Source organism: Sorex araneus, chromosome 2, assembly GCF_027595985.1.
Source record: "Sorex araneus isolate mSorAra2 chromosome 2, mSorAra2.pri, whole genome shotgun sequence".
Classification (NCBI taxonomy): domain Eukaryota; kingdom Metazoa; phylum Chordata; class Mammalia; order Eulipotyphla; family Soricidae; genus Sorex; species Sorex araneus.
This window is the reverse complement of record NC_073303.1, coordinates 73,923,191-74,067,369: the sequence shown is the minus strand read 5'-3', so window position 1 is coordinate 74,067,369 and position 144,179 is coordinate 73,923,191. Positions and strand designations below refer to the sequence as shown.

The 144,179-nt window shown below is 43.6% G+C and overlaps 1 protein-coding gene across 6 annotated transcripts; it reads right to left on the bottom strand.

The window, feature by feature from the left end:
* Window positions 1–45,709: 45,709 nt before the first annotated feature.
* JPH1 (junctophilin 1) lies at window positions 45,710–134,639 on the bottom strand. 6 transcript variants are annotated; one of them, XM_004602384.2, is made up of 6 exons: window positions 134,081–134,636; window positions 127,866–128,625; window positions 66,172–66,290; window positions 55,468–56,102; window positions 48,164–48,259; window positions 45,710–47,985 (listed from the first exon to the last, which is right to left on the bottom strand). In XM_004602384.2, the coding sequence occupies exons 1-5, from the start codon at window positions 134,457–134,459 to the stop codon at window positions 48,179–48,181; spliced, it is 1,974 nt and encodes a 657-aa protein (XP_004602441.1). In that variant the 5' UTR covers window positions 134,460–134,636; the 3' UTR covers window positions 45,710–47,985; window positions 48,164–48,178. The 6 variants fall into 6 exon arrangements, with proteins under 6 accessions (XP_004602441.1, XP_054983709.1, XP_004602442.1 ...); XM_055127734.1 differs by having other exon boundaries at window positions 45,710–47,713; XM_004602385.2 differs by having other exon boundaries at window positions 45,710–47,710.
* Window positions 134,640–144,179: the final 9,540 nt, after the last annotated feature.

Here is a 144,179-nt window from a genome sequence, read left to right as displayed (position 1 = left end):
TGTGATCCAGAGAACAGAGCCAGGAATAAAGCCTGAAGGCAGCTGGGTGTGCCCTTTTCTCATCCCAAAGATATGTTTTATAATTTTCAACATAAAAATCCATATATTGGGGCCGGAATGATAGCACAGTGTGTAGGGCGTTTGCTTTGCCTGGGTTTGATTCCCAGCATCCCATATGGTTCCCTGAGCACTGCCAGGAGTAATTCCTGAGTGGAGAGCAAGGAGTAACCCCTGTGCATCGCCAGGTGTGACCCAAAAAGCAAAAAAAAAATCCATGTATTTTGTGGCATATATTTTTGTGGCTGGGCTGGTGCAATAGTACAGCGGGTAGGGTGTTTGCCTTGCATGCGGCCGACCTGGGTTCTATTTCTCCGTCCCTCACGGAGAGTTTGGCAAGCTACTGAGAGTATCTCGGAACCTGGCAAGCTTTAATATGCCAAAACAGTAACAAGAAGTATCACTTGGAGACGTTACTGGTGCTCACTCAAGCAAATTGATGACAGTGATACAGTGATACACTGATATTTTGTGGCAGTGCTCAGGGCTCCCAGAGCTATATCCAGTGGTGCTCCTGGGAAATATACAGCACCCGGAATATCAAACCTGGGACCTCAATCTTGCAAAGGCTACACTCACCCCCTGAGCCATCTGCACAGCCCATCTGATACTTTAAATATTCATATCTCATTATTGCCTTATTTTTTACTCCCCCACCCCACCATTTTTTAAAAAAAATTCAATCACTGAAAAACACAGATACAAAATTGTTCATGACTGGGTTTCAGGCATACAATGTTCCAACATGAGTCCCTTCACCAGAGAACAGTTCCCAGCATCAATGTCCTCAGTTTCCTTCGTGCCACATCCGCTGCCCCTGCCCTGCTCTAGTCTGCCTCTCTGGCAGGATTATTGCCTACTTAACTGCTTAGAGCCTCCAGTAGAACACTGAGTAGAAGAGTCAATATCTTTGCCCATTCCTCTATCTACTCAAGATTTTTAGTTGACTTGATGGATTGTTGATCCATTCTTTTGTGTTTTGTCATTTTGCTTTTGGGCTATACCTGGCAATCCCCAGGGCTCACTTCTGGAAGATTTGGGGGGCCCTATGGGGTGCTTTGGATCAATCCCAGGTCAGCCATGTGCAAGGCAGATGCCTCATCTATTGCACTTTTGCTCCAGCCCTTCTACTCAAGATTTTTTTTATCTCCCCATTCCCCCCCACCCTGCCCCTCAAGCCCCGCACCCCACACAGCCTACTCAAGATTTTTAAAGTAATCATTAAAAACATTTCGCTAGCACACACAATCCATGCTTTAATGGATTTACTGATGAAAATGACTTAATATTTAGGGAAGAAATCAAGCCAATTTTACACAAATTCTTAGTTATTCAATAGTAAGTACCGTGCTCTTTGTAGAAACCTGTTGTGGGAGACAGTTGTGTTAGAGAAGCTGCACTGTGTCTCTGTTGTCCATCTTTGTTATTGCCATTGGTACCCTCTGTAGTTTACACAAGGAAGCCTTACCCTGACTGAATGGTAGATTCTTACATCTACTGGGCATCTTCAAGTCATTTTTGTCTTGACCTTTCTGAAACAATGTATGGTATGAAAAGATTATAATTGACCCTGGAGTCAGATAGGTTTGGCTTTAACCCCATTTCATCACTTAGTAGCTATGAAATCCTGGGTAAGTGATTTCACTTCTCTGGGCCACAATTTCCATTTTTGGTTAAAGAAAGACATGCATAGTTGGCTCACAGGATTTTTCTAGCACCATTAAGTGAGAGAAGGTATGTAAAACTTCTGGCTCTGGGCTGGGTACAGAATCAAGCTCAGTCACTTTCAGGTTGCCTCTGTTTTTTTCTTCCCTTCCTTTGTAAATTCCTATGATGCCATTTTCTTTCTTATTTTACACCGTATTTCTTTTTTAAAAAAATTATTTATTAGTGAGTCACAGTGAGGGTACAGTTACAGATTTATACATTTTCGTGCTCATGTTTCCCTCATACAAAGTTCGAGAACCCATCCCTTCACCAGTGCCCATTCTCCACCACAAATAAACCCGGCATCCCTCCCACCCACCCAATCCCATCTCCTCCCACCCTCCCCTGTCACTGTGGCAGGGTATTCCCTTTTGTTCTCTCTCTCTAATTAGGTGTTGTGGTTTGCAATAAAGGTGTTGAGTGGCCATTCTGTTCAGTCTCTAGTCTACATTCAGCATGCTTCACCCTTCCCCCTCGTGGCCTCCAACCACATTTTGCTTGGTGTTCCCTTCTCTATCTGAGCTGCCTTTTTCCCAGAATGTGAGGCCAGCTTCCAAGCCATGGAGTCAACCTCCTGATACTTATTTCTACTATTCTTGGGTGTTAGTCTCCTACTCTGTTATTCTATATTCCACATATGAGTGCAATCTTTCTATGTCTGTCTCTCTTTTTCTGACTCATTTCACTTAGCATGATACTTTCCATGCTGATCCACTTATTACAAAATTCGTGACCTCTTTTTTTTCTAACAGCTGTAGAGTATTCCATTGTATAGATGTACCAAAGTTTCTTCAACTAGTCATCTGTTCTAGGGCACTCGGGTTTTTTCCAGATTCTGGCTATTGTAAACAGTGCTGCGATGAACATATACTTGCAGATGTCATTTTGACTATACTTTTTTGCTTCTCTGGGATATATTCCCAGCAGTGGTATTGCTGGATCAAATGTTTACCCCGTATTTCTAACCACTTCATTGTATCTCTTACACACATTTATTTCTTTCCCCTATTTCCAGAACTGTTGCTCCCCAAGGATGTTTATAGTTTTTGCTTTGTCTGTTATTGTGTTTCATTTGTTCCTACCAACCCACCCCTGCTACCAATTCTCTATTGATCATTCCAAAATCCACAGGCCCCCCCAGTCCTTCTACTTCTAAACTCCTATTTCCCTCAGTTCATGCCTCTCCACTCAGCTGTCCTGCTAGCATGGGCAACCCACACCAATCTCTCCTATGGCAACTTGGAGAATGGTATCTTCTTCCAAGTCGCTCTTTGGAAACTTACATACATTGCTTACACACATTACAAACCTACATACATTACTTACATACATAAACAATTTCAATTTTCTAAATTTCCTTTAAGTGCTTTTATCATACCTCTGTTCCTTGATTCAAACTTCAATTGTTTCTCACCTATGCTTTACCATAGCTATTGACTAGTTCCTTCATTTATTGTACTCTCTTTTCTAAATATTCCTCCAAAAGCAACTTTCAGAAATTAAAATATGATCACATTACAAAGTCACTGAATGTTTACCTCACCTTATGGCTCAAGTTCAAACTCACTAGCATACAAATAACTTTTCATATATTGGTCCTTTCTTGGCTAATTTTGCTCCTGTTTTCACATGCTATGCTATAAAGCCCCTTTGCCATTGCTTAACCCATTCCTTTTGTTGCAAATACTCACCCTCATATTCCTCTCATGTATTCAGCAAACTCTTCGTAACCTTGCTGTACTGAATTTAATATCACCTCTTTTGGACATTTTGTTGTTCTTTACTACCTGGGGAGAGTCACCTGCCTTTAGAGTTCCTTTCCCTACACATATCTGTATTCAGTAAGACATTCCCTACACCACTGGAACCGACTATTTTGGTCTATTGTGTAGTCCTATATACTGGAGTGACACTGGACATTAATTACTAATTCCCTAGTATTTAGTACAGATCTGGGCTTTTAATAAATTATTGTGGGCTGAATTATGGGTGGGTCAGTGCTGTTTTAGTGGAGCAAACTGGCAGTTCCCTTATTCATCTTTTATTTACTTTTGTGATGCTGGGAATTTAACCAAAGTTCTCATACTTGCAAGACATGTGCTTTACCCCTGAGCCATATTCAGTTTTGCCTGATTCTATCATTATTTCCATAATGAACAGGGCATGGGAATGGTTCTAGGCTTGCTTTAGTTTTTTTTCCTGTTTTAGAATGAGTTTGTGTTTCTCTTGAAATGAAAGGAGCACATTAGACTAGTTTATAAGTTCCTCTCAAACTCCGACATGCCACAGTTGCTTTTAGGGGACAGAAACTAGGAGCCTAAAGTCTTGCCCCAGTTACCTCACTAGGCAGTTTTCCCAGGTTCCCTGAACTTCAAGTTTCTCCTCTCTAAAATGGAAGCATGTTCTGACTGTGAGGATGAACTTATAGTACACGAAAGCACCAAAGTGCAAGACAAAACCTTTTGGGTGGAAATCTATGTACTTCTATAATATATATCACTCGGGATAAAGAGAGGGTACATGTTACATGGTTGCCCAGTAAGAAAAGTCATTAGGAAGTAATGCAGAGTCCTTAAATGACCCAGAGCACTCAGAATTTGCCAAAGGATTCTCTAAGAAAAATGACAGATGGATTTCTACTTTGAAACATGGACAAGTTGAAATGGAATTCTTCAGGCAGATGCTGTGGAGACAAGCTCAAACCGGGCCTGTCTGCGCTCTATGCGGCATGAGTTCAGGGTATTGTCCTGAAACATTCTGCTGATGTCCTTTTCTTGACTATTAACATATGATCGACCATGTATGAAGATATTGCTGCTGCAATTTACAGATTCAAAAAGTATGGAACCAAAGAAGATTCCAAATGTGGAGCTTCAAAAGTTGTTATAACAGTTACGTTGAGAGACAGAGCATGGACAGGCCTGTCTGTGGACAGACAGCAATATCGGGAAAGACTTAGAGAGCAACTAGTGTGTGTTAAATCCTGTCAAGTTCTGGAAACATAGAGATGACAAAGAAATTGTGTGTGTGTGTGTGTGTGTGTGTGTGTGTGTGTGTGTGTAGTGGAAGAGATAGAATAAAGTATTTGGTACGACCAAGGTCTGTAGGTATGTAGGTGTCCATTGCCTCACTACATGACTCTTTCCTCAATGACAAATACCATGGGACACTGCAGAGACGAGGAACAGAACTGTTCTCGTCTATTTGTCTTTGACATTTACAGTATCTCCAACAATCAGAATCTCCTCTCCATAGATTTTGCCTAAGGGAAACATTTACATATGTGTGTGATTATTTATTTGATTATTTATTTATTATTTGTTTGTTTTTCTCTTCCTGTGCAATTTATGCTTTGCAGGCAGGAACTGCATCTTAGTGTGCTCATGTGGTTTCCATGGGCCAAGCATATGGCTTGGAGATGGCTGGTATTCAGTAGCTACTAGTTGAGTGAATAATTGGATCAACAAATGAATGAATGAAGACTCTTTTTTAGAGAGCTTTCTCTTCCACATTTCTTTTTTTTCTTTAAATATTTTTTAATTAAAAAAATTTTATAAAGTAGTTCACAATATTCAGTTACATTTAATATTTAAATATCAATCCCACCACCATTACATTGTCCCACCACCATATTTCGGACGTTTCCATCCTGAACTTCAACCCCTGCTCCAAAGCAGAAACGAAATAATATATTTTGTGTTATCTGTTATGAAAAATGGCTGAAAATGCTATAAAAAAGTTTCCTTAGAGGAAGGAATTGTCGTATTTCACCCAGGGGCCATTAAGCCCTTCTATGAGATCACTAACATGTTAAAAGCCTTGTGTGCTTTTATACATATATATCTGTTAAAAAAATATTCCCCTCTAATATTGGTGTCCTCCTACTTTGAACCCCATCAAGTGTGGTGCGGTACTTTTGAAGGATGGGTGGTGTACGGTATGAAGTGTCGTGCAGTTGCAAATGCGGCTGTGCTCCAGGAATTGGTTCACTCGTGGGTGAGGCTCGGCTGAGGTTTTTTTATTTTTATTTTTACTTAATTCCAGACAGTGTTAATTCCCTTCTGTTTTGATTAGTCTTTTCTGACTTCCTTGGATCATATTACTTCTTGTCCATCCTGGTTTTGAATAAGTCAGAAAGTATAAAGACATTCCTTAAGTGCCAATTTAAAGAGTGGGGCTCAGCCTGACTTTATAATGTCTCAAAATGGCCAAGGGTCTCAAGGAAATAAAAATACATATTTTAGATAAACATCCTTTATGTTTTCTCAGTGTTCTTTTTTTCCATATCAAGGGAGATGATGACTCACCATTTTTGATATCCTTTTGGAAAATTTCACACCAAATTTCTTTTTTTAAATTTAATTAAAAAATGTTATCTTCAAATACGAATGGCCAAAAGGCACATGAAAAAGTGCTCTACATCACTAATCATCAGAGAGATGCAGATCAAAACAACCACAAGATACCACCTCACACCACAGAGACTAGCACACATCCAAAAGAACAAAAGCAACCGCTGTTGGAGAGGATGTGGGGAGAAAGGGACCCTTCTACACTGCTGGTGGGAATGCCGACTGGTTCAGCCCTTCTGGAAAACAATATGGACGATTCTCAAAAAACTAGAGGTTGAGCTCCCATTTGACCCAGCAATACCACTGCTGGGAATATATCCCAGAGAGGCAAAAAAGTATAATCGAAATGGCATCTGCACATGTATGTTCATTGCAGCACTGTTTACAATAGCCAGAATCTGGAAAAAACCCGAATGCCCTAGAACGGATGACTGGTTGAGGAAACTCTGGTACATCTATACAATGGAATACTATGCAGCTGTTAGAAAAAAGGAGGTCATGAATTTTGTATTCAAGTGGATCGGCATGAAAAGTTTCATGCTGAGTGAAATGAGTCAGAAAGAGAGAGACAGACATAGAAAGATTGCACTCATCTATGGCATATAGAATAACAGAGTGGGAGACTAACACCCAAGAATTGTAGAAATAAGTACCAGGAGGTTGACTCCATGGCTTGGAGACTGACCTCACATTCTGGGGAAAGGGCAACTCAGAGAAGGGATCACCAACTATAATGTAGTTGAAGGCCATGCGGGGGGAAGGGAGTTTCGAGCTGAATGAGGGCTAGAGACTGAGCACAGTGGCCACTCAACACCTTTATTGCAAACCTCAACAGCTAATTAGAGAGAGAGAACAGAAGGGAATGCCCTGCCACAGTGACAGGGTGGGGTGGGGGGAGATGGGATTGGGGAGGATGGGAGGGATGCTGGGTTTACTGGTGGTGGAGTATGGGCACTGGTGAAGGGATGGGTTCCTGAACTTTGTATGGGGGAAGCATAAGCACAGATGTGTATAAATCCGTAACTGTACCTCATGGTGATTCATTAATTAAAAATAAATAAATTTATTATTAAAAAAAACACCAGGGCAGTTGGGGAAGAGGGGAGGAGAGAGGGAAACTGGGACACTGGTTGTGGGAAATGTTCACTCACTAGTGAAGGGACAGGAGTTAGAACATTGTATGGAACTGGAACCCAATCATGAACAACTTTGTAACTCTATATCACACAGTGATTCAATTAAAAATATCCAATAAAATGAATAAAAGAAATGAAACAAAAAAATGTCAGATTCTAACATAAAAAAAATGTTATCTTCATAAAGTTGTTCACAATAATTGTTTACAGTCAACATTTCAACACCAATCCTACCCCCATTACACCTTCCCATCATCATTATTTCGAATTTTCCCACCACCACCCAAGCCTGCCCCGTATTTTGTATTGCTTGTTATGAACAGTATGAGATGTCATGTGGCTGTGAAAGCGGCCGCATGCTCCTGGAATTCTAAATAATATTTTTAATCAAATCACTCTGAAAATCACTCACCAAGTTTCATTTTAACCTTTTGCTGTATCTCACTAATTAGTTTATACTATTTAGATTGCTGATTAATTTCTGTCAATCTGTAAATTGGTTAATCTAAAGGTTAAATTCAGTTTCTATTTGTTGACACAGAGGTTGTTGAGAGAGATGTCAGGGCTCAGAAGGAATAGAATGAGAAGAGGGTGTGTTTTGATGGTAGAGAAGTTGTCAGGGAGGGCCCGAGTGACAGTCCAGTGGGGAGGTCATTTGCCTTGCACATGGCTGACCCGGTTCAACCTCATATGGACCCCTGAGCATGCCAGGAGTAATTCCTGAGCACAAAGCCAGGAGTACCCTCTGAGCACCGTTTGGTGTGGCCCCCAACCCCCCCCCACAACCCCCCTAAAAAAAAAGTGAAGTTGTCAGGAACTTGAAAGCTTTTAGGATATTGAAGGGTGGGATTAGATGCTGGGTAAAGGAATTTCTAGCAGCTAAGAGGTTCTGAGGCACAGCTAATCGGGTTTAAATTCTATAAATAATGCAATTCACTGCACTAGGCAATAGAATTCCAACCTAGGTCTGTCTTATAGAAAAGTGTGTGTGTGTGTGTGTGTGTGTGTGTGTGCTCATTTCAGTAATTCAGTAAATAAATTAACTGGGGGTGCAGTCCATTCTGGACTCAACCCATCCCCGTGTATGTGTGTGTACATCAAATAACTGAGGCTGATAAAGTGGTGGAGTAGGAAGGGGTGGGAGGGAATCTTGGGTCACTGGTGGAGGAATATTGATGACAGTGGTAGACTTGGTTGTGAAACAGTGAATGTCTAGAACTTTTACTAACAGCTTTGTAAGTCATGGTGACTAAAATAAATAAATAAAAAATATTGGCAGAAATCTACAATTTGCCTAATAATGTTCAAGGCACTGTGTATATAACAGTGAACAAGATGACAAAATCCTTGCCCTCCAGGATCACTGCACACACACACTACATGTGTATGTGCACCTGTGCACATAGCTGAGAGTCACAAGTCTGAAACACACTCATATGCACATATATCTGCATTTGTGCAGCCTTTCCTTTCTGCTTTCCCACATCAGAGCAACCTGTGAGGAGGTCCAGAGCACTTGACTGGGTGTGAAAAGAGCTGATATCCATCTGGACTCCATACTACCCAGTTGGCTTCACCTGGGATCTCTACGTCACCTCCCTTTTAGAGGCAACACATTGGAAGAGATGGCCTAATATAAAATTATAGCTATGTTTCCTGTGGATCTCACATATGCTAGGTGCAGTGTACTGTTTTAGTAGATACCATTTTCTTTCCTTTCCTTTTCTTTTCTCTCTCTCTCTCTTTTTTTTTTTTTTTTGCTTTTTGGGTCACACCCGGTGATGCACAGGGGTTACTCCTGGCTCATGCACTCAGGAATTACTCCCGGCAGTACTCGGGGAACCATATGGGATGCTGGGAATCGAACCCGGGTTGGCCGCGTGCAAGGCAAACACCCTACCCGCTGTGCTATCTCTCCAGCCCTTCTTTTCTTTTCTTTTCTTTTCTTTTCTTTTCTTTTCTTTTCTTTTCTTTTCTTTTCTTTTCTTTTCTTTTCTTTTCTTTTCTTTTCTTTTCTTTTCTTTTCTTTTCTTTTCTTCTCTTTTCTTTTTTTCTTTTCTTATCACTATGAGATACACAGTTACAAAGTTGTTCATGATTGGGTTTTAGTCACACAATGTTCCAGCTCTGGTCTTTTCACCAGTGCACATTTCCCACCACCAGTGTCCCCAGTTTCCCTCCTTCCACCCCCACCCCCAGTCTGCCTCTGCAGAAGGCACTTTTCTTCTCTTGCTATCTCTGTCTTTTTCCTATAGATACCATTTTCTTGTTTAATTCTAGGTGGACTTTGTTCACCCATGATTTATAAATAAGTAAATAGTCCAGAGTAGTTAAGATATTTGCTCAAAGTCTTTTAGCAACTAGTGTTAGAGGCAGATTGGACTTGCGGACATGACTTTAAGTCTGATGCTATTATTACAATTTTCTGGGGGAATGGGTGGCATCCTAAGTGATGCTCAGGGGACTTGGGGGGCCCTCCATGTGATTCTTGGTCAACTGGGCTAGTGAGGATGTGGTGATGTTTGGGTCTGTGGTGTCAGGGATCACCTGGACCAGTCTCACATACTTGGGGGCCTCCAAGGCTGCACCCAACTATGCGCAGGGTCTTTCTGGCATCGGGATTGACCACAGCTATCTTCATACAAGGCGTGCTCCTAACCTAACCACTGCACAATCTCTCCGCCCTCTAGCCTAGTGTTATTTAGAGTCCCCAGCTGACTGTAGAAACTGCCTCCAGCCCTTCTTCAGCCAGCCCCTCCTTTTACCTCTCTCCAGCTCACCAGCATCAGAATTGCAAGGAGGATTTGGTGGGAGAACTCAGAGAGAGTAATCCCACCTAGACTGGCTTTGCATCTGCTTCCAAATCTTTGTCTCTGTCCCTCACCTCACACGGGTGTCCAGGGGTGAGCAGCACTGAGGGGAAAGGAGAGCCCAGGTGAAACAGTTGAGCAGGCAGGAACAGCATTTAGATTTTAATAATCAAACTGAGCACGGTTAGTTTTAGAACAAAAGAAAACTTGACTACAGAGACAATTTTTACATCCAATGTTCTCCCCAAATTATTGGGGTCCTAGTTCTCTGATTTTTTTCATCTGTCCTCCCTTCCTTCCTCCCTTCCTTCCTTCCTTCCTTCCTTCCTTCCTTCCTTCCTTCCTTCCTTCCTTCCTTCCTTCCTTCCTTCCTTCCTTCCTTCCTTTCTTTCTTTCTTTCTTTCTTTCTTTCTTTCTTTCTTTCTTTCTTTCTTTCTTTCTTTCTCTTTCTCTTTCTCTATTTCTTTCCTTTTCTCTTTCTTTTTCTTTCTTATTAAATCATCACGAGATTTGGATGGTTATGATTGGGTATCAGTCATAAAATGTTTCAACACCAATCACTGCAGCAGTACACATTTCCCATCATCAATGTCACCAGTTTCCCTCCTGCCACCTCTCTCCCCAATTTCCTCCTCTTCCTCCTCTCATCCCCTCCTCCTCCTCCTCCTCCTCCTCCTCCTCCTCTTCCTCCTCCTCTTCCTCCTCCTCCTCCTTCTTCTTCTTCTTCTTCTTCTTCTTCTTCTTCTTCTTCTTCTTCTTCTTCTTCTTCTTCTTCTTCTTCTTCTTCTTCTTCTTCTTCTTCTTCTTCTTCTTCTTCTTCTTCTTCTTCTTCTTCTTCTTCTTCATCTCCTCCTCCTTCTTGTCCTCATCCTCGTCCTTGTCCTCGTCCTCGTCCTCCTCCTCTTCTTTTGGTCATTATGTTTTGCAATGCAGGTACTGAGAAGTCATCATGTTTGTTCCTTTACCTGAATTTAAGCACTTAGTTTATATCCAGAGTGATCATTCCCAACTATCATTGTAATAGTGGTCCTTTCTATGAAGTACCAATTGCCTTCTCCTACCACTTGGGACAAGCTTCTAACCGTGAACCCATATTGCTGGCCCTTGTTTCTACTGTCCTTGGATATAAGTCTCATACTATTATATATATATATATATATATATATATTTTGTATCTCACAAGTGAGTGCAATTGTTCTATGCCAGTCCTTATCCTTCTGACTCATTTCACTCAGCATAATAGTCTCCATGTTCATTAATGAAGTCATGAAATTTGCTTTAAAGTGGTTCTCTTAAGAAAGAGACAGACATAGAAAGATTGCACTCATATGTGGAATATAATGTAACTGAGAAGTACAAGTTGGCAACGATGCAACTTCTGGCAGATATCTCTCTGGACTTAGTTACTAAAATACTAAATTACAGAAACCCAAAACTGAGAGGCCGCTAAGTGTGGTCACTCGACCTCATACCTCTTCATCCTCAGCAATGGAAAACAAATTATCTAATGCTTCCTTTTCAGCAGGTCTGACTTTAGGGGAGAGACTCTCCAAACAATAATAGTGAGTTTTGTTGAAATATTGTATGCAATCAAAGTGAAAGTAAAGTGAAATTTATTAGTTACACAGGCGGGGGGGGGGCTTAGGGTGGGGGGGCTAGGGGCGTGGGGGGGTTTGGGGTGTGAGGGGGGCGGGGTGGAGCTATACTGGGATTCTTGGTGGTGGAATATGAGCACTGGTGAAGGGATGGGTATTTGAGCATTGTATAACTGAGATTTAAACCTGAAAACTTTGTAACTTTCCACATGGTGACTCAATAAAAAATTAAAAAAAAATAAATAAAATGTCCTATTCTGCATAAAAAAAAATAAAGTGGTTCTCTTACCTTTCTCGAGTGCATGCATGGGGCCAGCTTGAGGCTGATTCACTTCATTGAACTTCACTTTCCTAATCTATAATATGGGCATAATAGTGTTAATTGTTTCCAGGATTTGGGTGGAGCCTTCCATAGAGCACCCATAAAAGCACTGTGTAAATTGCTAAGTACCAAACATTAATCCTTGTTGTAGGCCTATGCTCTCGCAGTTGCTGGGAACATCGACATAAAGAGCTTAGCCATGCCTGCTAAAGTGCTGCCTTCTTGAAGCCCACTGGCCAGTCCACCTGTGGCTAGCTTTTTCTAGTTGCTGCAGGTTGTGTTGTTTCCTATTTCTCACACCTCCCATGGATAAGGTTACTCACAGAGCAGATTGAGTTGATTTAAGGGAATATCACCTTTCCTCCCATGCAAAGCTCTAATCTCCTAGTGTAGATTCTCCTATCAGATTGCTTTTGGCACGGCACCATTTGTTTGCCAGGGGACAAACCGGAGAGCAGGTAGGGCAGAGAAGCTCCCAGAATGGTGTTGACTCAGTGGCACTCAGGAGCCCGGGACCTTTACAGACTTCGTTCAAATGTTGGGGTGCTGGGAGCAGAGTCTGCATGTTGTCTTCCCTCATTACAGCCTCTCCGTCTACATTAGGCAGAAAGGGCCTGATATGAGGCCCTAGCTTGAGTTGGGCATGTGGTGGTCAGGTTCCACTAAACGTTGCTGTGGCTAAGATCCATGCTGTGAAAGGAAGTGCTGGGAGCAGCTCCAGCACTGCAGTGTGAAAGGGACGGGGTCTTGACTCAGTCTTCTCTCTGGTCTGTAGACTGCAATGCAATGGGAATGTGATGGCCAGAACTCTGTACTATTTTAGACACTGACCCCCCACCCCATAACCTCCCCCTGCCCCTTTCGCAACCATGGTAGTTGCATGCTGAGAATGGCAGAACGGGGTGAAAAGAGCCACAGATCCCAGTACCATAGGGTTACATTTATCAGCAATGAACTATTCCCACTGTGCGGGTTACATCAAGGAGAAAGACTTTTTGTTTAAGTCTGTGTTGCTTTGCATTTGTTATGGCAACTGTATCCTATCAAGTCTAGCGAGAAAGGGTATTTTATACCCTGGTAAGGATGGAGACCCCTATACATTGCAAAAGCCATTCACCAGAACAGTTGCAATTCAGTGGGATAAATTAAAACATCACTTTGCCATTACCGCTTAATCATTGAGGAACTGGTTACTAGTCTGAGTTCTAATATTCACATGTGAAAAATAATTAAAAAAAACACATAATGCTATCAATGTTGAACATTTGTTGAACACTTAACTTGGTTCAAATGCCATCCATTATTTAAAATATGTGACCCAAATGAATTAAAAATTAGAGTGGGTTTCTGGGGGTTCTTGAGAGTGTATCGGGCTGAAGCCCCTGAACATCGTTGGCTATGAAACCAAACGAAATTTTAATTTAGAAATTTTAATTTAATTTAATTTAAATTAAATAAATATAGTATATAGTATACAGGCTGTATACTATATATTAGCCTGTATATAGTTAAGGGGTTCATTTTTTTGTTTGCTTTTTGGACCACATCAGTAGTGCTCAGGGGGTCACCCCGATGGTGTTCAGAGGTCAAACGTGGTTCTCCTGCATGCAAAGCACATGCTCTAGTGGTTTGATTTTATACTTCTTCAAAGTACACAAGAGTTTCAAGTAAACATAATGCAATAGTAATTATTTCAAACTCTATTACAGTACTTGTGTATCATTAGCGAATTTTTCCCATACTGATTTCTTTTTGAAGGACCTCCCAGGGGACTTGCACTCATTTGTGGGATATAAAAAAACATTGTGTGAGATTAATTACCAAGGACAGTAGAAACATGGGCCAGGAGGAATGGTCTACAGTTGGAAGCTTGACTCCAGTTCTGGGGGAGAAGGAAATTGGGATAGAGAAGGAACCACAATAACAATGATCCTTGGAAATGATCACTCTGGATAAGAACTGCATCCTGAAAATAGGTAAAGAAACAAAATGATAACATCTCAGTATCTGTATTACAAAGGAGAGAGAGAGAGAGAGGGAGAGAGGGAGGGAGAGAGGGAGAGAGAGAGCTTACTATATTGCTATAGAGACAGGCTGGGGGGGTAGGTGATGGGTGGGAAACTAGGAATATTAGTGGTGGGAAATGAAGGGATGGGTGTTGGCACATTGTATGACTGAAACCTGATCATGATCAGCTTTATAAGTTTGTATCTCACAGTGATTTAAAAAAATTGTTCTATACCTATAAAATAAATTTTTACTATTTTTACTATATTATTTAACTATATTGAGTATACAATTCAGTGACATTAATTACATTTGTAATGTTGCCAACCATGATCACAATCTACAGACTTCTCCATCATCTTAGACAAAAATTTTATACTCATTAAACAACAACTAACTGTTGTATTATCTTCCAGAGAATTGCATTCTTCTTTAAAACTGAATAATGTTCTATGGTATGTATCTGTCACTTTTTTCCTGCTTTTTGGGTCACACCCGGTGATGCTCAGTGGTTACTCCTAGATAGGCACTCAGGAATTACTCCTGGTGATGCTCAGGGGACCATATGGGATGCTGGGAATCGAACCCGGGTCGGCTGCGTGCAAGGCAAATACCCTACTTGCTGTGCTATTGCTCCAGCCCCTGTCACTTTTTTTTTTTTTTTGCTTTTTGGGTCACACCCGGCGATGCACAAGGGGTCACTCCTGGCTCTGCACTCAGGAAAATTACCCCTGGCGGTGCTCAGGGGACCATATGGGATGCTGGGAATCGAACCCGGGTCGGCTGCGTGCAAGGCAAACGCCCTACCCGCTGTGTTATCACTCCAGCCCCGCCCCTGTCACATTTTGTGTAACCTCTCATACATGAATGGACACTTGACTTACCCCACCACGTGGCTGTGTAAATTAACCTGCTCGGAGCCCAAGTGTATAAATTCCTGATTTGTTATGAGAGCGGCCGTTCTTACTTCCACAATTAGACTGAGCACCTGTGTCTCTGCAGCGCGGGGACAGGCTCCGGTGTTTCGGTCAGTGGTTCTCTGATTGGTGCTGGGACGCAAGGAGTGTGACTGTTCACCTGCTGCCCTTTTCTCCTTTTGCAGGGAAGGACAAAGGGACTCCCAGAACACGGGAAGGATGCCATGTGTGTACAAAGGCCTAACATGTGTTTGAGTAACTGAATTTCTCCGTCCATTCCTGGATAGAACATGCCTACCCTGGTCTTAGGCAACCCGATGAGAGGCATCTTGTTCTGCTGCGGAGGCAGCGGTTGGCTTCTCGGGCACAAGGTGGGGCCTCTATCCCCAAGGGCTGGAGGGCCGTCTGTGTTCAGCGGGTGGTCTTTGGGCTTTTGGTGCTGGCTCCTCGTTGCAGCTGCAGAAGCTGGTGACTCTGAAGCCGGGTTGTGGCGGAAGAATGCCTGAGGAATGTGGCTGTTACTCCAAGTCCAGAGAAGTGCCGGCATGAGGATTCTCACTTAGGTCAGCTCGCTCCAGGGACACGACTCCCGAGGCCTGCAGCTCCCATACCGCTGCCAGTGAATTTCAGAATCCGTGTCAACAGAGAAACCGCTCCGTGGCCTTGGAGTCCACCGCGGGTCCTGGCCGTCTGTGTATCGGGTTCCAAAATGATGGGATTCTGACTGTCTCCAAGTTTCAAACAAAGTCAGATGAGGACAGAGCAGGCGGGCAGGTGTTCTCATGTGTCCTTGCTTTTGGAATCCATCTCTTTGGGTTTCAATCATTCAGCAAAAATCCAGATTCTCTCATGTATTGTGATTTTAAACTTTCTGTTTTTACTGCGCGCTAAAAGGACTCAGTAAGATACATTAAGAGAAAAAAAACCCAAAACAAAAAGGATGTTAGGCTATGTTTGAAAAAAAGGTGTGGGGGGGAGGAGAAAAAGAAAGGAGAGAAAGTACAAGAGTTAAGGGACTTGAGTTAAATGTGGCTGACCCGGGTTCAATCCTGGCACCTTATGTGCTCTGAGCACTGCCAGAGTGAGCCTTGAGCACAGAGCCAGGAATAAGCCCTGAGCACAACAAGGTATGGCCCAAAATTCAAAACAATTTTTGTTTTAAGAAAGAGATTTAGGGGCTGGAGCGATAGCACAGCGGGTAGGGCATTTGCCTTGCACGAGGCTGACCTGGGTTCGAATCCCAGCATCCCATATGGTCCCCTGAGCACCGCCAGGAGTAATTCCTGAGTGCAGAGCCAGGAGTAACCACTGTGCATCGCCAGGTGTGACCCAAAAAGCAAAAACAAACAAACAAACAAACAAAAAACAAAAACAAAAACAAAAAAAAAGATTTAATTTTTTGCTTTACTCAAGATATAAGTCTATGGAATGAATGGCTTCAAGCACACTGGTTGGGACTCAACATTCTCATTTATTTGGGTCTTTGGGTTTCTGAAAAATTAACTCGTTTTCCTTTATCTTCATTATTTTTTGTGGGGGACCTTCCAAGAGGTTCTTGGGTGCTTAGAGACCCTCCTAGGGATTCTTAGCCTATGGAACACCCCCCAGCACTGCTGAGGGGTACACTGGACAGTGAAACCAGTGATTGAACATGCATTACCTGCATTCAAGGTCTGTGCCTTAACACCTGGACTATCTGCCCCCTCCCTCCTCTTTTAATCAATAAAGAAATACATATGTATCACTTCATCTTAGAAAGAAAAGATGAAGAAAAGCTGAGAGAGAGAGAAAAAGAGAGCAGAGACAGAGAGAGAGACAGAGAGAGAGAGACAGAGAGAGGTGTGACAGGGAAGGATGGGAAGCCTGTGTGTTACTTCACGGAGAGAAAAAAGAGGCTCTTTCAAATGCTTTGCGCCATTATCTAAGCCCATTGGGTGACTCTGGACAAGCTGTGCTGAAATCCCGTTTGATGGATTGATCCCATTTGCTGAATGATGAAGAGCAAGACCTTAACTTGTTGGCTTTCTCCTATGTGACATTTTCCCCAAAGGTGAGGTTGATTTTTAGGGGTGTTTCCTTTTTTTGGGGGAAGCCACATCCAGTTACTCCCAGTTTGGTGCTCAGGAGACCAGGTGGTGACAAGAATCTAACCCAGGGCCTCACCTATATGAAGCGAATCCTTTATTTTTTCTATTTTCTTTTAATTTTTTTATTTTATAAAGTAGTTCACAATATTTGTTTATATTTAATATTCAAACACCAATCCCACCACCATTATACCTTCCCGCTACCATATTTCGGATGTTTCCATTCCGAACCCCAATTCCTGCCCTAAAGCACAACCGAAATAATATATTTTGTATTGTTTGTTATGAAAAACTGCTGAAAATGCTACCAAAAAGTATCCTTAGAGGAACAAGAGTCAAGATTGTTGTATTTCATCCAGGGGCCATTAAGCCCTTCTATAAGAGATCACTACCATGTTGTTAAGGGTTGAGCCTTGTGTGCTTTTATATAAATATCTGTTAAAAATATATTTTCCTCTGATATTGGTGTCCTACTACTTTGAACCCCATCAAATGTGGTGTGGTACTTTTGGAGTATGGGTAGGGTGTGTCCTAGGAATTGTTGTGTGGCTGCAAATGTGGCCACATGGTCCAGGAATAGATGAAGCAAATCCTTTACCCTGAACTACATCCTTGATTTTGTGTCTCTACTTCAGGTTTCCTATCGGATCCACTGGAGTTCTAGACAAGGCAGATCACCACGGTGCTTCATTCTGAGTGGCGAGGGAAGCCGGAGGCACTAACTGGTGGAACCAGAGTGGCACAGAACTAGAAGACGAGCTATAAGCAACAGACTTCAAAGAGACACTAGAGATTATGAGGTAGCCCCTAAAATTTATTGATGTAGACATGGCAAATATTGAAATACAGCACGATTTACAATATCCAGAATTTTAAAACTACCTAAAAGCCCCATAATAGGTGAATGAAGAAATGTGGTATACGCACACTGTATTACTATTCAGCTATGTTACCTTTTGTAACCATGCGGATATAATTTGGGGATGTCATGTCAAGTGGAATAAGCCAGAGGGAAGACAAAGGTAGGATGATCTTGCTCATATGTGGTATATAAAGACACAAATAAATGGAGTGAATAAAGGAAAGCGACTTTGGATTCTGATAACAAGAGTGAGGTTACCAGGTGGGCACACAGGCTGGGATGGTTTGAAGCAGACTAGAAGCAACATAAGGACAGTGACAGGAGGCCTGAGGATCTGGTGGTGATGACGGTGCAAGAACTTTGTACACCAAAAGTATAAAAACAACAGTCTTGTAACCCAGGTTACCTCAGCAATAATAAAATTTTAAGGATTAAGGAAATAAAAGAAAATATGGCACTAAAGAGCACCCCATAAATAAGTTACTTTTCATTGCTTTTAATTATTCATGACATTTCATGTAAAAGCAAATATTTTCCTATGTTTATAAGATTGTATCAGTTAGGCTAGGATATTGCTGCTTGTAGCAGAAACCCCAGTGATGTGACTTAAGCAAGATAGAGATTTAGTGCACTCTGCTGTGTGAAAGCAGATAAATGGAAAGTTTCTGGTCACCATTTTGCTTCATTTTATATATATATATATGTATATGTATATACATATATATATATTTTGCGTCTTTGGGGTCACACCCAGCGATGCTCAGGGGTTACTCCTGGCTTTGCACTCAGGAATCACTCCTGGCAGTGCTCAGGGGACCATATGGAATGCTGGGAATCGAACCCAGGTCAGCAGCATGCAAGGCAAACGCCCTACCTGCTGTGCTATTGCTCCAGCCCCTGTTTCATTATATTAAGCATGGCTTCTAGTCTTAAAGTTACTTGTAAGATACTAGACACCCTCAAACTGGGATTACAACCATCACAAACGGATTTTTAAGTATTGTCTTTAATGTATCTTGTATCCCACAACACTATGGAAGCTCACTTACTGTCTCCTGCTTTCTCTTTCTTCTTGGTTCAGTCTAGGAAGGCTGCAAATTTCTAAAAGTATTTCCATTTCCTTAGATTGTCTGACTTGTTTACCTACAAACGATCACACTAGTCTGTTGCGATCATGTGTATTTCTGCAGTATCAGTCTTCCTTCCGTGGTTTCCTTGATCTTTTGAGTTACTTTTTTCATTTCTATTTATTTTCACTATAATTTTTATATCCTTTTGCAGATTTTTGGCTCTGTTGGTTACTGCTTTTGTATTCTTTCAGGTATAAATTTAGATTATTTTTTTCTTACTTATTTAGGCTTATTATTATTATTATTTTATTTAGGAGAAAGTGAATGCAGTTCCTTGCCACCACACATTTTGCTGTCTGAATTTTCCACAATTAGGGAAATTGTAGGGTCAGTACATCTTATTGCAACGAGTGAGACTCTCTCTGAGAAAAACACCTTTGGAATCGTGGTACCTCTACTTCCAGGTAAGTTCATTTGAGATTTTTCTTATTTATTTATTGGGCCTATTTTATTGCGTCACTTATGGCACTGAGCGTGCCTGTTATTACTGCTTTTGCTGTCTCCGTATCTGATAGCTTATCTTTTTGTTTTAATAATTTTCCAGGTAAATTCTTATTTCTCTTTTGATTTCTTATGTTGACTCTAGAGTTCTTCAGAAACAAGTTTTTTTTTTTTAATTTTATTGAATCACCGTAAGATAGTTACAAGCTTTCATGTTTGGGTTACAATCTCACAATGATCAAACACCCATCCCTCCACCAGTGCACATTTCCCACCACCAATATCCCAGGTATACCCCCCACTTTCCCACCCTCCCCCTGCCTCTAAGGCAGACAATATTCCCCATACTCTCTCTCTACTTTGGGGCATTATAGCTTGCAACACAGACACTGAGAGGTCATCAAGAAACAAGTTTTTTTATGTCCACAATTTGGCTCTTCCCCCCTCTTTTTTGTTGCTGATTTCTAGTCTCATAACATTATAATTGGAGAAAGGAACTTGGTGTGATTTCAGTTCTCACTTATTGTTGTGACTTCTTTTGTATCCCAACATATGATCTATCTTGAGTCTATTTCAGGTGCCCTTGTGTGTGGATGAATGTGGATTTGTTTCTTTTGAGATATAAGTTCTAAGAATAATAGTTTAGTGGATCTTATTACTTCATTTAGCGCCCCTTCCCCCACCCCCTTGTTTCCTGTTCAAGATGATTTGTACGTGGAGATCCTTGTATTTTATCGATACATTCCTTGAGGACTGCTATTTTACATATCTAAGGGTGACCCTCAAGTTGGGTGTATTCCTGCTGAGGACCACTATACTTGCACGGCTGCTTGATAGACATATGGTGTCTGTCATCGTCTCATTGCTGTTTTTAGTTGGAAGTCTATTTTGTCAGATGCGAGAATGACAGTTCCTGCCCTCTTCTCTGCATCGTTGGATTGGAACACCTCACTACATCGTTTTACTCTGAGCCTTGTCATTGTGCTGGACACAGGACTCTTGCAGGGATAGTAGATATGAATCTTGAGTTTGCATCCATCTAGCCCCTCTGTGTCTTTGGGTTGGTGACTTCATTTATATTCACATTTAGGGTTTCTTAAGATATGAGGTTCACATTAGTAAGAAAGCATGGGGTTTCTGTCATTCTTTTATTTTCAGGATATTTTGTATTTTTGTTGTTTCCCCCCTATTTCTTTAGTGGATTAAAAATTTTCAAAAAAACATTTAAAAATAATAACTTTGTGGAGATATGATTCACTTACCTTGAATTTCACCTTTTGAAAGTGTTGTGGTATTCAGTATAGTCAGGGTTATGCAACCATCATTGTTTCGAAGGGCTGCAGTATTTCCGTTGTTCCCCAAAGGAACCCTGTGTCCTTATCACCGTTCTCTTTATTCCCTCCATCACCATCTTTGGCAGTCACCAATCTACTTTCTGTTTCTGAGGATATGCTTATTTGTCCGATCTGGGCATTTTATAAAATGAAGTGTTTATTCTTTTGTTTTGGGGCCACATTCAGCTGTGCTCAGGGCTTACTTCTGACACTGTAATTAGGGATCACTCCTGGTGGGGCTTGGAGTACCATGTGCAGTTCTGGGAATCTAATCTAGGTTGACCAAACACAAGGCAAGTGCCTTACCCACTGTAAGATCACTCCTCCCTAAAGAGGAACTTTCCTACACTATTGCTGGGTTATGCTCTTCTTCATTTCTCTTTGTCCCTGCCTTCTTCTTCCCTTTTCCAGATTCTTCTGCAAACTACAGACAGGGATAGAAAGAACCCAGGGCGTTCTTTGGTAATACTGCGCTCCCCTCCCCGCTCCTGCTGTGCTGTGCTTTCTCTCCACACTGGAGATCTCGGCACATCCCAGAGGCTACCAAGTAACTTGTGTGTTCTCTCGGAGAGAGCTCTGCATGAAACTAGCAGACGTCCCACATGTGTGATGAGCCACTGTTAGATTGGAAATGTGGCCCTTAAAAAAAATTTTTTTTTTGAGCCACCATAAGACATAGAAAAACAACGCTGTTCATGCTCTGGTTTCAGTCATACAATGTCCCAATACCCATTCCTCCACCAGTATACATTTCCCGCCACCAGCGACCCCGGTTTCCCACCCTCCCTCCCCGCCCCCGCCTGCCTCTATAGGAGGCACTTTTCTCCTCTCTCTCTCTCTCTCTCTCTCTCTCTCTCTTTTTCTCCATCAGGTTATCATGCTTGTTCCTTTACCTACTTCCAGCATGCTGTTTTTATCCAGAGTGATCATTTCCAGCTATCATTGAAATGTGGCCATTGGCCGCCTTCATTTCCAAGGGTCCAAGGGCGGGCCCCTCTGGCGCCCGGCATGGGGTCTGCTTTTTGGGATGAAACACATTCATCGGTGTCTGGATACTCTGTGCTGTAAAGAGAGTCCAGTGGCATCTTGCCCAAAGACAGCAGCTCACACGTGCTTCAGGCAGGGCTTGCTGCAGGTGCTCCAGGGCACGGTGCAAGGAGGCTTTTTGCTGCTGCTATTGCTTCTCCAAGTCCACGTGATAATGGGCCTGGGCACTTTGTCCTCAGACCCAGGAGACCTGGCATGGGAATGGACAGAAAGGCCGCTTGGCTGCTTCATTTGCTTTCTAGAAATGAAGATAGATAGCTTTTTAGATACAGCAGGGAGTTCGCCTTTTTTGTTTCCTAGGTGCAGGTGCTTCTAGAGAAAAGGGAATTTATGTCCAGTCTCGCCATAGACTTACTCTGAGGAGGCAGCGCTTGGCTATGTCCTTGGCTCTCTTTGCCCATGTCATGATTTGGTAAATTGTTGGGGCAGGGAGCAAGCTTTTAGGTCACTATTTCCCTGGGACTAGAGTAAGAGCGACCAGAATTTCGCCATGGTGCTTGGTGAAGGTTGAGGGTCCAGATGGTTGAAGAAGAGAGACTGTGTCTTTCCGGGCAGGGGTGGGGTGGGGGGGGTGGGGGAGGAAGGGGCTGTGCTGGGGGGCTGGAGAACTTGCCTCTGTAATCTTCTCCTGCCAATTCTGATCATCCCTGTGGCATCACCCCTCCCTCCTGGAGCTCCCTCTAAAGAGGGACGTGTCCTCTGGACTCTCATTCAGGGTCCACCCTTCACTGATCTGTCGGGGTGCTGGAGCCCCAACAGGTGGGCCTGGGTGAGGCTGGGAGACACACCATCTCGAATGGGCAAGGAAAGAATCACCAGATTCAAAAGCAAGAGAACCTGTGTCTCAGGGAAGCCCCGCCCCCCCGCCACCTCCCCCACAGCAAAGCTCCTTCCACCATTAAGGTAAGATAGACTTTTATTATATTTTTAATTAATTTATCTATTTTTGGATTTTTGAGTCACACCTGGAGATGCTCAGGGGTTACTCCTGACTCTGCACACAGAAATCACTCCTGGTGGTGCTCGGGGGACCATATGGGATGCCGGGGATTGAACACAGGTCAGCTGCATGCAAGGCAAATGCCTTACCTGACGTTACCTGTGGCCCCAAGAAAGAATTTTAATCCTTCTCCCAAGGATAAGGCATTATAAATTTTTCTTTATTTTATTTTGTTTTTTGGGTCACATCCAGCAGTGCTCAAGGCTTACTCCTGGTTTTGCACTCAGGGATCACTCCTGGTGGGGCTCGCAGGACCATATGGGGTGTTGGGGTTGGGAATTCATCTCCTTAACAAAAAATTCCCAAGGATGGAAGGGTTTTATTTGATAGGCAAGATAGTTTAGGTAATAGAGTGTAAAGAATAATGTATCAGGAAAGCATAGAACAACACATCTGCTGGCTGCAAAATTGTGCCAGGTATAGGATAAGACTAGGGTCTTTTAGATAAGGGGGCTCAGTTCCTTTGGTCTGTAAAATCTTAGCCTGGTTAGATTAGCATAGATAGGCAAGTGTATGTCAATGATTGCCTTTGTTCTTCTGATGTTTTGCTTAAGATAATAAACATGGAATATGATAGAGAATGATGCTCTCAGTCCAGGAGGCTGTAAGCTTTCTGACCCCATGGCTTTCTCTCTCTTTTTGTCTTGATCCTTGAGGTGCCCTGGCTTCAGGCCGTTTCACCCAGGGCTGATTCCTGGCAGCCTGGGATTGAACCCAGGAAGGCCATGTGCAAGGCAAATGCCCTATCTGCTCTATTATCGCTCCAGTCCCAGACATTAGAGATTTTTACAAAGCCTTCCGGGAGCTGAAAAACTGTGGTTTTCAATTCATCTTGAGCACTTATTACTTGTAAAATAAGAAACCCATTTTATGCAGAGTGCTATGAGGAGCACAATAGCTTAGATTGTCCCTTTGACCCAAGGATCTTCTGATCTACTCAAGCAAAGAGTCTTAAGTTGTTGGGGTCTAGATAGATAGATAGATAAAGAAAGGAGCCAGACAGGACGGGTAGTTTATGGGACCTTAAAACTCAGAATGCTAGCGCCCTGAGAAGGAATGTTGCCTCCATAACTCCCTCATTTCTGCTCCTCCCAGAAGAATCTCCCTTCGAGAAAACCCATTACAGAGATATTTGTCCTGATACACTGAGGTCCTCAGGTGTCTAGTCTGGATAAAGATAGTAAACATTTGAGCAAAAAATGTTGTTCTCCTTCCTTTGATTACTGGCCTAAGCAATAAATAAATATCAGTGGTTAATGGAGGCCAGTTGGGGCTCTTGTCTATGAGTCCGTCAGTCTCCTGACCCCAGGCTTTTTTCTCTTGTTTCTCTCTCCTTTCCAAATCTTTGCAGATTCCTTGCTTCAGACCTGTTCATCTGGAATGGCATTAAATAAATGACCAGACGTGGCCCAAAAAGGATGGTATAAGGGCTTGAAGTAGGAGTATCTGCACATAGAAGAATCCAATAATTCTAAACGCCGACGTGAGAAGCTTCACAGAGGGGGTGCTCTGTTCTTTTAGATGGGTTGGGGGAGAGGAGGGTATCTGCGGGGGTGAGGGGGAGGTGTCTGCTGAGGGTGAAGAGGAGGCGTCTGCTAGAGATATAGGGGAGATATCTGCTGGGAGGGGCAGGATAGTGAATGCTGAGCTTGGAAACAGGCCAGCGAGGCTAAACCAGAACATAAGGGATGGGATTGCAAAGTGGTGTGGAGTCAAATCATGAATGGTCTTGAACGCCATGTTAAAAAATCCAGGGTCTTTGGGCTGCAGGGAGTACAGAGGTAAAGCACTGGCTTTGCATGTTGGTGACTCAGTTCAATCTTTAGCACCACACATAGCCCCCCTGAGCACCGCTAGGGAACACGCCTGAGCAAAGAGGAAGGAATAGTACCTAAGCATTGCTGAACGCCATGCACCCTTTGATAGTGAATGAACAAAGCAAAATGTTGTCAATTTTAGTGGACACAAGGACGAGGAATATTGCCCCATAGTTGGAAGCATGTTTCATGAGCTGGGGGAGAAGGCAGCTGGAATAGAGAAGGGATCACTAAGTCAATGATGGTTGGAGGGATCGTTTGGGATGGGAGATGTGTGCTCAAAGTAGATAAAGGACCAAATGTGATAACTTCTCAGTATCTGTATTGCAAACCATAATGCCAAAAAGTAGAGAGAATACAGGGTAAATTGTCTGCCATGGAGGCAGGGGGAGGGCTGGAAAGGAGTATACTAGGGACGTTGGTGGAGAATGTGCACTGGTAGAGGTATGGATGCTTAATCATTGTATAACTGAAACTGAAACATGAAAGCTTTGTAACTATCTCATTGTGATTCAATAAAAAAAAAATGTTGTCCATTTCTGAGTGAGTTCCATGGTGTAGAGGCAGCACGGGAACTTGGCCTTGGTCTCAGGTATGCTTGGCCTTAAAGGGCTGTTGCAGCCCATGCAGTTGGGACCTTGGAGGTCTCAGTCCGCCTTTCCTTCCTGGCATTGCTAAAGTAAAAAGAACAAGGTAGTAAAGAGGAAGAATAATGTACCGAAAGGGTGTTGGGTATGTCATGGCCTCTTGGGGTAGGCCCGGTGCCTACAGACACCGTTCAGGGCCATGGTTACATACACTTGATTGTTGAGATATTTGAAACGATTTGCCTAAGCAAGTAAGAATTCCAGGTGGGATGCAGCCCCGAGGCCCAGTTCTCTGGACAAAGACAGAACACGTCACCGCATGGGAACAGAGAGCCCTGGGGGTCGGCCACGTGGACAGCATGTGTGGCTGCCTTTAAGAAGTGGACTATCTGTCCCACTTAACAGGAGACAATGAGCAGCGAAAACGACAGCTACCACGGAGCTGGTGCTGGAGGAGGAAGAGTGCCTGAGAGACGCTGCTGACAGAGAGGGTGTCCGAGAGGAAGCCCAAGTCTTTTGGAGTTTGCTGGAGTGAGACTCCTGCATGGTGCATGATGTGAGGTGCCCGGCACCTTTTGGGGAACGGGAGAATGGGAGGCTTCCTGCGCTGCAGGGTGATGGCCCTCAGCGGCCAGCCCTCTGGGGTTTGCTGCTCTCGCAAGGTGTCCCTTCTACCCTGGGGTCCACACCCAGCCAGGATTGTGCCTCCGCTCCCAGCCTAGTGCTCTTTCAAAGGTGTTTACCTGCAAACCTTCCACTCAGGTGGCTTCCTGAGGCACCTCACCTGAACCTCTAGATTCAGAAAACAGCCGAACGCTAGACTTGAGCTGAATCCCTGAATCACATCATTCCTGGGTGCCAGGAGGACAGACATCAACAGAAAGGTGGGTGAATGCTACCTCAGACACCCTCATCATTTCTCAAAGTGGATCTGCAGCTTGGCCCCGTTCCCACCTTGGACCTGTGTGGGAGGGACACACACTGTGCGGTGGGCTGATGTGAAGAGGTGTTTGCGTGGGGAAGGGGAAGGGGAAGGGGAAGGGGAGGAGGGTGGATTTGGGGCATCTGCTTTGGCAGCTCTCTGTTGGGCAGGGAGAGGAGCAGAGCCGCCAAAGAAGGTGGGAAGGAGTCGCCTGAGAATGAAGTGCAGCGCTCAGAGCGAAGGTTAGTGGGATCAGGGAAGGAAAGCTCAGTGGTTTCAATCTGCTGAGCCCCTTTTGTGTTCAGAAGGACCATTGAGGCGCAGAAAAGAAAGGACCGAGCGCCGGGGTTGAATGCTGACCTGCCAAGCATTGATAAATACTTAGATTTGAAAACTCTTCATCTGACCAGTTTATTATTTTATTTTTTATTAAACCACTGTGAGATGCATAGTTACAAAGTTGTTCATGATTGGGTTTTGGTCATACATGTTCCAACACCTGTCCCTTCAGCAGTGTGTACTTCCCAACACCAAAGTCCCCAAAGTCCCCAGTTTCACCACTTCCACCCCCCATTTCCTGTCTACCTCTATGGCAGGCACTGCTCTCTCTCTCTCTCTCTCTCTCTCTCTCTCTCTCTCTCTCTCTCTTTCCCCCCTTCCCTCTTTCCTTTTGGGCACTATGGTTTGCAATACAGGCATGACAGGTTACTATGTATATTCCTTTCCCTCCTTTCAGCACTCAGTTCTTGTCCAGAGTGATCATTCCCAACTGTTGCAGTCATAATGGCTCCTTCTCTGTCCTAACTGAATTTCTCCTCTACTTGTGACAAGCTTCCAACTGTGGGCCAGTCCTCCTGGCCCTCGTTCCTACTGTCCTTGGGTATTAGTCTCACACCACGTTTTTTTACATCCCACAGATGAGTGCAATCATTCTCTGTCTGCCCCTCTCCTTCTGGCTGCATTTCACTCAGCATGAGACTCTCCATGTCATCTGACCAGTTTAAACCAGGTAGAGCCAACCTGGTGGAGTGTGATGCCGGCTAAGTGCCCTGTTGCTTACTATCCCCCCCTGTGCATAACATCAGCACTGCGCTTCTGAGGGAGCACTCCGCTGTGGGAATCCACATGACAATCGAGGTGTTGCCATTAAGAACCTCAGGTGGTTGTGGGAGGAAGGTGTGGCTGTAGGGGCTTCTGGGAGCAAAGAGGGTAAGGACAGGATGTTGACTCTGATTCTGAGAAGACCCCCGAGTTCTAGCCTGAGTGCCGGGGTACCTGAGATTCTTCGCAGTTTGGGATCTATACAGAGAATATTCTCGATGTGGTGGAGTTGAATCCTTGGCTTGGCTATAGTGCTGGGGTATGGGTGTAGCTGCCAGGGCTTTCAGCAGGGTGAATATTCAGCCCATCCACCTCTCAAGGGTGCCCTAGAGTATACAGCTGAGGGGACTGGTGTTTCCATTAATTTTTAGCTGCCTGGTGTGCATCAAGTAGAATAGTAGAGTAAGTAGAGCAGAGCTGGTGGGTGAGTCAACATGGAGGTGACTGGGGAGTGAGGAACACATGGCTTCCAGGGCTTCCAGAGGTATGGGAGGGTCTTTTATATTTTTCATCCTTCTTTCTTTCTTCTTACTCATTGGCTACCATTCAAATAAATATATTATATGCTAAAAAAAAACACCTCAGGAAGGGGTGGAGCTTTCCAAGAACAGCACAACTCCAACCCTCCCCTTCGTTCTGCCCTTTCATTATGAAGAGGGTAAAAATCCCGAACCCGATGGTTTTCTCTGGGCCAGTCTGCTTCCTAGCTGCCTGCTCCCAGGGATCTGGAGTGTACTTTCAATTCTTTCCTCTAATAAACTTGCGAGGTGTCTGGAGACCTTTGATCAATCCGCGAATCCCCTCCTGTTCGCTATCAAGAACCTGCTGTACCCGCGGCTCGATGCTCTGTGCCAGGAGAACTGGGCGCCCAGCCTCTCCAGATGCCCGTCTGGAGAGTTCAGCGGGGACTGTTCGCCGGAAAGTCTGCCCTCATGGCTGCTGGACAGGTTACAGGCAATCAGGAGACAAGACGATGGGCTGAGAAAGAGTTTTATTAGCAACAAACCAGCATTTTGGAAGATGGAGGCCTGGCATCTGAGAGGACTTTCTTCCTTGCATAGTTACAAGAGACTGTTACAGAGGAAAAGAACAGGGAAGCCTATTTTTAGGAAGGGCAGGTTGCAGGCTGTTTGGCACCAGGGTGATTAAAAAATTCCCTTAGGATCTGGTCCTTTGAGACATACTACTCTGCATCTGCAAACCTAAGTCAAGATTTCTGGGGAAGAGTGGAAACCTGCACTCCGCGCTCACAATCACCTTAGTTCACATTGTCTACACTTGATTTTATCATTGTCCCATATTCCCTGTCTTCGGAAGGGTCCAAACAAGTACCAAGTATCCCAAGACTGAAAATGGAACACCATTTTTTAAAAAGCTTTTTTTTGGGGGGGGGTTTCTTTTTCGGTCACACATGGTGATGCTCAGGGGTTACTTTTGGCTCTGTACTCAGGAATCACTTCTGGCAGTGCTGGGGTGGGGGGGGGACCATATGGGATGCTAGGGATTGAACCCGGGTTGGCCATGTGCAAGGCAAACACCCTACCCATTTTACTATTTCTCTGGTCCACGCCATTGTTGAAATATAATTCTCCCCCACAGCAAATCATTTATGACTTCAGGTTAATTCTATCTTCGAGACCGCACTAATTTGTCCATTTCTCTTTCCCTCCAGAATTGCCACTCTAAGGTAAACAAGAAATCTGGTACTCTCATCATCTCCAAATGACCTCTTAATGACATGATCAACTGCCGCCCATTAATCCTAAATACCTGAAAAAAAAATTCAAGGTGGTAAGAATAATTTTAAAACTTTAAAAAATGCATTGGTAACATTTAGCATGAAATCCATCCTCCTAATTTCAAGTGTACTATATTGATATTACTAGTTTTCATGGCAGATGTCTAAGACTTATTCACCTTAATTATCACTTTATGCCTTTTGGTTAGAATTAAGCCAGTGATCTCCTGGTCTTTAAGGACAGCACCAGATTGCTAGGCAAACCTGTGTTACAAAAGTTCTTGGACATTTTTGCAGGGTGGAAATAATTATATCTGATGAACATTGCCACATATGCTTAAAACTTCTTGCAAAATCTTCAACATCGCCCTCCCATTTAACGTAGTAATATGTAATTTTAAAATATTTTTTTGGGACACATCCAGCAGTGCTCTGGGCTTACTCTTAGCTCTGTGCTCAGGAACCACTCCTGGAGGTGCTCGAGGGAGCAGATGGGATGCCAGGGATTGAACCCCATCTAGCTACATGCAAGGCAAAAGCCCTACCTGCTGTACGAGCGCTCTGGCCCTGGTACAGTAATATAATACCAGGAGATAGAAGAATTAGGATTGAAGTGGGGGTTGTGTCCTGAGGGCATGTAAGAACATGACTATCTCACACTAGTATGTGAGCTATCCAACGGCAAGGCTATTTCCGTTAATTCACTCACCCTTCTTATTGGCTGTGTGTATGTATCAGGCACTGTTGGGCTAGAGAGATGAGGCAAACTTCCTACTTGAAAGGAGTGCACAGCAGATGGTAGGAACAGATTGGAGGAACAGGAAGATGGCTCAAGGGCTGGAGCACATGCTTTGCGTACAGGAGCCTTAGGTTTAATACCTGAGAGAGCATGGTCCCCTGAGCATGACCAGGAATGACCCCAAACATAAAAAAAACTTGAGAAACAGATGGTTTATGCCATGAAGTACTGAGAAATCAAGAATCAAGAAATCACTGGTAGGTACAGTCTTTATAACCTGGAAAATAAGAGGTCTGGACCAGAAATCCGGAACAGACTCCAAATCAGACTCTTTTCCCATTTCAACCACAGATGTAATCAGTGTGGTAGGCTGGATGGAAACCAGTCTCGCTTCAATGTGCATTTTCTGGCTACCAGTCAGTTTGCACATCCTTCTCTCTTTCTATTTATCGATCAGGTCTTATTTGCTTTTCTGTGTATTGACTATTCTTGGTATTGTTGAGGTTTTGTTTTTCACATTTTCAATGTTGAAAGTAAACTCTCCAAGGCAGACAGGGAACCAGCCTGATAAGAAATGATTTCCTAAATGCACACATCTCATAACAAAAATAAGGATCAGGATGTTTTCCTAAAAAAAAAACACCAAAAAAAACCACCCCAAAAAACATTTTCCTGTCACTTACTGCTCTCTGATAAATAAGGTTCCTTTTCTAGCCTGGTGTTCACAGAGGAAGGTCAGAACACTCAAGAGAATCTGTATGTATAGGCAGTCTTTAGCTGTGTAGGATTTCCCTTTTTGTTTTCTGCTAAAACTAGGGGTGAAAGGCGACACAGACGGACAGGGGGAGTTCATTGTAGGCTTGCAAGGATGAACACAAAAACATTGAAGCATTTGAGCGTGAAAATATTAAGAAATAAGGCCCAATTTCATAACTGGCTTGAGAGAAACATCTGCAGATAAACAACTACACGGATTTGAGAATGACTCTCATTCATATTTTAGAAATATATTGCCTTCAACATTGGAAGTGTGGTTTCAACTAATCCCAAGGACTCACTCATCATTCCTGATGGCAATCAAGCATTGTACAACTGTTTCCATTTCTAGCCTCTCAGTGACCAGACAACGGTGTGAGAGCAGCTCGGATAGAGGAAAGAGCACCCAGCACTTGAAGACAGAGATATCTCGGTGGGAGTCTTAACGAATTCTGAGCTGCATCTTGCTTGATAATTCTCTCCATCCCTCAGAATATTGGTTTTCTGATATGAAAAATGGGGAAATACCCTAAAGTTCACTATTACTATTATGAGGATCAAATAATATAACTCTATAGTGATGTTATGTATGTAAGTGTATTTTTTCTCTTTCTTTCCTTTCTCACACATCCAAGCCAATGGACTTGAATGCAGTGGCTCTTACACAATGCTTCATTAAATAATGTGGTACTCAAGTACGGCTCCCCTGGCCAGCAACATCAGCGTCATCTGGTAATGTTAGAAATTAGTTAATTCTACTCATTAGAAATTAATGATAAAGCCCAGCAACTCTTTGCTTCCAGGTGATTTTAATGCTCGTTAAAGTCTGAGAGTCACTGAGTTTCCTTCCTGTTGTGGTCAATATACAATGGGATTTAGTAAAAGGGATAAAAGTATGTGCCTGTGTTTTATTGATATAACAGCTATTTAAAGTCCCATGAGGTGACTTTCATCTATTTTGGGGTTTTCCTTAAGATAGTGAATGAAATATGTTTCCAGCAAGGGAAGACTTTCTTGTTAACGATTCAAGAAAAACACCTGAATTTAATTTAATGAGAGACTGGAGATAAGTTCAAAGGATGTCTAGCCTGTACTGGAGCAATTAACTCCTTATCATTTATGTTCCTTGTCTAGAAATATTTATGACAGAACATATAAATTTAATAGGTACTAGGCTGCTCTGATCTAAAAGACACTCTGGATATTCTAGCATTTTCCCATGCTCTTATTTCTGATGACATGTATTTTAATTTTATTTAAATCCACAGAGCCATTTGCCTATGTTCACAACCACAGTGATTTAAGGTAATAGTAGGTCCATTAATATATTTCTACATACCAGTGAAAATCTTGATGTTCTACATGCAATAGAAAGTTCTTTGCTATAACCAATAATATAATCCATGTGACAAGACTTTGTCGGCCTCATTTTTCAAACACCTTAATTGTATTTTTATATCATACTATTTAGGGGAGTAGCAGACATTAATGAATAGTTGTACCTCATGTATATAATGAATGTTCTGTATTATTACCACTAAGCCTTTTATGAGAAATATATCAGTACTTGCTAGTGTGTCTTCTGCTTTCCACCAGCAGCTTTGCGTTTTAAATTGTCTTCTTGCATTTAAGATAGAATTCATTTAATTGTGGAAAGTACAACAGCTTCTATATACAGCATGTACTCCTTAGGGAAGGAGCTGGATGTTTAATGACCCCCAAATTCATTATCACTGAAGGAAACAATACTTAAGCAATGTTAGAAAATGATCAAGGTCTCCATCTCCATAGGTCCACATCAGACCAAAGACCCTCTGCAACACGGTAGTACAGTAGTAGAAGTAGTAGACTTTGATACTCCTATATAACTTCCAGATGGGACTGGAGTGATAGCACAGCAGGTAGGGTGTTTGCCTTGCATGCGGCTGACCCGGGTTCGATTCCTCCATCCCTCTCAGAGAGCCTGGCAAGCTACTGAGAGTATTCTACCTGCATGGCAGAGCCTGGCAAGCTACCCATGGCATATTCAATATGTCAAAAACAGTAGCAACAAGTCTCACAATAGAGACATTACTGGTGCCAGTTCAAGCAAATCCATGAACAAGCAGGAAGACAGTTTGCTACAGTGCATATAATTTCTGGATAGATTAAATAGCTCAAAAAATCAACAAAGAAACATTGAACTTGAAATGGAAGAGATGGACAAAGTAGACTTGTGGGGTCCCCAATCCCTCCTAAAAGTCAAGTGCTCATCTTTCTACAAGAGAAGATATCTTGGAACATCCTCCAAATGGATTATATGCTGAGTCACAAAACATATCTCTATAAAATCAAGGAGAGAAATTGTGTCAACTAACCTCTCAAAATACAGTACTTTGAAAATATTAATAAAAAATCTTAGAAGAGAGCAACAAGCTGCAGAGATGCCCCCAGTCTCATCTGGGGCAGCCTGGAGGCTGGGTAAGGACACCACCTGCCCAAAGAGAGCCCTTGCAGCTGAAAACCTCCATAACCCAATAGCCACCATGCTTATGGCCTATCTCCACTGGCTCAGGAAGCTTCATCCAAGAATGAATCTACTGAACAACTCAGCATGCGGGTTTTGTGACCAAAATCCCCAGGATATCACAGAGTCAGAATTGGGTGTCTTCCCCCCAACTCCCTGTTCCTCCAGGAACCTGGCAGTCATGTACACAAACTGCTTCTGGTGCCACAGAAGTTCATTAACGGCCATAATCTAGAGACTCACAAATACATCTCAGGAGAGAGCAACAAGGTGCAGAGATGCCTCTGGACTCCAAAGTCACCATCCAGTTAAAAATTTAACTCCAGCTGTATCACCCTATTAAAAATTTTAGAATTCCTGGAGCGACATCTCATACTCTACATCACTGATGTACCAGGAGTGGCACACCACATTGGATGGAGTATAAAGTAGACGGCAACCAATCTCGATAAAAAAAAAAAAACAGCACACAAGGCTCAACCTGTAACAACATGTTAGTAAATCTCTTATACAAGGGCTCAATGGCTCCAGTATGAAATATAACAATCTTCACACACTTTCCTGTAAGGAAATTTTGGGGAATAAATTTTAGTGGATTATTCATAACAAATAATACAAAATAACTTATTTAAGACCTGGTTTTGGGGCAGATTTGGGTGGTGGTGGTAAAATTCGAAATAATGGTGGTCGGAAGGTGTAATGGTGGTGGAAGTGGAGTTGGAATATTGAATGTAACACATTTTTGTGAACATTATAAAATAAAATTAAATTAAAAAGAAAATAGAAATTAATCATACACAGACAGGGTGGGGGGCTGGAGGGGTGGGGGGGAGGTATACTGTGGTTCTTGGTGGTGAAATATGTGCACTGGTGAAGGGATGGGTGTTCGAGCATTGTATAACTGAGACTTAATCCTGAAAGCTTTGTAACTTTCCACCTGGTGCTTCAATTAAAAAAATCCCACTGGCAGTAAGTATGATGCAGGCCCCCTTTTCTTTACATCCATGCCAATGCTATTTGTTTGTGATATGTTCTTTGTGATATGTGGGTGTCTCATCTTTGTAATGACATGAAATGATGCCTCATTGTTTTCATTTGAATTTCCTGGATGATCTGTGATGTAGAGCATTTTTCATTTTTTTTTGCCACCTGTATGTATTCTTTGAGGAACATTCTGTTCATATCTTCCACCCATAATTTTAAAGTTCTTTCCCACTCTGTGTGGTGTCATTTTCTGGTAAGAGTTTGTTGTGCAGAAGCTCCTTAGTTTGATGTAGTCCCATTTGTTTATTTTTGTTTCCATTTTCTTGGCCAGTAGCACTGAATCATTGAAGATACACCTAGATTCAATGTAATGAATGGTACTCTATGTTTTCTTCAGTATAATCTATGAATTCAGTTCCAATTTTGAGATCCTTCATCCATTTTGATTTGACTTTTGTGCATAGTGTTAGAAAGGGGCCTGGGTTTATTTATTATTCATTTACATATGACATCTCCTGGCCCTGTGCCAGGCTGTCTTCACTAGGGCCCCCTCAGAGGGGGTGGATTGAGTTTCCCTCCCTGCCCCAAGCAGAGCCCCGGCAGCTGAAAACCTCCAGAACCTAGCCACAGCCACACTCAAGGTCACTCTCCACATGGTTGGACGAGCCTCACCCATGAAGGAACTGACAGAGGGACCCAGGAATGTGGGATCTGTGGCTGAGATCTCCAAGCCTGCTCGGATTGGGACTGGGCCTCCTCCACCCAGATCCCCCGTTTTCCAGTAGCTTGGCAGTCATACCCACAAACTGCTCCTGGCACCATGTAATCTCATCAATGGTCAAGATCCAGAGACCATAAAACAAAGATCCTGGATGAGATGCAGATGCAGAATCTTGCACAGCAGAGACTGGCAAGCTACCCTTGGCATATTTGATATGCCAAAAGCAGTAACAATGATTGGCCTCATTCCCCTGAATGCAACAGGGATGAATGGAGATGTTACTGGTGCCTGCTTGAGCAAATCGTAAGCAACCGGATGACAGTGATACAGTAATACAGTGATACATATGACAGACTGTTTCCCAACTTTACTTGTTGAAGAGGTTTTCTTTGCTTCACTTCATATTTTTTCCTCCTTTACCAAAGATTGTCCATATACCCAAGAATCTGTCTCTGGACTTTCGACTACATTTCATTATTCTAAGTATGTCTTTATTCCAGTACCATATCATTTAGATTACTACAGCTTTCTAATATAGTTTGAAGCTGAGAAAGGAGGAGTCTCTGATTTTCTTTTTTTCCAAGGATTGCTTCAGCTATTCTGGAAGTTTCATTACTCCATATAAGTTCAACAACATTTGATCTATGTCTTTAAGAATTTTTTCATGGGTATTTTTATAGGGACAGCATTGAATATGTATAATGCTCTGGGTAAGACTGTCATTTGCACAGTATTTTAACTCTTCTAGTCCATGAACAGGGGATATGTTTACAGTAAGGAAATAAATTTAGATAGTATAAGCTTAGGGTTTTATGAACAGTCTCTTGGTGGAGAATTGCAAAATGGGGAAAAGACAGAAAACCTCTATAAGATAAAGAATAAGAAGAAAATAGGAAATATCTGTTGCACTGTGGCAACATTGTTAAACATGTTGGGGCAAAAAGATGCAAGGAAAGAACTATGAAGCTCAGAGTTAGTTTGGCCTGTGTCTGGCTGGAATACTATATTTCTGGTCAACTGTCATTTATGAAGATAACAATTATTCAAATTTTTGGAATGGTACCATCTTGGAATAATAAAGGCAATTTCAACAGTACACAATCCATGTTTAATGAAGAACTGAGTAAAAATTGTTAATGAAAGTGAGACTAGTAGGTGTAATGGTACCTTATAGTGAGTGCACTTCCCAGGTCTGGGAGTGGAACTGAAGTTACATGCTTTTATTCTGTATAAAAATACTTGAAGTGGGCCGGAGCGATAGCACAGTGGGTAGGACGTTTGCCTTGCACGCGGCCGACCTGGGTTCGATCCCCGGCATCCCATATGGTCCCCCAAGCACTGCCAGGAGTAATTCCTGAGTGCAAAACCAGGAGTAACCCATGAGCATTGCTGGGTGTGACCCAAAAAGCAAAAAAAAAAAAATACTTGAAGTTACATATTATTGTTTCCAATTCACATGCACTAAGCCATCCCGAGAGTACATAAAAAATGAATATACAATATTTGGTGCTGGCAAATCCAACATGGAGATGACAAAAAGATGTGGTTGGTCCATTAAAGTTGGGTTGGGAATAATAAGCTGAGAATTTATACCTTCTGTTTTTCTATTTGAATTATTGTCCCCAGTTGGTCTGATGTTTGTCAAACCGAATTGTTGTGTTTATCTCAGCATATTACTGTTCTAGGGAAATTCACAAGGAATTATCTATGGTTAGGGACAATGGAAAACTAAAACTTTTGCAGGGCACTATAGCATTAGCAATGTCCTGAAAACACAAGCGGTGTTAAAATTCCTTAAAGCATGGAGCAGTGTAGCTAATAGGTCTCAAGTACTTCCTTTATCATTTATTTAGGCAGTCTTTAGAATATCAACAAAAATACAAATAAAACTAATAGTCTGTTGAGTAAAACAGTACAAAACAAAAAATATTTTTTTAAAAAGTGGCTCTTGTATCAAAAAAGTAGACATGCTAATTAGAAAAAAAGAAAATTATTTCTATGCATAAACATTCTAAATTTTGACACTGAAAGCAGGAGACCCAAATTACAACAACCAAACTTACTAATGTGCTTGTCAGGGAGGCAGTCTGGGGTTAGGGGGAGGGGGAAGGCACCTGGGGACACTGGTGGAGGGAAGTTGATACTGGTGCTGGAACACAGAATGCCTAAAACTCAACTATGAATAACTTTGTATATCATGGTGTCCTAATGAAAAAAAATTCTAATGTTAGAAAACGGAATTATTAAGTAAGGAAACACTGGGAAATAAAAATGTGGGCATTGAGAAATTAAAAATAACTCAAAATTCCTCCTATTCCTTTTATTATGACACACAAATTGATTGTAGCTAACGTCAAACCTTATTTTGAGTACAGGCATTTTTCATTCTTGGCTATTTTTTATGTTGTGAGTACTTGCCCAATCTTTGCTTAGTTTCAGTGGAATGGTAAGTAAGGGCAGTGTAAGTGACAGGTGTGACCTTCTAAATACTGCATACTTGAATAGTTCTAATTTTTACCTTTTATCTGGTTCAATTATTTAGTGTAAAGCTACTTTCAAAATACCATCCAAACTATGAAGTTGACAGAATATACTGCCCGTTAGCTCTCTAATCCTATGGTGTTTGAACATTTACTTGGCCTTTACCAAGTCCTTTTATCTGCTTGCTCCACTGCCTGGAAGTTAATGTTAAAGCACCCCAGAACATGGTTTCTTATTGCCTTTGATTTTACGTTTACAGCACAGGACATATGTTAGTTTTCAAATTCTTTCCTCCCAATCCATTCCATCCATGGGAGGATGCAACACACAGTGTGGGAATCAAAGCCCCCAACTACATTTCATCAAGCAAGCGTCATCATGAATTATACTGAATGTTCAATACTGTTCTCAAAACTTTATGAATGATTTTTCTTAAGGAAGAATCGGGATAAGAAATTATTTGTAAATCAACATAATTTCATCAAACTGAAGCTCTCCTTCTACACTGTTCCTTCAAAATTTTTCCCAAAGATTGGTGTTGGTTTGGGGCTGGAGTGATAGCGCAGTGGGTAAGGCATTTGCCTTGCACATGGCCGACCCAGGTTCGATTCCCAGCATCCCATATGGTCCCCTGAGCACCGCCAGGAGTAGTGCAGAGCCAGGTGCAGAGCCAGGAGTGACCCCTGTGCATTGACGGGTGTGACCCAAAAAGCAAAAAAAATAAAAAAGATTGGTGTTGGCTTTAATCACAGTAAACGAACAACTTTACCACCACTAGGCTAAATAAATCTTTTTAAAAACATTTTATTGAATCACCATGAGATACTCATATTTGGGTTACAATCACACAATGATAAAACACCCATCCCTCCACCAGTGCACATTCCCCACCACCAATATCCCCGGTATACCCCCCTCCCATCCTCTCTCTGCCTCCATGACAGACAATATTCCCCATACTCTCTAATTTCTAAATAAATCTTAGGCTCTCCATTTGTATGTTAATTTTACAGTTTACCTAAATCATACTTAGAAGTCAAGAAAATACTGATGAAATTTTAAGGAACACTGATTCTGATTAAGTTAACAGTTTAAAAGGAATATCCCACAAATAGTTTATCTAAATCACACGTGGGACTCTAGAAAATGTCACGTGAACTTTAAAGAAACTGAGATAAAGTATCAAAGGAGCACCTCAATATTTGTTCAAAATTTTTAGGCCTTTTAGATATCTGCAAGTTCTGGGTAAATCCAGGAGAACAGTACAAACACAGACTCTCTATCATAGTGATAAGCTTTCTTTAAAATAATGAGACATAACTTAAGTGTTAAACTTTTATTGATGTTTAGTACTTACAGTGTTCAAAATACCATACATAAATACCTTACTGAAAATTATGAAAACAGTATGATTACATATATATTACTCAAAACAATTAAATCTGTATACAGACACAAAATGCCATTGAGGACAGGGGTTCATTCAGCCTTCAGTGTATATTAAATTTCACCATATTTCCCAATTTTTTATGGCTGATAATTATGAAGTATTGCTGCCTGCTCCTGCTGGGCCGAGTCACAGTGCCATCGGACATAGAGCCATGGCAGCAGTGCATGCAGTGGCTCATCCACTGTGGGGTGCTGTCAGCCAACCACCAGCTGACCTGGGACTCGGTGCAGGTGTTCAACCTGACACAGACCCTCCACAATAGGGTCCTGCTCTGCCAGCTGCTCAACAAGCTCCGGGCACACTCCATCAACCTCAAGGATATCAAGCTGAGGCCGCAGATGTCCCAGGTGCTGCCCAGAGACACAGACAGGTGTGTGTTTGTCAGTGTGCAGATTGTTACAACATGCCAGTCGACCAAAATCTTACATTTGGTAGACTGGGAACACCTCTAAAGGCAATTAGAGGCTGCCCCAAAAGCCACCATCCCTCTTGGAGAGCCCGCAAGCTACTGAAAATATTGCATCGGCACAGCAGAGCCTGGCAAGCTACCCATGGCATACTCGATATGCCAACAAGCAGTAACAACAATGGTTCTCATTCCCCTGATCCTGAAAAAGCCCCCAAAATGCCATCGGACTACACTAGCACATGACAGGGATGAATGGAGATACTGTTGGCACCTGCTTGAGCAAATTGATGAAGAACAGGATGACAGTGATACAGTGGTAATTATGAGAGTGTGGAACAGCACTAGTCAATGTAGGACATGATAAAGATTTACTTAGAGCCAGATATGGGAGAGATCTATGAACTTTTTGGCTACATGACACTGGACATGTCATGTGACATCAGGCAATATTTCTGGGCAATGTGCAAGAAGTCAAAGAGACAATATATTCTCATCCCGTGAGTCACATTTAGGGTAGAGAAACAGCTCTACATGTGGCCTATGGTCTTCACAGGAGAGAATCACCAAAGCTCATCATGCGACTCATGACACATACCTTTTATAAAGTGACCTTTAGTGGGGTGGGTCTTCCTATATTACTAATTTTGGGGGCCCTCCACGCAGTCCTCATCAGGCTCTGGGGAACCCTGGTGATTCTTGGCCAACTGGGCTGGTGGTTCAACACAAGGGTCCAAAGATGTGGTGTTGTCTGGGCCCTGGTGAGAATATCTCGGTAACCCCAGCAGTGCTGGGGTCCCCAAGGCTGTGCCCAGTAATACTTGGGATCATGTGGCGCCCAAACTTAAACCCTAGTCAGGGCAAAGAGATAGTACAGGTACAAGTATTCAATTTCCAGCACTGCATATGGTCTTCTAGCATGGTAGGAGTGATCCCTGGCACAGATACAGGAGTAATCCCTGAGCACTGTTGGTTGTGGCCCCCCAAATAAACCAGAAACAGACTCCAAAATCAAACCTTGGTCAAACACATGCTAGGCAGGTACCTTAACCACTCTACTATCCTCTAGACCCAACAGATCTTAAAATATGATTCAGACACAATTAGGAAAGATTTTTCCTTTAGCTCCTCCAATTAGTAAAGTTAAAATGTACAATTACTAAGTTACGGCACTGTATCCAGCATCTAACACAAATAAGCTCACCATCACTCGGTGAGGTTGGTGCTAGCTTATGCTCACTCTGTGAATGAGGGAAACAGGCACAGATCAGAGAAGGAACAGTCAGGATTTCATCCATATTCAACAGCACTTGTTTTCTCTGTAATTTTTCCCTACTCCTTTTAAGAAACTATTACAGAAGATCAAAGCTTTGTCCTCTGCCTACAGTAAGAAAATGTCAGATGTAGATAATTTTCAAACCTGGGATAATCAAGAAAAACCTGTTAAACTGTTGCTCTTTCTGGTCAGTGGGGCCCATGTCTATAGCTACTAAGTTGGGAAGATGAGGCCATATGGCTTTACGAAGGATGGGGGCTGGGATGCAGGTTGCATGTATACTTGGGGAGCTTGCTCCTGCCGATTTTTGAAACAGTTACTGCATTTAAAGGGGATGGAGAATATTTTCCAATTTCCACAACCACAGTCTTCACCCAGGCTTTGGCGTCAGTCATTAAAACATGGTTTGCTCCTTGTCACCCACTGATAGATCAACAAGATTAAAACTCAGCAAGGAAATACTGGCTCTGAAGGAAAGAACTGGAAGAGAGAGGGCTAGGAGGTATATACAGGGCTTTTCATCCCCTCTAAAGCAGAATACACATTCTTCTCCAATGTACATACAGCACTTTACACACAAAACATACTTCAATGAAATCAAGAAGATAGAAACTGTATCAACTATGTTTTCAGAACACTATGAGCTGAAAACAGAAGTTAACCACGCACAGAAATGGAGAATCAAATCAAACACTGGAAATGAAACAGGTCATTGCTGAACAGCCAGTGGGTGAGAGAGGAAATCAAGGAAGAAATCAAGAGATTCCTGGAAATAAAAGAGAATGAGGACACGAGCTGCCAGGATTTGTGGGACACAGCTAAAGCACTGTTAGAGGAAAGTTTATATCTCCGCAGATGTTCTTCAGGAAGGAAGGAAGGGCCCACATAAATAACTTGACTTCACAGCTTAATATCTTAGAAAATGACCAACAAAAGAAGCCCAAACCAGGCTGGAGGAAAGAAATGAAACTCAGAGCAGAAATCAATGAGCTGGAATCCCAAAAAACAGTCCAAAAGATCAATGAAACCAAGAGCTGTTTCTTTGAAAAAATAACAAGATCAATAAACCACTAGTAAGACTCACAAAGAAAGAGAGAGAACCCTAAAATACTGAATCAGAAGTGAAAAAGGGAGACATCACAACAGAAACCAAAGAAATTCAAGAGATCATCAGAGATTACTTTGAGAGTCTGTATGCCATGAAATAAGAGAACCAAGAAGAAACGGATAAATTCCTGAATTTCTATAACATCCAAGGCAGAATCAAGAAGACTTGGAATACCTGGATAGCTTGATTTCCATAGAAGAAATTGAAATGATAATCAAAAGTCTTCCCAAAACCGTTGGTGGGAATGCTGACTGGCCCAAAGGCTGACAGCCTTTTTGGAAAATTACATGGACATTCCTCAAAAAACCAGAAATTGAGCTCCCATATGACCCAGCAATACCACTTCTGGGAATATACCCTGAGGGTCCAAAAAGCAGAAACACCACCTGCACTCCTATGTTCACTGCAGCACTATTCCCAATAGCCAGAATCTAGAAACAATCTGAGTACCCAAGAACAGACAAATGGATAAAGAAATGATGGTATGTCTACACAATGAATACTATGCAGCTGGTAAGAAAAATGAAGTCATAAAATTTGCTTATAAATGGATGGACATGAGTATCATACTGAGTGAAATGAGTCAGATGGACACACAGACTGCATTCACTTGTGGTATATAAAAAATACGTACTAGAAGACTAATATCCAAGGCCAGGGAAAACAGGGGCTAGGAGGACTGGTCAATGGTTGGAATAAACCACAACTGTGTATGAGACAGAGGGTAAGTAAGACAGAGAAGGGACCAGTATGACAAAAATAGTTGAAAATGATAATGCTGGACAAGAACTGAATGTTAAAAGTAAGTAGAAGGATACACATGACAGTCTTCCAGTCTTCCAGTATCTGTATTGCAAACCAAGGGGGGGGGGAGGAAGAGGGAGGGGAAGAGAGAGAGAGAGAGAGAGAGAGAGAGAGAGAGAGAGAGAGAGAGAGAGAGAGAGAGAGAGAGAGAGAGAGAGAGAGAGAGAGAGAGAGAGGTGCCTACCATAGAGGCAGGCTGGGGCTGTTAGGTGAGGGGTGATGGGAAGGAAATGTAGGAAATGTACACTGTTGAGGGGATGGGCACTGAAACACTGTATGACTGAAACCTAATCATGAATAGTTTTGTAAAGGTCTATCTCACAGTGATCCAATTAAAAAAATCTTGGAAAAAATTAATGTTTTTGCACAAAAGCCAGATCAAAATGGATTAAAGACCTCAACATCAGACCACAGACCATAAAGTACATTGAAGACAAGGTCGGCAAAACTCTCCACGATATTGAAGATAAAAGGTATCTTCAAAGATGACACGGAACTAAGCAATCTAGTAAAAACAGAGATCAACAAATGGGACTACATTAAACTCAAAAGCTTCTGCACCGCAAAAGATACAGTGACCAGAATACAACGACTATCCACAGAATGGGAAAGGATATTTACACAATACCCATCAGATAAGGGGTTGATATCAATGGTATATAAAGCACTAGTTGAACTCTACAAGAAGAAAACATCCAACCCCATCAAAAAATGGGGCAAAGAAATGAACAGAAACTTTTCTAAGGAAGAGATACGAATGGCCAAAAGGCACATAAAAAAGTGCTCTACATCACTAATCATCAGAGAGATACAGATCAAAACAACCATGTAGATACCACTTCACACCACAGAGACTAGCACACATCCAAAAGAACAAAAGCAACCGCTGTTGGAGAGGATGTGGGGAGAAAGGGACCCTTCTACACTGCTGGTGGAAATGCCGACTAGTTCAGCCCTTTTGGAAAACAATATGGACAATTCTCAAAAAATTAGAGGTTGAGCTCCCATTTGACCCAGCAATACCACTGCTGGGAATATATCCCAGAGGAGCAAAAAAGTATAGTCGAAATGACATCTGCGCTTATATGTTCATCGCAGCACTGTTTACAATAGCCAGAATCTGGAAAAAACCCGAGTGCCCTAGAACAGATGACTGGTTGAGGAAACTTTGGTACATCTATACAATGGAATACTATGCAGCTGTTAGAAAAAATGAGGTCATGAAGTTTGCATATAAGTGGATCAGCCTGGAACATATCATGCTAAGTGAAATGAGTCAGAAAGAGAGAGACAGACATAAAAAAATTGCACTCATCTGTGGAATATAGAATAATAGACTAGGAGACTAACACCCAAGAATAGTATAAATATATACCAGGGGGTTGACTCTGTGGCTTGGAGGCTGATCTCTCATTATGGGCAACTCAGAGAAGGGAACACCAAGTAAAATGTGGTTGGAGCTCATGCGGGGGAAGGGTGATGTGTGCCCAATGTAGACTAGAGACTGAACGCAATGGCTGCGCGGCGCCTTTGTTGCAAACCACAACACCTAATCGGAGAGAGAGAACAGGGGTGAATGCCCTGCCATAGTGGCAGTGTGTGGGGTGGGGGGAGACGGGACTGGGGAGGGTGGGAGGGGTGGGAGGGATGCTGGGTTTGCTGGTGGTGGAGAGTGGGCACTGGTGAAGGGATGGGTTCTTGAACTTTGTATGGGGAAAACATGAGCACAAAAATGTATAAATCTGTAACTGTACCCTTAAAAAATAATTAAAAAAATTAAATTAATGTTTTCTATCTACATGCTTTATTTATGGGTTGGAGCAATAGCACAGCGGGTAGGGTGTTCGCCTTGCACTCAGCCGACCGAGGTTCGACTCCTCCACCCCTCTCGGGGAGCCCGGCAAGCTACCGAGAGTATCACGCACACAGGGCAGAGCTACCCGTGGAGTATTCAATATGCCAAAAACAGTAACAACAAGTCTTACAATGGAGACATTACTAGTGCCCGCTTGAGCAAATTGATGAGCAACGGGATGACAGTGACAGTGATAGTATTTACATACTTAAAGAATAAAGTTAGGGTAAATTTTTAAAAAAATGGTTCAGCCACGTTGGGATCGTTATCTATTCTGGAATCAGTCATCTCTCGAGCACCCTGTGCTTTCCCCGCCTGGTCGAAAATAGTCTGTTTGAGCTTAGATAGGGAACACCAAGTAAAGGGTGTTTGGAGGACCTGCTTGGGTTGGGAGATGCATGCCAAATATAGACTATAGATCGAACACAATGGCCACTCAATGCCTCTATTGCAAACCACAACACCCCAAAGGAGAGAGAGAACAAAAGGGAATGCCCTGCCACAGACGCGGGATGGGGTGGGGGTGGGAGGGATACTGGGATCATTGGTGGTGGAGAATGGGCACTGGTGGAGGATGGGCGCTCAATAACTGTATGACTGAAACACAAACACGAAAGTTTGTAAGCCTGTAACTGTACCTCATGGTGATTCGCTATTAAAAAAATAATAATAAAAGAAAATAGTCTGAGTTATTTTAGGAATTACTAGGAGGCTATTTATTTAGGTTGATAAGTCTTTAATACTTAGAGGTGATAACTGTGCATTAATTACTTCCATCGGGTCTCCAACACCTTAGCTCTCAACAGGAGTAGCTAGTTAGGGATTTAAGAGCTCTGGGTCGAGTCCACGAAGCTGTTTTGCAGGAGGCCCTGTGACCACACCGCAGAAGAAGCTGCTGCGTGTGGAGCCAGCCAAGGCCAGCGTGGAGAGGGCTTCAAAGGAGCCCAGTGGCTGGAAGGTCTCCAGGCAGTAATTTTACTCAGCTGCATCATGTGTCAAAACTCCCAGAAGTGCCTAAGCCGCAGGGGTCACGGCAACATATTAACTTATTTGGGGCTTTAATTAGTTGAAAAATACCCATGCAGGAGAGATATTTTCCCCAACTTTGGAGTTTTCTTTAAAATAAAATAGGACCTAATTATAAAACCTGGATAGGACAGCAGATAAGGCACTTGCCTTGCACAGGGCCGACCCAGTTTTGAATCCAGCACCCCACGTAGTCTTTCTGAGCGCTGCCAGGACTGATTTCTGAGTGCAGAAGCAGGAGTAACCCCTGAGCCTTGCTGGTATGGCCCCAAACTTTTCTCCATCCCCTTCCCCTACCAAAGCAAAAACAAAAACAAAACCAAAAACAAAACCCAAACCCAACAACAACAAAACACCTGGATAATGCACTAATCCAATTTTTAAAAAGGTACTAAGTAAATGTATCTTATTTTATAGAATCCTTTGAAAGACCCAGCATGTGAGAAATGTAAAAGGAAATAGTGGTGCTGAATAACTCTCTTCGCCCGGTGACTTCTCTGGCTATATCCTTACCCTCATCACTGCTATTGTTAATTTTCAACAGCAATTTCTTTCAGCGCCACTACCGGCAAAAGAGGCCACATTAGTCGAGACAGTAATTTACTCATAAAGGAAACACACCTGCAACTTTATTAATAACCAATTTTTTATTAGCGCAGATACAGTTGTGAAAACTGTACATTATACATTTTGGTTTCAAGGATTATAAATAAAAGGAACTCAGGTAGGGAGTTCTTTTTCACAGCAAGAAACTTTAAATAAACAAAGTCATGTTTTATTAAGTACATTGGCAGACTTCATGTGCTGTCCAAAATGTAGAGTACAGTATAACAACCCATTAGAAAGAGCCTTTCATGTAAAATACAGCTGTGCACATTTTAGAAAAATACCAACAATTTGAGCTTTGTTTTAAAAAAGCTTATAAATCATACATATATTTATAAATGGAACCAACATGCTCACTTTATAAACATAACCTTTATTATCTGTTACCCATTATTTCCAAAGCATTACATATTTTAAATAAACACTTAAGAAGATTAAATATTTTATTTAAAAAAAATCAGCTTTCCAGCATAAAGAGCTCTAGGGTTAGGAAGGGACTGTGACAGTGCTGAGAACTGACACAGGAACTTAAACATTTCTTGGGGCAAAATGTCCTTCCTAGATTTTCAAAGTCAAAGCAAAATGTAAAAAACAAATATACAAGTTGCAATTTTCATTTGCTCTCTTTCTGCTTTCTTCTTTATTCCATATTGGTCACACCCAGGATTCCCAACATATTGTACTTCTGCAAAAAACACCACTGGGTTATTACCCTCTAGGGGATCAGGCATTCAGTCTACACCCGTGCTAACATGTGAGCTGTCTCCTCTCCAGCGGAAAGTAGCAGATATGGCAAAGAGAATCTGATGAGACCACGCACACTGTGAACATACGCAGGTCCAGCTCCCTCTCTGCACAGCAAGATTTCAGAGAGATTTAACAGAAATCTTTCCTCCCCTGATTTCTTTTTAAATCATTTTTTTTTAAAGTAAAGACCATGTAGTTTCTCTAAGCATGCATCTGAGTAATAAAGGATACATTAGAAAATAGCAAAAAAAAAAATCAGATTATGTCAGAATAACAAAGGACTTCAGAAAACATTTAAATGAAAGTGTCTAAGCCTTTAAAATGTGAAATAAAATTACAAAAGGACTTTGAAAAACATGAAAGGCATAAAACCGAGAAGCAATGAATTAACAAAGCTTTATGCTCTACCTGAATGTATTCAATGAAAATTTGAGTTGGGGAAGGAAGAAAAAAAGATCAGTTATTAATAGTATCTTGCTTAACTTTCATGGGAATTAACATAGCCACTGACAAGATTTTATTTGGTTGTAAAGTACGTCAGCAATGAAACCGAATCCTTTAAATACCGATTACTGCAATCCATGCAACATTTTGGCTATACTTCTTAGAATTCTGTTGTCTTGCAGCTTTTTAAAATTTAGCACCTTCTAAGTGCCTTACACAATCTCAATCATGTTAAAATGTAAAAAAAAAAAAAAAAGATTCCTATCAAGGGTCATGTCTTCAAATTACTACATTTTAAGGATAAATTGCTTCTAACAAGTTTAGGAAGACAAAAACGACACGAAAAATGACAGGCGGCTATTGCAATCAACACATTTTCTCAGGAATTTTTGTTGTTTCTTTTCCTTGAGGTGCAACACGTGTGTTTCATCCGGCCAGGACGGCACGCTGTAGAGAACTATCCATCATATTTAGATAAACAGCAAAAAATGAACAAAGTCGTGCACAAGCCACCGAGACGTTCTCTCCCAGAACATTCCAGGAGATGTTAAAGCAGCAAGTCATGGCATGAAACTGGTGAGCGATGCTGCTACCTATTCTAATGAGATAGGAGTGAGTGTTGGAACTGTGGCCACAGCAACACAATCCTCCGCCCGCATTCCTCGGGCGGCCGTTTGTTTCCCCCGCTCCCTACTAAAAACGTCAGATGGTAAAACGGTAAGGCAGCTGTTGACTTCCATCAAAAGAAAACGCAGCTCCATACATTTCCAGTTTAGTCACACTCTGCTAGGACAGATGGAGTAGCCAAAGCCAAGAACTTCGCCGGATGGGGCTGCTTCAGCAGATTGTAAGAGAGAATGATTATTAAGCTTTGCTCTCCACCACGGCTGTGCGCTTCAGCCCTCTGCGGACCCCAAAGCCACAAAGCACTCCTGGGGGGGACCGAGCGGATCCTCAGGCTGAATTTTCCAAGTTTCATCTCTCCTGCGATCCCATCCTAATTCCAAGCCTCCTTCCCTCTGAGTCTGACTGGTGTGTGCCATTTAAAGGGCTCAGGACACCACTGCAGAGAGCTGTGGGCTAACACCACTAGTTGTCATGACTGCACTGAAGGGTCAAAACAGTTAGATCATTAAGTAACTATGTTGAATCACATTCAGGCACAGCCAAAATTAAAGTGAAGGACAATATGCAGTTTAAAAAAAAAAACACTCGTAAATCTGAATATGGGAAAAGGACATTAAAACACTGTGACTTTTTAGATAGCAATTTAGGCGATGCTTACCTTTCCCAATTCCACTCAAGTTAGAAAGTGAACAAAAAGAATGGCCAACCCAATATTCAACAGCATGACTAGGATGATCATGATAGAATTAGGGCCCTGGAAATGAAACACAACAAATGAAGCCTAACTTTTTCCATGTCAGTATCAATATAGGATTTAGCTTACAAAACCAATTACTCAAAACATAACACCGAGCACAGTGGCAGTAAGACATGCATAATAACAGCAGTTGCAAAAGGTATAAGCTCAAATAGTCAAGCTAAGATAGTCATGCAGTATGTAAATGGAGCCATGTCTGAACTTTCACTTAAAAAGAAATCTAACTCTCAATTAATTTTTAAGCCATCTTGTAGATTTAATCGGCTTCATTCACCTCCAAATATTGGATGTCTGTCTGGGTGAGAGATTATCAGTAAAGAGGAGGGGTTTAGCAGTAACAGAAATTGGATAAGCATTCGTCTGCACAGGCATACTATAGGTAAGGAAGAGTTATTTCCTCAGTGGGTGGCTAGGAGGTGACTTTCACAGTGAGATAGTTACAAGCTTTCATGTTTGGGTTACAATCTCACAATGATCAAACACCCATCCCTCCACCAGTGCACATTCCCCACCACCAATATCCTGGGTATATGCCCCCTTTCCCACTCTCCCCCTGCCTCCATGGCAAACAATATTCCCCATACTCTCTCTCTACTTTTGGGCATTATGGCTTGCAACACAGACACTGAGAGGTCATCATGTTTGGTCCATTATCAACTTTTGGCACACATCTCCCATCCCAACTGATTCCTCCAGCCATCATTTTCTTAGTGATCCCTTTTCTATTCCATCTGCCTTCTCCCCTCTGCTCATGAAGCAGTCTTCCAGCTATGGGGAAATCCCCCTGGCCCTTGTATCTACTGGTAGGACGTGACTTTGAAACTATAAAGGCTCTTAGGAAAAAAGTGGAAGAAACTCAAATGTGATTTTCTGATTTTGGATTTTCTGGGTCTGCTTTTTTGGGCACTACCTTCTCATAGTAAAAGCTAGGTGTGGGAAGTGGATTGTTTTCACAAACCACTGTATAGGTCTAATTCCAATGCCTCTGTCACCAAACACCACGTTTTAGAAGTCAGGTTATATTTAACAAGTCATGGAGTGCAAGTTGGATAAATGCTGCTATAATAGCTACCAATCAGTTCAGGTACTAAAACTTAAAAGTCATTTGTTAAAAAAAACAAAAAGCAAAAACAAAGTCCAACACCTAAAGACCAAAGTCCCAAACAAAACCTTATTTAGACATTGAAATACCTAATGAGAATGAGATTCAAACTGTGTTCACAGGGTCCTCAAATATTAGTGTGATTTGGGGTGGAGGGGCGTAGGTGAGGAAAGAACTGAAATGCTATTGGTCCAGTGCTCATCTCAAAAGGTCTGGGGGTGTAGGTCATACACCAACTCCAGAATACCATCAATTCAGTCACAGCTGTCTGGTAGGGGTCAGAGTGCCCAGCTCTGTGTCCATCCTGAAATGTCATTTGCCATTTCCTGATTGCCATCTTCTCTCTATACATTTATACACATATATTATATGTATAATATATAATATGTATGTATAAAATCTAACTTTTCTACTGAACACATATTTCCCCTACACATGTGTTCTAATATACATATATGTGTGTATATATGTATGTGTATATATATGTATAAGCATATACATATAATGTGTATACATATATGTGCATAGTGTATCTATTTATTTATATATGTATCTATTTATTTATATATGTATATATTTTGAAGTGTGTATATATTTATCCTCCCCACATAGCTCCACTTAGGAAGATACTTTGGTTAGATTCTTTTTTAATTATAATTTTTAATTTTGTTTTTGGGGCTATGTTCAATGGTACTCAGAGCTTACTCCTGACTCTGTGCTCTGGCAGTGCTTGGGAGATCATACGCAGTGCCAAGGATTGAGTCAGGGTCCGCCACATTCAAGGTAAGTATATTACCAGCTGTGTTCTCTCTCAGTCCCTAATTGCATTTTTTTTTATAGGGGGTCAGCCATGAAGTGTGTGGGGGAAGCTGGGGTCTCTCCTAGCAATACTCTGGCTGGTGTGGTGCTGCCAGCATGGATTAATGCTCAGCCCGGAACTGCAGGTGGGGAGTGGCCATGTGGTGCTGGGGATCAATCAGGCACTGCACCTGTTGGGCTTAGCTCTCCCAGCGGAGCCCTTTCCCTGGCCTGACAAGGCCAGTTTTAAAGCGGACTCAGTGAGAGCCAGGGGCTTGGGGCTCAGTGGCAGTGTACATGCCTTGCAGCCTCACAGGATGGGACCTGGCTTTGATCCCTGGCCCCACAAAACAAAAAGAACTCATCCTCTTCTGATGAAAAAATTGAGAGAGCTACTACCGAAGGTAGGGCACTTGTTTTGCACATGACCAACCGAAATTAGATCCCCGACACCACATTCAGTCCCCAAAGCTAGCCAGGAGTGATTCCTGAGCTAAGAGTGAGGGGTAAATCCGAAGCATCCTTGGCTGTGTGCCATCCCCCCTAATTCAATAACTAAATAAATAGATAAACAACAAGAGTGAAGAAGAGAGTAAGACAGCAACAAAAGGTTCAAACAGCAACTGGGCCCCTGAGTCCACAGGCTACCCAGCATACCTAGACTGGGTACAGGGTGGAAAACATTAGGTGAAGCCTCAAAAATAAGATAGTGGTAGCCAGTTGTAGCTAAAATTAGCACAACAAACAGACCAAAAAAATCAGTCTTGCTTTTTAAAACTGACCGGGGTATGTGTAATAAAAAACAAAAACCCTCTGTAGCAGGGCAAAGTACAATCAATTGGAAGAAACATCCATGAATTAGAAAATAAAATACATGAAGTCAAAATATACAATGTTCGAGTCTGTGAAGAATAAAACCTGTGGGATTTCGAGAGAGGTAGTTTTCTTATCTAAATCTAAATTCTCTAAACATGCAGTAAAGCTAAGTGTTAGTGACATGTATTTATTGCTTTTTGGTGTATGTGTGGTTCAGACACTATCAGACAGGGGTGCCTTAAATTTCACAATTCAACAGATTAGAGAAATCTCAAAATAAGCTTGGAAGTGGCTGAGAAAAAAATAACACCAAGTAGTTTTCAGGAGGAATAAAGATACTTTTACTGCCTCCAATTCAAGTCACCTTCTCCAAATTCTTATAAAATTCTGACATCACACAGATTGTACAGCTCTGCGACATTGTTCCACATGTATCTTCTGGGAGTGACAAGTTTCCTAAGAAAGATTACTTGGAAAACAATCTTTGACAGTATTTTAGTACTTTTGAAATTTTAAAATTCTTATTCTAGTGGTCAACATATGGCCTTTCTTAATGGATATTCCTGTGCACTTAAATTGGCATTCCACAGGTGTGATGTGGTCCTATAAAAGGTATTTTGACGTTTACTAGGTTTGCTCAGATTTCCTATATTCAGACTGATTTTTTTTTAACTACACCTCCATGACACATTGAGAAGGATGCATTAAAATTTCCAATTACGACTGTAGGTTTTTTCTCACTCAGTTTTATCACTTCCTGTGTTCTTATAGCCCTGAAATATTTGAGTGTATAGACAGAGTATTTGTGTTTGCTGTTTTTCTAATGTATGCAATCACCCTTTTGGAAATTACATTTTCCCTTTTTGTTTCTGAATAATCCTTTACTTCTACCTTATCTATATTAAACAGCAATGTCTAGCACTTACACGGTATTTCTTTTCCATTTTAGTTTAGCTTAAGTTTTATTTTTAAGTGTTTAGGGTTTATTGCTAGTAGATATATTGGTTTTTTTATAATAAACTTAAAATCTCTCTTTTAATTAAAATTTTAATAGTTACTTCTTGATATAGATTAAGTAGGTTATAATATTACTATCTTTCCCACTTACTATTTTGTTCTTGTATTCATCATTTTCTGCTTTAGTTATTATAAAATATTTATTATGCTGTAATTCCTACATTTGATTACCAATATCTATCAAGTTATTCCAAAATGAATAATTATAGCAACCATCCTTAACAGTAAGTATAGCTATATTATCTCACCTTAATTCCTTCAAATGAGTTCTATTTACTATACAGCTAACCCTTTAACTATAGTTGTCATATATTTTATAGGATACACATAACAAACCCCAGACTGTGTTACAGTATTTGAATTAAGGTCTACAGATATTTATTTATAAAAAGCTAATCTTTGCCATTTCATCCCTTCTCTTTCCTCTAATATGAAATTAATGTGTTCTGTGTTAGCTTGTATCCCAGAAGATTTTAAGTATTTCCTGGAGATCTGTATTCAGGGGGATCTTGAGAATGGGTCAAAATCCTCTGAAATTGAAACAAATTATAGCTGATACTTTTAGAAACATACTAGGTGCTAGGTATCGAACTACGGACTTCATATTCATGTGTCACTGAGGCCGTTACAGGCTGTATTTCACAAACTTAATGGCATAGCTCACAACATGCCAAGGTGGTAGAGCACAATCACGGAGTCCCTGCAGGGCACGCTGAGCGAAGTGCCATTATGAAGTACCTGCCTCTACGAACTCATGTAAATCTTTAAGACAATCCTCTGACATAGGTACCAATGAGGAGAAAGTCGAGGCACAGATCTGTGAGAAAGCTGTGTAACACTTCCTTGTTTCAAAATTCTTTCACTAACTACATTTATGGTGGTGCTGTCACTTCAGACCGAGCAGGAAAGGCACATTTCTGTTATTATTAGGAAGAGGAAATTAACTGCCGAGATCTTCATTTGAATATGTCAGGTCAATCTCGACTTCCAGTTCCCTCAACATCACCACGGAGGTCGGAGTTGTTTGGCACCCTGTCTTGTGGTACGAGGGAGCCCTAGAGGACTAAGCCTTGGTTAACTCCAAGAATCAGGCGATTCTGCACATACATGAACCTGACACTTCTAAATAAGGAGGCTGTGTGTTTACCAACCACATGGAAACACACCTAATTAGTACCCATAAGTCAAGATTATTATTAGTCCTTGTTATTACTCTTTTTTTCACTAGAAATATTTTTCCAGACAAGGATTAGAACTAATTTGCCAGGTCATTGTCTTCTTGGGGTGTTCTGGAAGTAAACCCTGTATGTGTCAGCTGTCACCTTGCTATGTTTAAATCTCCCCATTAAAATTAGGTAAACAATTACTAATATATATGTATATGTATATGTATCACTGTCACTGTATCACTGTCATCCTGTTGCTCATCAATTTGCTTGAGTGGGCACCAGTAATGTCTTCATTGTGAGACTTGTTGTTACTGTTTTTGGCCTACTGAATACTCCACGGGAAGCTTGCCAGGCTCTGCTGTGCAGGCGGGATACTCTCGGTAGACTGCTAGGCTCTCTGAGAGGGGTGGAGGAATCGAACCCAGTCGTCTGTGTGCAAGGCAAATGCCCTACCCGCCGTGCTATTGCTCCAGTCATATATATATATATATACATATATATGGCATTACTAGTGTTTGTACAAATTATAAAGGTCAAATGAAAAGTGAACTATACACTGAACCAATTTGATAGTGACATTACTTGTCAGAGTTACAAAATCAGAATGATGATTTATCAATGCTAATTTTTTTTCTTTAAAGAAAAGCTTTCTAAGTCATAAATTAGGATATTTTGAAAACCATTTGTCTCATGGAGGCAGACTCTCAAAATGTACTTTGGTTAATCTGATTAATTTATATTTAGATAGCTAAAAAGAGGAGGATTTGGAAAAAAAAAGAGAACCAGTGTTTGTATACTAGCAAAGTAAAGTCTAAGACATTTCCAATATAAGGTAAAGAGACAAATTTCAATTGTTTATGAGAAAATTTACTAGGCAAAAGTAAGAAACTTCTAATGGCTACATTACATTCCTACCGGTCAAGATATTAATTCACAAGTTTATGCAAATATATCTCTGAAAATTCCAGAAATACTGGGTAGGGCCTCTGGCTTCTTCCCTAAGCAACTTGCAGCATCTAATACCTCTATGCTAAAGGCATGTAACTAGGTAAATAGACCAAGTGGTCACTTTTTAAAAACTGATAATTATTTAACTTCAGATTTTAAAAATTCAACACTAAATCAACTCATTGGAAAAGGTTAATGGGTGTCATTCAATAGCTTTCATTCGAATAAGGATGTTGTCAATAGAGACAGAATAATGAAACTAATTTCTAACATAAGAAAATACAATTTTGGAAAAATAAATTAAAAAATAGAATAAAATGGAAATTTTACTAGCACTTAGAATCTGAGAAGGTAGTAGACTCAAATGCTCTTGCAAAATGCTCTCGTTGTAAAGCAAGGCCGAGCAAATGAAATCCAAACTAGTCAGGGGAGTAATTTATAGTAGCGAGAAGAGACATTCTTTTATCTAAAGGTGCTGATTGTTAAGAGGCTAGAAGGGGGCTAAGAATTTAGTCAAGTGCAGGGTCACCCTCCTCTGAGGGTCGTGATTTGGCAGGGGTCGTGATTCCCTTCCCGAGAGCTACTCTTAGGCATGTTTCTACCTTGCGCCTCCCAAATCCTAATCGTTCCCCTGGTTTTTGGAGTTTTGGGAGGTCCTAAGTTAGGTCTGGAGAGTGCTGTCTTCCTGACGGTACTGAAATTGGTCTTCCTCGTGGCAAGTGAGCCCAGGAGCTTGCTTCCAAGCTTGCTTTCAAGACAAGTGGCCTTGTCCACAAGCAGCAGGACTCCAGGTTTCGCTGGACTCTGGATTAGCCACACCTGGACCTGGGACCCTCTAGACTCTGGGACCGTGAGGAAGCCCTGGCGTTGGAACGCTGCACTCTAGGTCAGCGTTTCTTGACCCTGCCATCCTTGTTCCCTTCTTCTGCCTCCCCTTCCCCGCGAAGGGGGCCCTAGTCACCTTCCGTGGCCCCCTGGGACTATCCGGGGGCCCACCGAGGGCACTGTTTTTTAGGCTATTTTTATTAGTGGAACTGGGACCAGGGCAGACATCAGGAAGGGGATCTGGAGGGCAGGTACAGGCCGGCTGAAATGTGACGCCCTAGCAAGCTGGTCCCATCTCAACCCACTTGAACGTCTGAAGGATGAAGGAGGCGAAGTGAGCGGGGAGGAATCCCTGCCTGGCAACCCCAGGGTGCCACCGTGCCAGCTAACCTCTATTCTCAATTGTCATGGACGCCACTGGCCCTGGGCTAGCCTGGCCCCTGCCGGGGTGCTAGTCACCCCCCCTTCCCCGCTGCTCCCTGGGAAGAACCAACGAGAAGGAAGAGAAAATCCTTCGGGGACACACTTACAGAATTGGCTTCTTTTTCCAAAGGGCATGAATCACTGCTTGCTGGGTTCTTTGGTTTCGCGAGTTCAGACTTCTTGGCTTTTGGCTCAGCTTTGCTTTCTTTGGCAACTGATTTTGTCACAGATTGAGTGGAGCTCCACGTGCCGGGGGATGGCTTATGCACCAGTGCCGAGGAGGACTGGCTTGATCTGCTGTTCTCCTCCCCGTCCTCCGGAGGGTTCTGGGGGGCGTTCAGTTTCACGTAGTAGCCATGGTACTGAGAATGCAGCTCCCCGTTACTGGGGTTGGGGACGTGGTGGCGGCCAGAGTACTTGGAGGCACCCAACTCCTTGGAGGGCGCCTTTGTCATCAAGGGCTTATTGACAATGGCTGTCACCTGCTCATCAGCCACACTCCTTCGGTCTTGGCTGAGTCTGGCCCCGGAGCTGTGGTTCTGCTTCTTGGGGAACTGCGGGGGGGAGGGCGGGGGAGAGTGGCTCTGCTTGGGGCTCGCCTCGGGAGACCTTGGGGGTGTTGTGCCTTTGCGATAAAAATGAGGAGACTCCTTAGGCGTAGGCGGCTTTTCCGGGACCTTCTCTTCTGGGTTTTCTTTAGCATCTATCCCTTCCTGAAATCTCTGTTTGATGTAATCTGGGCCTGGAAGAAAATTGACAGTAGAAAGGAAGGTGAAAAAAATAACAAGGCAAAGAGTGTGTTCCTTGTGTTGAATTTCCTTTCTTTGCCCCCCCTTTTAGATAACATTTAAAAGGCTTTGTCTCAACATACCCTCACTTCATTCCTCAGGAGGGACAGTTTCCCAAAAAAGTGCTTTTGTTACTTTATATTTTATTTGGGGGCCCATCCCCAGTGGTGCTCAAGGGTATAGTACCTGCTGTACTACCTACCTCCCTGAGCCCCATAAAAGAGTGCATCTTTTATATATTATTTATACCACCTTCCAACCACAGATGTTCAAGAGTTCAGAATTCTCCAATAAGGGCATTGTTTGGTCTACTTTAAGAATACTGTGGTAGAAAATAATAGCACGGTAGCACTGTCATCCCGTTGTTCATCGATTTGCTTGAGCGGGTACCAGTAATGTCTCCTGTGGTAGAATTATTGATGGAGCACAGCTGGCAACATCATAATTAATCTATGCAGTCAAGTTATGTGGCATAACTAAAAATGTCAGGTCTACACTCAATAATGAAATGACTCTTGTATAGTTGATATTTAATTGAAATATTTAAATATGTAGCTATGTTAACACTACACTTAATAAAGTACTTGAACTATAGTAAGAAGAGATCCTTTGGTCCTGTCTACACTACAGGAAGAAGAGAAGCAGTGTGACAATTCCCAACAGAAGTGACAGCTGTCAGGAGAGCGGAAACTGGCAGAACACTAACAATGAATTCAAGAAGGGGAGAGTATGCCCAAATTTCTTTTTTTTTTGGGGGGGTGGGTCATGCATGGTGGTATTTGAGGGACCATATGGTGCCCACAGAGCAAATCCAGTCCCCCCATACACAGAGGTTTGCAAAGTATTTAGTTCACTGAATTTTCTCTCCAGTTCCTCAAATGGATATTTTACTGTCAATATTAAAATAATATTTCTTATATTATACTTGTGTTATCTGGGAGAACAAACAAAAATTTGTAATAATGTTGTGAAAAGCACATTTTCAAAAACCTTTTGTCAATAGTCAACAGAATTCTTCCTATATCTCAATTTATACTATTATTAATAGGTCATATTGAGAATGATTTGGTCAGTGAAGACATTTTTATTTATGAATTTATGAAGGTGTTAACTCTCAACTACCAGCCTAATCACTTCTATTGGCCCTCAGAAGACTTATGTATGGCTTCTACAGACACAATGTTTTTGTGTGAGAATATTCTTATGTGATTACTTCTGTCTCTCTCCTAAAATGTTTTTTGGGGTTATTCATTCAAATTAATCTATAGGATTTCTGATGATAGTAAGAATCTGTTGAGCTCAGAATTCACTCAGTGGTGTCAGTACATTTCCAGTGATGACTTTTAATTAAAAAAAATTCAAGGGGCTGGAGCGATAGCACAGCGGGTAGGGCGTTTGCCTTGCACGCAGCCTACCCGGGTTCGAATCCCAGCATCCCATATGGTCCCCTGAGCACCGCCAGTAGTAATTCCTGAGTGCAGAGCCAGGAGTAACCCCTGTGCATCGCCGGGTGTGACCCAAAAAGCAAAAAAAAAAAAATCAAGTTTTACAATTTATTAAAAAATTACTAAACCATGGCTAGTAAGAGAATACATGTGCTCCAAAGCAGTGGTTTTTATTTTTTGCTGCTCTTCAGAGGTATCCAGGCTGTGAGGCCCTGACACTATAATAGGAACCGAAGTCCTAAAGTTCTAATGCTTAGAAATTATCCCAACTTGGGCATGAGGGAGGAGGTTCCTGGGCTGACGGGCAGCAATGCAGGGGACAACTCCCTTTGAAAAAGGTCTGAGGGGATGAACAGCTCCTCCACATCGTGGGAAAAATGGGGCCACCCTGAAACAGGGGTCAGAGACTATCTTGGGGAAACCACCCTGATGCCGTAATGCACGATTAGGAGGAATCTCACACGAGTTTCTCCTGGCGGACTAGCGGGCAGCCACAGCAGCAGCCTCGGCTCTGGGGGCCTGAACTGCAGAAACACCTAGACAGTAGCTTGGAAAATCAAGACAGTTGCAACAGGCAGTCTCAGGAGGTGGTGAAGGGTGGAGAGTTCACTCACTCTTAAAGGACACATGCAGATTCATTCGCCTTTGGAACCAGAATGAAAAGACAGTTTTGTTTTGTTTGTTTGCTTTGGGCAGTGCTTAGGGAGCCTAAAGGCCACTTTGGGGGACACTTGGCCAACCAAGTTCAACGCTTGGGCATGGTTATGTGACGCTGCTTGGTCCACGCATTTCTTGAGGGCCTCCAGGGTTATGGCAGGTCAGTGTTTGTGGGGATGGTAGGGAGTATGTCATCTGAACTGGGTTGTAGACTGGTGTTATCCCCCCAGTTTCAGAAGCAGCAATTTGAAAAAGTATCTAAGTCATATGTAAAGGAGATTTATTAGCTGGTCTGTTCTTTTTTTAAATCTGTTTGTTTCTTTTTGGGTATACCCAACAATGCTCAGGGCTACTCTTGGCTCTGCACTCACCTGGTGAGCTCAGGTGACCATATGGCATGATGGGGAACCAAACCTGGGCTGGCTGTGTGCAAGGCAAATGCCCTACCCCTGTACTATATACTGCAGCATTATTTATAAATAAAATATCAATTTTATTATCATCCCTAATGGATGAATGAATAAGGAAGCTGTGGTGTGTGTGTGTGTGTGTGTGTGTGTGTGTGTGTGTGTGTGTGTATCCCCTAACTCATGATGAGATTATTTTCAGGTAAGTCCAACCTAACTTGAGAATATTCTATGACAAAGTACCTTTAATACCCCGGGCCTGCTAAACAACATAACTGCTTAGTCAAGAGCAGCTGATACTTACTCAGAATGCTTGCATTAGCTTATAGTTGGGAAAATCATCTAACATATAGTTGGAATATCTTATCCACATGGCAGAGCCTGGCAAGCTCCCAGTGCTATATTTGATATGCCAAAAACAGTAACAACAAGTCTCACAATGGAGACGTTACTGGTGCTCACTCCAGCAAATCGATGAACAATGGGGTGACAATTAAACATATGTTGAATATGGAAAAAGTATGTAAATTATTAGTTGCTTATAATCACTTGACTTTATAATCATAATAACTAACATTATGAAAGAATATTATACCAAGAAGAGATCAGATGCTAGAAAAAGAAAAAAATCAGTACTCAAAAATAAATATATGATTCCTACTGAATATTTATTTTATTTTATTTTTTGCTTTGTGGGTAACACCCGGCGATGCACAGAGGTTACTTCTGGCTTTGCACTCAGGAATTACTCCTGGCAGTGCTCAGGGGTACCATATGGGATGCTGGTAACTGAACCCAGGTTGGCTGTGTGTAAGGTAAACGCCCTACCCACTGTGCTATCACTGCAGCCCCCAGAATGTGTATTGCTTTTTGCATCATGTGATTCAAATACATCATTAGCTGGGGGGAAAATCTGTATTCCTGCATGGTGTTCAGCCATGAAAAAGAAAAAAAAAAGAAATCTGCTGTTAGTGGCAAGGATACCTGAGGGTATTGCGGTAAGACAGAAAAAGAGACAATACCACATTATTTCACTTAGACATGAACTCTATAGAAAAAAATTCCCCTAAATCATAGGAAACACGTAGTAACCAGGAGGGGTAGAGAGGGTAGAGAGAGGTTTGGAATTTGAAAAATGGGTGACATGGACGAAGAGGTATAAACTTCCAGTTACAAGATAAATAAGTAAAGGGATTGTACTGTATAGCAAGAGAACTCTAACCAGTATTACACATTGTAATTTTAAAACTGCCAAGAGAGCACTGTAAGGAGATTAGTACTATAAACATTTCACAATGTACATATAAGTGCTGAATCATTATGTTGTATACCTGAAGTGAAAATGTTTTAGTTATAAAAAAAGGGAATGCTTCACGGAATTCTAATGTACTCAGCTGTAGTTAGTTGAAAGCATGGAAAAATATTTTGCTGCATGTAGATGTGATACTTTTTCTGCCAAGGGAGGATAATTTTTCTTTTTTTTGCTTTTGGGTCACACCGGCAGTGCTCAGGGTAGCTCCTGGCTCTGCACTCAGGAATTACTCCTGGTGATGCTCGAGGTACCATATGGGATGCTGGGAATCGAGCCCGGGTTGGCCGTGTACAAGCCAAACGCGCTACCTGCTGTGCTATGACTTCAGCCCCAGGAGGATAATTTTTTTCTTCTTTCTGTTACTTATTTAATTTACTCTTACCTAAACCCTTATTAATAACAAATTGCTGAAAGCCCTCACGTTATTTATTTTCAGCTTTGGGGCCACACTCGGCTGTACTCAGGGCTTACTCTTGGCTCCATGCTCAGGATCACTCCTGGCGGTGCTCAGGGGACCAAGTGGGATGCCAGGGATTGATTTCAGGCCTGCTGCATGCAAGGCAAGCACTTTCTCCCTGATTTATCACATTGGCCCAGCTCTCATGTAATTTTCATGTCAATTACTGAACATTATACTGAAAGTCTGTAAGTGCCAGGGGGTGGAGTATGCAACACAACGAATCAAATTTAGGACCTTACATGTGCTCCATCTCTTGAGCTACCTCCAAATAATACCATTCTGAGAAGACTATATCCTGTTGGCAACGGCTCCAACATGGCGTCCCATGAGAACGGGCCAGCTCTGTGAGGATATATAGTGAGATTTTTCCAGAGCTTTAAAACCGAGACATTTAATACAATGTGCATGATTTTTCCCGGACTATTTTTCTGGAACATACACACATGTCTGCTCCCTGGTAAGCAGCAACGTGCCAGCACTGCAAACCAGCAGCAAAAGCTGACAGGAGGTAGCAGATCCATATAAAAAGTGGTCAGGGAGGAAAACGGTGACCAAGATTCAGACTCTCGGAAGTCAGCATTTGCAACTATTTCTTTAGTTAATACATACACATTGTGAGGAATTCACCCTGTTGGGGATTCATACTAGAGGGAAGCCCAAGCCAGACCATCACACAAAACAACAACAACAAAAAATCACTACATGGAGCACATACCAGCCACCAGCACCGAGACGCTCTTTCTCAGAGCTGGCATGGAGGCTCTAAAGAGAAAACGGTGACAGCAGGGCGCGCTCGGAAGTCAGCCTCAGTGGCTGGCTCTGGCGGAAGGAGAGCAACGGCTTCCCGAAGCAAACGCTTAGCAGGGCCGTGCTGATAGCCAATGCTTTCGAGCAGGGTGGAAGGCATTACACAAGAAATTAGATATTTTCTCTGGCGACTGCCCATCAGTCTGAAGGCAGGCTGAAGGATTCTAAAGAGATTCTACATCTGGTGGCAAGATCGCTTTTATATTCTCCATGGAAAGAATGCCACTGGCTTACAGCATGTGGCAGCTGCCTCTGGAACCATACTGCAACTTCTGTGGCTGCAGCCCTGGGGTTCTTGTCAGCAACCTGGGGGACCCCAGTGCCCTGCATGTGAGTTTGGAGTTGAATATCAGAGAGTAAATATGAAAGTAAGTGGCCAGGACTGGGGAGGGACCTTGGCAGGCTCAGACTTTGCACAGACTTTGCAAGTGGGAGGCCTGGGATCAATCCTGAGTCAGGAGCGACTCCTGAGCACAGAGCCCAGAGCAACCCCTGAGCACTGCAGGGGAGGGCCCCCAAACCACCAGCTAATCCAAGAATTATTCATTTCAGCTCCATCTGATTATGCTATTTCTCTCATTCCTATGGAAAATTCATCCAAAATTTGGGGGTCTGGAAACTGAGTGTAGAAGCCATCTCTTCCTGGATTCTTCTCCCTTTTCTGAACCCAAATATTACATTGTTAGGAAAGATGATTCTGTAATAAAAATGCATCTTGGTGAATAAAAATTTCTAGGTGCTACCAGAAATGTTGCTTAAACAACAGTCCATAATGCCAACATGAAAGATTTCACTGAGCACTTTAATCAGTGGGTAGTGTGTGTGGGAGTCCGTGGAGGACCCGGAATGGGATGCCTGAGTAACCCCCAGACTCACATGTATTTTGAGGTGGAGCTTTGGGGAGGTATGAAGGTTGTATTTAAGGATTCAAGGATACAAGAGGAAGAAACACCAGAATTCTCTGTCTCATGCACAGAAGTGACCATGGGAGGTCCAGGGAGAAAGATGGCTGTGCTCCCCAGACTCCGTGATGCTGGAGTGCCCATCTTAGAGGCCCAGGCTCCAGAGCTGGGAAACGCATTCCTGCTGCTCCAGCCACGCAGTCTGTGGCACTCCGTTACAGCAGCGATGTTGATTCTCACACATACTTTTAAACCAGGGAAGTCGAAACCTTTTAAGGCAGCTGCCTGAGGGATGCCGGCTAACTCTCAAGAGGGCTTAATACCTGGACCACACTCCAGGGCAGTGTTCCTCCTTCCTTTTTTTTTTTTTTTCTTTTCCCTCTTCCAGGCCATGTCTTGTCCTTTCCTTGATAACTATAACATTTGGACAACCTATTTCTTGTCAGTTGAAGGTAAAATTCATTGACTGGAAGGACACTGAAACAGTGGAATGAAGAGTCACATATCTTATTGCCAAATCAGCCTCCACATAAATCCTCCTCCCCCTCTTCCTTATGAGATCACCCTCGAAATTCCTATCTCGGCTTTCCAGGCTTAAAAGCCCATTTTAGCAGCACTTTGAAGAGCTGTCCCTCAGAGTAGAATCACATTATCAAAGTTCAGGAGCCTGAACTATAATACCAGAAGGTCAAATTCACTAGTTATAAGCAATGCAAAAACCACAGAGGCCAGCCAGGGAACCTGCACTGATACTCCCGGTGTATGCTCTGCCCCCAGGAGAAACCAAAATGAGACACCAAAATGGAATCAGGACAAAGAATATGAGATGAATCAAATATCCAATGCCATCAGGAAAACCTTTCAAGACAGCCATAGATCACTGACTACAGTTCCCTTCAACCTCCCTCCTGCCGGAAACTTCCTTATCAAGGCAACTGAAACCCGGAGCTTCTAGCTCTTCTCTCTCCTCTTAACAGTGTTTGGATGGGCACTGCCAACTTTCACTTCTGTCACTCCATTTTCCTTTCATATTTCTTTGGGTGAGCAATCTTTCTTTAGATGTATTAATATACCCAATCAGTTTACAAGGCAATACTCGTCCTTAAAGCATTTTTATATAATTCTATGCAGTACCCTGAGCTAATTTTAAGACCTTGGGGGATGATTCACCCTTTCATTCATACTCATGACAATGTAGGTTTCTGTAGGCAATGATCTATATACCCATCACACACACCATTTGTGTGCTTTTTGTTATGCGAACTTAATATTTAATGCTGAGTAACAGAGTTATCCCACACTGTTTTTTTTCCTTAGTTTTAACAAAACTATAGAATAATAGTTCTGAAAAGTGTAAGACTTAACTGGGATGGCAGATAGCTTGAGAAAGCTGCCAGTAGCTGGAAACAGGTAACGTATCCACGAGAGTGTTCAGAAAGTAAGCTCTGCCATGGGCCCTCTTTTCCCAGGGCTAACAATGCTAAGTATGACACATGTGTTCCAAACAATGGAAACATTTATATCAGAGATATGTAAATTAAATGAGCAGACTGAACCTAAAAAAAAGTGCTTGAAAGCCCTTTTAGAAAATGTCTATCTGATTTGATCATCCTGTAAATGCTGAATGGAAAGCATGAGTTATGCTCCCTTGAGAAAATCAATAATACTCAGCACAGAAAAGGCCTTCTATACAGTTGCTGATGGACATGTTGGCTGTGGGTCAAAGGGGATTGCAGCCTTCTCGCTTAGCTCCTGTCTCAAATAGGCCCGTTGTCATCTCTTGCTACTGGAATGTATTCATTACTACTGGACCACTTGCTTATATGAGGCCCTTTTAACTATACGCGGGTGGAATTACCTTTTTTTTTTTCACAATATTCCCTCTCCAACCCCCCTCAACTGCTTTTCAATCATAAAAGGCTTTTAAAACCATTTCGTCTGGGAAACTGAAATGAATTCCAGTATCACTTACTTCTAGGTACACACGGTAGAAATCTACAGGGGCCCTACTCTTCCAGAGAATTCACCACAGAACCAAGCCATGAGCGTTCACAGACAATAGGAAGGCTGTTTGCTTTCAAAGCAGCCCCAGTCCAGGGTGACTTCATGAGGCCCTGCGTCCTTCCCAAAGGCAGTGCTCCCTGTGGAGGCGGGCACAGGACTACCTCTCTGGGGACCAGAACCCTTATGGACTCGCTCAGACCCAGCCGCAGGTAGTTAGCCAATATTCTTAGGCACCAGGGAAGGGAGTTCATTTATTGTCGGTTAAAAAAAAAACAACAAGGGCACTGCCTTTTGCTCATTAAATGTGCATACGTGTGTTTATTCATGTTTGATCATGTAGTTCATATGCTTGATAAGTATTGCTAAATTGATGGATGAATAAATATGGATGGATTTATATTCAATCATGCATTACAGGATTTAAACCTCCTCTGAAGATTTAAGATCCACATGAAAGAAAACAGCCACGAGCACAGGCCGCCTTCTTGGGAGCTGAACTATTGCAGGAGTAACTCTGACAGGCAGCATCTCCTCTGGACCCCTCTGCAGCCTGTCACACCTGTGATGTCTTACCTGACTGCTACTCTTTGTTCTTTGGGAAAACCATCAACCCCTCCATACTCATCCTTCTCCTTCTCAACAAACACTTCCTTCTCGTCCCTTCATCCTTCCTTAGAGCCAGATTTCTAGCTTTTACCTGAATCTTGCTATTCTGTTTGCTTTGTTCATTCACCCACAGTCATGCTTCATGCGTTATATATAACATCTTCTGAAACCAACATGTACCGAGCTCACAGATGATGAAAGGTGCTAATGATTCAATTTTTTGAATCATTTTGCTAAATTTTAAAAAAAAACATGGAATAATATTTATCACGAAAATACAAATTCTGGTACTCACAATTTTAGAACCAATTTATTTGTGTCTCTTCACCAGAGCTCTAAGGCCCATCCAATTACTAGGAAGATGGGGTTTATCAAAGAGTAGAGACGTGTATAGGAAACGGTGGCCATAGCCACTTTATTAACACCATTATAGAAAAGCAGTGACTTATGGAAGTGAGTTAAATAATTAAGCTTCCTGCAATATTTTATTTTTGCTATTTCAGAGCAATTGAGAATTAGATAATCAGTATTTGTTCTCTCTAAATCAGGACATGCATTTTCCCCTTAATCCATGCAGATTAATCTGACTTTAAAATGATACTCTTCATTATCTTCTGACAAAGATAAGCCTTAGTTCAGTACATTAAAATCAAACAAACAAACAAACAAACAAAACCCCAGCACGTGGGACTGGAATGATAGTACAGCAGGTAGGGCGCTTGCCTTGAATGCAGCCAACCCAGGCTCAGGTTCTCTCCCCAGCTCCCCACATGGTCCCCTAAACCCCTTCCGGAGTGATTCCTGAAGGAAGAGCCAGGAATAAGCCCTGAGCACTGCTAGTTGTGACTTCAAAACAAAAACAAAAAAAACAGAAAAAGAAAAGAAAAGAAAAAACCCCACCCCCCAACTCTGCTCCCAAACACACAGCACAGTGCTTTTAGCTCTTTTCTCTCCGCTGATGTTGTCATTACCTACTGACTCAGAATTTAAGATATTTATTGTAACAGTGGTCACTAACACATCAACAGTTTTCCTTAAAACCAGTTTCTTTCCTTTATGGGATGGAGGTTCTGGGCCACATCTCAGGACACTCAGGGGCTATTCCTGGCTCTGTGTTCAAGAGTGACCCCTGGTCCTTTGGGAGACAGTGGGGTGTAAAATAAGCACCTTAGCCCCTAAACTGTGGCCCCCAAACCAGATACTTCATTGAGGTTCCCAACTCGCATACTGGCATCACCTCAAAACTTTTATTTTGGAGTCCAAAGGCAGGAAGGAAGACACTGAAGACTAAGCCATTGCAATGCCGAGTTCTAACTCGACAACAGGTACTTCGTCACTGCCCCCACTTGCTCTGCGAACCGGGCTTCATGAAGGACAGCACTTCACTGCTCCCTCCTCTCCCACCCCAGGACAATTGTTTTACCTGGTTGGTAGAAGTCAGGTGACAGCTCCCTGGCCACGGCTCTTGCAATATCACACTCCTGGCGGGCCGCCAGTGCAGCCTGGTCCGCGGCATCGGCTTTTGCTCTTGCATGCGCGGTCCTACACCAAGTACAAAAGGCCATTGAGCAAGGAGGGTCCCATGTCGTTTACACACAGACAAACAAGGTGCTGGCCACCCCGGGGAAATCAAGGCTAATTCTCATCGTCAGCCTGCGAGAGTAAGCTTGCAGTCTAAGTTCTTAGATTGCCCTCCGGAGGGAATCAGGCTGAATCCATTTAATATTGGCCCAATATTTTGAGCGAAATGAAAGGACGAGCCAGTTCTGATAAGCTTGGGATCAAAGCTGGTTTCCAACACGTATGGGATTCAATCTTCTGTTGACTTGGGGTGGTATTTGCCCTCAAGCCACACAGTAGAATTAGAGAAAATCAATTAATAGGGGGTGGGTGGGAGTGGGGGTGTGGGGGACAGATTTAATTCCTAGGATCGACTTGCTATAATGATTTGGTTCAGGAGGGATTGCCCAGAACTATTTGCTGGTCAAGTAGCTCTCCTGGGAGGAACATACAAGGACTATTCTAGCGCTGTTTCTAGGTGTAAATACTCTGACCACGGCCAATTTCACCCTAACGGTGTGATGTCAGTGATGCGGGAACTGGAGCTGGGCAGCCCGTGGGAGCTGGCCACTAGGTCAGCTGGTCTCCTGGAGGCCATGGAGCTGCCTTCTTAGGGTTCCTCTAGTACGAAATGAAAGGAACAGAGTGGGACGGAGCTGAGGCCGTGCTCCCTGGCCCGCCTCCCTCAGCTGAAAGCTCTTCTCTTTGGTAAGGAGAAGGCAGGGGGAGTCAGGGGCTTCTTCATGGCTGGACAGGAAACCTTCCGGCTGTCCAAGAAAGGAGGATTTGGAGAGTCAGGCCAAAAACTTGGGGGTGTGTTCACTTCCGAAGGATTCGTCCTGTCTGCTGGCATTGAGAGGCTGACCCTGAACACACAGAAGTTTGATTGTGGACCTTCAAAATTTTCAACTTTCTAGTTCCAAACAAATGAGGCTGGGCCACAAATAATGAAGAGAAAGTTTTCAGACTTCACACATTGCCACTGGCCCATCTCAGGGGTGGCTCACACTTGAACGTGGCTCCATGGGTGCAAATTAAGCACCGGAGTCAGCTCCATGGTCTCGAGAAGGAGCGTGCCCTTGTCTCCGAGGCTGGACGGGAGGAAGGACTGGGGAATGGCACTGTGCTCGGGCTGGCCCAAGGAAGCACAGTGCAGGAGGCCAACAGAGAATTCCTGAGGCCAGACAGCAGGAAGGAAAGAGGGAGGCTGGGCCTGACCTCTGCGACCAGGGGACACACTGGTAGGAGGGCCCATTCTCAAACTGCTTTCTCCCACTGCCTCTCATCCTGTGCTTCCGTGGGGCCTGGCTGATTCCTACTTAGGACTGAGCCAGACCTGGGGACTCTGTAAACTTCACGGAGACGCGGATTTTAAATGTTTGATCCTCTGCCATATTCCCGATGCACAGGACGCTGCCAGGCACAGAGCAGTTACTGAGGGAAGGAAGAGTTATTTGTGCAAAAAGGAATGAATGATGATGCCTTAGCAACAGTTGGGTAGTTACTTCAAAATAAATGCACTCACACTGAGAGAGAGAGAAAGAGAGAGAGAGAGAGAAGAGAGAGCAAGAGAGAGAGAGAGAAGAGAGAAGAGAGAGCGAGCGAGTGAGAGAGAGAGAGAGAGAGAGAGAGAAAGAGAGAGAGAGAGAGAGAGAGAGAAAGAGAGAAACAGTAAAAATGATCAGTGTTTGCCCAGGGTTCAGGCTGAAAGTGAGGCACAGATAACAGGTGCAGCACAGGGTTTTTAGGGCAGTGAAGTGGGGCTATGTGACATGCTCTTGAAGGCCACTGAAGTGTACTAAGGGGTTAACCAGGGCCCGGGGGAAAGGCTTGAAAGACCAGAGCTCATGCTCGCATCCAGGAGTTCCAGGTTTGATGTCAATAATGGCACAGTCCCCAAGTAGTGATGGGAAGAGTCCCCTGAATACAACTGGGTGTGGTCCAGAACCCCCAATGAATAAAATAAAAAAATCTGGGAGAGTGTGCATCAGATATAAACTATGGGCATCAAGGAATAATATTTCAGTTTTGGTTCATCAGTGGTCCCACCTATAGCCACTAAAACAAAATGATGACAATAATGGAGACTGCGGGTCTTGGTACTAGGTACTTCCTGTTCAATTTCCCTGCAAACTCAAAACTTTTCTAAGATAACTCCATTATTAAAATTATTGTAAAAGGGGTCAATTTTTAAACTCCATTATTAAAATTATTGTAAAAGCAGACGTTAAGGCAAAAACTTTGCACATGGCTGACTGCAGTTAAGTCCCGAGCACCACCCTCAGGGCATTGCCAGGTGCCCGAGAGGCACTGCATCCACGGATCCTCACACTGAACCACCGGCCGGGTAGGCTGAGAATTAAAAAAAAGAATTCAAGTCCCAACTATCAAAATTGATATTGCAGAATTATGGACTGGAGCGATAGCACAGCGGATAGGGCATTTGCCTTGCACGCGGCCAACCCAGGTTCGACTCCTCTGTCCCTCTTGGAGAGCCCGGCAAGCTACCGAGAGTATCCCGCCCGCACGGCAGAGCTTGGCAAGCTACATGTGGCATATTTAATATGCCAAAAACAGTAACAACAAGTCTCACAATGGAGACGTTACTGGTGCCCGCTCAAGCAAATCGATGAATAACGGGATGACAGTGCTACAGTGCTACATGGAGTATATATGAGGTTTACCCTGTTTAGAATTATAAAACACAGTGGGGTGAGTAGGAATGTATTCCTAAACAAGGGGCTGGAGGACTGTACCTGGGAGCCCTCAATGATGTGGATGGTGCTTTTATTTAAATGTTGTTGTTGTTGTTCTGGGGTACACATGGTGGTGTTCCTGGCTTACTCCTGGCTCTGGGCTCAGGGATCACTCCTGGCTGGTCTCAGAGGACCGTAAGGGGTACTGGGAATCAAACCTGGGCCAGCCACTTAAAAGGCAAGCACCCTACCTGCTGTACGGCCACTCTGGCCCCAGAGGGGCGATGTCTTAGTCCTTTAATCAACGCGCACCCTCTGCTTTGTTCTTCTAGTTCCTCAGAATACTTTATTTTTTAAAATTTTTTATTTTTATTTTTTTTGGTTTTTGGGTCACACCCGATGATGCTCAGGGGCTTCTCCTGGCTCATGCACTCAGGAATTACTCCTGGCAGTGCTTGGGGGACCATATGGGATGCTGGGAATCGAACCCGGGTCGGCCGTGTGCAAGGCAAACGCCCTACCCGCTGTGCTACTGCTCCAGCCACAGAATACTTTATTTTTTAAACATTTTTTTCCATTACACTTGGCATGCTCAGGGGCTACTCCTGGCTCAGTTCTCAAGGGTCGCTCCCAGCTGTGCTTGGGGGACCAGTGCTTGGCTGCCAGAGTTTGAATCCAGGCCTCCTGTATGCCATGCACGCGACGCTTAGCCTGCTGAGTTCTTCCTCCCTGGCCCAGAATCTCATACTTTTTTTCTTGGAATTATTTTCCCTGTTATTGGCTATTCTTAGCTAGAGCCTAATTATGTCTAGATGTTATAATTAATGAAGCCGTAAGGATACAGTCAGGCTGCCTTGTAATAAAGTCTGCAAGTCCTTCAGTGATGAATGTATGAGACTCAAGTACAATTTATCCTCAGCCGCGCATAACCCCACTGCCCCACAGTCTAGAAGATGGTGGTACTAGCTCCACCCCCAAGACAGCAGGCTGACCTAGACAAGCAAGAAGAGCAGCTTCACCCTGCGACAAACAGATTCTGGAGGCTCAGCACCAGCGAGGCCCCGTTTGAGAGAGGTTCGTGCTTAACAATCGCTTGCTCTTTAAGACCAAACAGAGGGGGCCTCGGGTGCCACTGCTGTGTCAGCACTCCCGCACAGCTGTCAGGACGAGTCACGCACACCACACTCGAACCTGAAGCTAGAGGTCTGTTTGAGAGCCCTCCCTCTGATAACAAGGAGAGAACAGGCCCCGTTGAGTTTCCTATTGCTAAACGCTTTGTGTGAACAGCCACGGAAGCTGCATAGTTTCTTCCCCTGGCTCCTGTGCAGTTCCATTCATGGGTTCAGATCCCAGGCTCAGTTCCCAGCAAGTGGCCAGCAGGTGAGACACGACAGTGTTCAAGTGCAGGGGGGCAGGCGGAGGGTGAGGTGGGGTGGGGGGGATTGCAGGTTCAGGCTAGTCCTTCTGCAGAGATGAACTAACAAAACCCAAAGCAGAGGCCCTGCTGCTGTGGCTGGTGACATGGGCACACACACACACACACACACACACACACACACACACACACACACGCTCGCCAAGAGTTCTTTCATTTATTCAAAAATTTGCTGAAACCCCAAAGTCCTCATGGATCTCCCAGTATCACGATGCCATACGCTCTCTGCCCTAAAGTGGGGTAAAGGCCAGTGGCTGGAGCCACCAGCTCCGTGCGAGAAAAGGAAACTGGCGTTGGGGCGTGCACAGTGCCGAGGTCCGGGCGGAGAGTCCCGGGGCAGCTGGATAAACTCACGCAGCAGCTCCGAGATTCCTTCCTGGATGGAAGCCCCACAGAGGTCACTCAGTTGAAACATCCAATGTGGAATTCCTGCATCACCCGGACTTTAACTTCATTACAACTTTCTTTGCCGATCAGTAATGTGATAAATACTAGAGGTTCCCCCTGACTTTTTCTAGTGAGTGCAACAGAGTTTCAGGTTCTCTTAAATTCCCTTGCTCAGAACTCAGAGACTGGCTCTTTGCTTTTTTCCCCCGAACCTAACACTGCATTTAAAAAAGAAGTGTATCAATAATACATTGTACGTGTACATATGCGTATATTTTTGGTCCTGGCACCATGTGGTCCCCTCAGCACCGAGCCAGAAGTATTCCCCAAGCACTGCTGGTCGTGGTACTAAAACCAATAAATTTAAACCCAAAACCAAAACCAACACCAACATTAATGAACGATATACTGAAAATATACTAAATTTGTTTTCTTTTTCTCCAGTACTGGGGATTGAACTCAGGGTCTACACACATGTAAACCTTGTGTTCTACCATCGGGCCACATCCCAGACCCATGAAGATTGAAAAAAAAAATTGCTAAGCATTAGGTGAATCAGTTTATGATTTGACTTAAGAGTTGATGAGAAGGGCTATACTCTACAGGTGGTCAGCAGGCTGTACATGTAATCTGATGTCCAAGTTCAAGTTCACGGATATTAGCAGAACTTAAAAACATAAGCAAAAGAGATAGAGGAGGTAGCCAGGTGGCACCACGCATGCTTCACATGTGCGAAAAGCTCTGGGTTCTGACCCTGGCACTGGAACAATTTGTTGTTTGTTTTGTACTTAATTATCTAAATCTCAGCTGAGAGCAGGACCATTCTTCTGATTGCTCAAGAACAAATCCTTGAGTCATCTGAAAACACCCCCTTTCTCTGACATGCCGTGACCATGGTCAGCTGATCCAGTCGCACCAGATCCAAAACACATCCCCTGGTCCAACCATTTCTCATTCTCATCACTACTGTTGCCCTGGCCCGTCACAGTTACTGTCACCAGGATACTGCCATGGCAGACCTGTTGTCCCTGCTGTCCTCCATGTTCCCACCTTAGATCCCCTTTCTCATTCTCCCAAAAACTCTGACAATACCACAGTTCTTTCCTGGGATATGGCATCAGGGGTAAAAACATCAAAAAAAAATGATCTTATGCCTTCCTTTTTGGACAGACACATAATTCACTTATGGGACATCTGGATTTATGAAAACCAATTATCTAGTGCATAACCCAGTGGTGGTGCTTTTTAAGCCAAAATTTGTCTGTTAAGCAAGGACTACCCTTGGTAGGGACAAGCAGAGACATGATTTCTCAGTCGTTCCACTTGTGTGAGAAGCTGGCCTTTCCACTTGGATTTGGCTCTCTGATATGACCAACTGGCACGGCTCAGCACATACGCACCCTTCCTGCCAGTCTATACAATCTATGAATTGGCTAATAAAGATCTCACTAATCTCTAAATGCAAATGAAAAAAACATTATACTAAAGCTTCATCCTTGCTAAATTTGGATGGACTGTGTGTTCTGGGTCCAATCTTTATAGCTCCAACTTACCAGTTTATGAATGCTAATTTTCTCCCTAAGATTTTTTTTTTTTTGAAAAAAATTCAGAGCCTAAATAAGCCACTTCAAAAGAGAATTCCTGGGTTGTAATTCTGAACAAATTACATTATCAGCATATAGCTGTGCTTTTATTTGTCCTTCTCAGAACAATGGGCTTATCTATGCCTTTCCTCTAAGCCATATACGGTTATTTAATTGTTAAAAAAAGTGAATTAAGGGGCAGGGCATACCACTGTACTGTAGAATTTGGAGTTTTAAGGACTTCAATCCTCACAGGGGTGTTAAGATAACAAGCTTAAAAGAATTATGAAAGAACAAGAGACTAGAATGAGGCCAGTTGAGGCCCCAAATTCTGCTTATGAGATCAGAAGTTAAACAGTACTTCAGTGAATATGGAAATCATACAGACTCTAAATCATAGCACTTAGCATTTTATAAAGGGAGTACTTTAGTGGATTACTTTAGTGAACATGGAAATCATATAGGATCTAAATCATAGCATTTAGCATTTTACTAAAAGGAGATAAAAGACCAAGATTCACATAAACAAAGATCATGTGTCTTTTGTAAAATGCTGTTCATTATGTGCATCACCCTCATGTGTAAAGATCTAGGTGACATAGTCCTTTTAGTGAAATATTTGGACTCTGTTGATTAACTCGTGTGTCTTACTGTGCTATCTAATGATAACTACCTCATTATTCTTTCTCTTTTGGTTAAGGATACCAGGAAACCAGGACTAAAATGATTTTACACCTGCCTCTGTGGCTCTCTTCTCTCACTCTCTTCTCTCACTATATGACCTTAACCTTCCCCAGTGTCGGAAATGCTACTTACATGACATGTCATACTCTTCTCTCTCTTTCTTTTGAAAGTGGGAGAACACTGGAAAAGAAGATCTTGGCCAATATGCTCTCATTACACTGTTCTCTGGATTCTAATCCCCTTTGGGACACAAATAACAACTTTGGGGCAAGAGAACCTAATGTTCGAATTCCTTAATAGGATTTTTTTCTATATCCAGCACATTTTCAAGCTTGAAAAATAAATCCTTATTCTTAAGTACTTTAAAGACTTTATTCCTTAGCATTTGATCAAACTTAATAAGCTTAAAGGCTATACTCCTTGGATAGGCTAGGCACAAAGCACATTTCTAATCCTCAGTTGGTATATGCCAAGTAACTATCTTTATTTTATTCTGAGTTTGAGAAAATTTATCTAAAAATTGCCTCTCCATGTAATTTATGCACTGAGAAAAATCTGATGTTAAAAAGTTAAGAGGGATATTTTATTCTTGAGGGATGTTTTAGATGAAAGGCCTTTTAATGAGGTCATTTGAAATTTCAAAAATATCATCACTAAATAAGATTAAAACCCTCCTTTGAAATGTAAGTACCTACAGTCCTTGAATGGAAGAACGTATTTTCTGGTCATACATATGTTCATGGTATTATATATATATATATATGTATATACATACATATATATATATGGATGGACTGGAATGATAGCACAGCATGTAGGGCGTTTGCCTTGCACAGGGCTGACCCAGCGTTGAGTCCTCCTTCCCACTCAGAGAGCCCGGGAAGCTACCGAGAATATCTTGCCCACACAGCAGAGCCTGGCAAGCTACCTGTGGCATATTCGATATGCCAAAAACAGTAACAAGTCTCACAATGGAGACGTTACTGGTGCCTGCCCGAGCAAATTGATGAACAATGGAATGACAGTGCTAAATATATATATATATATATATATATACATATATACACATACTATATATATGAAGAACCCAAGTAAACTGGAGGAAGGACTTGAATAGAAACTTCTGCAAACAAGATATACAAATGAGCACTAAGCACATGAAAAGATATGCAACAAATCAAGATCACAATCAGTTACTACCTCATATCTGTAAAGATATCTACTATCAAAACTCTCAGAAAATAACAAGTGCTGGTGAGAATATGAAGAAACTGGAAACCAAACACTCTTGTTGAGAATGCAAAATAGAAGAGAATCACAAAATAATCCACAAGTTCTTCCTTCAACTCAACAGAACTGAAGGCCTGATCTCAAAGAGTTATCTGTACATCACAACCATAGCAGCATTTTTTCCCCAGTGGCAAAAAGATGGAAATAACCCCAAGGCACACAGATGGATGAATAGAGGAAAAATCCAGGACCTACATAGGCTCAGCTTTAAGAAGTGAATTATGACACACGCTACAACATGGACGAACAGTAAGGGTATTATGCTAAATGAAATAAACCAGTCAGAAAAGAATAAACACTGCATGATTCCTCACGTATGCAATGGCTAGTCAAGTTCCTAGATAGCAAGGACAGTTATTGGGGCTGGACATCAAGAATTGTTATTCAACGGGTTTAGAGTTTTAATTTTGCAAGAGAAAAAAATATCTGGAAATCGCTTACTTACACAGTGATGTGAATATGCCACCACTACTGAACTGTTGTTATAATGGCAACTTTTTTTTTTTTTGTTAAGTGCATTGTTGGACAGTTAAAAACAAAGACACAAGTGGCTTGATGGGTGAGTATTTATAGAGCATCCTATGGGGTCAGAGGATGTGAGGAGAAAAGATCAAAGGCTGAGCTGTCTGATGAGCTGCAGTAGCCCAAGCCACAGCATGCTCAGTGTCTAACGAGAGGAAGGGTTCTAAGGAAAAGGAGCCACTGAGGAGCAGCTCATGGTAAGAACTTGAGAACATGAGAGCGGCCTTCATGTGTTTGCCCAGCCCACTGGGGGTGGGGTAGGGGGGTGAGGGGGAAACCAAACAAAACTGACACAGACACTGTCTTCAGCAAATATGAATAGGATAGACAAATGGGTCAAAAAAAATAGCTTAAGAGGTACCACAAGATTTCTGATCTGGTATTCAGCTGGTTTTATTATTACAGATAAAATTGTGCAGCTGGAAGGGGAGAGAGTCTGAAGGTGATGACAAGTTCAGATTTAGACAAGCAGGATTTTACATGACACAGACATTTATAGTTGTAAATACTGGGCTGTCATGAGAAGTAAAGGTCAAAATTAGAAACAGGAATGTGGGCATCATGATGAGTTCACCAAAGGTGCATGGATCTGTTAGGGATGTGAGTCAAAAGAGCAAAAAGTCTTGGAAGACCATGACCCAAGTGTCCCAGGGCCAAGCAGGAGTTGATATAGGTAGAAGGTGAACTTCCAAGAGAACCCTTTGAAGTTCTTAGTTTTGGAAAACATTGTGTCCTTTTAAGAGTCCAGTAGTATAAAGGGACTAATTTTCCTTTTTTGGTTAAAATAAAAGCACACAGAATCTGAAGAAGGGATGATGTGTTCATCTCGATGTTTGCTGGAGGATGGTGAGAGCTGAGAAAAGGAAGGATTGGTCCTTGGAGAGGACAGTTTTAACAAGAAGGCCATAGCCCAAACATACTAAAGGGGGTTGGTGAGGAAATGAGGAGAGGAAGGAGAGGAAGCAGGTGTGGGCCACATGCTGGGGATCTTTGACCCCAAAAAGGAAGGAGGAAATTTGGACAGTAACCAGAAGGACAGGCAACGTCAAGGGAAGAGAAGTTTTACTGGCATCTTAAGAAAATTAAGAGCTGATTGGTGCGGTAAGAAGACCCTGAGAGAGAAGGAGAAACTGAAGAAGCTCGAAAAGGTGACAATTATTGGAGTTAGGGCAAAGAAGCAGAAAAAATACATGTGGTTAGAGCGAATGATTTAAGATTATTTGAAGAACCCTAAGCCTGAAAATGTGTGTCGTGAGCTCTGGAACCAGAGTTGGGCTCAGAAGCCCAGTGTAGCAGATCCCGACTGAGTCCTCTGGTTCATTTACATATTTGTAAAGTGGAAATTGTTCTAGATCAGAATGAATTTATATGAAGTACTTAGTAGTAACTTAGTACGTAGTACTAATGATTGTTAGTGCTTAGTACTAACGATTATGCTTAGACAACATATGGCCTTTGTTCATTTTGATTAAAATTTAGGGGTGCTAGGAAGAACATGTTAGGAGGCTTAAAGTGGCAAAGATATGGACATGGTACAAATTCTAAGGAAGAGAAGAAAGCATAGCGAAACTGTTGTATGAGGGAAAGAGGCCCTGACTTCAAGTCTGGATAACTTTTTTTTTTAATTGCATTGAATCACCGTGAGACAGTTACAAGCTTTCAAGTTTGGGTTACAATCTCACAATGATCAAACACCCATCCCTCCACCAGTGCACATTCGGCACCACCAATATCCCTGGTGTAACCCCCCCTTTCCCACTCTCCCCTGCTTCCATGGCAAACAATATTCCCCATACTCTCTCTCTACTTTGGGGTATTATGGCTTGCAACACAGACACTGAGAGGTCATCATATTTGGTCCATTATCTACTTTCTGCACACATCTCCCATCCCAACTGATTCCTCCAGCCATCATTTTCTTAGTGATCCCTTCTCTATTCCATCTGCCTTCTCCCCTCTGCCCATGAATCACGCTAAGTCTGGGTAATTTTCAACTTTCCTAGCTTGGCTCTTCTCTGGCAGAAGCAGGGAAGGTGGCTTTGGTACGAAGAAAGGACACCGGGATGCAGGATGGGGATGCAAACCACCACTGAGCTTTGGGATGGAGGGAATCAAGGTGAGAGTGGGTGCTGGACCAGATGAAATAGGGAGCGTCCAGTTAGAAACAAATAAAATATGTTAAAACAATCTGTTAACTGCAAAAATCATAAAAATACAGATTATCATACCTGTAACTAAACTAACACTTCTATCTTTCTTATGTAAAATTTTCTAGAAACTGATTTCTTTGAACTAGATTTGGATTATCAAAGGATATATGTATGTACATATAAATAAAGTGAAGACATATTTTTTTATTTTTTAAGATAGATATACATGAAGTGAAGATATATATATCTTAAAGAGTTATCAGCTTTGAATGATCAGCTCCTAAATATTTTGGTAACAAAAAAGAAGACCAAATAATTTTCACAAAGCAAGTATATTCTCTATAACAAAACTATATAATAATTATATTCTATATGATTTATATTATAATATATATTTATAAAATATATAAATTTTATACTTGATGAGCCCAGGTGTGCGGAACCCAGGGCCGAGATCTCCAAGGTTGCTTGGATCGAGACTGGGCCTCTTCCACCCAGATTCCCCATTTTCCAGTAGCTAGGCAGTCACACCCAGAGATTGCTCTCCCGACCCCCGACCCCCCCCTCCCCCCCGCGCGCCGGTGTAATCCCATCAACGGCCAACATTCAGAGACTATAAAACAAAGCTCCCAGAAGAGAGCGACGCAGAGTCTCTTGCCCCCGTGCCTGGCTGTCTTCACTGGAGCCCCTTGGAGGGACGGAGGGGACGGGTTGCGTTAATCTCCCCACCCCGAGCAGAGCCTCAACAGTTGAAGACTTTCGGAACCCAGCCACAGCCATGCTCAAGGCTACTCTCCACATGTTCAGACGAGCCTCATGTATGAAGGAACCGGCAAAAGAACCCACGTTTTCGGGGATCTGGGGCCGAGATCTCCAAGGCTGCTCAGATCGGGACTGGGCCTCTTCCACCCAAATCCCCCATTTTCCAGTAGCTAGGCAGTCACACCCAGAGATTGCCCCGGCGCCATGTAATCCCATCAATGGCCAAGATCCAGAGACTATAAAACCAAGCTCAATTTATTAGACATCTAATAGCCTAGTTCTTCGTCTTGGAGAAACTGACAAGCTACCAAGAGTAACTGACAAGCTACCAAGAGTTCTATTGCCTGCACGGAAGAGCCTGACAAGCTCCCTGTGGTGTATTCATATCCCAAATACAGTAACAAATATATACATCCCTCTCGGAGAGCCCGGCAAGCTACCGAGAGTATCCTGCCCACATGGCAGAGCCTGGCAAGCTACCCGTGGCGTATTTGATATGCCAAAAACAGTAACAATAGGTCTCATTCCCCTGATCCTGAAAGAGCCTCCAATCATTGGGAAAGGAGGCTGCTATAATCTCAGGGCTGAGTGTAATAGAGACGTTACTGGTGCTCACTCGAGTAAATCGACGAACAACGGGATGACAGTGACACAGTGATGTAATGATTATATACAAAACTATACATAATCAGGTAACATTTGCTTTTCAGTAATGCATCATAGGAACCTGGATGTTTCTATGATATATGGGTATATATGACATGTGATATATGGTATATCTATAGATTATGTGGATTGTTAGAAGTCTGTGACCCTTAGCACTTGAAGAGACTTCTGGAAAAATGATTAGAATGACCATGTTGACGCTATTTTATTTCCACATCAGTGTTGTACTTCTTTCCTTTTTCCAATAGCCCATTATGATATAAATTAAAGTATGACAAAGAATTAGAGCAGCGGGAAACTAATGATCTCAAACGTGCTGGCAGCTCATTGTTCAGCTGAGGGACAACGGGACCAAGTGATAGGTCACAAAGTTCATTGTCACCGCCTGCTGCAAATGCCTAGCAAGAGCATATTGTGTGGTATACCTAGATTTAATTTTTAAAATATCCATTAAAATTTTTAAATAATCCACTCCTAACAGTGACAGAAGTTTCGTGGAATCTCTTGAATTCAGAGCTAACAAACATTCTGTTAGGGAACATAATACCCATTTTCTCTCATATTACCTAAAATGACTCCCAAACCCCCAACTTCCAATTTTCCACTTTACTTTGTTCTGCCTAGACAAGTCTCAACAGTGAATATCCAACGACTCTATTCCCTGACTGGGCATTTGATGTGAACAGTGTAAGAACTTGTGACTGACACAAAATCTCTTGCATTTTTTTTTTTTTTTTGCGGGGTGTGACGGGGCGACCAGGGCATTGGGTCATACCCAGTGGTGCTCAGGGTTCACTGCGACTTTGTGTTCAGAGGTTACTCCTGGTGGTGCACAGGGGACCTCAAAAAGTGATGAGGACTGAACTTGGGCTGGCTGCATGCAAAGCTAGTGCCTAAATCTCCCAAATCCCTGTACTATCTGTCAGGTCCTAAACGTGCTACTTTGTTCATTTAACATAGATCCAATCAGTTTATTTTTGCTGGGGGTGGGGTAAGGTGGGGATTTTGGCCACACCAGGTGGTGATCAGGGGTTACTCCCGGCTCTGTGCAAAGTGCCATAACACTTGTACCCACCCCCCTCTCTTGTCCCCACCCTGCATCTTAAACTCTGCTATATTCAACAAAGTTGTGCCAGAGCTGTCGCTGAGGGGAGGGCTGCTGTATCGGGAATGCTCAAGCAACAAGAATACATCCTCTCAGCAAACTATTTTTGCTCACCCCATGTTCCTTGGTAAGAAGTGTAATGCGGTTACTCAGTTCAATAACAGAACTTTATTTCATGCCTGGTCTGTGACAATTAATCATTCATTAGTTCAAATAAGAAGTCCCTAACTATTTTTTACTTTAAATCTTCAGCCTCTGGCTCCTGCAGTAGACATTGGGGACAAAAATATAATGAGTATAAGGGATTTGCTCTGATTGTCATTAATCTTCTAGTTTGGAGGAAATGAATCTTGCAAGTTCTGCTTCTGAAGATGTGGGTTATAAAACACCATGGGGGCTGGAGAGGTGGCACAGGGGTTAGGGTGCTTGTCTGGAAGAGAGGTGACCTTGCTTGATCCCCACCACTGCAAATGGTCCCGTGGGCATTGCCAGGACTGAGCCTTGAGCACAGAGCCAGGACTAAGCACGAGTGCAGTGGGGTACAATTCCCAACCTCCCCCCAAAGTGAAAATTGAAAATGCCACTAGAGTTGGAGGGAGCTCTCAGAGCCTCTATCCCTGTCCCTGCACTCCACATGGACAGACCTTTCTCCGATAGGAACTTGAGACTGAGAGAGAATGAGGAACAGTTACAGTCACACATATGTTCAGTGGAAAGGACAGGCCGAATCCAGGTCACCATTAGGGCAAACCTGGGTCACTATTTTGTGACAGGTTTCTGTACTACAGTTTCTTTAATGTGCTTTAGTAAATATTCTGATTTATGGTTACTTCGTCTCTTAAGTTATAAAGTTTTCTTTTTGCTATAAAACTTCATATCCATAGTGAGTTCTAGGTTCTTACGTTCATGTGTCTCTGACTCTGTGCCCTGCTTATTTTTATATTCAATTCTTTAATTTTAATAAATATATGGCTCCCATTGAAAAATGCAAAGTTTGAGGGGTTTTTTTATATATATATTTTAAGTTTCAGTTTTGGCTGACTTCCAAATGAAATAACACAGCTTAGAAAACATCTTACTAAAGACTATAGGAAAGATTTGGTTTTCATCAAGGTTATTCTTTAGCAGGAACATTTTTAGGTGGTGTTAAAAATACTACAGATTCATCCAACTCAGAGTTGCCTTTCCCAAATCACCAAATTAGTAATTAACGCCTCCAAGTTTTAAAGGAAATATCAGAAGATCATCTAGTTCTTCCCAAATTGAAAAGTTTCTCCTTTTATCTCATGAGAATCTCAAACAATTTCCATTGCGAGTTTAACTGTTTTCATCCTTTGCTACATTAGACTGAGAATGGAAGCTTTTCATTTTAATACTCAAGTGATAAAAGCTTATTAAAAACTAGCAAGAAAAATAGAGGCAGAAATGATATATAAAATAGAAAGACTGGCTTTCTGATCAGTGTCTTTAAACAAAAGCAACACTTGGCATAATTTGGGGGCATATGCAGGTCTGAAGATAAATACATGTACATCAGGATAAAATTGTGCATTTCTCCCTCATTAGAGGTAGTGGGAACAAGGCAAAGCAGGATTCAAAGAGAATGAAAGAGTCCTGTGACACTCTGGCCCCAGAATTTTCTTTCCGGTCCTGATAGATTGTCAATGATTCGCTTTGAAACTGTATCTTCACTGTGCTTATAATTCTTGGCATATTCTTGACCAGGAGTTGAATGTCTGCCCAGATATCTACTTAAGACATATTCGGGTGAACTTTTAACCTTCATTTTTTTCTGGTGGTAGAATGCATTGACTCTGGAGCCTGGGCTGCTATGCCAGTGAGGGGGCTGGACAGACTCCCCCTCACTCCCGGCTGCTGTGGAGAAAGCAGGGTCCACCTTTCTGCACTCCATTCCTTAGGAACAGATGCACAGGCCGGAAGGAGCGACTCTTCTCCCATCCCAGATTTCAGATTGAGTCCAAAGAATCTCCCAAAGAATTTTATGCACCGAGGGAATGCTGCTCATCCCAAGAACAATGTGGACCTTCAGAATGTGATTTATACTTAAAAGTTTCCTCTTGAGACCAAAGAAGTCAAATTCCACTGCTCACTGTTTTGTCACCGGGAAGGGCTAGACCCCTGGAGGAGCAGGAAGCTTTACCTGGCAGCCTCCAAGCCTGTCCCTGCCCCCCCCACCCCCTCTTTTTCCCCGGCTGAAACCGTTCAGCATTAGAAGAAAATTGGGGCTTTCTCCGTTGCTTCACTGATTTCAGATGGAGGCTCATGATATTTCAGGTTTACCTCAGAGCATCAGGCAATGTTTTCCAAGTGAGATTTCCTGAATGTGCTAAATTTCTCCCAGCAGCTAGAGTCTGAAAAAATGCTTTGTTGTTGTTGGGGGAAGCTCTGTGCTCAGGGCTCACTTTGGCAGGGCTAAGGGGACCATACGAGGTTCCAGGGATGGAACCTGGGGTGGCGATGTGCAAGGCAAGTACCTTATCCACTGCTCTCTCTCGCTCTCTCTCTCTCTCTCTCTCTCTCTCTCTCTCTCTCTCTCTCTCCCAGTGACTCCTTCCTTTTTCCAATAAAATCACACAGTTGTCTAATGACATGAGACAGACTTGTATGACAAAGGATGTACGCAGATATTAGAGATCCTCTTTCCTGGCTGAAGTAAGAATGTGGACAACCACCCCCCAACCTCACTTAGGCAGAAATGCTATAGCCCTGAGGTGCTCTCAAGAAACCTCATGTAAACCAATAAAATATATTTAGGAATTCAGCAATTTTGAAGCCAACTAATGCGAAAATGGACCAATGAAGTATGATACTTCATTTTCTCTGCTTTGTTTTAGAATGACACAGGTCACAAAACACTCCTTTGTACCTTCCTATAGGTCTTTTTGGATCAACCTATGACCCCACTGATGAAAGGAGCGGCCTGCGGAAGTCAATTGTGTTATCTAGAATGCCCAACACCTTGAGGAATATAACGGCGGAGTGGAAGGCCTCGGAAAACTAGGACCTTGGAACAGCCTTCTGTGTGTGCGCCAAGGAAGGAGAGTTCAGGAACCTCTTTCCATCCAAGACAGGGAAGAAGCACGGGCGTTTGTGGCAGCTGAGCTCAAACTGTGCTGTTACTACTAGTGCCACCAACGTCCTACTGCTCCGTATCTTCCTATTGGCACTCTCCACATTCCAGAGAACGTTTCAGTTTTGGTCTCCTAACATCATTCCCAGGATCTCTCTCCTTTTCTCCTGACATCTTCTCCTTGCTATCCTCACTCTGTGATGCATTTTGTTCAACCTCAAGCCACACCACCAACAAACTTCATGATTTACAAGTGTCTAGAAATGCTTTTAAAATCATTTTCTATTTCCAAGCACACAGGTAACGCCAACCGATTTTCAACACGATGCTCATTTATCTTCCCCACTTATTTTTATAACACACACATTGCCCATTCTGCTCTGGGCCCTTCTGCAGTTCGGGTGGTTCAAATCACAGCTTCTTCACCTTTAAATTTCCCCTTAGAGGATAATCATTGCTGGTGACAATCAATCATAAATACAGACTTTCTCTGCAATGTTTTCCTTAGATGCCACAGCAAAAGCAGCTCCAAGGAGTGATCCTGCACGGCAAAGTGTGACAAGAAAGTTCCCGATGCTGGCTTAGAGAGTGGCCTCTGTCACACCCACTATGAGAAATCACCAAAAGTCACATATTTTGTTAAACCATCTTTTTCTTGATTTCAGAAAACAGCCTACTTATCTTGCTTCTAAAGATGTGATTTTAGTTTCTGAAGCATATCAGTTTCATTCTAAATATGAAAGGACCTGGAATTACTATCTTTAATCTGCTTTGCAAGCTTGGAAGTAATTAGCAGCTGTAACTAACATTTTAAATGTGAAAACATGATAAATCTCTTGTATGGTAGAATGGAAAATTTATCGTAGAATTATAAATCCCTTGTATTATAGGTGGTAACGTTTTCTTGATTTTTCAGTAAATTTGGGGGCAAGAACACATCATAAATATGTGAAAATATATTACATGAGCACATTTCACATGTATAATATATGTGAAATGTACGTATGCATATGTTTGCACCAAACATTAGTTTGCACCAACATAATAATGTTACTACTATTATTTTGTGAGTATGAAGTTTTGCTTTCATTTTGGATAAAGACTAAATGCTAATAAATGAGTTGGGGAGAGGAGAGTGCTGTTAATCCTTGAGAATATAAAAGAAAAACTAAAAAAAAACTAATCAACCAAAAATATTTCAGAAATGAATAATTAAAAAAAAATACAAGCTAAAGCTCTTGTCCCAACCACTAACACTGCCCTGGCAACTAGTAATTCAGGCTGCTTATATTTTTAATTATAATTTCATCATGCTCAGCACCGGGCTCCTTTGTTAAATTAAGGCTTTATTACAGGGTTATTATGTAATTCAATTCATGGGTTTAAAATGTCTCCTCTGTCTTGAAAACTTAATTGCAAATGGGACTGGGCTAGACTCAATTGATGAGAAATCACGCTGGAAGCCAAGGAACTAGATTTTAGTGATGGAACTAGAGTATGGCATATTTTCGTGTTTGGAAAATTGGCTTCTGAGATCCAGGCAGTGTTCACCAGTCTTCTCTTGGATGCTGTGGGAATTCATATTGACCCCAAATTTCACTTATGAAGGAGGATTTCAGGGTGTTCGAGCTGTTATGTTCCGTTGATCCTGCACAATCCATCTTAAAAGCCCGTTTTTTTTTCTGTCCTGAGCCACAGCTTGGCACGGAGCCCCACTCCCTGCCATTTGCCACTTGTTCTGGGCTATTTTAATTCTGCACACGTTGTGGTAGTAGGGCTATATTTAAATTGGCCTGTGCGGTGCAGGAGCACGGCAAACGCACGTGGCACTTTTCCCTTTTTGACATAATCCAGTTGTGTTCTGGCTCTGAATCAAGCTGAATCACACGCACACCCCGGCCTTGAGCCCACTCCCCACTTCCAGGTGTTCAGACACCAGAGGTGGGGCAGGGCTGGACTTCTGGGAGGGATGAAATGATCTGAGACCACCGAGCTGACACCAGGCACTTTGCAGGAAATTGCAAGATGCAATGGAAAGAAAAGCTGCCTCCAGCGCCTGGCTGCACGCTACGAGAAATCCTTGCAGTGCCGACGATTTTTAAAAGACCAATACTCACATATGAGTTCTGTAAGACGCGATGTGGCAAATTCGAGAGTCTTAGGAGAAATGGAATGCACATCAAAAGGGCAGCTTTTTACCATCCCTTTCTTTTCTCTTTTTTATCTTTTGGTGATGCTGGGGACAGAATCCAGGGCTTCAAAAGAGCCAAGCAGATTTCCTAACTGTGCCTCACCGGCATCCACTTTCTCAAATTCCGGAGCTTTCCAAAGTAGATATTCTAAGGATCTGGCTGTGAGCTGGCCCTTAACACTGGCCCCAACCTCTGCTTCAGTTTCTGTGCCTCTTAACCTCTTTCCAGGTGAGAGGTGTAAGCTCTTATTGCTAAGTTGTAGCTTTAGAGAGGAAAAACAAAAACAAAAACAACACACATGGGACATGCCCATTATGAGGAAAAGTTAGCATCAGAAACACTATCCATAGAGAATTGCTGCTAGGGCCATCACACAGTTCCCAACTAGCCGACAGCTAGAATCATGCATTCAGAAGAAAGCTTGCTTTTAAGGATGCATTTCACTGGTCTGGGAGTCTGGGAGTGTGGTCCTGAGACCTGAACATGAAAGGGCATTGTGACACGTTCCTTTGGTTGGCAGAGGAGCTAAAGCCACATTAGTTACAGGATCTTATTGGCTCTTGGTCCAGGGAGCTGAAGTACAGAAGCAGGATTTCTGTCTGATGACTTGAGATATTTTATTCTGTGTGGGCTCTTTCAATTTACCTGCTGTCAGCCAAGACAGCAACCAACTTCTCCCCCCAACCCGCCAATTAATTTTACTACCCAAGTAGGTAGTAAACAACAGATTGCCCTTCTGTTTTCTGGAATGGGCAAGGAAATCACTTAAAAAATACTAGCGGGCAAAAGAAATTTACTCATGGACCTGTCAATTGCCAGGAAACCACTTTTAAATGCCTCTTACAAAGGAGGGGTCATTAGTAGACCAGTTGGTTATAGGCATTCAGGAATGCTACAGCCTTTCAAAAATTGTATCTCTATCAGAGCAAAAATGGACACGCAGGAAATGAATCAAAATATAGATGCTGGTTTTTTATTAGAAGGCACATGAGTGTTACTGAATATAATGCTCTGAATATCAGAAAGTCACAATTTAAGTCCGTTACAACCTTAAGCTTCCAGACTATTAATTCCAAATTCCCATAAGTTAAAACACAGTATTGTTTCCAAGTTATACTCTAAGGCTCCCTAGTATTCTTCCAGACCAAAACCTAATCTATCTGTTTTTCTTTAAGACATTGTCCAAGCACATTCCTGTGGTTTTTGTCCTGGCAATCAAATCCAGGGCCTTGAACATGCAAGGAGAGCATGGACTCTACCAGTTATGCCTCCATGTTAGTTCCATGCTTGCCTGTGCTCATCCCCACCAACTCCTTGTAAAAGGAAGAGGATGGAATTATGGGAGCCATCATACAACAACGAAGCATAACTGTAGCACTGCAGCACTGTCACCTCGTTGTTCACCGATTTGCTCGAGCAGGCACCAGTAACATCTCCATTGTGAGACTTGTTGTTACTGTTTTTGGCATATTGAATATGCCACGGGTAGCTTGCCAGGCTCTGCCGTGGGGGCAGGATACTCTTGGTAGCTTGCCGGGCTGTCTGAGAGGGGCGGAGGAATTAAACCCGGGTTGGTGTGTGCAAGGCAAACGCCCTACCTGCTGTGCTATCGCTTCAGTTCTAGGCATAACTATTTAGAATAAATCATTCAGTTACAAGAAATCTGGGTCAACAACTTGCCTTGGAAATGCTGCCAATGGGAATATAACTGCAACTACATTACAACAAATAATGGAAGTATAATGTCCCTAAAGGAACTTCAAATCCCTTAATACAACTGCTGGAATAGCTTGAGGCTTTCCTTGGCATCACAGTGCTTAGAGGTGGGTGCTCATACAGGTCTTGCTCTGAGAATAGAGGGACAGAAAGATCTTTCTGTCAAGGAGGATGCTCAAGTTGTCTTTGGTCAAAACCAGCCGAGATACCAATCCTGAACACCTGTGTTTTTAAAAAATTATGGGTTCACTTGTGGGTGAGGCTCGACCTGAGCATGTGCAGAGCGGCCGTGAGTGTGGCGGTGGTTGTGTTCTGAAGGTTTTCCGCTGCCAGGTCTGGGTCTCTTGGGGCAGGGAGGACTCTCACTCGCCACCCCCGCACTGGGGCGCCCGGAGTGAAACAGCCGGACGTGGGGTCTGGCGGTATGGTTATGGTGAGCATCATGTTATGTTCCTTTCCAGGAGAGAAGGGCATGTGATCTGGATGGAGGCCGATGACGTGCAACACTTTATACCACACATCCCACCCATACTCCAAGAGTACTGTACCATAGTTGATGGAGTTCAAAGTAGGAGGCAACTGATCTTAGAGGGAAATATTTTTTTACATATATATACATATATATACATATATATATACATATATATATATACATATATATATATAAAAGCACACAAGGCTCAACTTCTAACAACATTTTCAGCATGTTTTCATAACAACACAAAATATATTCTTTAGGTTCTGCTTTGGGGCAGGGATTGGGGTTCGTGATGGAAACACCCGAAATATGGTGGTGGGATTGATGGAATAGTGGTGGGCTTGGTGTGTGAATATTAAATGTAATGAAATATTGTGAACTACTTTATAAAATAAAAAATTATAAAAAATTATGATAACATAATATATCTTTGGTTTGGGGGAGGAGGTCACACCTAAAAGTGCCAGAACTTACACCTGGCTCTGTGCTCAAGAACCATTGCTGGCAATACTCAGGAAACCACATGTAGTGCAGGGGTCATGTCCTGCTTGGCTGAGTGCAAGGCAAGGCATGAACCCCTGTACTGTCTCTCCGGCCCTACTGTGTGTTCTTCATATGCTGGACTGAGCTTGCACTGCCCGTTCTAAGACCTTTGCATGTAAGCCTCCCATAATCCGCCCCTCCCATCATCCTAGTCTAGTCAATACAAGACTTCCTGTGGTGTTCTTCCGACTCGTCCAACCCATGACGCAAGGCTCATGGTTCTGGTGTTCAAAGTTTCTGTGCCTCGTACCACCAAAGTGCCCATGACGCCCGGCCACTGTCCTTTGGTTTGGTCTTCATTGCCCCTTATCTCTCCCCCAACAGTTTGCTAATAAATTCTGAAGTCCAAGGCGCAGGGTTTGTCATTATTTGATGCTGTTCTCCTCTTTACTTGAGTTACTAAAAGATTAAATTTCTTCCAGATAGGAAATTTGATACTTTGCGGATGTGGGGAAGCTCCCAAGCACAGTGGAAGTGGTGTGTGTGGAGGGGGAGGGGGGGCTGGAGGCCTCTTCCCTGTGCTTCTCAGACAACGGGGCCCGCGATTTGATGCAAGGGCCCGAGGATGATGCTCAGACCATGTGGTACCAGTGATACCCGGGCCGAGTCTGGCCATGCTCGGGGACACCATGTGGTGCAGGGACCAACCCAGGGCTGGCCACACGCAAGGCATGCGCCTAAGCCCTGTACACACACTCTCTCTCTCTCTCCAATCATATTTCTTAAGTCAAATTAGACACTCCTTTTGCAGGAGTTGAATCTTGTATAAAATGATCTTTTAGGGAAAAACCATTTTAAATTTAAACAAGAAAGAAGAGGGAGCAGATTAGGGAACTTTCTGCACTTCAGAGCCAGGAGGAAGCCCTGAGCACAGTGGGGTGTGACCTCCAAAACGAAAATAAATAAAATCAATGAAATCAAGTAACCCATGTCTGATAGCCTCTTGGCACTGATTTCCAGTGCCCTCACAAAAAACTGTGTGGGGCCCCAAATCCCCCCCTCCCAAGAACATATTAGAGCCCCCTCCGCCCAGTACTAGCTTTTCCACGAGTTTACCACAAGATATTGGATAGCAGTGTGTCCCTCAGTGACCGTGAGATGCTGGCCTATAGCTCCTCTCCTTGGGATGTCCAGCTGGTGACACATGCCAAGCCCCCTGAAGCGGACACTTGTCACCTGTGGCGGTGGCATAGGAAGTCTGCTGCCTGCCAGGCCACTCTGAGGCCACTTGCCAGACCATCCTGGTCCCTGCTGCCTCCCGCCATCTGGAGGCCCCAACTGTTCACCCCACCTCCCCCCTCGGCTCAGCACTGCTAATACCTGGCAGGAAAACCTGGGCACCTCACCCTCAGCAGACTGTTATCAGCCCCGGGTACACGGCATCCTTGGATTAGACTGGCATAACGGAAACCTCACCATCTCCTTGGACTTTCTCTACAGATGGAGATCTGTTACGAAGGAGCCCCATACATCCAAGGAGTGCAAACCAAAAAGGGCATGTACATGATGTTGGAATGCAAAGTTAAGTGTCTTCTTGCTTGCGTCATCGAATCAATTCCTGCAGTGGCTATCAACATAACACTGTAACACTGTCATCCCGTTGCTCATCGGTTTGCTCAAGTGGGCACCAGTAAAGTCTCTACTTGCTGTTACTGTTTTTGGCATACCGAATACAGCACGGGTAGCTTGCCAGGCAAAACCGTACAGGCGAGATACTCTCAGTAGCTTGCTGGGCTCTCCGAGAGGGGTGGAGGAATCGAACCTGGGTCGGCCGTGTGTAAGGCATATGCCCTACTGCTGTGCTATCGCTCCAGCCTGGCTACCAACCTAAGCTCTAAAATAGGACTCCTGGAGGCCAACTAACTCTTATCCCTTGTTAGTCTGTACCTACCTCAAGGCAAGAAATTTAGCCTTGGTGTGCCTCAGTTTCTTCATTTGGAAAATGTTAACAGTGGCCAAACCTACTTTGCAGGGTTGTTAGTATGATGATACCCGTGTGAAGCCCTAAGACTGTTTCTTAAGGCAGATAAAACCGGGCAGAGAACACACAATGTCATTATAGTTACTTATTTATTGAATAAAAGAAATGAAAATATATTAAGTTGGGTTGGAGAGAGAGAGCAGGGGTTCAGGTGCCAATCTTCCATGTGGCTGACCCTAATTCCTGGCAGCTCATGGTCTCCAGTGAGTGACCCAAAATCAATCCCCCCAATAAAAAGCCCATTTAGTTAATGAATAAGTCATACTTAGAATCTTCTATACATTATTAAAAAATATTGAGGAAACTCTCCCTTTTTATCTCTCTCCTCATTCACCTCAGCACTAATAGAGCCGGAGCCGAACACTGCTGCTGTTCTGATAAAAAGGTTTTTCACAGAGTTTACGCATATAAAATTAAAAATAAATGCTTCTATTTTCTCCATTTGGTGCAGACAAAAACAAATACATATAATACTTTTGTACCTTCCTGAGATACAACCAGAAAACAGTGACCAAATCCAGCACAAACGATTACGTTGGGCTAAATTACTGCCTCCTGTCCTTGACCCGAGACAGTGTGAATGTCTCATACAGGTAAAGCGAGGAGCAAAGAGGTAACGGGGTTCCGATCAGAAGACCCATGTTTGGTGCCACCATTTGCAAAGACCCTCGTAGAGTACATAACGGTTTAGGAGGCATAGAATTGGTAACCAGTCATCAACCAGCGCCTGAGTGAAGAGAGGCACGCAAAATTTTGAAAACTGAGAATACACACACACACACACACACACACACACACACACACACACACACCATTGTCGACAGTCATAAACCATTCTAACCCATTCGGCCACCTCTTTCTCCTCTGGAAACACCAGTTGTGGATGTGGAGAGCACGAAGTTTCTATTTCAGTCTTGGTATCTGGCCAGCTGACATTCCGAGCCTAAAGTCACGAAGGTTTACTTTTCCTTGAGGAACAAAGACTTGGTGCGGGGTGTGCTTAGTGCCTGAAGATTGACCTTGTTCAACATCCCCAACAAGTGTCCAGCTTCTCCAAGGGCTGACTTAACACTGCACGAACTTTTTACTTAAAAGGGGCCTATAGGGTTGAAAATACATAGGGTTGGGAGAGAAAGGGATCCATGCCTTGAGTTAGATCCCCAGCAACACAGACTCACCATCCCCCTCCTCCCCAGTCCTGCTGCCCATGCATGTAGCTCTGAGAAGGGCTGAGTTTGGACCTAGTGGTCCCCAGTACCACTGTATTGCCAGGCTTTAGCACTGAGCACTCCAGCCCAGTTGGTTAAGTATCAGCAGCCCTTCTGCACACTACTTCGAAACATCCTCTAGCCTTGAAAAGCAAATAAGCTGCCCAGATGTGACCCCAAATGGCTGCACACGAATGGCTCCTCTGTTCCTGGAGGCCCACTAACTACTTTCAGCACCCAGTGGCTTCCTGCAGAAATGCCTCGAGACTGTGAACTAAGTTATGGCCCCATGCCGCCCTGGGAGGGGAAAGGTTTTTCTCTCTTGGCCTTTCCATTCACCGGTGGCGTGGCGACTGCCATCTTATAAGGCCCACTAAACAGAGATACGAGCTTGCAGTGATGCGACTTCTGGCAGAACTTTTTCTGAACTTAGTTACTAAAATACCAGAAATCCAAAACCTCATATGCTCTTCATCCCCAGCAATGAAAAACAAATTATCAAATGATGTCTTTTCGGCAGGTCTGATTGTTGGGGGTAAATTCCAAATATTAATAGTGAGTTTTCTGTTGGTATATTGAATGTAAGCAAAGTAAAGAGAAAGCAAAGTGAAAATCATCCACACAGGCGGGGGGTGGGGGTGAGATGGGAGGTACACTGGGGTTCTTGGTGGTGGAACATGTGCAGTGGTGAAGGGATGGGTGTTTGATCATTGTATGACTGAGACTTAAACTTGAAAGCTTCGTAACTTTTCACATGGTGATTCAATAAAACTTTTTTTTAAAAAAGCAAATAAATAAATAACAATATAAAATAAAGGAGATGTTAGAGATAAATGGGCCAGAGGAGATGATGACTGTGAAGACTAGTGGTTCTCACTCAGATGCAATATGCTCCGTCTCCTACTAGTGTGGCTGCTGGACCTTACCCTTCGTGTCCTGGCCGCTGGCTGCAGGTAGGTCCTCTGCTATGCTGGTGGCAAGAAATGAAGCTCGGCATCAAGGTTTTTTTTTTTTTCTCTTTTTTGGGTCACCCCCAGCACTGCACAGGGGTTACTCCTGGCTCATGCACTCAGGAATTACTCCTGGTGGTGCTCGGGGGACCATATGGGATGCTGGGAATTGAACCCGGGTCAGCCACGTGCAAGGCAAACGCCCTATATGCTGTGCTATCACTCCAGCACCTTGGCATGGAGTTTTAAGGGATCTGGGCTGTGGGTCAGGGATAGGGCTCAAGTGGTAAAGCTCAGGCCTAGTGAGATTCCCAACACGACTTGGCTGCCAAGAACTGCAGGGGTGGCCTCGGTGATCCATCCATCTGTTGTACTGAATATCATTGGGAGGGCCTGGTACCCCCTTCCCTAACCTCATAACACTAGGTTAATCCACTATTTAAAAAAAAATATATGGATTCTGGGACTGATTCCTTACTATTTATGACCAGAGGTCTCACGTGATATATTAGCTTCCTCATCTATAAAATTATAGGGTTGGACTGGAGCAGTTCTAAGTTGCTTTTAGAATAGAATTTAATATAGCTTTCCTGGCTCTGCAGAGTATCAGATAAAAGAACCTAAGTTCTGACTTGCAGGCACCTATTTCCATCTCCTCAGATTTCTCTTGTCACAGCCCATTGACAGTCCGTCCAGAAAAACCAGAGCATAAGAGAATATGAGGCCAGAAATTACACTGAGGAGGTTCCTGGAAAAGTACCGTCACACTTAAATCAGGGGATCTTTCCTAAGAGATGCATTGTTAGGTGTTTGACATCGTGTAGAAATCATAGTAAGGAATGACATAAGCCTCCGAGTCATTACACACAGAGAGTATGGCACAGCCTAGCAGGGGAATGTCATATAGATGACCTTTTGTTGACCAAAACATCATGACAGGTAAGGTATTTTCTGTTGTTGTCGTTGTTGTTGCTTTTTGGGTCACACCCAGCGATGCTCAGGGGTTACTCCTGCCTCTGCACTCAGGAATTACTCTTGGCAGTACTCCGGGGACCATACGGGATGCCGGGAATCCAACTTGGGTCGGCCATGTGCAAGGCAAATGCCCTCCCTGCTGGACTATGGCTCCGGCCCCGGGCGAGGTCTTTAGTTCCTTCCCTGTAATTAGTAGCTGCAGCAGCTACACTTTCAAGAAATTTTTTTTACACTTAAAAAAAAGACAATCTGCTTATTACATAAGTGAAAGCTAGTACTTTAAAAAAAAGTGATGATTTCATCCTAAATATGATTACTTTACTTTGGTAAACAGAGTTAGAGAGATTAGATCGAAATAAGAAACCTTCTAAATAAAACTTTCCTACAATTTGTATACTACTGAATACTAAAAAAAGCTTAGTCCTATACTAAGTTCCTCCCTAGCTGGGGAGTTTATTTTCCTTTCCTTCTACTTTTCAATGAATCTGTCTATTTCCAAAAAGAAAACAAACAAACAAACAAAACACTAAAAAATGAGTGGCACACAGCAATCAAATCACCAGTAGAAAGTGAAATATGAAACTGTATGCATTTCATAACAATTCTGTTTAAAAAGCCAAAGAATGATGTTTATATATACGAGCACAGTCAGATTATCTGGAAGGATTGATGGCATATTAACTACATATGTGAATCTCCAATGCTAGTCAAAGTCTTTCAAGTATCCTACAGATATGTGTTAAGCCTTGAATTATTTATTGATATATCTACAGATTTCATAAAAGCTAAAATTTGAGAAAGACCTGAAAGATCATTTAGTACAAGTTCATTTATGTAGATCAAGTAGGTTAGGGCTAGAACAGCTAAGGTCACACCACCCACACCCACAACCCGCCCCCACCTGCCTCCCCCCACACTTTCACCCACTCGCAAGCGCACATTGGATACATTTGTGTTTTACAGCCTCTACAATTGAATATCTTCTCAGTGCCAACACTCATAATGTCAGCCCGGACACAGAACCATATAGATGCAAATTAATAACCCTAGAGTTGGGCAAATGGGAAGTAGAAAATGTGGGATTTGTCGTTTTCTTGGGGCTATTAGATTGCAGGGTATCAGGTGCAGGGGTGCTCATACTAAACATGAGTGCCAAGACTGGGTTCCTCGTCTGTCTCATGTGCTGGGGGAGAAGGCATTTGGGATGGAGAAGGGACCACTAAGTTAATGATGGTTGTTGTGGACCACTCGGGATGAAAGATGTGGGCTGAAGTAGACTAAGGACCAAACATAATGGTCTCTCAGTATCTGTACTGTGAACCATGATGCCTAAAAGTAGAGAGAGAATAAGAAGGAAGGTGCCTGCCATGAGGCAGGGGTGAGATAAGGTAGGGGTGGCGGAAGGGATATTGGGGATATTGTTGGTAAAAATATGCGCTGGAGGAGGGATGGGTGTTCAATCATTGTGTGACTGAAAACCATGAAAGCTTTGTAACTATCTCACGGTGATTCAATAATAATAATAAAAAGACTGGTTCCTCTTCAGCAAAGATGTTTCCCAAGTATGCTTTTTAAAATTTAATGCATTCACTTCTCTTATTAGGGATGAAATGTATGAGAGGAAAGAGAAGGAATAGTCTGGAGCAGGCAGGGGATAAGGAAAGTGAAGAGAGAAGGAAAGGAATATGGTGTCGGGGTCAGAGAGATAGTACAGGGCAAGGTGTTCGCCTCACACACAGCCAACATGTTTCGCTCCCTGGCGCTGCATATGGTTCCCAGAGCACCATCAGGAGTGATTCCTGAGCACAGGGCCAGGAGTAAGACCTGAGCACTGCTTGGTCTAAACCCAAAACCCAAAGAAAAAAGTTTAATATTTAATGATACTATAACGAGCAGATATACAAACACTTTAATAGCACTACCTTATAATTACTAAGCATCTGTATAGTCCAAGAAGTTCAATAAACACTTTATTGCATGCGACTCCAAAACAATCCTTCAAGGTTATTATGTTCTCTCTTATATGAAAGATAAAATCTAGGCAGTCATGGTTTGTTCAAAGTGTAGAGCGGACTGTGCACGGAACCTGGGCCCATTTAATGGAAAGGGCCTGTATTCTCTCCCCTGTGTCATGCTGCTCTCGGCTGTAAATAATTTAAATGTTATGGCAGGAAATCTGCCACCCTGAAATAATTGTTTGCTTTGTATACTGGATTGGGTTATTTATTTATTTTTTATGGTCAAACATGGGCCTCATAAAATGAGTTCTCATTACGCTGATGATTCAGGTAAAAATCCTCATCAATTCGGCTAACTTCAGGGAAAAGTAATAATCAGCCGGAAATTAAGTAGCATCACTAAATCAACTCCACTTACTATTGTCCTCTGCTGATTAGAATGTCCTGAGTGGTCACCGGGGCACTTAAGACTAGATTGAACATGGGAGCAAAGCCCCTGCTGCTCCTTCTGGTTAAATGGGCTGCGCCTATGAGGCAGACAGATGTGTTTGCCCAATTATTTCAGTTGGACAGACCCAGCCTAGGACCCAACTCACTGCAATAACCCCATGCTTCTTTGGAAACAAGTGTCTACAGACCCATTTTTAACTGAAGTTTGATGAGAACATTTTGTTTTCATGAGTGTTTGTCCAAGAGGTGCCAAGTTCTTCTGGATGTTGGGGTTGCACGTCTCCAACCCATCTCACTGCACTCCATGCACACCCGATGTGCTCTCTGTGTCCCGGGCACTGAGTGGCAGCTACCCTAGCCCTGACCTGACCCCACAGCCCACATTATCTCTTCCTCTTCATCCCACCACAGCCTTAAGTCACAGACAAATCTACTTAAACGTGGCTGGATTTCTGCCTCCTACACCTTGTCCTTGTCGTACAGTCACAGATGCCACCCACTGCCAGCCTCTGCCTTCCCACGAGTGTCACGGCCCAGTAGCCATCCTCTCAGACACAAATAGACTGGAAGATAGTGAGAAAACACACAGAAATGGCTGAGGAGGCTCTTAGCCACTCTCAGAGACACGTTTGCAAAGCTGCCTCATCCGGCCCAAGGCAAAGAGGCTCTCCTGAAATCACACAGCTCTGTATCGTGGAAGGCCAACTATGTCCCAGGCACTACACAAGATCCATTCATAAGTGAGCTCACTCAGTTGCAGATCCCTGCAAGGAGAGTTCTGGAAGGAGCCTAGTCTTACTGACGAGGAAGGAAGGCTGAAGAGGGTAAATAATGACCAAGGAACTGCAGAGGCAGCAACTCAAAGGGTATAAAGCACATGTCTTGCACGCATGAGGCCCGGGTTTGACCGCTGGCACAGGGTTCCCCCTTGAACTCTGCCAAGTGGATCCCTGGAGTCCATTTCCCCCCAAGGGTGTGGTACCCCAGCTCCCATGGCACAGATGGGGAGCCCATCCTCCCCCACTGCGGAGAAAACCACAAACCCTAAACTCTGAAGTTCATTCAAGGTGAAGCTTAGTCTGATTCCAAGGCCTGTTCTTCCCATTCTCTACTACCTAGTAAGATCCGTCACCCCTTACTAGTCAAGAATCTTCCTTCCCGTTTTATCCATGAAAGACCTGGACGGTTTCAAAAATGCATGAGTATTTTGTTCTAAGACCGAAGGCCTAGGGGTGGGGGTGGAGAGGATCTTCCCCACCATAGAATGCATTCCCAAGCGCTCTATCTGAATAAAATGTTCATTTTCGTCTGTGTCTATAGGATTGAGAGACTGACATTCATGCTATGTTGGGTACCATGGGGGGGGTGGGATTTCATTCATTGTACACCTGCAAACTGCACCCGTGCATGGAACTGTGGTGGAGGGCCGCTATTCTCAACTGTAGAAAAGGATTCTCTACTAGAACATAGAAATGGGTGCAGGTGATTTTTAAATAGTTACTGAGATTTTTACCATAAATACTTTAAGGACTTGTGTTCTGGTGCTGAAGAGAGTGAGATGCAATGTTTATACTGACGCTGATGTTGGGGGACCAGAGGCAACTGGAACATCCTTCACCAAGGGAATGGATCTGTATACGGAGGCATGTGTGCACCAGGAACCCAGGTGTAGATATGGCGGCACGGATATGACTCTTCTCTTTGTTTGTTTTTGGCGCTGGGAATCAAACTCAGGACCCCACTCATTTGAAGCACACAGCAAATCAATAATCTCCAGCCCCAGCCTAAAAACCTTAAGACATGTTTAAGTAATCAAATGGTTACATAAGAAAAGGAAAAACTACATGAAAGCATAAAGTGCTATTAATATGGGAAGCACAATTAAAAGAAAATTAGCTGTAGCAGACAGGTCATGCATTCTTGTAAGCTAAAACGTACAGGAAACAACCCATGTACTCAGACTCAGTGGCACATAATCAGCGTCTATTACTGTGAGCGTGTAGGGAGGAAGGGAGCAGGGCTGGGGAAACAGATCAAGGCTGGGGAGAGGACAGGGTGGGAGCAGGGGTATCTTGCACTAAGGGCCAGAAACCGAGGACTGTGGTTACCTCAATCTGCAATGAAGGGTCAGGAAAGCAAAAAGAAAGAGCAGCTTTGGGCAGGAGAGACAGAGGGTTGACACACATTAGGAATCCAATTCAGAGTTTTGCCTGCACACGTTATTATTTTTAGTTCTGTTAGTTATTTTGTGGTGGTGTGATACACCATCATCAGTTCTGGAAACATCTTTTATGGGCGCTTATGGGCAATTCATCCCCTGGCCCCCCAATTCCTGAGCATTGCGTTTGGAGGCGTGAATACTGACTTAAACTTAAAAAAAAAGAGTCGGCATCAGAAGCGAACCCCTTGATTGACTGCTATAAAAAGAGCTCCGCTTTCTTTTTATAAATACTAAGCCTGGCAGAGTATAAACAGGCTGAACACAGAGACCAGGAGAATGATGAGCAGTTAGTTGAACAGTGGTGTGCTTGCCCCCCTCCCCCGTTTCTCCTGGCCCCCCACCTCACGTCTGCCAGAATCCCATGGGTGGCGGGGCCCACACCTCTCCTTCCTTGCACCCCAGCCCACACGAGTCCTCTGGCCTCTAAACTTGAGGCGAGCTGCAGAGGCACTTGGGAGAATGGGGGAAAAGCTGCCGGGAGCCAGGAGTGGTGAATGAACTCCTAAACAAACTGCACTGACACATCACTAAAAATAAGTATGCTTACATGCATAACACATTTTTGGAACAGTAAACTGAACTCCTTCCTTTTTTCTCCTCTCTAGGGACTGGAGGCTTCATGTTCGGCTTTATAGGAAATAAATCTCAGGTGCCACAGGTCGGAGCACCGGAGGCTGTAACTCTTACGTGTGTGTTAACTGCACAGTCGCCAAGAAGTCAGGGAAAGTGCAGAGAGCACACGGGCACCGTGTATCTGTGGCGAGGCCGTATTCTGGTCAAATGCTGATAAGACTCACTGGGGCATTGCCTTATTTAGTCAGGCTTCTCTGCCGCAACACCGGGCCGGGTGACAACTGTGCAGGCTATTGCAGCCTTTCTCCGTCCAGGCCCTAGTGCTGACACGCCAATTTTAAGAAGTGTCTGTTCTTTAAACAGTCTCTTGCCTTTCTAATAGCAACTTTGCTACCAAGATTAACGGCCATGATATTACAAATAAACCCGAATGTTCCGTGGGCAAAGGGCGCCCAGAAGGAACACTGAAAGTCCAGGTTTAATTCTTGAGGTTTGCTCCCACCACAACCAACACAGCACAACACGATCATGTTCCTGGTTTTGATGAAGCAATGTTATTTCCATAGATCAACAGCTTATCATTTCTAATGACATTGATCCTTTTAAAAGGACATTAAAGAGAATTGTTATATCAGACGTCAGTAATTTGATCTAGACCTGGTTCAGTTCTTAAGTGTACCGGTATCTATGGATCTTGGGAATTTCTGCATGCACACACACATATGTATACACATGTATTCAAATATTTTCTATAAGAAGCCTAGCATATAATCTAGCTTAATCTAGTTTTAAATGCTTGCAAAATGAAAATATGGAATGAGTTCCAATACATTTTATTAATTAAAAGAAAGTAAAGGGTGCAGAGCATGTATACATACTGGATTAGAATTCTTTATCTGTAATACTGAGATCTAAAAATATGTGAGAATAAAATTCTCTTTTTGTAAGTTTAGTTCCCAAATTTACTTGACTGGAACACCTGCAACTGACATGAGGCTATTTATAATTTCTATTCAGTTTCCCTGGAGAATTACTATGTCTGATTAGTCAGCAGAGCTCAAACCCCACGGGTACGATGGAATTTAGAGCATATGCGCCACATTGCTTTTTGAAGAGTCAACACACCCTAAAACACACTGAGACCCCCAAAGCTTGAAAAGCAACTGCAAACTGGTGTCAGGTGATCACCTGTGCTAAAAGGCTAAAATGTATCTATTGGGAATGGTCTGACTATCAGAAACATTCTGTTAAGATACCGGTAGTGGTTGGCTATTTTCAGGAAGAAGATCTGGTTTGCTGGGGTCTGGGGTTTGGAAAGAAAGTTATTGTCCAGGCTGTTGTGTACCTGTAAAAGTTTTAGCCATCAACAGGTATCGCCTATTCGAAACTTTAAAAAAATTATAATTAAAATAAGCATTGCTGTCAGCACAAGACAAGATCCTGGACTTTCAGTGCTGCGTGGTAACATGTCACTAACACAGTCAGTGAGATGCTCTGAGCTGCTGCCTTCGACACCAGAACTTTCCTTTCTCTGGTGCTCCTCTTCAATCACTGTCACTGTCACTGTCATCCCGCTCTCCATCGATTTGCTCGAGCAGGCACCAGTAATGTCTCCATTGTGAGACTTGTTGTTACTGTTTAGGGCATATCGAATACGCCACGGGTACTTGCCAGGCTCTGCCATGCGGGTGGGATACTCTTGGTAGCTTGCTGGGCTCTCCGAGAGGGATGGAGGAATCAAACCCAGCTTGGCTGCATGCAAAGAAAACGCCCTACCCACTGTGCTATTATTACTCCAGTCCCTCCTTTTCATTAGACCCTGATTTTTCCAGAGCTGCTGATGTGTCCTTCAAAATGCTATTTATGGCCTCATTTCTTCAACGGAGCCTTTTGTCCCTCTACCCCCTGGGTGGTAAATTCAGTTATGTGAGTGATTCTAGCAAAGCATGCACTCACTAGACACATGCTTGCTTATTTGCCCAATTTTCTTTATTACCCTGGAAATTCATGAAAGTGAGGGTAATCTGACTTTCACTTTTTTTTTCTTAGCACAGCTTTTTCTAAATCGACAGCTTATTGTACTATGTGAGTGTTTGGTCTTCTTGCTCGCCATCCAGGGCCTGCCCAAATAGTGACAAATACAAGCTCAGCTGAATTAAAGCTACAAAACAGAGATCGTCCCAGGAAGCTTTGTAAGGGCGATGAAATGGAAACAGAAAGCAATCGGCCTAGTGTGGGGTGTGCTGTTGGAACACCGTACGCCCGGAATCCTATCAGTTAACAGTATTGCACACTGTGGTGTTTCAAATAAATTTTTTAAAAAGAGAACCTATAATTAATTAAGGTCAAATTTCAATTAAAAATATGGAAATAGGGAAAAATATATAATGTAAGCAGGCTTCTAAAGTTTAAAACACTGCCTTATGACAACTAGCAGGAGAATTTCTGGGCTTGCTGTCATTCCAAATTTACAACTTTCAAATACTGCTATGGGCACATTGGCAAGGAAAACCCAGTAACATTTTGGTGTTCCTCATTCCATAAGAAATGATCTAAGAAGAAATACCATACCATAAACCATATTGCAGAAAATATAGGCAGGACTACATGACATTCAATCAAAAGGTATCGATGCAAATGGAATAAAAGTCTAGCAAATGGATCAAAGATAAATGGGATTAAATCAAATTAAAGCGCTTTTGCACAGAAAAAGAAGTAATGACCAGAAAATACAACCCACAGACTGGGAGAAAAATATTTGACCACAACTCATCTAAAATATGTAAAACACTGGTAAAACTTAACAACAAAAACTTAAACCCATCAAAAGGTTTGGAGAAGATATTATAGAGACATTCTCAAAGAAGACATACAGAAGGCCAGTAGGCATATGAAAAAAATGCTCTTTATAAGGGAAATGCAAGTCAAAATGATGATGAGATTATAGCCTCCTACCACTAAGACTGGCACATATTGGAAAGCATGAAAACCACCAGAGCTGGTGTAGATGCGAGAAAAAAGGAGTACCTGCAACCACTGCCAGTGGGAATCTTGACTGGGTCAAGGCTTTTGGAAAACAATGTGGACATATCTCAAAAAACAGAACTGAGCTTTCCATGGGACCCAGCAATTCTACTTCTGGCACTTATGCCAAAGACTCCAAAACTCTGCTCAGAAAGGACAACTGTTTTGGGCATATCGTGCTTCTATGTTCATTGAAGCAGTATTCACAATAGCCCAACTGTGGAAATAACCCAAGTTCCCAATAGATGACTGAATAAAGAAACTACGGTACATACACACAATGGAATATGACTCGGCTAAAAGATAAGTCAGCCAGAAGGAGAAGGCCAGATACAGAATGATCTCTCTCACAGGTGGGATATAAAGGAGCAAACTAAGGAACTAACAAATGACCCAAAGTAATAGAACCTAACAACCAGTCTACAGAACGGTACTCACCATGGTTGAGAATCTTGGGGGTATGGGTGGGGGTGACGGTTTAGAGGGGAAAGCTGGGGCAGAGGTGGATAGAGGTGGATTTGAGGACAATAGTAGAGGGACACGAACACAATGGTGAGGGGTTGTGGTGTTGGAACCCCGTTACTGACAGTATTGCAAAATTGGTAAGTATGGTCAATAAAATAAAATTTAAAACAGAATTACTATACTATAAAATTATATTTGCTCCCTATAAAGCTAAAGAGGAGCTGTCTACTGATTTTGAGTGTGTTTTTTTTTCTTTTTTGGGTCACACCCAGCCATGCTCAGGGGTTACTCCTGGCTCTGCACTCAGGAATTATTCCTGGCGGTGCTCGGGGGACCATATGGGATGCTGGGAATCAAACCTGGGTTGGCCCCATGCAAGACAAACACCCTACCCGCTGTACTATCACTCCAGCCCCTGATTTTGAGTCTTGTGACCCTAAACTAAGAGTTAAAAACAAAGTTTTATTAATAATATACTTAACAAACAAATAGTACATTTTTCCTTTCTTCCTGGGGTGCTCTGGGGGCCGGCAGGTCACTCCTGGTGATTTGGGGTCAATCGGGAAGAATGGTTCAACGATCAGTGCTGTGGCAACTGGCGCCCTCCTGTAGGGAGCTAAGCACTCACTAAGGCTACACCTGAGGGTACTTAGTGGGGGCTCCCAGGGGCACATCTAAGTGATGCTCAGCAGGGCCATGCAGCCCTGGAGCTGAACCAGCCTAACTCCTGTGCCCTGTCCCAAGACCAAAAGCTGAGTCTTTTGACACAAAACGAAATTCCATCCAGTGAAGAAAAATTTCCTTCCACCTAAATCATTGCTTTAAAAAACAACCAAAAAAAACCCTACCAAATATGAAGGTTACATTTATTTTCTCCTTTTTTAACCTTGGAGATTACAGTCACTAAGAGAACTAACCTCTGGAACCATGTCTGTGCGGTCACAAAAATAAGACAGCTGCACAGTTTTCAACACAAACCTGTGCTCATTTTAGTTGAGAACCACAACTGTTTGAAAACCAGTAAACTTTGGTAAGAATTTCCGAGTCACAGTCCAGTGGCCACTTCACAAATGAAAGGGCCAAGTGCAGACAGATTACAGCTTAATTGGATCTATTCTATCTGGTATGCTTTAGGAGGTGTATGACTATAAGAAGAGGCTAGACGTCTGAAAAAAAAAGTGCATGTATACATTTCAAGTGGATTTCCTGTCTATTACGTTATCCATTTCTCTACCCATCATCTAGTGTCTATAGAATGCATCAGCAGGGAACACCATCGAGCAGAGTGGAGGAAACAGGGGGCCAGAAGGCAACTCAAGGAGGAGTACTGGGGGCTGGAGTGATAGCACAGCGGTGGGGCATTTGCCTTGCACGCGGCCAACCCAGATTCGATTCCCAGCATCCCATATGGTAACCTGAGCACCACCAGGAGTAATTCCTGAGTGTAAAGCCAGGAGAAACTTCTGTGCATCGCTGGGTGTGGAACTCCCCCACCCCCCCAAAAAAAAAAGAAATTAAAAAACTTGTCCCTGCCAGTACTCCTTTTTATTTTGGGTGGGGTCACACCAGGCGATGCTCAGGAATCACTCCTGGCGGTGCTCATACGGGACCATACAGGATGCTGGGGATCGAACCCGGATTGGCCGCATGTAAGGCAAACGCCCTACCCGCTGTGCTATCGCTCAGGCCCAGGGACAGGTTGTACCCCCCTGTTTTCCCAGACGGGACATCAGCTACACTAGCCTTTCCGCCCTGGGAAGGGGCTGCCGACTTGTTTGTCTCAGCTCAGGTCAAAATGAGGACTCAAGGGCCCAGGACTGCCTTTGAAGATCTGTCCTTTGAAGACCTTGCTCACCTATGGGGTGCGGGGCGGGGGGAAGGGAACAGGGTTTAAATGAGTCTCCGTTAAGAAGGAAACTGAGTCTATGGATGACTTCCGGGGCCCAAGCTGGCCAAGCAGAGCTGGGCCCCCAGAAAGATATAAATGTAAGTCTACGAAAATGGGGAAGGTCAGAAAAATTGGGTGCAGAGGGGGATAGCTGAGGGCAGAAGGTGAGAAAAAGACCAAGGTACAGGAGAGGAGAGTCAGGTAGAGAGTATGTGAACATTTAAGGGAGGGTTTCGGAGGGAGGTGAAAGCAAGTAATACCTGACCAAGGTTTCTCAAAAGAGATGAGAGTGTCTCCTCCTTAGAAGAGAGTCTCATAAACAGTAACAATCTTAGGCCACTGATCCCAGCAGCCGTTTCCAGTGGGATCTAGTAAATACATTCTCTGTATGGAGCGGAGCTGTTCTTTAAAATGATAAAAGGGGGGGTTGGGAGGGAAAATGAGGACAAGGTGGAGGGAAATGGACCCCACCCCGGTGAAGGAACTGCTGTCAAGAACATTGTCCTCCTGAAACTCAATCACGAATACTTTGAACCTTTGTCATTCATGGCGATAAACAACAACAAAAACAACAAGAAACTTTTCAACCGTGTATTCTTTTGTGCAGGGCTGAGAATTTTTCCTAAGAGCTGGATCCTTGGTAAAGCCAACCCCGGCGTCTAAGAAAGAGTGGACAAGCGGCCTTGAGAGATACAGACGAACCAGTACATCTCCGCTGAGATTTACAGGCTCCCTTAAATTGCGTTCCTGAAGGGGTGGATAGACTTTGTGCAGAAATGCAGTGATAGTTTGGCCGGATCCCATACTCGTTTCACTGGGTAAAAAGGAAATAAACAACAATCCTGACCTCGTGTAACTACAACCATCACCATTTGTATCTGCACCCATCACACAAATACCCCATCATCTACAGTCTGATCCTTTTTTGGAGAAAGAGAACACGAATCTGCTTAGCTAGAACAGCAAGATGGTCTAACAGATTTCCAAGGACAATAAGAGCTTTGATTTTTTTAAAAAATAAAAGATGATCCCAAAGATTTTAATAACAAAAGGTATTTAACAGGAAAATGCACCCTAATCAAAAGCCTCAGGAGCACACCAGGAACGTTACAAGATGTTCCCCATTGTGTTACTGTTTTCTCCCACCTACGTAGCTTTTGTGACTTTCCACATGCTGTTTGATTTGCTGAGAATATATTGCTTGGGTGGGAGAGACGGTACAGCAGGCAGGATATTTGCCTTGCTGGCCCTGGTCTGAGTCCCCAGATATATGGTCCCCTGAGCCTTGCCAAGAGTGACCCCTGAGCACTGAGCCAGGAGTAATCCCTGAGCACCATGATTTCTCTTTATGGTTCTGCTAAAACCTTCTCCTTTCCCTCGGTCCCTCTCTGCTCCTAAATAAAATCATTTTACTTCCCCCCAAATTCCAACTTTCACTCCTCCTCCATGAGTTTTTTCCTGAAGCCCTTGTGGGGAATTCTCTTTATGCTTTTTACACTTTACCCAGAAAGGGAAGTTCTGCAGGCAAAACCCCAGTATGGATCCTGTCATGGGATTTCTCACCTTTCATCATCAAAGGAATTGGTGATTTTCCAACACAAGAGCACACGCAGCCTGTGCTCACCTCCAGGGTGACCGTGTTAGGGAGAGACTGCATATTCCAGAAACAGAAAAGTGGAAAGGCCCTTGAATGTCACAGGTTTGAATTTCCGGTGGCATTTCTCCTATCCTTGGGCTCACATTCATGGATTCCACCAGCTCCTGATGGTTGGCTGGAACTGTGAATGCATTCCTACCAATGTGATGGGCCAGGGATTGATATCCTGGGATTTCCCTCTGGGGGTGGGGGTGGGCTGGGTGCCCCTAACCCCTGCATTGTTCCCAGGTCAACTTTAGTACAGAAAAAGTTCTGTTCAACCTTCAATGCTATTTGTTTCATTCTTTAAAGTCTGGTTGCTTCTTTGGAACGCCCTGACCGAAACAGGAAGTATAGGGATGCTGAGATGAAGGTGGGCTGGCAGGCAGCTGCGTTGAAAACAGAAGCCTAATCCAATTCTGCTCGTCAAGGCGAGACTCAGGACTGAGACACAGGTGCTCGGCTCGAAGCTGTTCAAATGCACGCAGCAGCAGAGAGCGCAGGATGGCGAGTCAGGCCTGTCTTGCTCTTAAAAGGGAAATCTGCAGGAGAACAAATCTGTTGTTCTATCCATAGTTTGTTCACACCCTGCTGTGGTCTTCAGGCACTTAAAACACAGGTGTGGCTGCGTGCACTGCAGCCTGTCTGCATGTGTTATGTAATGTTTTCAGAGACACTTCTCCTACTATAGAATTTAGGTGGGAATCTCCACAGTTTCCTTCCCCAGGGACCTCTGAGAACTATTAACTGAGCACACATCAGACCTGAGCTACAGAAAAATGCTGGATACTAGCTCTGAGGCCTTATCATATCCCCAGAAGGGCCCAGTTAGGCAGCATAGAAGAATTTCATTAAACTTGTTCTGGAATCGAAGTTAAGAGCTTGTGTCTACACTGCACTTATGGATACCCGGCACAGTCCCAAACATGGACTCACTCCAGCTCACGGGGTACTTGTCTTGACCCTGTGATGATTCTCATACCATCTCACGATGAGCAAATGGAGGTTTGAGAAGGCAACGCTGTTTGCCCAGGGTCACGCAGTTAAAACGTCACAGAGAAGACTCAGTATTGCACTGGCTTGGAGACCTGCATGTCCAACTACTCTGCCATATTGCAGATCCATCACAAAAGAATATCCTAAACCTCTCTAAGCAAAAATAAAATAAAATAAATAGGCCATCAGATTAAAGATTTATTCCATTTGTTTCCCTCTTTCTCCCTTCTGAAATTCTTACCCATGCAGACTGCTTACACTCACTCCTGCTTTGATTTTTCTGGCAACGATGATCTGAATTAGTGCCCGACTTATAGGTCTCCCTGGCCACGCTCAGATTCACCAAGAAGAGCGGACAGTCCTTCTGATCACGCAGTTAAAACGTCACAGAGAAGACTCAGTATTGCACTGGCTTGGAGACCTGCATGTCCAACTACTCTGCCATATTGCAGATCCATCACAAAAGAATATCCTAAACCTCTCTAAGCAAAAATAAAATAAAATAAATAGGCCATCAGATTAAAGATTTATTCCATTTGTTTCCCTCTTTCTCCCTTCTGAAATTCTTACCCATGCAGACTGCTTACACTCACTCCTGCTTTGATTTTTCTGGCAACGATGATCTGAATTAGTGCCCGACTTATAGGTCTCCCTGGCCACGCTCAGATTCACCAAGAAGAGCGGACAGTCCTTCTGATCAGCGCCGAAGCCCTAGCACAAAGCCGGGCATATATTCACATCCTTGGGACATCTCTGCTAGAGGCAGGACAATCGAAATACAATTGCTGGCATCAGTGGGGGGCCCCAATGCGTCCACCTTCCACCTGTGACCCAGTGAGCCCTGGCTGCCACGGGGACTCCCTGGCAGAGCAGAGACCGTGGCCTGGCCCTGCTGCAGGAGCAGCGGCATTCCTCTGCCTGCTTTCTCTTCTCGGACCGACTTCCAAAACCCTAGCCGTCCTCCCTCTGCTCTCTACTGGGGGAGCTCTGGGGGCAGCAACCTGTAAGTCTGAGCGAGCTCCTTTGAGACTGAGAGTCGGCCGTGTCCCTGGAGCCACCAGGACACAACACGTGCAGCCGAGAGGCGCAGAGGGGAAGCATGCGGCGGGTTCTGGGGCCAGCGCTCACCTGTAACCTGTTACCTGTAACTTCGTCCCTTTGTCAGCAAGGTCCAGGCTCCTGCTCTCTGCCGCCCTCCCTTCCAGGCAGCTAACGGAAGCCCACCTTACTGAGCATGCCACCCTCAGCTCCAGGGAGGCGCCTGAGCACTGTCCAGGTAGACAGGAGGGGAGCCGAGATGATGCCGGCACAGGGAAGGGAACTGAGCCGAGAGGGGGCCGGGGGCCGACCTCCCAGATTCACGCTGATGGGAGCCAAAGCAGCCCCTAGCGTGGGGCAACAATGCCACCTGACCTCTCCGCTCCGGGAATGCCTCCTCTTCCTGGGAACCCACTGTTTCTGACGATGCTCTCCCGCTGCAGCTCCACCTCCACGGCTGTTCTCAGTTCATGCCGAGGGGCCCTGCCAGTCTCGATACGCTCACCTGCCACTCAGCTACAGGCTTGAAGACGAGAGGCTCACTCTTTCATGCTCTCTCTAACACACACATGCGCTCTCTCTCTCTCTCTCTCTCTCTCTCTCTCTCTCTCTCTCTCGCTCGCTCTCTCTCGTTCTCTCATGGCACCTCCACTGTTTGCTTTGCACAGGGCTGGCACTTGGGAAGTGTTCACTGAAATGCTTACAAAACCAACTACGATGCAGAACGTTTATCACCCACTTTCCACATCAAACTTATAAATGCATTTAAGCCTCACAAGCGTCCCGCAAATAGCTCTTCCGCTTCTCCCACTGAGCCGACAAAGGGCCACGAGATATGAACTCTCCGGCACATCTGCGGCAGTGTCCGTATCGGAGCCCAGGCTGGGCTCCACAGGGGATGCGCTCCACCCCCAAAGGCACGGATGGCCCTTCTGGGCCCCGAACTACAGGAATCCTCCATGCTTTCGCCTCTGCTTGAAAGCCCTTCTCCTCTCCCCCGCCGCTAATATTTTTTTCTTAACCGATTGATATTGATTTTTTTAAATTTAATTAAAGAACTGGGCTGGAGCGATAACACAGCGGTAGGGCATTTGCCTTGCACATGGCCAACCCGAGTTTGATTCCTCTGCCCCTCTTGGAGAGCCGGGCAAGCTACTGAGAGTATCTCGCCTGCACGGCAGAGCCTGGCAAGCCACCTGTGGCATATTCAATATGACAAAAACAGTAACAACAAGTCTCAAGATGGAGATGTTACTGGTGCCCGCTCGAGCAAATCGATGAGCCATTGGATGACAGTGACAGTTAAAGAATGATGATTTACAAAGCTATTGATAGTTGCGTTTTAGGCATATAATATTTCAACAGCAATTCCACCACCAGTGTCAGCTTCCCTTCACCAGTTCCCTTATTTCATTCCCTCCCCCCACCCTCCCCACCCCACATGCACCTGTCAATTTGACAGGTACATTACAAATTTCCAAGGGTTGCAGCTTAGATCTCATATTTTCAGAGTTGTTGAGTCTGTGTCTTGGGTATATGGCAATACTAGACACCCACATCACCAGTATAACTGGAGCTCTGATGCCTGTTCACCCATTACCTCTTGTTTTCTTCTTCCTCTCTTTCTTTCCATGTCTTCTCTAAACACTGGGGTTATGGGTGAGCTAGGCATTCCCCCCTTTTCTTCATCCAGTATTCTATATACTGATGTGGTATTGTTTCTTGACATCACTAAGGTTCTGGTGCACAGATTCACATACTAACACTCACCTACACGCTACACCTTTACAATGTGATCATCAGCAGAGATGTACTTGAGCAGGGGGTCCCTGAGTGCCTCCAGCAGAATCAATAGCATGAATAGATGCTCAAATCAACCACATCACCTGCTGGACCTTTTCACTGGAGGTATTGTGAAGGGGGCTTTGCCCTCGGAGAACACAGACTCTGGGCCAGGGACTATTTTAACTTTCCTAAAGGTCTTTATACTCACTTGGTTGCAAGGGGCTATAAATTCAGAAATTTGTTTAAATGCTTCTCTACCAAGAAATCCCTTAATTTAAAAAAAAATATTTTATTATTTTTTTTTATTGAATCACCATGTGGAAAGTTACAAAGCTTTCAGGCTTGTCAGTTACCCACATCATCCCTTCACCAGTGCACATATTCCACCACCAAGAATCCCTTCCCTTCACCAGTGCACATATTCCACCACCAAGAATCCATCCCTTCACCAGTGCACATATTCCACCACCAAGAATCACAGTATAACTCCCCCTCGCCCCCTACCCTCCAGCCCCCCACCCCGCCTGTGTAGTTGATAAATTTCACTTTACTTTCTCTTTGATTACATTCAATATTTCAACAAAAAACTCACTATTCTTGTTTGGAGATTCCTTCCCCCAAAGTCAGACCTGCTGGAAAGGAAGCATTTGATAATCTGTTTTCCATTGCTGAGAATGAAGAGATACCTTAATTTCTATGGCTCTCTCAGTGTCCTCATACAGACAAAAAAACTATAAAGCATTATTCACTGCAATCCATAAGCTTGAGAGTGATTTATACCTGAAGTCTATGATAGAAACAATTTTAGATTCATTTAGGAATGTTCATGTTTGTCTATCTGTTGAGCCATAAGACTCCAGTGAATGGAGCCAGTTTTTCTGAAGAGAAGGTCAGCCTGTTGTCTGGTCACCATCTAGACTGTCAACTAGTTTCTCTTTTGGATTGGGTAAAAAAGGAATTATTCCTCTGTTTTTTTTTTTAATTGAAAACTATGCAACTATGAGCTGAAAGCTATAACAGCCAAATCAAACCAGGTTCCAATCTCAGTGGACAGTATCCCAGTATAAAACAACTCCCTCTTTGCACAGTGTGGACCGCTCACCCCAACTCCTCATAAATGTCTCCGTTCCAGCCCTCTCGACTCCCTTTCCCAACACTCTTTACTATAAATGACAATGTGGATCTCCAACGCTGATGTCTCATTTCCTTTAGAAGCTCTTAAAATGCACCAGGCCTCAAAGCATCATTTTTACAGGCAGCTCATCTCTCTGTCATGCCGCTCCTTAAATGTCCATGAATTCCCAAAGCTTCCCCCATCTCCTCCTCCTCCTCCTCATGTTTCTGTCATTTTTTGTGGTCCATGTGTGCGCTTGGCTAACGATGCTCAGATCTCGAGAGTTTAACTATCTGATCCACAACCAGAGGTACCCGTGATGAATTCTCATGGCTCAAGCACCAGGACTCAGTATTCTTTAGGCTGGGCTTGATCTCTTTGTGTCCTTGATGGCCCAGGTCCCATTGCTGCCTGCCACCTGCCTCGTGCACAGCAGGTAAAAGCGTTCTCCTCAGAGGAGGCTGTTTTTCTCCTACTACCAACTTCCTCGGAACCCTGAAGCGGTTGCCACTTGTGCATTGTGTAACAACTGATTAGTGCTCCTGAGATCCCGAAACAGTCGGCGCCCCTTATCTAGCTGTCCTCTCCTCTGGCCGTGACTCAGCTGCACTCCGTGCCAGTGCGGCCCCTTTCTGACCTCTTCTCCTTCCTGTTACCCCTTCTGCCCTCTCATGCCAGGCTGCCCCTAAAGCTCATGCCACAATGCTCCCCCCATTTATGCAATTGTCACCTGGCGCACCTTTTTGGACTGTGCTGCAGTCGAGACGCTGCGTGACACCAGTACCAAGCAAAGCGTTATGTGTGGGCGCGATCATATGCACAGGGCTGGAGAAAGCGCCACAGGCTGGCCGGCACTGCACAGTCTCGTGAGCATCCCAGAGAAAGACCCTGGGCCTGGGGCTGGGCATACACCCCTCCACGCCACTGGGTGGGGCTCGAAAACCAAAATAGCAACGCACACGTCCATAGTACAGGTCGGAAAGCAAAGGGGAAAAAGCCAAAAGATGATACACACATGCAATCTGGGTGATGCAAAGGTTTGAGCACATTTTTTTTTTGCAGACAAATTGGTAAAATTTTTCGAAGCGGATGAGGTGCCAGAGTCTAAATCTGACTGAGGGTTATATTCAGCAGCTCCAGCCTCCTACTTTCCTGAGTTTTCAATTCTCCTATGCAAACCGACAACATTCAATGTTAGGAATCTCGGGGACAGCGTCGCCACTGACCTGCACATATTTCCTAACTTTCGGCATCCTTTTCCCATCTGGGAGGCTGCGGCAGAGAGGACAGGGTCTGCCCAGGAGAGCCCCCCTGCCTTGTTGGCTGTCCCCAACCAACCGAGGGACCACTGCATGCCAGCACTGGGCCTCAGGGGGCGGCTCCGACACTGACAGGAAGATGAACCCCAGCAGACCGCGAGGACAGCGATGCGCAGTGGGGATCTTTGCTCCCTTGAAGTGTTTTTCATTCTTCTTAGGTTGTGAGTCATCAGATACCTATTCGGTTGGTCTCTGTGACAAATCAAGCCTTTGCTTCCCTTCAAACTGTGCCTCAAGGCTCAAATTGGTTCTGAAATCCATCCCAGACCAATTCTACCTGCCACTGGACACATTAAATAAACCAGAAGCCCCTTGAGCCTCCCCCCCCTCCCCGTTTTCTCATTACTCAGCAGATTCTCACCGGCACAGCCTGTACACAGGGAGGCACGCACAGATTGCTATACACTTGCCGACACAACCTTGCTGTGGATGGGGGCTAATGCTTGTTGGAGATTTGTTTTCTTTTCTTTCGGGGAATGGATGGTTTGGAACACAGCAGGCAGTGCTCAGGGCCTACTTCCTAAGTTCTGTGCTCAGGGGCCATGCTTAAAGATCCTGGGGGACCGTAAGTGCCAGGGATCAAACTGGGGTCAACCTCAGACAACGGAAGTGCTTTAACCTTGTACTATCTCTCCAGGCTCTTGTTTTCTTTTCTTTCCTGTGTTTGCTCATGCCTCCAAGTTCCCCTGTAGTATATCTCAGATCTACTAGGACACAGCATACAGTGGAGGCTCTGTCACTGCTACAAACATAACTATAGTTTAAAGAAAACTTTTCAACAACAATGTTTTGTAACTGAACTTTACCACTACCACGTGAATGCACTGCAGAAAATTCTGAAGGAAAAGGAAAAGAAAATTGTCGATATTCCCTTGTCAGCAGGAAGGCAAGCATTAGTGACTCTCCCGTCTATAATCAGATTTTAATCATTACAACCAGGGGTTCCAAGTGATTCTCATTTTGCAATGAGTAAGAAGAAAAATGAGTTGGAAAAATACTGAATCTAAAGTGCTAACATAACTTGAAATAAAACAACAACAACAACAACCAGTCAAGTTCATATAACAACATGAACAATACAAAAAACTGAAAACAGTATCAGGATATGTAGTCCAATACAAGTGTTAAACTTGTCTGCACAAGTTCATCTATTCATTTTCGAAGTTCATACAACCAACCACTTAGACATGTACTTGCTCTTCAGATAACAATGTGAAGTATATAGGGAAAGATACTGTTCCACTCAGACCGACCAGATGCGATGCTTTGCACTGCCTGACCATTTCCTAGGAAGTACGCACCCCCTACCAAGACACTCATTCCTACCTCCAACTGTCAGTTGCTCTCTTTGGTCATAGCACTAAGTAGCTACTTCAACAGTTTTGATTATTAATTTTGGGGGCGATGATGGGGAGTCTGCAAAGCAAAGCTCGGGATCCCGGGACCCCTCCTGATAATACTCTGCTGAATGCTACTCACCGAAGCCACTAGCTGTGGTCCCGGGAACCACGCAGTGCTGGGGGCTGAACCCAAGTCCTCAACAGGCCAGGCATGTACATAAGCCCCTAGTGCTATCTCTCAGGCTGCGTGGCTTTAATTCTGGCTACATTCCCCATTAGGACTTGGCTCCTAATAATTTAATTGCTAATTAAATTGCTAAAATAATTGCTAAAAAGAAGTAGCAAACTTTCTGTCTCTGTCCATCCTCTTCTGATTGAGGACAAAGCCAGAGCAGGAAAAGCAAAATGCCAGTGACATCTGATGAGGTTCACGGGAATAAATTCTTTAAGAGAAAATGGGCAAAACCATTCAAAGCAGGCAAAAGGAGGGGAATTCTCGGGCTAGGGCTATGAGCTTCACTGTGACTATCTGGCTCGGTTCCCCACCCCCCCACTCCCTCTTATTGGTGAGAGATTTCCTGAGATATGCCTCGGTTCCTCACTCGGTCCAGCTCCATCAATTCCTCCTCATTTTATGCCTTGTTTCTCTACTTGCCCTCCCCTTGGGGAGCTCTTTCTTTCCTTCTCCACACCTCAGGCTCTTGTCTCTGTCTCACAGATTATCCATGTCAAAGGCAGAGAGGGCTTCCGGCTTCCTGCACAACCTTCAGGGTTTCTCCAGGCCAAGTGTAGGAAATCCAGCTCCCAAGCTTTCACAGGGAAATTCCCTACCATATTCCACCCGATACTAACCAATCTTTAGTTCCCATGGGAATAACCCAGAAACCTGGAAGATGCTCACTTCTAGTTTCACCCAAAGAGAAGTTAATTCAGCAATGGTGTTGCACCAGGAAGCTGCTATTTATTTATCTAGGGCTCACAACCAAGAACGCTCAGAGATCACTTGACAGGGATGGATCCGGGGTCAGCTGCTTGCACAGGCAAGTGCCTTAACTCCTGTGCTGTTTCTCCAGCGCTGGCAACAGGGATTTTTACACACCCTCTGGACTCTTCTGCACAGGATGGACTACTGCATGGGAAACATGCTATGACTTTTCAAGGGCAGGTAGGAACTCACACAGTGCATCCATTCCTCTCTGCCCCTGGCCATTCTTGTCCTGTCTAATCTCCACTCATTCTCTCCATAGTCTCATTTCAACTCAACCTTCATCTGTGTGGATTTCCTCCTTTAGCATCTTCAGTTACTTCTTAGAATTTGCCAGATTACGCTGACATCATCACCTTATGCTTGTCTCACCCACAAGATCTGTAGCTTTTGAATGAATACTGCTATTAAGTGAATAATGTCTATTAAATGAAATGGGAGTAAAATGAAGTCACTGTCACTGTCATCCTGTTGCTCATTGATTTGTTCGAGCGGGCACCAGTAACATATCTCATTGCAAGTATCTGACTAAATAATACTGCTCCCAAGCAATCTTCCTCTTTGAGCTGAAGGAGAATATATGGATTTAAGGGGGTTTGGGGGAGAAGGGTGGGGAGTCTATTCTGAGTCTCAAAAGCTAGTGACAGTTCAAGGCTCAGATGCTGATGTTATGTCTAAGGTCCACTGCATAGAGGTGGACCCTTGCTTTGTTACCTTTTTTTAACCTCAGTTTCCCAACAACTCACATGGTTGCCATGGAGACTGGGCAAGATGACAGTCGAGTTCACAGCACAGGTCAAGGTACCATAGAACCTGTAGGTCCTGCATATGGTTGAATACATCATCCAAACTACTATTCCTAGCCAGAAAAAGGCAGGTATAAGGCAAGTGGGGGAAACATTTCCCAAGGACCCTCCAAATACTGACAAAACCTTAAAGGCATAAGAGCTCATACTGCTCTTGCTGTATCCAACTCCTACTATCCAAAAACCTACCTTAAAGAAACTATGAGGAAATAATTTTAATTAAAATTGAAATGAAAATGATTTCATTAAAAATTAAATGTTTTAAAAAGAAACCGCTAGCCCTCTTCCCTTCGGCATGATAAAATTCTCATTTATGTAGATTCTGTTCTTACCATTCTTGTCATTAAGGATAAAATTAGTTAAACAGGCATTTGGGGACGTTTGCTTTCTTTTGTGGATGCTGGGGTGACCACACCTAGTAGTGCTCAGAGGGCCGTGAGTGGGGGGCCAGGAGTGCAAGTCCAGGTCTCCTAGATGCAAAGCATGCACTCTGGTCCTTTGAGCCATCTCTCTGGCCTTCACTAGGTTTTCTTAATGTTATCTGTGCCTGCTATGGACCTAGCGTGTGACCATGAAAGATGAAAAAGCTCAGCAAAGGGGTTCGGCGCTAAGAGCATGCCAGACGGAGGGGAGTTGCGCCGTGTCCAGGAAGGAGTCTCTGACCTTCTGGGGTGGGTGCTCCTCTCCAACCCCTGCTCCCACGAAGCCCTGCCCGTCAGCACAGGAGTCTTCCAGGCACACCAGGGTATCTGTCCTCAGACTGTTTCTTATTCTCTGCACTCCCAGGGCCTAAAGCCATATTTAGACAGAGCTGGCACTAACTGCTTATAAAATGCTGTTTCTTTAGCACAGTAATTTGTGAGAGTAATATTTTGTTCCAGTGTGTTGCCAAGGAACCGGCCAACAGCTCTTGCTCACGGGGTAGGTCATTTGAGCACAAATCCTAAAAAGCATGATTTCACGAATTCAAGGCCAGACACCATGCTACCTGAATTGCACAGTCATGTGGTGATGGATTCCCAGGTTCTTAATGTGACAACTGCTTTCCTTGCACTTCCAAAGAAGAGTGCCATCTTGTTCCATGTACATGGAATTTCTGTCTTTTGCCGGGGGCCTCATAAATGTCTGTGCTCCTCAGGATTTTGACTGCACTTTAAATGTCTGGTATAAATGTTTCTGCATCCCAGGCCTGTACTGTGTGTTGTTTTTGAGGTCAGCAACTCAAAATTCAGGAAGTCAAAATTCCAGACTCATCTTCCTCTCTGGACTGCTTTCTCTCTGGTCTTTATCTGAATAACAAGTACTACCACCCACCTGGCTGGCCACGCCTAAATCTTTGGAGTCACTCTCATCCCTAGCTCTGCCACACTTACTCAACCATCAAGTCCTTATTGAGTCAGATGGGGAGGCTCTTACATTTATTTTTATCCATTTTCTCTGCATAACTCAAACACATGGGCTCATGCCTAAGCTACTAGTGAGCAGATGATCAATTTCTCTTCCGTATTATTGCCCCTTTATTCTCCCAGTCCTGCATCCGTTGCCTAATAGTATTGATGGCTTTCCCGTCTCTGGGAAGATGTTCAGATGCGACTGTATGTTGGAGCTCTTCCTGGCACAGCTCCCTGACCATCTTGGCTGCTGGGCTCGTGCGGGGAAACCCCCAGTTCCCAGCCTTGAGGAGGGTGAGCTGTTACCAGGGGAACCGGTATTCCCTGGTGATTAGCATCAGATCTGAAATTAGGGAGGGCCGACACCTGCAGTGTCTGTAAAGCTTATTGTTTTACCTCTTCATTAGCTCATAGAACTCCTGTGACACCTTGTGACACTCCGTCCCATCTAGCACAGGTAAAGCAGATTTTACCTTCCTCTTCCTGTCTCGTGATCCGCACATAATACATCCCTTTCTGCCATATGTAACCACTGTACTATCCCAATAAACTTTATCATGTAACTATGAGTCTATGACCCCTGGGAGTGGCTTTGTCTTGGCCAGGCTGCACACACATCTCTGAGCATCTTCTGCCCTAGACGAACGGACCAGCTCCTTGTTCCTGGGGTCTCCACAGTGACAAGATAACTACACCTGCATAAGCCTTGATTACTTCTCCACTTTATCTCTAGCACACACTAGTGTTCTCTTTCCCAATTCACAGCACTTTACACATGGATCATTATCCTTTGCACTTGACTCCATCTTCTTCTGGCTCTCAAACTGGATACGAACTGCAGCCTCCTGCCCCCAGAACAGGTGCTCGGACCCCTCCTCTGAGTGAAGTGATCAGGCTCCCAGCAAGATGCCGATCCTAGCAGAGCCAACTGCTCTTCTCTCCATTCCCAACTGCATGAAAACTGTGTCCAAATGATTTCACATTTAGATAGTGTGTAATCAACCCGAGAGTGAATATAATTAATATTTCACTAAACACAGAAGCGGATACAATAGGCTATTAACCGAGTGCCTTTTCTCTGACTCCAGACATGTTCATGGGGACAGGTGAGGGCTAAAGGGACCTCCCAAGTTCCAGCACATTCGCCTGTTGGCAGGATCTTTCAGTTCATAGCTGAGTTTCAAATCACGAGCCGAGCAGGAGGGGTAAGGACGAGAGGCCAGGCTGAGTGGGATGGGTAATTCCCATCCCTGAACCACCTGTTCTCCCCTCTCAAACCCTAAACTGCTCGGGTGGTCTCCAGTGTTTTAAACAAAAGACTCCCTGCATGTATCTAAACAGCAAATACACGAAATCCCGAAATACCAAGTATACAAAAACCTTGTGCACAAATGCAGAAAAGTCAGACAGGGACTTCCAGTCCAAGCAACTGTGATTAAGATCTGATCTCATAAAGTTTGGTAAGATTTTATATCACATTGAAAAAAAAAACCTGTTAAGACAAATGTAGCAAAATTCAGTTCATATCTAGCATGTTTTTATCTGAATACTGGAAAGTGAACGAATGCATTTTGTTTGGCTTCAGAAAGTTTCTTTTGGCCTAGAAATCCTAAGGAGGTTTGATTCTAAGGAGTTGTATAATTCGGAGGCAACCTTGATTCCTTACATATTAATTAAATTTCCCATAAGGAAGCTTATTCTGAATTGAGCATATTATTCAGATCAGTGTGAAATACCTACTAAAATAGAAGGGCAAGCCTATTAAGAGTTTATTTGGTTTTATTCTCAAGCGGCCTTTGCACTAGAGCTGAATGACTTACATAAATACCATTGGCATGTGTTGGATCCTGTTCCTAAACACAATGTTCATATTTCATCTATAATAAGAAAAGCATCTCAAAGATTTGCAAGGCACTCGTCTTGCAAGCGTCCAGTTTGGTGTCTTGAGTAAGGTGAGATTGGCAGAGTCAGCTTAATCCATAATGGAAAGTTGTGTGCTGGGTGCTTGGCTGTCTGGGAGCAGCTGCCCAGAGTCTCATACCGGCTCTAGAGCCAGTCACTTGCCCAAAACAGCCTCTCCAAGTGAGAGTTCAGATTCACTGGGAGCACAGAGATGGAACACAAATGCCATCCCACTTTTGGCTTTCCAGAAAATATCAGAGTGGAGTGTCTTTCATTGTAAAGAGACTTTTTGACACAGAAATGGCCACTTGAATGATGATAGTTGTACCGGATCAGAAGAGATGTCTTATTTCAGAGCTAAATGAGATGGAATGGGATATCGTTGCATCTTATTTGCAAACTCAGACTTCTTGTTGTTTAAAAGTCGATAAGTATGCCTAAAACCTAGCTTCAAATATATCTTGAAAACCTAGCTTTTTTGAAAAAAATATATCATTTTGGATGGTTGTTTTTTCCTTCAGTCTGAAAGCCATTTTTATTTCTTTTTTTTTTTTGGTGGTGAGGGGACACACATGGCTGTTTAGGGCTTATTCTTGACTCTACACTAAGGGATCACTTCTGGAAGGATTTAAAGGACCGTATGTGGTTTCAGGGGATCAAACTGGGGTAGCAACATGCAGGGCAAGTGCCTTACCTCAGATTATTATCTCTCTGATTTCACCAAGAACTCTTCAGAACCCAACTATTATTCCATATCCCACTCACACTATACAGCATCTTCTCCTGCCCTCCTTGCTAAATCAGAATGGAAAGCAAGGGCTCGGAGTTGGAGGGTTTTCAAAGTATGTTTTCAATGGCTCCAGAGTCTGAATAGCTGGGTGACTTCCATTACTAAGGCCTAAAAGTAGTTTTTATTGCGTTTACGTGACCTGAGCAAAACTGTTGATCATTAAAACACAAGCCTACCTTTGGGCCTCAGTTTCTGAATGAGGCTGTACTTAGGAGAGCTGAGGAGCTTTTTAAAGAAAGATCTTTGGAAACAAGATACCCTAGGAACATTTTACAAGGTTCTCATAATACAGTGTGTTCCCATGTTATGTGTAATGACCTGTTAAGCAGAGAGGTCATATACCATGGGAGGCACGGGAAGGAACCGGGGGAAGGAGTTTCTCTGCATTCCCCATTTCTACCCCGGAAGCGTCTTTCCAATCTGCACGCCTTGCTCGGGGGCAGGATCAGGAGACAGATGATCTTCCTGGTTTCAACTGCTCCCTTTGCACACCCCCACACTGAGTTCTCAGTAACCGTTTAGTCCATCAAAACGTCCCAGACCTCTGACACAATGAAGTGTCTCTTTCTTTGAATAGCCTACAGAAAACTGGGAGGGATTCAGAGCAGTCTTCTTATTTTGGGGGTGGAGGAGTCACACCCCAGAGATGCACAGGGGATACTCCTGGCTCTGCACTCAGGAATTACCCCTGGCCGTGCTCAGGGGACCATTTGGGATGCTGGGAATCGAACCCGGGTTGGCAGTGTGCAAGGCAAAGCCCTACCTGCTGTGCTGTTGCTCCAGGCCCCGTCTTCTCATTTTCTTCACTGAGAAATGGGCATTTCGTGGGAAAGCAGTGAAAGGATTATGTGGGCAATTTCTTTATGGCCACAGAAAAGGATGATGATGATAAACACCAAAGCACATAAGAAATATGACTATTGGGGCTGGAGTGATAGCACAGCGGGTAGGGCGTTTGCCTTGCACGCGGCTGACCTGGCTTCGAATCCCAGCATCCCATATGGTCCCCTGAGCACCGCCAGGGGTAATTCCTGAGTGCATGAGCCAGGAATGACCCCTGTGCATTGCTGGGTGTGACCCAAAAAGCAAAAAAAAAAAAGAAATATGACTATAAAATTTGATTATTATTATCTTGGGTAGCCCTCACAATAGCATGATATTAATACAGAGGCCATTTTTTCTTTTTGGCATTAAAAAACAAAGGCAAGTGTCTAGAGCTCAATGCAATAGCAACTGCCTTACAGGCCTGAGAGTTTGAGTGTGATCCCCGGCACCACTCCAGGTATCAGCTGTTATCCTGGTGATGGGTTCTAAAGGCTTTAAACCAAGCACCCACATTGAGGGGTTTGAGCTCTGCAGCACGGCGTGTGGCCCCTGCTATCATCACGGCAATGTCAAGGACGGGAAGCAAAGCGGACATAAGGCCTGTTGACAGTCTCTTGACCTCACAGAGTTCTCAAGTTGGGAGTGGGGGGGAGTCCTGAGACACATATCTGTCTGCACATGGCTAAGCCAGTTTGGGGGATTTATTCAATGTTATCATGATTTGTTATTTATTTTAACTACTTGGATTTTAGGTAACATGGTTGCAGGAGTGGTTTTTATGTTGTTTTTTTTTTTTTTTATGGTTTTGCTGTACGAAGTTAATGCACCTTCACCATCATCGGAAAGCACAAGTCCCTTTGCACAGTCCTTTTGTCACATACAGGTTGCTGGAATTATGCCCGTCTGTTTGCTTATTTCTGCTCCCCTGTCTGCCTTCTCCTCCTTTCCCCTTATGCTACCATCTTTGGCTCCATCCTGCGCTGGCTTCCTGGTCTTCGGTCACCTTTCTCTTTGGGGAATGGCTACTTGTAGGACAGGGAGATTCACAGAGACAGTGACTCCGTAAGTGGATTTTAGTTGAGCAGACTCTGGAATGCCCACTTTTTCATCCCCAACCCTTCTGTGGGCTGAATGTGCTAGAAAGAAAGGGTTGCCAGGACCTTGATCGCTGAGGGATGAGGATTCTTTCAGAGACTCAGGTAATCCTCAGAGTCACAATTTTTCTTCTCCAAATTCAGCAGAAACCCCTCAGAGAGAGAAGGGAGGTGAAGTAGAAGGAAGCCCCCACTGGATAGGCACTCTGTATGGCAGTCAACTTGGCACACTTTCTCAGACTCCTGTCATAGAGATCAACTGAGCCTGCAGGCTTTAATGGTGGAGACAGAGAAAGACAAACTAAAAGGAAGGTGTCAGTTTAGTGGGACTTGAAAAAAAATGCTTGCTTTTCTTCATGATTCTTAGTACTAAGTTGACAGTTTTCCCCTGAATTTGATCACTTTAACACAGATCTGGGTTCTGTCAACCCCGCAGAGAGAAGCCTTGCCACTGAAAACACAAACCCAAAGCACAATCCTTTCTGGAAGCATGAAGCAAATATTAGTCCTTGCTCAGAGTCACTTTTCTGTTCCACAGAAAGCCACTGGGACATCACAGAAGGATTGGCAGAAGCAGGTGGAAAGAACAACAGACAGCAAAGGCAGACGTGGCTGCACAGAGGAGGCATAAGAAAATGACCAATTTTCTCATTAGCTGTAAACTCATAGGCATTTTGCTGATTTCCATGTGTATTTTAAAAAATAACATTTCACACGTTTCTTCATTGAAGTGACTTCTAGGGCATTCAAGCACCTACTTTCCTGCAAAAGCTGCATATGCTAATGCCAGAAAATCATGAGAGCCCCAGTGGAAGACATAAAAACGTCCTTGGAATAGAACATTTTTTTTTTCTTTTTGGGTCACACCCAGCGATGCTCAGGGGTTACTCCTGGCTTTGCACTCAGGAATCACTCCTGGCGGTGCTTGGGGGACCATATGGGATGCCGGAGATCGAACCCGGGTCGGCCGAGTGCAAGGCAAACGCCCTACCCGCTGTGCTATTGCTCCGGCCCCCTTGGAATAGAACATTTAAAACTGCAATTTGAAAGACATGTTAAGACCAATAACACTACAGTAAAGAAATAAAGGTAGAAATGGTGATTTTTACTTTTCCAGAGAAAGAGAACCCTTCTGTTCAACACAATTCAAGAATTTGAAATTCTTGGCCTTTCACCACAACTTGGCAGAGAGAGAGCTTCTTCTTAAAACTGGTAGTAATAAGTTTAATTTGGAGCCATAAATGTGCACTGACTCATGGCTGCCTTCTGGGTTTTAATTACTAATAAGTGAAAGGTTTAATTTTTGTGAGGGGCTGGTCTATTGAAGAACTGCTGAAACCTTTCCCACGTGTCACTCTTTTTCCTCAGAGATATTTTTACACGACTCCAGGCACAAAGGCACACAACTCACACATATAAATCCTACAGAAATTCTATTTATTTTTTGGTTTCCGGGCCCCATCTAGCACATACAAGGCTTATTTCTTGCTCTGCTCAGGGATGACTCTAGAGTTTGGAGGACCATATGGGATGCTAGGGATCAAATCATGGCTGGCTTCATGCCAGGCAAGCATTCTACCTGCTGTACTAACACTCTGGCCAACCCCTTCCCCCAAATTTCTTTTGAAACCAACTTTTCTTGCTTTTCACAAGTCTCATATTCTGTTACACACAGCTGTGTGAGGTCATGGGCCATAGCTTTAGAGGCTAGGTTCTACTGAATTATTTTTTGAGAAAAATAACCATCTCCTTGCCACCTCCCCATGACGTAAGAAAAAAATTTCAAAAGGAAATAGAAGAGCATTTTAAAAATTTAGATTTTTTTTCCACCCCAGAGGATGACAATCTCTTCTGCTCTGACATCATTTTGATGATGTCAAAATACACAAGATGAATCAACAGCACGGGGGGGGGGTGTGCAGGGGGAGGAGCTGATTTTGCGAATGTTCTGCACTGCCTTTACCTGAAGGCCCAATTTCCTGGCCTTGGTTATAATTTTAACAACACTGACTTAATTAAGAAAAAAAAAAGATACCCGAATACACACAGTTTTTTATTTCCTGCGCTTCCCTGACTATTGTCAGATTATACCATGATAAATTACTACAGCAGAGCTTCCTTCCTTAGAACTGTTTATAAATGTCCAGCAAAATGGAATTAGGAGCCCTGCAAAAGTGCATACCCTAAGCAGGGAGCATTCACTCGCTCATCAAATATTTACGAGGGCCTTTCCTAAAGTGCCTGGACCCAATCGAGCAGCTGCATGTATGAAAGTGAGCAAAATTCAGGGTCTGGTTTTCCAATGCCACTGGAGAAAAAGACATAGGAATCGAGTGAAGTGAAATGGACCGTTTAGACTATAGAGGGATGAAGACCAAGGAAGCTGCTGCAGCGGGGGAGGAAGTGGGACCAGGGGACTCTTCCCTGCAGAGTTTTGTGTGGAAACCTAAGGCTGGACCAGCGGAGGGGTTGGCTGGGGGAGTCCCCAGGTGGGCGTGAGTGGGAAGAGATGAGCCATGACTTTTTCAGAATTGCAGGAGGATCTCTGTGGAGACCTAGGTAAGGAGGAAAGGAGACACGTGGCGTGGAATTATAACGGTGCTTTATCAATGCACAGGGATTCCTGAGTTAAAATCTTCAGGAGATTTAAAAAAAATTCTTCAGGAGAAATCCAAGTCATTTTCAAAGTGGCGAGCACGGGATCCAACTCAGTTCTGGAGAGTGATGCTCACAGCGGCTGCTTTGCACACGGGGTCCCTTGAACTTAAAGGCCTCCACATTCCCACTCCCCACCCAGGGACAGCCTGGAAAGAAGGCAGGGTGCACTCTCCTCTACACGACCCCTCAAGGCACTGCTGCTATCCCCCGAAGTGGTGCTAACAGCTGGGGCGAGGGTGGGGTGGCACAGTCCTAGGAGGCTGGTGCCCTGACTGCCTCTTCACCAGTCATCGAGCTGCCAACCACGTTAGTGAGGTGGCCACAGGGACAGATGCAAGTGTGTCTGTCTCATTCCACACTACCCTCCTGCTTCACTTTCTCTCTTCTGATCTGTCTGCCATCACGACCCTCATCCAGATGTCGAAGCCAATGACATCAGGTCAGCTCGCTCCCATTCTCCCCACAGGTCTTCCCTCCTTTGCTGCGGTAACGATTTCCTTGGAACTGCAGATTCTACCCAATTCTTCCAACAGTCCTGTCTAAGTGATCAATCTGCACACAGTGTGGATGTCTAAGTCCACTCTGTTTGCCCGGCCACCCAGCGCCTCACCTTCAAATTCCTCCTACAATATATGTCTCACGTTCGGCAACTTGCACCTCTCTCCTCGGGAGACAAGAGTTAATGGAACAAAAAAAGGGGCACAAATGAGAACCGCAATTAAATCTCGGTGAGTTGGGGTGACCTGGACAGTGCCCTAACCTCGGAGAGAGGATCAAACTATCCACACTTGCTCTCCCGCCTCTTGGACCTTTCTAATGAAACAGGCTTCAGCCACTTTGTCAAGTCCAGGTGATGGCTTTTTGCCCACAGGACCAAGACAAAGGGGGAATAAGAGATATCATTAGATCCTATAGATAGTGCTCTAGGGAGCTAACCAGCAACCTAAAGAAAAGCTAGAAGAGTTGGAAAATGGTCAGTATTCTTCACCATTTCAACTCCTTAGGAGCTAAGCTGGCAGCAACCATCAGTGGATCCCAATTTTCTGCCTGTTATGTTCTTGTTACTGTCTGCTGTCAGGCCATCCCCCTAATCTCTAAGAACTCCACAGGGGCCTCCAATAACACACCTCATGTATTTTATTCAGAAGAACCACTACTTCCTCTTAAAAGCAGCAAAGCAAAAGTGCAGAGACCCACCATTCAGGGGAGGTGAGGGAGCGAATCTCCAGCAGGGACCCACACAGCACTTAGCATCAAATCTGGGCCTTCTGTATGCAAAGTATGTGCTCTGGTGCCTTGAGTTATCTTCCTGGTCTAACCATGGATTTTTGGTTTTGTTTGTTTTGGTGACTTGGGGGCGTTAAAGACGTTTCCTGATTTCCTTCCAGAACCCTCACTGGATGACTCCATTATTTTTGCTTAGAATTAACTTCAGGTATTGTTTCTAGATAATATAAAATTGCATAAACAGATCAATTTCCCCAGGATTTAAACTAATTATGTAATATAAATAAGAGCAATAGAATAATGTGAACCTGGGTCTAAACCGGGCTAAGTGAATAAAGCAGTAAAAGGCTAACTGAGCAGAAAAGTTTTTTACCTATTAGGTCATCCAAACAGTATTAATATTCACTCTGATAAGAAAACTTAACATAAACTCTACCCTGTTAACGAATTTTCAAGGGCACAATAGAGTATTGTTAACTATAGCTGAAATGTGGCATAAAGATCTCTAGAACTTACTCCTCTTGTTCAACTGAAAGCTTATACCTGTTGAACAGCAATTTCCCATTTGTTCCTCTTTCCAGCCCAATAACCACTATTTCTCTCCGTGTCTATGAGTTCAACCATCTTGGGTATCTAATAAATGCAATTATGCATTTCCATGCCGTGACTGGTTTATTTCAGTTTGTGCAATGAATTGATAATTTTTCAAACAGCTAAGTGAAATCCTTATGAAATCAACTAGCTAAAAATATATAATGTTAGATATTTCTCGTCTATATTAACCAAGTACTGTATGAATTCAGTCCTTCTAAGCTACAGAAAACTACCCTGAAAAGACTTTCAACAGAGACACTGTGGCTGGGACGTGGGTGAGTTTTAAGACATTAATACAATCAGAGATCATTCCTGCATCGTTGACAGTTCCCTTCCATTATGTAGATTCCACCAATTTGAAATAATCACAAAAATCAATACCAAAAACACTCATAGCAAAGTCATTTCCTAATGGGCCCTGCACGAGCTTATTTTCCATCTGTCAAGAAGACTGGACAGCCTCCAATGTATCACTAGGGTTGTAACATGAAAATAAAGTGGAAAAATCCAGGAGTGTGTCTTAAATAAGAGGATAGGGCTTAATCAAAGGTCTCTCAGTAGCTCTAGCAGTAAGTTAAATGCCAGAGAAGCTATCTAGTAATATCAGGTTTGCCAAACAGCCTATCAATTAGCACACTGAAGAAGAAAGTCTATACATCAGGCGGTGGTCAGGAAAAACCAAAAGGTGAGCAGCAGAGAAAGATTTTGGATTAATAATAATGACTTTAATAGAGAACGTTTAGGATAAAAATAGAACCCTTGAAGCCGTTTAATGTTACCTAACTTAAAAATTATATAAAACAAAATCTCTTCTATGTCCAACTTCTATTTCAGACTCTCAGAAATAAAATAGCAATCATAAGACAAGATCATAAATTTTTAAACAGAAAATTCATTAGTCTAAGGGAAGACGGAAGAGAGAGACAGAGACAGAGAGAGAAAGAGAGAGAGAAAGAGAGAGAGAGAGAGAGAGAGAGAGAGAGAGAGAGAGAGAGAGAAGTGGGTAAGTGGGTAAGGCGTTTGTCTTGCATGCAGCCGACAAGGGTCTGAACCCCAGGACCACAAAGCACAGGTCTCCCAAACAACAGCAGAAGTGATTCCTGAGCAGTTAGGTGTAAGCCCTGAACATAGTTGGGTTTGGCCACAAAACAACAGAAGAAGAGAGAAAATTCATTATCTGAAGTCTGAGTGCTAATTTTTTTACACATCAAAAATCTTAAGTATCAGAATTTTCATATGGTTCAAGCAAAAAAAAAGGGGGGGAGGGCTTAATGTTAATTTAACACTAAAGATAAAATCTAAAGACACAGGAGTATTTTATGCCTACAAATAAATCTTTGTGTCTGTGGAAGAATATTAATCAAGCAGAAAAAAGATTTAATATTCTCCATTAAATGCTGCCCCAAGTCACACTAATTGACCAGTGAATATGCTCTTAATAATCAAAAAAATAATTTTATGTCCAACTATTCCCTTATGTTTTGTCTCACATATGCCATCTATAGTTGATAAAATTCTATTCCCAATTAATTTCTCCCTGGATTCCTGGACTTTGTTATTAATAGCAAAACTTGAAGCACACAGCCTTCTGCGCCCGCACACCCACTTCTCAGTATATTACGCACCCACTTTCTCCTACTCGTTCCAGCCCTTCTCTATTGCTCTACTTTCTTCTAACCTTGGCGCACTGCCAGCCCCATCTGTCCAAGCCAGGTCCCCCCACCTCTTTCCTTTAATACACCGGTGAACTCATTTTTCCTGCATAGAAAGTGACCATTCCTTTTTGCTGTTGCTGTTTTTGGGCCACACCCAGTGGTGCTCAGGGGATCATGCAGTGCAGAGGATGGAATCTGGCCGTCCTGCCGGGAAAGCATGTGCTCAGATGGTCCAGCGACCTCTCTGGCCCAGAACATGGGGCTCTTGAGAGCCTCCCTCCTCCGCTTCCCCTCCCCCGCAGCCCCCACGCAAACTCTGTGGCGCTGTTTGTTTCTTTGCCAATGCCCAGGTGGTGCTGGGTGAGAGCAGAAAGCTCCCTGCTCTATGCTCAGGGGATCAGGCTGGGCCCAGGGGGACGCTGCAGCGCCGGGCACATACATGCACACTAACCCTCTGAGCTATTTGTTAGGCCAGCGTTCCCAGGCTTAACAAAACAGACAAACAAACAAACCAAAAAACTCATACTACATTTAGCCATACAATTCTTTATTTCTGCCTATCTTCATCTTGGTGACTTTCTCAAAAACCAACTTCCCCTAGAAGTCATTAGTAATCAATGTGAACTCATAAATTAGGATAATGTGACAGGAGAGTTACACAGACCTCCAATACAGCAAATTCTTTCTGGCACACAACACACACTGCTTCCGTATCTCACCAGTACTTCCCCCCGCCCCCCGCCGCCTTTTATTGAAAATGAATAAAAAAAAAATAAATCTTCAACTTTATCTTAGTTCTCTAAGGGAAGCTCTCTTTATAAGAGAAAGTATTAGTAATAAGATGTCAAAATCTGTTGCCCCTACACTTGAACAAGGCATCAGTCCTTTAAAGGCAAATATCTGTTTTCATTTGTATTAAGATACAAATACTGGGGCTGGAGCGATAGTACACTGGGGTAGGGCGTTTGCTTTGCATTCGGCGACCTGGGTCCAATCCCGGCATCCCACATGGTCCCCAGGAGTAATTCCTGAGTGCAGGGCCAGGAGCAACCCCTGCGCATCCCTGGGGGTGACCCCAAAAGCAAAACAATAACATCAATAAAAACCCAAACACTTACTTTTAAAACAAACGTTGACTTTCAGGACTGACAAAAGTACATGGGTGTTAAGCAAACTCCCTATTGGTGTTAGTGGAGTATTTGAAACCGGGAAGGGGACCTCTACGTGCTTTCAAGCATTGTGTCATTTAATGTTACGACGACCGTGGGCTCCTTAGTGTCCGTCCTACTGGGCTTAATCATTTCCCACTTTTCATTTCTGCAGCTGCAGCTCTTATCTGGCTACCGTCCCCGACACAGACTGACAACGTGACACCCGCCCCTCCCACGCCAAGCCACGCCGCCACGTACCTCGAATTTGCTATCTCCACTTTGGTTCTCGCCATGGCAGCGGCCCGCTGCGCGCCCTCGATGGCTCGGTCCACCTTCTCCCGAGTTTTTGTGTTTCTGATGGGTATCAGCTGCTTCCGTATCCCCCGGACCAGAATATTATTTTTGTACTTCCCCTCTTCCTTGGAGCCGTCGGGGAAGACGGTGCAGCCGTAGCCGTGCCGCTTGTTGTTGGCCCACTCGCCCTCGTACTTCATGCCGTTGGAGCGCTCGCTCACGCCGAAGCCGTTGCGCTTGTCGTTCTTCCACTCGCCCATGTAGGTCTCCGTGGTGGTGGCGTCCACGTGGTCCTCCACGGGCCCGAAGTCGCAGTCGACGTCGCCGAAGCTGATGGTGGAGTTGGCGTCGCTGGAGCTGATGCGGCTCATGGCCGCGTCGCTGCGCACCGAGCTGCGCTTGCTGGAGATGGACGACTTGGACTCGGACTTGCGCAGCTTCATGCTGCCCAGCAGCGAGCCCCGGCGGAACAGGCCGCCCTTCTTCTTGCCGGGCAGCTCGGCGTCGGCCTGGAAGTTGAGCACGAAGCCGCCGCGGGTGCCGGCCGGGCTGTCGGCGGCGGCCGCCGCGTCGTGCAGCACGCTGCCGTTGCTCTGCTCGCTGCGCAGCGAGGCCAGCGACGTGCGCAGCGGCGAGCGGATCACCGTGGCCATGCCGTAGGGCACGCTCTGGCGCACGCCGTAGCCATGCCGCATGCCGCCGGCCCACTGGCCCTGGTAGGTGCCTGGGAGAGAGGACGAGAGAGCGGAGCGTGAGCGGCCAAGGACCTTGCATGATGCACCAGGCATGCACGGGCTCGGGTGGAGCCTGGCGCACAGGGTGGGCAGTCAGTGGTCCACCCCCCACTCTTGCAGGTCCAAGTCTGAGGGCAACTGTTGGGCCCTATTATGAATCCAGGTCCCTTAATATTGCCACACGGGATCCTCCAATAATCTGCTGACTTGCACCTAAACACGCATTTTAACGACCATGGGTGTTTAGATGAGTGACTATTTTCTAATAGCAATGAACACTGGGAAACAACCCTTCTCTAAAATCAGCACGTCCAAAATCCCTTAGGAAGGCAGTGCCCCAATAAGTTTTGGGGGTGAATTTTAATTTGTTTATTTATTTTTATTTTTTACCAAGCTAGCTCTAAACTAAGGACTTTTAGGTGCCATTCCGAAAACCTCAGAGACTTCGGATTTTTTAATTTTAATTTAATTTTTTTTCTTTTCGGGTCACACCCAGTGGTGCACAGGTGTAACACCTGGCTCTGCACTCAGGAATCAGTCCTGGCGGTGCTGGAGGATCATATGGGATGCTGGGAATTGAACCTGGGTTGGCTGCGTGCAAGGCAAACGCCCTACCCGCTGTGCTATCACTCCAGCCCCCATCAGATTTTTTTAATATAAATCTGAATGCATCCTTAATACATGGGTCTTCAAAGAAAAGTCCTTAAAGTTTCTTTCCACCAGGTTCATCTATGAAGGGATAGGTTGAAACTAATATTTAGGATTATTATCTAGACTCGAGTGTGGGCTTTTGAGCTTAAACTTTTTTGGGAAATATATTATATTGCATATGGGGAATCATTATGAAAAAATGAGCAATCTCACATTTTGTACTCATGAGTAAAAAGCTCAAGATTTGCACTGTGTGACTTGCTGTCTCTGTGTTTTGGTCACTCTGCGTGGATTTTCCTGGCTTCTGCCACTACCCTCGGAATCACAAGATGAGCCAGAATGCACACTGTGGCTGGGAATCACTTCCGGAAAGAACACAAAATTTTCACACTCACGGCTTGAGTCCTGTGGTCTGTTTGATGACTGTAGTACACAGCTCTGCTGGCTAAGGCTGACACTATCCTTAGAAAAAAACACGACAAGGCCAGAGCAAACCTACTCTTCTTAACAATAGGAGATTGATCTCAGAGCAAAGCTGTGTTTGACGGTGTCCCTGAAAACTGATGCTGCCAGATCATTCTCTATGAGTATTATGTCTGTTAAAGAATATAATCATCTCAAATCTAAAGCATTTGCTTTGGGTTAAGATTTTCTACTCAATTAGCAGTAATGTTTCAGAAGCTGGTGCCTCTTTTTGAAAACAATCCTAAGAGGAACTGATATTAAATGTTAAAATTCTAGGAGCTTAGAATTTTCAAAAAATCAAGGCCATTTCCTTTGAAGGCCTTGTTTTAAATTATTGTATTCATCAAAAGATGCTGCGTGGAAATTTTCAGTAATGACTTCTATATTATTCACAGTGATTACAATATTAAAAAATTAATCATTAGAGTATGTCTTGACCTCCTGCATGTTTTGATTATATTGGTCTCACAGGCAGTCACTTTTCATCTTGTAATCCCACACAGACTTCCACTGCATAGCACATATTTACTTTTAAAATAATGAGGCAATCATGTCCAGGGTTTTATATCATTTGTGACAGCCTAGGCCACACTTAAAAGTTAACACCACAATGGCACCAAAAATAAAAGTTTGACTAACTTTGAGACTTTGTTCTTTGTTCTATTCATTCTGATGTATATTTGTTTTATTTTTATAGAGACAGTAGTAGGATGATGATGAAATGTGAAGTGGATCAAGTACTGAGAATGTCATGTGTCATATTCTGGATAGGGGCAGTCTTAACCTAACATCTGTGAACTTGTGAGGTGAACAGACTATACTTACTCTGAAAGGGACTGAAACAGTTGACAGTTAGAACACTTCTGGTTAGGAAGCTTTCTCCCCAATACTGCCATCTGCAACCATGCCCCTCACAGAGAAGGACACTGAGAATTAAGGTCATTTTAACATTACTTTTCCTTTGCCAATGTAAAGAAAGTTTAAGCTCTAGAATAAAAAATTATACAACCCAACTAACAGGTGCTAAAACAAACTGCCTCAGAGTATTTTGTTTGTACATAGCCATATCCTTTTAATTTTTCTAAATGACAACTTAATTTTGTTAAGACAATTTCCAGAGGTGCTTTTTGTTATTAAATATTTACATTTTTAAAATGCAACCATACCATTTTAGTAAATATTAGCACTTAGAGAAAATTAAAAACTAGTTCCCTTAAGCTGTTACATTCAAAAGACTAGTATTTAGAATTTCCAAAACTATCGCTCAAAAAGTCAAGTGGTTTAATGCAACAGCAGTAATTAGAAAGTTTAGGTCTCAGTTTAATTCTCAGATAGGGAAAGGGAACCAAGAGTATTGGCCACATTCAGTCCTATTCTGTTAAATCATGTAATGTGGATAAATTCCTCCATTAAATTGCTAAAAATCACTTTACAGTCAAACTGTTAGTAATTCACCTGAAATTTAAAATAGGTTCAATTTACTCAATGAACCTAGAAATAAAGGCCTCTGTTTCTTCACGAAGCAGGTGGATTCCAAATTTCCCCTGCTGCTCAAAGTTCTAATTAGTTCATCTCCATTCCTTAAATATGGATACTTATTTTGCAAGAGTAAAAATTATTTGATGGGCTTTGTTGTAAATTGTATTCGCTGCTTTTTCATCTGGGAGGTGATTTTCTAGATCTAGCCAATTTAACTATTCAAATTTGCAATGGAAGGCATCCAGTTCAGAAAGAGTTTCAAATTTATACTGTATTCAACCACACTTAACACTTATGTGTTACGAATGGATACAGAAGTATGTATTTGACAAAACAATTTGTCTTCCTGCTTATGTTCAATTGTGGTGTGACAGATTAAAAAGCAAAACAGAAGAATAGCAGATCAGAATTTGCACAAAAATTCTGGGCATCTTAACTTGGATTTCATGAATTTGATAGTAATTAATTTTAATGTTCAAGGGTTTCTATTTTGGCAACACTTGACATACAAATCACTAAATAGATCAAGCGATATATAAATCAGTAAAATTTCCCTTTCTTCCTCTAGTTTAATTGCACCAAAAAATATATGCAATCATACTCCCCTCAATCTGACAAAGAATGTATAGGTGGAAATGTGCTGCAGCTAAGACAAAAAAGAAGTTAGCATTTAAGTGATATCAGGAGAGTGATATTTCCTATTTTGGCCAAGAGCTTTGTATAAGTCATACACTGCTCCCACTTTATGACTAAGGACATTATAATGAAATGGGGTGGATGAAATATGAAAGAAAGTAGATAATTAATTAGTTATCAAAGTGAATGTTAGTAGTTTTCTTCCTCTTCCTAACTAACATATTAGTTTGGTCTTTGTGTTGAGTTGTTCTGTGGTCATATCCAGTCATGCTCAGGGTTGTGTTCAGGGATCACACCTGGCAGTGTCCAGGGAAATTGCATGGAGTGCCTGGGATTGAAGCTGGGTGGCTTGCAAGCAAGACAAGTACCCTACCCCTGTACTATCTCATCACCCTGTTAGTGTTTGTTTTCTGTTTTGGTTAGAAACTCAAACTTTTGGTGACAGTGATGCCATAGTTTTAAGGTTTTTAAGAAATGACTATAAAAACAGAAGGATGATTCATAAAATCATCTGGTTTGCTTAAGAATTCTAGAATACATACATAGACTAGAGATGATCTTTACTGTGATATATATACACATATACACATATGCATAGATATACATTATATGATAATAATTACTAGGTAGAGTGAATTAAATTTTTGGTCAAAATATTTTAATGACACTAAAAGAACTTATTTTAATCTTCTGAAACAGAAGAGAACTATTCATGGCCTCCTAGGAAAGTTATGAAATAATACACACTTTCAAAAAAATTTTACATTCCCATCTCAAGCATGGAGTTTAGTTAAATTGTAGAGTTGTGGCCTCTGATAAAATCCAATCACAAGCTAACATTTATAGAGCTGTCAGCCAAGGCACTCTACACCCATTCAGAACATTTAAGGGCTCCAATTAACTACTGTGAAACTCAGGATTCATGTCCCCATATAAAAGTATTAAAGTCTCCGCTCCACCTTTTTTAATCCATGAGAACTATATTCTTTGTTTATACTGTAGGAGGAAAAGATGTCCTTTTTAGAAAATCCTACCATTCAGCTGTTTTGCATTTTAAACATGGCTCAAGTGTTCTGAGTAAGTGAAGTGTAAATTGTATAAGCTTTTATATAAGCATTGGCATAACTAGGGTTGCAGTGGGCTGGAGAAACTTTTAATTGGACTCATTTACTATCCTTTAACTCCGAGCTGCTTAATTCCAAAAGCTGACATCCTCCCTTCCAATCCTTCCGAATTAAATGATTTTGTTTATTATATTTTGCCAAAGCATAAGCCATTCATTCTCATTTATCGCTCGGGGAATTTTTTCAGGTTTTGACAACTGTTTTGATAAAGCCTAATTTTCCCAATTGACAAAAAGGGGAACTCTGCCTTATATATGCCATCTCTTCTGCAAAACATTGCTAGAGTATTTCGCAAATACCGTAAAAAAGTTAAAAGTGACTTTTGGTGAGCATACTGTTTTTAGATCATACACCTTGGTGCAAAAGCACTGCCGTTTTCAGGGAAAGAAAGTAGCTACTAATTTAACAACCACGCGAAGGTAACTTTCCACTTGCTTTTTCACCGTGCACTTCTAAACTATTTTCCCAGTTACTTCCCCAAAGGCGTCTGGGCCAACCAAAGGCTCCCTTTGACAGAATACCAATGCTTTAAGGACCTGAATGGAAGTTCGAAAACTCCCCATACCTTCTGCACCCCACATGCATCAGGTGGCATCTCCTTCCCTAAGGTTTCCCAGTGCACCCCAAGTCAGGGACAGCTGCCCCAACATCCCACTTAAGGGGTTCTGGCTTCTATCTTTAGGCTACGAGAGGCCCCGAAGCGAAATACGACTCCCCGTGAAACCAATCCGGGGAGCGATCAGCACCCAGCCGGCCGCCAGCCTCCCCGGCTGGTCCTTCTCGAACTGCCCCAGAGTGGCCATCGCACACCCGGCCGGGCGCGGGAGGGCTCGGGGACGTAATGTGACGGGCTCAAGTGACAGCGTCTTCTCCGTAGCCCAGCCCTGGCTCGGGCCAGGTACCTTCACGCCCCGCCGCCCCGGGCGCGCGGGGGTACGCACCGCCCGCTCCCAAGAAGCGGGTCGGTCCCGAGCCCGGCGCTCGGGGCGGCGTCCAGGGGGCTGGCGGTGTCGCCCGGGGCGTGGGGGCGGGTTTCCCGACACGTGCGCCTCGCGTCCTCCCCGCGTCCCCGCCCGGCGCCGCCGCTCACCTCCGTCCCCGTAGGTCTCCACGCCGTACCCGTCCTGCAGCCCGTTACTCCAGGTGCCCTCGTAGCGGGCGGGGGTGCACAGGCTCTGCCGGACCCCGTAGCGCCCCTTGAAACCGTGCGACCACTCCCCCCGGTACATCCACTTGCCCTTCGTCTCCACCCCCAGCCCGTGCCGCTTGCCCTGCGCCCAGTAGCCCTGGTAGGTGTTGCCGCTGGGCCAGGTGTAGCCGCCGACCACCTCGAAGCCGTGGGACCAGGAGCCCGAGTACTCGCCCTGGCCCTTGGGCCCCGTGCAGATGCCGTGCCCGTGCGCCTTGCCCTCCTCCCAGCCGCCGCAGTAGGTGCCGCCATCGTCGAAGTCGAACCTTCCGCCCGTCATTCGGGGGGCAGCCCCGGCGCGCGCCCCGCGGGGACACGGGCGCCGACCGAGCCGGGCACGGCAGCGGGGAGCGCGGGCAGCGCGGGCGCGGGGCCCCGGCGGGCGAGCTCTGGGCGGCCGCCGCTCGGCTCCAGTCCCACGCCGCCCCCGTGCTCCCCTCCGCGAGCGCCGCCGCCGCCTCCTCCTCCTCCTCCTCCACCTCCTCCTCCTCCTCCTCCTCCTCCTCCTCCTCCTCCTCCTCCTCCACCTCCTCCACCTCCTCCTCCTCCTCCTCCTCCTCCTCCTCCACCTCCTCCTCCTCGGTGGCCGCCGCCCCGGCCAGCGCCGCGCGCGAGAGGACAGCCCCGGCTCCGGAGCGGACCTTCAGCGGCTCCCGCCCGCCCACGTGAGCCGGGCGCCGCCCCGTGCCCGCCCCTCGTCCCCTCCCCGGGCGCCGAGGCCCGGCCCCTGCCGCTGCCCCCCCCCTCCCGCTACCCCCCTCTCCGGGCCTCCCCCGCCGCCTCCGGGCTCGGGGCGCCGCGGGCAGGCGGGTCCGTGGGCGGCGGGCGGGGCGGGCGCGGCGGCCTGCAGGGGGGCGGCGGGGGTGGTGGAGGGTGGAGGGTGGGGGGGAGGACCGCTCGCGCGCGCGCCCAAGCCGCTGCCGTTTGGGTTTAAGGAGGGGTGGGGGGCATCCATGTGGCTCAGCGCCGGCTAGTGCGGCCACGTGTGTGTCGAGGGAAAAACTCCCGGGCGCCCGCTCATCCGCACGGGATTTGGAGTTGCATGTTTCCGGCATTCCAACTTGTGCGCGGTGGCATTTGTGGTGGCCAGCTGTCGCGGCGAATTGATCGCCCCCAGATAGAGATGTGTGCAGGGCATGGAAATCTACGACAGCCCAGATCTAAACTGTGCAGAAGGTACAGCTACACCTACCCCTTTCTCAGCACATGGATTGGCGTTTATTTCGTGAAGAGGCGCGGCGAGAGAGGAACGCTGTGCAGAATGAAAGTGATTTGGGGTTTGTAGTAATGACGGTGTCTTTTAATCGGTCTCGACAAGGCTCTGGAATACTTCTCTTTTGCATCAGAGCTTGGCTCCCCCTAATGCATTTGTTCTTCTAACACCATTAAAAATTCTTCAGTCTGGAGCTGTGTACCCCCACAGGCAGACGACGGTCAAGTCTATATTGTGTAAATGTCTGGAATGTACACCTGCTACCTCTCCACTAGTGCCCACAGTTTAAGAAAGTAAACAGAAGTTTTCAAGGAGGAATATGGCAAGTAAAGCTTTGCTCTAAACTTACAAAGCTTCCGTGACCTACAAAACTTGGGGATAAGTGTCAGCTGATCCACTTTCCAGCAACAACCTTGCTTTGTGAATTCACTTTAAACGCATCTTGGAAACTTTTGTTATAGCATCTTCCAAGTGGGAATGACCAAGTTTGCTTTTCCCTTGAGTGAGTTAATAACCCAGTGTCATCCCTGCTACCCTCCCCTCTGTGCCCCCCTCCCCCCCACACACACCTTCAAAGCCAAGAATTAAGAGATTAAGTAATAGACAATAGTAAGTGTCCCGGTCACTATCACCTCTGATGAAAGCAGTGGAGGGCTCAACCTCACCTTCAAAACAGCCACGGAAGAGACTGCTCTGAGCCTTGTGGCTGAGTCTCCAGGTTGGCCATGAAGAACACCGTTTTAGTTCAGTATTCTTGGTATTTCTTCAACTGAGAGGCTTTCGGGTGACTGAGCGCGTACCTGAGACGGTGGAAGGTTCTCTCACTAGGTTTTTGATAATAGTTAAAAATCCAAGAACAGGTGTCAGAGAGAGAGAGAGGCAGCAGTGGGAAGTAGACTAAACAATACAGAAAAAGAATGGAAATGGACCTTGATTGGCTGCATGAGCTTGGCACTGGCCCTTCCTGCTTACCTGGCTGCAATACTGAAAGAAAAATCTCAGCTTACACAAAACCAAATCACCAAAGAGAATTAGAAAGCCACACGGTAGCACTGGCTGCAGAGTTGCCAGGAATAGTGCTTAAACCTGGTGGCTGGGGATATTTGCGCATCTTGTTCAGCATCTGGTCCAGGATGGGAAATCAGTCTTGGCCACTGGGGAAAGGAGGGCCCAGGACTTTGCAGCTGAATTCTAACTCCATTTCTCCATTATGGGATACCGGGATCTAGGAATTAGCTCGGACAGACAGGGTTCTTTCTATTTCCAGGTGCTGTTCGGTCTGAGACACCGTGTGTGGCAATGTGGGTGCCAGTGTTCCTCTTTTCAAACTGGTTTTCTTCACAGAGTAGTCTTTATGCCTTTTCTTCTTCTTTCTTTTGGCACAGGGTGGGGTGGCATGGGGTGGGGCACCCACACGTATGTGTTAGGATCCATATATAAACATTCCATGGTCAAGGGTTTGCAAGCATGGTGGGAGCAGTTATTTTTACTTTTCTTACTTAGCTCTCATGGAAAACAGGAATTTTCCAGAATGAGAGCATAGAGCAAGTAATTGGCTTCTGTGACGAATGTCTACTTTAAGGTAAATGGTTAAAGGATAGCGGGGTGGGGGAGGTGAATATGGATATTTGGGCAGGAAAAACGACACGGCTAGTTATCTCTGAATCTTTCCTATTTGTTTTCCCTAATAGATTTCCAACCCCCCTTGGAGGGAACCTCCATTATGAAACTCAATCTGTACTATGAACATTAATTCTAAGACTAAATTCCACAAACCTTAATTTTAAACCAACTCTCTTTTGTCTACTCTCTCTACACGGATTTTCTCGGGGAGAACAGGTAGAGTTAGAATGGCAGTGGATCGTAAACAGACTTTTGGTGGTAGGAGTGACATAGTTATCAAGATGTGAAATCGGATTTCTTTGGGAGAAAATCCGTATAGAGTACCTCACTGAAAAAAAATTTTGGCAAAGTAACCGTCTAAATCCCGCCTTCATCACCTGCCACCCTCCCCAGGGGCACGAAGGTGTTCAGTAAGTCAGAGTTCGGGTTCAATGGCAATGGTTAGTGGAAACTGGGAAAGAGCTAGAAAGAGAAGAGGTGCTAGTGGTGAGTGCAGAGCAGACAGTGGGCAGGGGAATAACGTTGCAGGTTACCAGTCAGGGCTAGTAATGTCCTCATTTTCCCTCTCACTCTGAACCTTTGCCCTGGATAAGGTGGAGTTGAATTTAGCTTTAAGGAGGGATTAGTAAGAAGAGAACGTGAGTGTTGGTTTGACAGGTGGGATGGGGGAGGCCGTGGAAGCGCAGGGCCAGCCACCACTCTCACAGCTTGTTCTCCCTGCTTTCACCCGAGCTATTATCGATTTCCATTCTAAACAGCATTGTACCGAAAGGTTTTGGATTTTGAATTTGAATGTCTAGAAACAACCTGTGGGAAGGAATTTTCCTTCAAAATTAATCATGGATCTGCTAAACAATGTTATGATTGAGAAATAACTAGTGGCTTTGTTCAGATGTGTTTCTTGTCTAAAAGACGTGATTCAAAGTGTGTAAGAAAGCACACACAATTTAAAATGACTTGACTGGATGTGGAAGTAAAAAGTGAGTATTTTAATAAAGCATTCTGTAAGGAGTTTGTTCATAGAAAATGCAAAAGTTAAGATATGCAGTCACATGCTTTACAGATACCACGATATCAGAAGAGAAAGAGAACCCCAAATTTCATAATCTGCAAAACTTTGTGGACAGTCACTGTGTCAAATTCCGTGCTAAATTCCTTACATGTACACTTACATTTCCTAACAGCTTATGTGATTATTGGTAGTATAGCAATTTTGCAGAAGAAGAAAAGAAGGGTTAGGACATTAATATTTCTGAGATCAATTCAGACAGACCGTCAGGCAGGTACTTGGGCCAGACCAGACTCCAGTGACAGGTCTCTTTATTAATGTCCATTATTGGTGCAAGCTGCAGAGACACAGCTTTTAAGGGAGCCGACGAAGCAGTCTGGGTGAAAATCAAAGGGTTAGAGCAGATGACTTATTTTATGTTTTAAAATAGCTTCCAAGATGAGAAGTAGTGTTACTGTATAAAGAAATGGCAGAAAAGGAATAAATTATAGAGGTTGGGGAAAAAATGGTTCACTTAGGAGAGAGTGGTTCAGAAATATATCCCGGCAGAGCTGTTCAGTAGGCAGTTGGGTAATACCAGTAAGAACTAAAAGTATGTTGCAGAATGAACTCTCTCATATGTGGAATACCAAGAAACACAGGAAATAACAAATGACCAAAGGCAGCAGAACTGGAGTGTTGATCCACAGACCTAAGCTTACTGGGAGATTGTGGGGTTGGGTGGAATGAGATCCGGAAGGGAAGTGGGCACACTGGTGGTGAGTATGATGTTGCAATGATGTATACATGAAACTCTCATCAATAGTATTGGTAATCATGGTACATCAATAAAAATGGGGTGGGGGAGTAAGTTCATTGATGAGGCAATAATCCTGAATTTCCTTTTCTCTGGCAACTGTTGGTACATGGCGTCTCCTTTTTAGTTCCTGCCTTTTAGGCCATCATCAGCTCACTTCTGTTGCCATTTTGTCTAGGCCGTTCTTTTGTGTTCACCTGGGACTCATGGTTAATCTATTCCTCTTAATCCTCCGCTGCACACACACCCAACTCTCGATATTCCCTGGTGTTGTCCTAGAGAGCTTCAAGCTTTACAAGCCTTACAAGCCTGTCAGTTGTCACTCTCAGCACCAGGAGCTTTATTTTAAGGCTCTTATATGTACCCAGGACCTAACTTTGAGCAACGTATTAAAAGGATTGTACACCATGATTAAGTGAGAGTTATTCCAGGTTGCTAGGAGGAATAGAAACTTTACTGGTGCCCACTCGAGTAAATCGATGAACAACTCGATGACAGTGATACAGTGCCAGGATAGTTTAATATTTACCAGTGAATCAATGTACCACATTAAATCAGCAAAGGAGTGGACCAGAATCATTTCTTCATTCCAATAAGGTAGAAACAGTATTTTACAAGATTTTACATCCTTTTGTGATAAAAAATTGTAAGCAGTAGAAGGAGCATAATTCAATACAATAAGGGCTATATATGACAAACTCATATCTGATATTCTCAGTGAAAATCTGAATACTTTTCCTGTAAATCAGAAAGAAGACAAAATATTCATTTTACCATAGCTATTCAATATAGTGTTGGAAAAATTAACAAGAGCATTTGTGCAAAAAAAAAGGATGTAAAAGAAATAAAATATATACAGGAAGAAGTAAAACTGTTATATTTGCCTATTTGCAAAGTAATACAGCACTGGAGCACTATCATCCCATTGTTCATTGATTTGCTCAAGCAGGCACCAGTAAGGTCTCCATTGTGAGATACAGGGAAATATCAGAAAGACTATAGTAAAAAAAACTAATAGTAATTTTAAAAAATATAAAAGCAACAGGCTACAAAATTTATGTACAAAAGTCTTTTTAAGAATGAAAAGGCGGAGATTAGAGGAGAAGGGAGAACAGGTAGAGTTAGAATGGGGGTGGATTGTAAACAGACTTTTGGTGGTAGGCGTGACCTACTTATCAAGGTGTGAAATTATATCCTTGAAACACTCATAGTATAAATCATTGGTACCTATAGTATAAACCATAATATAAACCAATTTCAAAAATAATGAAATTATATTTTTTGCATTCTTCTTGTTTCTTTCAGTTTCTTTTCATTTTTCGGCCACATCTGATGGTGCTCGGAAATTTTTCTTGCCTCTGCACCCAGCTGTTTCCTGGCAGTGCCTCAGGATACCATATGGGATGCTGGGGATCAAATCTGGTTGGTTGCATGCAAGGCAAACACTCTGCCCACTATACTGTCCGGCCCCCCTTTTTTTCTATATTCATCCCCTCTGTCCATACCAGTGGACTGGCAGATATCTGTCCATACCAGTGGACTGGCAGATTGGATATTGAGACTTTGGCGGTGGTTGTAGAGTGGTAAGAAATTGAAGAGGCAAGAAATTGTACCCCCAAAATATTTGCAAAAGTGAAAAATATTTGCAAAAGTGAAAATATATTTTATCTCAATGAAATAAAGAACACAGACGAATCAGTGTTGAGATGCCAAATGCCATAAGGCACTTCAAGAAGGCCATTAGATTTGTGATCTATGTTTTGGTGCTCTATGTAAAGAAACTGGGAACTAAACCAGTGAGAACTGTTGAAATGTATTACCTGAGGAAACGGAATTTAAAAGCAACCCATCACAAATAGCTAATGTGACTTTCCCAAATATGAAGGAAACTGCTTACACTATAGTATATCAAATAATTTTCTTGTTTTGTTTCTAGGTATGTTCTATAAACATCTTCCCTCTAGCTTCTGGTGAAGGAGTACTTTTGCCTTAGTATTGGTTAATTCAAATTGATGTTTGCTGAAACAAACTAAAAATCTATAATATGCTTCAATTTATTTCTTTATTTTGTTTTTTTCAGGACTGAAGCAATAGCACAGCAGGTAGGGCCTTTGCCTTGCACATGGCTGACCCCAATTCGATTCCTCCGTTCCTCTCCGAGAGCCTGGCAAGCTACTGAGAGTATTCTGCCCTCATGGCAGAGCTTGGCAAGCTACCCGTGGCATATTCGATATGCCACAAACAGTAACAAGTTTCACAATGGAGACGTTACTGGTGCCTGCTTGAGCAAATCGATGAACAATGAGACGACAGTGCTACAGTGCTACATTTTGTTTTTTCCAATTTAAAATTTTTATTTACTAACAAAGGAGACCACAATAATAATAAACGTTTATTACTTTTATTATATTTTAATGTTATTTATAATAATATTAAAAGTTTCAAGCATACAATGGTCCGATATCAGTGCCACTACCAGTGTCAACTTTGTTTGACAAGTTTATTATTTTTATTATATTGTAATACTATATATAATAATAATAATAAAAGTTTTAAGCATACAATGGTCTGTTACCAATGCCACCAGCTACCGTGTCAACTTCTCTCCATTAGTGTCCCCAGGTTCTGCCCTACCCCAGAGCCCACCTCCTTAACAGGCACATTTCAAAGTTTGATTAATGTAGTTTGGGTCCCATGCTTAGAGTAGTGTTGACTCTGTGCTTCAGATTTATTTGAATCTCACACCTCAACACCTACATCTCTAGCCCCTGACCCTTGTTCCTGTTACCTCCTGCCTGCACCTTCTTACTTCCTCCATCCTCTATGTAAAAGTGTCTTTTTTTTCTGTACACAAATAACTGACAGAAAAAAATATAAGAAGACAATCCCACACACAATATCATCACCAAGAATTAAATACCTTGGAATAACGTTAGTCCATGAGACTTCATATATCCACTCTTGGATAACACTCATCTTCCTACTCACTGAGCTTCACAGACTTTACAGACGACGATAATCAGTCTTCAGTTCTTTGAATCCTTTCATTCCTTGTGCTCCCAGGCCCTCCCTTCCCTACTCAAAGACCCCAGAGAGTAGAATCTTTTCTATTCCATTGTCCTCTGGGCTAGGCTAACAGTAGAGGCTTTCTGGTGCATCTATCTGTTCTTTTCCTTGTGCAAGACCATCCCCTGCCCCGCCACGCCCTTAGGAAGCTTAGAACTAGTAAAACTGAAGACAGTGATTGCAGGTTGGTACTGAAGACCAGTTCCCAAAACAAACCATAAAATGTGTCTGTAACTCTGGATGCATTTGCATACCTATGCGTGCATAAATACATGATGTACATGATGCTTCTGATAGATTTGGAGACACAGAGACGCAAAGCACCAATTTTGCTCTTAAGGGCATCTCTAAAGAGGTAAGAGCTATACAGGCCAGAGAGTGAATGTTCCAGAGAGATAGCTACAAGTTGCAGATATGCATCAAGGATCACATGGTTTTGGAGAAGAGCATGATTTTTGTGAGTTGCTATGTATGGTTGAAGTTGTTTTGTGAATCATGGGCCTATAATTTAGATTTCAGATAAAGTGGAAGGGGCATCCTTCAAGATATCTATAAAGAAATCATCTTAAGCAATTTCATTATAGTTTAGGTGATAGGTTTACAGTGGTATTCAAGTTTATGTTATTGATGTACAAAGTTACTACCTATGGCTGCCACTGAAATGTTCGTGACCTTCCACCTTCCACCTGTCACTCCGTCACCTCCTCTCTGATCTGTCTCTCTCTCTGCCTGCAACCTGCGGAGGGGATTAAGATACTCTCAGGAAGAAGACATGAGGGGAGTCCATATATGTGATTATGGAATTTCTTCTAGACCTTCTAGAAAGGATGGACCCGGAAGCTGAGAATACAAGCTGATGAATTCACCTCACTCACGCTATACTGATAAACCACACTCCATTGTAAAAAAGACCTTACTGAAAGGCAACTCATTTGTATTTGAAATAGCACAGATAGTGGGTGTCAGGAAAACATTAAAATATGGTCAGGGGACTGTGGGGGACAGTTGGCTTTAAAATGATAGAAACTGTAAAAATTAAGCTAACCTTTCCATGAAGAGGTTGTATAAAGAAAGGTAGTGCATAATGATAAAAGTACAACTATGAGGAAGTACCTGCTCAAAGACTGACAGTTGAAAGAGAGAGAGAGAAAAAAAGGATCAATTATTAGACAGTAAGTGAAATGTCAGTGATCATTGGGGAAATAAACAGTTCTAAGAGCTCTGGAATGGGATTTGACACAATAGTCTGCAATAGAAAGGGCTTTCTTTTCACTGAGCAACATGGGGAGGGTTTGAACTTTTCCCGTGTTATTGTTCCAATCTACCTTTTACCCCAGCACACACACACTTCCAAACTCTTAGATTCTTCAAATACTGACAACATTCTAAATTCCTCTTTTTTTCCTTAGACATGTGCTAACACTTTTGCCCTCCCTTGCATTTCGCTGTCTACTTCCAGTGGCAAGCAACTTTTTAAAGCTTACCTAGAAGTAGGAGCACCCCGTGGGGTGGCCACAGAAGTGCACTGCTCAGATCTCCCTTAAGGAGACCCTGCAGTGAGGAGGGAAGTCAGCAGGCGGCCCCCTGCTGCTACAAATTCAGATCTGCTGGAGTGTTCACATCAAGGCCACACTCTGCCAGGGACATCACCTCCAAAACAATAAGCACATTGAGGTCTCTTGTGACCCCACCCCAATACCAAAAAAAAAAAAAAGAAGAAGAAGAGAAAAAGGAGGAAAGCAGAACACCTGACAGGTCATTTTGGGCTCTAAGAAACAGTAGCACTGTAGCACTGTCGCAATGTCATCCCTTTGTTCATCGATTTGCTTGAGTGAGCACCAGTAATGTCTCCATTGTGAGACTTACTGTTACTGTTTTGGCATATCGAATACACCACGGGTAGCTTGCCAGGCTCTGCCGTGCAGGCAGGATACTCTTGGTAGCTTGTTGGGCTCCTTGGGAGGGAGGGAGGAATCGAACCTGGGTTAGTTGTGTGCAAGCAAACGCCCTACCTGATGCACTATCACACCAGTCCCTAGAAAGAGTCATCATCATCATCATCATCACCATCATCATCATCCCATTGATCATCGATTTTCTCAAGCAGTCTCAGTAACATCTCCATTCGTCCTAGCCCTGAGATTTTAGAAGCCTTTCTTTACTAATCCTTCCCAACAGTGCCCCATTGGAGGTGCTTTCAGGGTCAGGGGAATGAGACTCATCAGTGTTACTGGTTTTAGCATATGAATATGCCACTGGGAGTTTGCCAGGCTCTCCCATGCAGGTAGGAAAC

Excerpts from the sequence above, each read along its gene's own strand:
- JPH1 (XM_004602384.2), bottom strand. The coding sequence starts at position 134,459 with ATGACGGGCGGAAGGTTCGACTTCGACGATGGCGGCACCTACTGCGGC. Across the intron at positions 56,103-66,171 it reads ACCTGACTTCTACCAACCAG|GCCCAGATTACATCAAACAG; the intron begins GTAAAACAATTG and ends ATTTTCTTCCAG. Across the intron at positions 48,260-55,467 it reads TGGAAAAAGAAGCCAATTCT|GGCCCTAATTCTATCATGAT; the intron begins GTAAGTGTGTCC and ends TTTCATTTCCAG.